Source organism: Diprion similis, chromosome 2, assembly GCF_021155765.1.
Source record: "Diprion similis isolate iyDipSimi1 chromosome 2, iyDipSimi1.1, whole genome shotgun sequence".
Lineage (NCBI taxonomy): Eukaryota > Metazoa > Arthropoda > Insecta > Hymenoptera > Diprionidae > Diprion > Diprion similis.
In genome coordinates, this window is record NC_060106.1 from 10,139,830 (window position 1) to 10,256,211 (window position 116,382).

The window sequence follows — 116,382 nt, forward strand, 5'->3', positions numbered from 1 at the left end:
ACCTTCTCTAGAGTAATTCGACCCCCAGGAACTCAGAAAACACATCAAAAATAGCGTAGGAGCGGCAGCAGAGAAATGACGATAAAAATCACGAGTTTTTCGGCTGTAACTTTTCAGCTATCGCTCGCAGCGTATTGTGACTGCGCTTAATCGATTCCTCTCGCAAAATCACGTCGGAATAGGGCCAGACAGAATTCATTGCAGCTTTTTTCAAAGTCGTCGAAATTTTCGCCAAAATCCAAAGGGGTTAGCCTTACTTTTTTGCTCATTTTCGGAGCCGAAAATTTGTGGTCTCGGAATCGATTTGTATGACCATCTCTAGAGTAATTCGACCTCGAGGAACTCAGAAAACACATCAAAAAAAGCGTAGGAGCAGCAGCAGAGAAATGCCGACGAAAATCACGAGTTTTTTGGCTGTAACTTTTCAGCTATCGCTCGCAGCGTATTGGGACTGCGGTTAATCGATTCCTTTTGCAAAATTACGTCGGAATAGTGCCCTAACGAATCAGTTGCAGCACTTCTTGAAGTCGTCGAATTTTTTGCTCAAAATATAAAGGGGTTAGTCTCAGTTTTTTTCCGACCGTAAAATCTTTTTTGCCCAGATTTGATTCGTATAAAATTTCACCAAGTATTTGGATCACTAGGACCTTAGAAAACTCAGCAATTGGAGCCTAGGACAGAGTGTCTGTAAACAGTCTGAGGTGCAACAAAGAATCGTTTCCATTATCTTTTAAAGTCCTGACAATTTACACGAAAAATCCGCAGGGTTTGACGCCTCACGTGATCATTGATATCTTTTTCAGTGCAATCAACACAGTTTAGTGAAATGATGTGAGGAATATGACTATTGCGACTGCAGTCACGCCTCGAATACGACATCGCGCATTTTATCTCACGACGGATAATCAACGCTCTATATATAAAGTATTGTAGCACAGCTAAATTAGTCCTGGTAGTGCAACATAGATTGGTATTTAGTCCTTATATTACGCTCATAAGAAATTCAAAAATTGTAATAAATGATTCACATCAGGGAAACGATTACAGATCGAGTGCCTCACATGGATTATTCTATCAAGCCATCGCGACTCACAATGTCAATAAAGGAAACCAACATTCTGGGAATCAATAATGGTTATAATAAATATCTTTATAGGAAGTAGCTAGCATGTATAGACTTTTCCACTCTACGTAACATACCATTTTTTTTGCTTTATTAGGCGTCGCCAGCCACTAGCAGTCACAATACGCGTAATATAACGATACGTATTTAACGTCCAACTTCCACTTTCAACATACCATTCGATTTGCCAATTAAGTATTTCAGTTGATTATTAAATCGGAACATCTTTTCATAATACAACGCGTATAGACAATTAATTAATCCATTCGCGTACAAATCTAATAATAATAGGTGAAAAATTTGCACACACCTAGATGTGTTTCTAGAAGAGTATCATACAGCAACCTACCCTGACAACACCAGACACCACACCTATACTTGGTTGTTACTAATTGTTGTCATGTAGCCTACAGCCACCTAAACCTACCAGACAAGATGACTCTAACTTTCCATAGAAGTGGAAACCATAGTATTAAGATTAGGCTATAACAAAAAACGAGCCGAAACAAAACAACTACCTCATCCCATGCCATAAAACGAATTTCGCAAAGTGAAAGTTGTATACAATCACACGAATATTTTATTATCACTCAGGCTATTTTATTTGCATTAATACGCGTTTTCCTCGAGCCACGCGCATGGCGATTGCGCACCTCGCTGGCTGTGCTTACCAAATTGCCATCTTCTGTGGGATCAGGCGTCACATTCCTAAAAATGGAAACAGAGTATGAGAAATTGAGAACCCCTAGTACTCCCTAGTGTCCAATGGAATAGCATCGTAAGTTCTGAAACACACGCGTCTTCTGGCAATGACACAATACTATTTTATTTTTTACCCGGTATTATAATTGTTTAACAACATGTTGATCGAACCACAGTTAACGAATACAAGGCTAGATTTTGGCAAGCCTCCCACGAAACAAAATCCCGTAAGTTTTTATTGAACAGCAGTTTGACAAAATAATCATAACTTAACCTCACTCATTGTTGTTTGAACTTTAGATTTTGCAGTCCCTGGGGGTCCCGCACATTGATTCTTTCAATTACTTGCTTCAAGACGGCATTTTCGAAGCTGTTGAAAATCTTATACCAGTGCACTTACTCCTTGCCAATGGTGATAAAATTATTTTGACTATTGAAGATGTTTCTATTAGTCCTCCAACGTTACCTACCGGAACAATCGGCGTTAAGACTCACCAAATATATCCATCTGAATGTCGTCAAAGAGGTTCCTCTTATAAAGGAAAACTTACCGCCAAAATAGGATGGTCTGTCAATGGTGTACCTCAGGAAACCATTCTCAAAGACTTGGGAACAATTCCCATTATGATTAAGGCAAATATCTTCCAGTACTACATATACTATTTTCTCCTTAGCTTCTTACAAATCTGCGATGATAAATAGAAACACAATCAGATTGTGTCCATACTTATAACAGATGTTCTCATGTAGTCAGGATAAATTCACTAAATCAATGGCACTATTAAATTCTTGCCCGAATTTCAAATTTGAACAGGGTAGGAAATATGATTTATGGATCAAGTTATTAAATCTTGTACCAATATTTTAACTTGCAAAACATCAGATAGTGTGTTTTCTATTACTTAAAATGGACTATACCCTTTAACTTATAAAACTAGCTACCGGCATTGTCAGCTAAAGGTGCCCACGTTGATTGTGGCTGTTTAACTATGGCAGATGGGAGTACAGCTTTGTAGTTATTATCTTGTCGTCGCTCATACAAAGCTGTTACTTTTGTAGAATTATTGCTATAAAACTGTCCAGCATTACCCTATTCAAAAGAAGCTCAATGTATCTGGCTACCACGATTGTATGCTACATTTAGCCTCATACTAAGATTACCTTCTTAATTTCCTTGACAGTCAAATTCTTGTAATCTTCACAAAATGAGTCCATCAGAATTAGTAGCACATGGGGAACATGAACAAGAATGGGGTGGTTACTTCTTGGTGAAGGGCCTTGAGAGAATTATAAGAATGCTACTGATGACTCGAAGAAATTATCCAATTGCCATCAGAAGGTCGGGTTGGAAAGCTCGTGGGGCTCAATTTAGTGATCTTGGCCTCCTGTTAAGAAGTGTTAGAGATGATAACACAGCCACTGTAAGTGATCTTACTCACATTCAATAAGTGTAACTAGGATTTTACATAAATGGTTCGAAGATAGGTTCAGTAAAATTGTTAATGTTTGTGATTTAAAAATGTAGATACATGTACACTGACAAAAACTTCACGTTTAACAATTCATATGATGGTATATTTTTATCTTATATTTCAGAATAACTCATTGCATTATGTAACAGATGGGACTGCTAAGCTGATGTTCGCCCATCGTAAAATTCTGTATTATGTTCCCTTAATCTTGATGCTGAAGTGCTTAGTTGATGTCTCCGACAAATATATATTCAGTCAATTAACAGCTGGCTACGACGACGATCTTTATTTCACAGGTTGTGTGCTTAACATGTTAAGAACAATACATGAGGAGGGCTTGCATTCTCATGAACAGTGCAAAGCATATTTAGGAAAAATGTTCAGAATAAAGTTCTACGAGGTACCACAGGAATCCCCAGACTCTGAGATTTGTGACTTTATTATAAAGTATGTTTGTCTTTACATTTTCAAACTTTTCAATTATTATCCAAAGAATTCCTCAATGTGTAACAGAGTTCTCAATGATCGGCTTTACTATTTCTTCAATTTTGTGCTATATACCACTTATAAAATGAATATTGAAGTATAGGATTTCACTGACACATGTGCTTTATCATTTTGACTTATCATTCTTATACGACTCTAAAATTGCAGACACTGTGTTGCTATTCACCTGGATAATCCCATGGATAAATTTAATCTATTGGTGTTCATGACCCAAAAGCTTTTTAACCTTGCTGGTCAGAAATGTGCAGTCGAAGGTGCAGATGCTGTCATGATGCAAGAGTGTCTCCTTGGTGGCCACTTATATTTACAAGTTTTAAAAGAAAAATTACAAAATTGGCTTTCTGTGCTCAAGTTGTGCATTATGAAGCGTCCTAACAGTACAAGTGATAAATACAAATTAACGTTACGTATGTATTGCATATCTAAAAAATGGAATCTTATGATAATATTTTATAAACAGTCATCATTTTTTCATCTGAAAACTGACCAAAAATATTTGCACGGGTATACAGAGGAGATACTGGCAGCATTAAAATTCAGTGGTACGTTTGAATCACAGATGGAAAATTTCATATCAACTGGGAATATAAAATCATCTACAGGACTGGGATTAATGCAGGATACAGGTCTTACCATAATAGCAGAGAATATTAATAGAATGCGTTATATGAGCCACTTTAGAGCCATTCACAGGGGTGCATTTTTCCAAGAAATGAGAACTACTGAAGCTAGACAGCTGCTTCCTGATGCTTGGGGTAAATGCTGTCGATTTTTAAGAATTCATTTATCAACAATTTACTTCAAATTTTGGGCAGAATTGACATCATTACTATATTCTTCTGCAGGTTTCATATGTCCTGTACACACACCTGACGGTGCTCCTTGTGGTTTGCTTAACCACTTGACAATGAACTGTATTGTGACAAAACATCCAGATAAGAAGCTGCAAGCTAATATACCATCTGTGCTTCTTGACCTAGGGATGAGCCCGCTTGCTACCTCCGAAAATATTCGAAATTCGTATATTGTGATGCTTGATGGAAAAGTGATTGGCAGGCTGCAAGCTAACATAATAGAAAAAGTGGTCAATAAACTTCGTATTCTGAAAATTGATGGAAATAAGGTAAACCGTTATTTCATTGTACATTTGTTCAGATGAAAGATCTCAATCTATAATTGTTAAATTAATAGCAATTTACCATTTTTTAAAAGCTGTAGCATTCTTGAAAAGTGATTGAGATCAACTTTGAAATTTTCACTTGAATTATTTTACGCAAGAATGTTCTTTTAATCGATGTAACTTATATGTAAAAGTTATGTGTGAGATTGCTGAAGATATTTATTGTTACTAACCTTTCACATTCTCTTATAGAGTCTTCAATAAAACTATGATATTTTCTACGATACTTAAAAAGTATTTATGTGTACTTCTAGGTGCCTCCAACAATGGAGATTGTTGCAGTGCCCAAGAAGGATGGGCCATCGCAGTATCCAGGGTTATTTTTGTTCACTGGGCCAGCTCGCATGATGAGACCTGTGATGAACTTACTTGTTAAGAAAATTGAGCTTATTGGCACGTTTGAACAGGTCTACATGAATATTTGTATCACAACCGAAGAAGCATACCCAGGGGTATTGATTAACATATGTGTATATTATTGGTGAATGGAGATTGAAACATCTCGCCATTGAATTTTTTGCAAATTTTGAATAAGTGTGAAGATGTAATTGATTTTCAGTTAACAACTCACCAGGAATTATCAAAAACAAGTTTTCTCAGCAATTTGGCATGTCTCATTCCAATGCCAGACTGTAATCAGAGTCCCAGAAACATGTATCAGTGCCAGGTAAATTCCCTCGCTTTTTTAAATTTTTACGTAAATCACACACTTGGTTTTCTGTGTCAAATATGTTGTGACTTTCATCGAGACAAATTTGTTAATATTTTTTGCTGACATCGCATGTAATAATTCTTATAGATGGGAAAACAGACTATGGGTACTCCATGTCACACTTGGCAACTTCAAACAGAAACTAAATTATACAGATTACAAACACCAGCAACACCGTTATTCAGACCAGTGCATCACGACAACATCAACTTGGATGACTTTGCTATGGGAACTAATGCAATAGTAGCAGTTATATCTTACACAGTATGCTTATATTGTTAATAATGCCTCGTTTCTGACTGTGCTACCAAAAATTATAGTGCAGGGCTTTGCTTATGTAATGTTGAAATGCATTGGATTATTCTATGACAATTATAGGGCTATGACATGGAAGATGCCATGATAATAAACAAATCTGCCTATGAGCGTGGTTTTGCACATGGAATGATTTACAAATCTGAATTTATCGACTTGAAAGATCCAAAAAGCTATTTTGGTCGAGATCCAGATAATTCAAAACTTGCAGATAAATTAGATCCTGATGGTTTGCCATTTTCTGGGTCCACTATTAGAGAAGGAGACCCTTATTACAGGTAACTAGATTAGAATGGTAAAAAGTGAATTTTCATGTATTCGATTCACTGACACGCCATTTCTATTTGGCTTCACATTTCATAGTTATACAAATAAAATAAAAATATCAAGCATGAATCAATTCATAACCAGAAATTTTTTTCCAGCTACTACGACGTAGACAAATCTCGTTATATAATTGGTACATATACTGGTAAAGAATTTGTCTATGTGGACAATGTAAAACTATGTGGTACTCTTCACACCAAGATTCCACGACGAGCTTGCATAACTTTCCGTGTACCTGTAAGTATATTTCTGATTTTTAAGCAATTTAAGATCAAATCATTTAATGCCATACTGTGCAAAGTATATTATTGCTGTTCTTTGAATAGATGCTTCATTGAATGATATGAGTTCCCACTATCAAATACAACTTGACTCAGAGATATCAGTATTAGCTAACACAGTTTAAAAAACTACCCAGATGGTATTAGTAATACTATTTTTCAGACAAGTCACCTAAAACAACTTGATGTATTTTAAGTACATGTTAATAATATTGTTATCAGTGAGTAAGTTTCTATTATAACAACAAATTTCAGCGCAATCCAAGTGTGGGGGATAAGTTTGCTTCGCGAGCAGGGCAGAAAGGTATTTGCTCACAAAAGTGGCCTGCAGAAGATTTACCCTTTACTGAGACAGGATTAATTCCAGACATTGTGTTCAACCCACATGGTTTTCCTAGCCGTATGACTATTGGTAAGTTTTCATGTTATCCATCTAATTATTCTTGGTTTGTTTGAAAATGGCTTACTTTTTTTTTCCACAAAGTGATGACTATGATCTACTTAAAGTATTATGAAAATATTTAAATCCACAAAAACTAAGAACATTTTCGCAGTATGTCAGTATAATAAACAATTTTAACGGCATTTTCTTTTTCCAGCTATGATGATTGAAGTTATGGCTGGAAAGTCAGCAGCTGTGCACGGCTTTGTCCATGACGCGACACCATTCAGGTTTACAGAAGAGGATACGGCTGTTGATTACTTTGGAAAATTGTTAGAAGCTGGTGGTTATAATTATTACGGTACTGAACGAATGTATTCTGGCGTTGATGGACGAGAAATGACAGCTGACATCTTTTTCGGAGTAGTACATTACCAAAGGCTTCGGCACATGGTGTCTGACAAGTGGCAGGTTCATATCCTAATGATTACTCTAAAGAAATGGGTCTTAGGATTATCATATCTCCATCATTTTCCATACAGAAAATTATTCTATCATTATGACAAAATTTAGGCTTATGCGGTATAAAACATATTACAGAAGTAAACTTTCTATCATAACTTTTGTTAATATATGTACAGCTTGTAGCTTTTCTAACTTATCAGCCTTTTTATTGCATAAAAACTAGGATTCAGTCGTTTTGCTTTGGGATTATTGTGGCAGGCTCTTTGAACTTATTCTCTGGGTGTCACAATTACTGTTGTTACCTTAGGTGAGGAGTACTGGACCAGTTGATGTACTAACTCGACAACCAATAAAAGGACGTAGAAGAGGAGGTGGTGTGAGATTTGGGGAGATGGAACGAGATTCTCTCATATCTCACGGATGCTCCTTCTTACTTCAAGATCGGCTATTTCATTGTTCTGATAAGATCACGGTAAGTGAATCACTTATTATTACGTCAAGTATTATCTAGTACAGCTAATTTAATTACTTATTGCAGACACTGGTGTGTCAGAAATGTGGGACTTTGCTCGGCCCTGTAACAGAGTTGGTATTGAACAAGATGGGAATGGGTGATCAAAGGACAAGGTGTCGCTTGTGCAAAGATGACGGGGCAGTAGGTGAAGTCGAAATACCCTACATCTTTCGATACTTAGTTACACAATTAACTTCATGTAATATAAATATCAAGCTTGCGATTGGTGAAAAGTAATGTATAAAGTGATTAATAAATTGTCAGACGATCTGCCTGTTATGACTCAATGAACAAAAAATGTTTGCCTTTATATCCATGTTTTTGGTGATTTTAAAATTTGCCAACTTAACCAAAAACCAGAAATGTTTATATAATGAATTAGAATTAATTTGTAATTATTTTTTAATACGTGGAATAACAATAACATAATATGGAATACCTATTAATTTTCAACAATAACGAATAATAAGGTCAAGAAAGGTCATCCGCTCAAGTCATCAATTCATTTGTTGACTCAATAATTTGAAAGTTAGTATTAATTCTTCGTGGCGGTAATCGAAATTTTCAATTCATATGGTCAATAATATTTAATTCAAGTTCAACTACTATTTTACAATTCATTCTTTACTGCTACTTATAAGAGTAGGTATAATTATTATATTATACAATCACCACTCATATCATAAGGCTATGATCATAGAGATATTTATAATATTCATATGTACATAAGAATTTAATACTTTCTGACGCGCGATCAAACCATCTAGTATAGCTTATTATGCACAGTAAAAGTAAGAAATAACGAGTGAAGTAATGCAATTACCAATTCGTAATCGACCCTTTATAGCGTAAAAGGTCGTTCTTCTCGTATTTAACGGAAGAAAAACTTTGATAGTGTTTATTTTTGCAAAAATTTGACAAGTTATTGCTTGAAGTCTTTGCCGCGAAAATAAATGTGGAATGTTGCTAATAATTTAAATTGATATTACTTAGATTGCCTGATAAATTTTGAATCATAATGACTCCGAAAATGTGAATCATCATTGTTTGACATAACGTGTCGGAAAAACTGAACAGTATAGAAGGTAGTATAGGATAGAAAGTGTTTAGGCTTTAGCAGGAACCTGAGCCCCTCCTGATCCTGGCATACCAGTTTGTTCCTTCTCCAATTGCTTGCCAAGATACTCCCTATAAAAAGAAACGGTTCTTTGAACTTATTATTTAACACTAGACAATTTTTGAAATTTTCAGCTTAAGCAGTTAGGTCATTCATCATGTAATAAACAAATATAAAAATCTTGGAAAATGTGACAAGATATTGAATACACACCAATTGTGTACCATCAGCTTTTGAACTGCAAGAAGAGCTTCATAGCGAACATTAGGATCTTCATGTCCAAGCAACTGCATTACACGTTGCTTGCCACCCAACTGTTCAATAACACTGTGAAATAAATTAGCTTATTTTAAACAGTATAATAATAAAAACTTGTAAGGACCAAAGTAAGTTTTTCTAAATCCAGTAAGCAAGTTTCATCTCAAATTCATAATAAAAAATGTTGAATCTTTATTCAAAGAATTACACTGCAATGAATGTACACGAACATTAAGGTAATCTCTTAAGGCAGGTTCATAACCTTTGTGCTTGAGCACCTCCCGAGGTGAATTCTGACTGATTCAAGGCCACCAGTGTCGTCTGCTACGCAAGTTGAATATATGGTAGCAGACGACACCAGTGGCCTTGAATCGATCAGTATCCATCTCAGGAGGTGAACATAGAAAGGGGACTGCGCTCAGATACACCTGGACGTTCCTCACTAGCGACACTATGCTACGCACTTCTTTTTAACTCGCATCATAGCTTATACATAAAAGCTTATGCATTAGAGATTAATTTGGAAGTTACTTTTCCCATAATCATTTGGACAAAATATTCAGAGCTCCAAAGACAACCGTTAATTTATCATACTAACATTCTATTTACTTACAGGCATTGTTAATACATTTGATAAACATCACAATCCTTTTGAAACAGACAACTTGTCATTCATAATTCTATAAATCATATTCATAAAAATTGAAGCAAAGTAACGTATTTATACTCACTGTTTTCCACGAGGATAGTGGCGCACATACTCTCCGATGTCAAAACTGGCAACACTAAGAACAAGTGGGTCTTTGCTAGTCTCCAATAGGTGAACCAGTATGCGTAATAGTTCATAATTTTTCTCATTAAGACGACTAGCATTCTCCCTCCAAAATTTGGCTGACTTGTGGACTGGTGACCACTCAAGCCGACCAGATTTGACTTCAGTAGCATATTCGTCAAATGAACTCAAATCTTGAACAGACGCCTGTAGTCTGTCGTTCAAATATTCAATGTCTTCAGTTATGTCTTCATCATCAAATTTGCGCTGCTCTAGGATGGAGAGTTGCTTCAATACTTTGCACTGGACCATAGCAATGCAATGCTCTTTCGCTACCTGGCCGTCTTCAACTTTCTCGATGAGGTTCTATCAACAAAATAATAAGTTATTTACTTGGACTTAAACCTGACACATGGCAACAATCTTAACAAAACTTAAGATAGATTAGTGACTAGTGTTCAGTTAGAAACCCCATAAAAGAAATTGTTAAACTGCAGATGATAAAAAGACAATTGTGTATTGAACAAGGAATATTTTTTAACTCTGGCCACTATATCCTGTAGTAACTGCTCTTGGACCGCCCCATCCCTAAGTGTAAGTGCACAATGCCAACAAATATTCCGCGTATGATGGACAAAAATAACTGTCACATACGATAATGGAATAAGGAAAGAAATTCTTGTAAACCGGATGAAGTATAATGATGCATACACATGAATTTGGAACGATACAGAAGGGGAAAGTGAGGTGGAATTTATAATGATGATTTTTGTTCTTACTTACCCTGAACACTGCCAGAATGATGCGAGTCACCTTTTCCTTGACAGAGTCACTGAGAATATCAGCAAGAATGGGAATTACATTGAACCTGGTGAAACGGAAGAAAAATTGTTGTATTTCATCACTGGATTGAGTAGATTATCTTTGAACAACTCTAGTACAAAGAAATAGAGACAAAGAAAAAGAAAGTATAATTTATTATCGACTATGAGAGAAAAAGGAGGAGATAGAATAAAGTCAGGGGAGAAACGTAAAGCCTAAAAGAGGTAGAAGAGGAAAGACTTTAGAACAATGTCAAGAGTAAGAGAGGTAAAATAAATTATCTGGACGATAGAATAGGCACTGACAGAGAAACGTAGAGCGTGAAGAAGGGAAAAGAGTCGTAGTAGCAATAAATCGCAAAAAGAAAAAGTAGGAGGAAAAGAAAATGGGATAGTATGCGAGGGAAAAAAGGGAAAGGGGAGGGAAGGGAATATAATAATATATAAAATAGTACTTGTGTTATACATGCAGCGAGGAGAAAAGTTTATGTTTATGATATAATATGTATATGTATTTATAAAATAGTTTTGTGTTATATAAGAATGATAAAGATTTATTTTGTTATATTTTATAAGTGAATGTGAAATATTTAGTGTATGGAGGTATTTATTATAGAAATGAAGTAGGTAGAATGGTAAAGATAAGATGTAACAGTTACTTGTAAATCTATAAAGGCACACAAAGAAGTGAACTACTACTGTTATTGACTATGGCAAAACGTCTTACTTGTTCATCTTCTCAGCAAGAAGAGGGTTGAACGTCAAAACCCACAAACAGAATATCAGTTGATATTGGACTTGAAAGTTTACCCTTCCAGACAAAACGCTCAAAAGTGTAGAAATTCCATCGACAGAAACAAAGGCGAATCGGTACTCGTCAATCCTCAGCATCATTTGCAGACAACGAGCAACAGATTGAATATATTCGTTGTTCTGCAGGAAAAGTTAAAAAATTGTTGATTACACAATTTTTCAATCTCAATGTTTATTCAACTATAAATTGCAGTTCTGTCCATCTTGTGATTTCATAGTTTCTATTGGCTGAATTTATGATTATAACAGAAAATATTTTCGTGATATAAGTGATATCTCTCCAAGTTCCTCCTAAAATGTAGCAGAAATATATTATTATTGATATACGTATTTGATTCTAAGGAGGAATTCAATTTTCTGTCCACGGATTGGTACACAGTTCTTCTGAACTTACTGTTATTAAAATACCTCAACCTCTGAAAAATTTGATACATCTTAGAATATAGCAGAAGTTGAAATGCTAGATAATACTTTTTAAATTTCCACTAAAAGTAAGTACATGAATTTTGGTAATAGCTAACACAATCTACCAAATGAAATGTAAAATGTTATGTCGTTATTTTATATTTGAAATTTTTTTTGTGAAATTAGATCGCCTTTCAATGAATGCTGAAATTCTCCTGTACATTTGTATTAATATTTGGTAGATTAGTATCCGCTCAACCTCCGTTTAAAGAAGTATTCTACTGAATTAGAATGAATTTTACCTAAAATACCATAATTCGGGAAAACGCGCAATTAGAGTTCTAAATTACTTCCAATGACCTAAAATTATATTAGCTGTAAGGAAAATGCAACGGGCAGTGCAAGTGTATGCGAATAAAATCGTGCAAGTGTTATTGTTGTGTGTTCACCAATGATGTGCTACTCAGTTTAAAAACTCTAAGCACTTTCTTTTTTAAACGTGAAAATGATAAATATCATGCAACTGGAGTTACATAAAATAAGAATGATGAAGTAAATAATGAAATAAAATGTAAATTTCAAACATAATTAAGAGAAATGTAGGAAAATAGAAAATAGTAGACCAAAATTTCCGTTTTAGCATCAATTACAAACAAAGAGTATATGACATGCAATGTGGAATGAAAAATACTTGAATGAATATTTTGCAATAACAGTTGTCTGCAGATTGCAAAAAAATTTGTTTACATTCGCTACACAGAGGCCTTCTCACGCACTAAGTCACTTGATAGATGTTTGATCAAGTAGATTTCAACGGGACTATTTTCATACTATAAATCAATTAAGGATTGAGTAGAAGTTTACTTTTGAACAGTGATCAGAGAGGTCAGACCAGCCTAGGTATATAATAAACTATCAGAATTATCTAACAAATTGCGAAAATTTGATATGATGAGTTGTTATGGAACCAACCGGGTTCTGCAATTCATGCAGTTCATTGGAATCTCCAGCTTCGTTGGGTGTGATGTCCTGTACTATCTCTGCATGCAAGCTTGCCTCCTGAAGGGCCTCAAACTAAAAACCCATTCGATTTATCCTCCATCCAAGTTCTATCTATTTTTAAAAAATCCCATAACCTCACAAAAAAAGCAACATTGACACGCCTTCCCTTGGCACTAAATGCTAAAATACTGCGCGTGTCTATTGAAACTGTAATAATTAATTTCAAAAATTCTATTACATTTTTATGATAATCGATGTGAAAATGAATATTGCAATAATGAAATACAAGGTGTAAATTTGACATCTGATTCGCATCAGGTTACATGAACCTACTAAAGATATCATTACTTTTTGTATCCTGAGCTATGGTGATACTAAACTTATAACCCATAAATTGAAAGAGAATTTGAAAATAATAAAACGAAATAGTATATTGAAAACAATTATATGGTCTTGAATAACTCTCCAAGTACCTCCAACAATTACTTTATGCGTCATAAAGGTAATTTTATTATTCCTAAATGTTTCTGGCACAAGCTAGTGTATGTTAATTGTGCGAGCTGAAGCCAAGCAAGGAAGCATGCATTTAAGCAAGTAATGGTCGGACTAGACTATATCTAATTCTACCACAATTAAATGCATATAAGTAGTATTTTAGACAACTAAAAATTCTGAAACAAACAATACATTAGTGATGGATATTTACGTGTAATTTACATATAATTTTAGTTGGAATTGAGAAACGCAACTCCTGTTCACAGTAAAACTCGCAAATTGTGACAATACAAGATTTTTCAATGGCATGTTTAACTGACGTCATAAAAATTGTTGTCATCAAACATTGGTATTTCAATTTATATTAGGTCAAAGTTTATATACCGCACCAAAACTCACGTTAAGTTTAAGCTGATCCTTTAGCCAAGTGAGGTAAAAGTGGAGATCGGTTTTCTCCATAATTTCATGGCTCCAGCAAGCTATCTTAGCAATGATACGGGACGTCATATTCATGATGAATCCATCTGGTCTATTCAGTAGATTCAAAAATGGTCCCCAAACAGATTCTCGCTTGCGAGACGAGTGCTCACGGAATATTTCAACACGATTACGATCCTCCTACATTATAAGATTTTTAATCACAGTATCTTATATATATATTAAATAATAAATCAAGCTGTAATGGTTTTGGAACTGGTTACCTGATTATCAAAGTAGATAATTATAGCCCTACCTGTAACATATCATCAATCATAATGAGAATATACTGGATAGTTTGATCCTTCGAAACGTGGCCCAATAGATTTAGGAAGGTTTTAGCTGCTTGGCTTGGATTTTCTTTTAATTTTGCTTCACGTGCTGCCGCATCGCTGGTATCAAAGGCAACCACAAAGTCATAGTCCTCCTTTGAGATCATCTGAGATCTATATTTAACAGTGATATAAAAACTTATTCATCGAATTAAACGAGTGAAGAACATAGATAAAGTTCTTATTTTGTTACACTGGACCTTTTGTTCATCAGACAGTTTCCAACACTGTGACTTAATAAAATTCAACAGATAGCTATTGGAAACGTAAAAAGAAGTAATCCCAAAAGCAATAGATATATGGGCTTAAATCTGTTTAATTCAATTGGTCTTTACAGTACTTTTAAAAAAATCAGAGGTAATTATGAATTCGAGGTTTATATAGAGTCACACTTAAAAAAGCAAGATGAGCTATATGTCCGACAATCACATTTCTTGGGTTATACATTGATTATTATTTGAAACAGATACGTAGAAAATAGTTTGAACTTACTGGAGATACGATTGCCAGTTGATGCGTTGGTTCCTTATGTCCGTAGCCTGCTGCTGCAGGACACTCGTCGCGGCGAGCATGTCTGTAAATGAACGCAATAGAAACTAATTGACCGGTTTATAACAAGGCATTGAAATTTTACACAATATCGCATTAGTCACCATTCTAAAAATAATGACTATATACAGCAAAATACAATTGTATATCATTGCCTTAAGTGCAAGATAGATTTGTTAAAGTGGGAGGGGCACTGTTGGGTTGGAACGGGTCAGCGTTATACGCACCTATTTTCTCGTCGGGAAGAGCGGGAATGATGTCCCTGATGGCTGATCTGTCTGCCATAACTCTTAATTTTCACTGACTACTCGGTTTTTGTCAAAAATCCGCCTTGAACAGGCGTTTTCCGCTTATTACAGAAAATATTCAGCCAAGCTCGAGCTTGTACTGATCGCTCTTTTATCGGCACTCAGCTGCTCGATCACAAGACTACGATAACCAGGCGAACCAACCAGATAGAAAGTCCTACGTATCAATGAGCGATCGCGAAAGCCCGTTGGAAAAATAAGTAGATATAATCAATCGGTTACAATTGAATTCTTGTCTGATGGTCTACGTTCACCGAAGTTGCAGACTCTTTTTATTAAGACTATTGCCAATGTTCTTGTGATGTGCTGTCGCGATATAGATATTTCATTTCTGCATGTTTGACGCACGTTTAAAACACGGATCTCATATCATGCGCAAGCGCGTGGGGAGAACATATCTTCATATGGTGGTGTCGGTGGTGTCGGCGTTAGAAAGATATTTCAAACATTTTTACCCGTAGATTTTTATATGAATTATAGTTATTTTTACCCCTCATCTGTTTTCACATATTTCAAGATCACTAACTTACCCAGACCTGTCGTACTTTCTCAACCGCAACCGACCGTATATTCCAATCGTTCCACGAAATTGTCGATTTTGAAATGTTGAGTGCTACGGTTATTGAATTCAATTATTTTTGGATTATAGTCTGCAATTATATCACCGCAAGTCATACGCTATGAGACCAGCACACGTACAGTTTTAACACGGTAAAAATGGAAAACGTGGAGTTATTATTTTTCGACACATTTTCGCACGATATCTCCGAGGTACGTTGTTAGAGGTTATGTGTACGCTTCATAAATAATACGTATATTTCGCCGACTAGCTATTCAGAATTTTTTTCCTTTCGTCTCAGGAACTTAATTTGGACCTTGTGCAATTTCCTAAGCCCGTGTTCATTAGTGAGGTTCGGATAATACCTCTAGGAGCTCGTGTTCAGGCAGACTTTCCAGGAGGCGTCCGGCTAGGGTGAGGAGATGTTACTCTTAATCATTGTTTCTGTCAAATTGCTGCAAAATGACGAAAAATTTAACTATTTTTATTTATTTTCCAGAGCAACTAATCCCTCACAGTTTGAAATAGAATTTTTTGTAAATGATTTGAGTAAACCTGGAGCTTCTACCTTCGAGTCACTGGGAGGTTTAGAATACAAACAAAACGTTCACATTCAGCTGGAATGTGAACGCAAACAAATACCCACTGATGGACTTGTCTTACGCGGGTGGTATACAACCATTACTTTGGCTGTCTACGGTACTCTCACAAAAAGCCTGAGTAATCCCCCGGAAATACCTACTCCAGCTGCCAACTCAACAGTATGCGTTAGCGGATCGGAAGAAACCCCAGAATGCGCAGCTCAGATACCTGAACAGTCAGCTGAATGGTATTATGAAAATCCACAGCCTGCAAATTCCACGGTTTGTAGTTTACTCATATTATTGTCTGTTAGGAGTAAATTCCTACGATCGCTTGTCAACTTGAAGAGACCCCAACTAGCCCAAAGTAATGACTTTCAATTAATAGTTTTCAGCCACCACAGGGTTTGTTTTCCATAGCAATATCTTTCCTTTGATTTCACTGGACACCACCTAGTCACTTCAAATTCATAAATAAAATGAAATTGGCTTGAAAAATTTTTCACATACTTGGAAAGAAAACCTTCGAGTTAGAAGTCCCTACTGCTCCGAAATTACACGGAAAATAATTTGGAGTTAACTGTGTATCCTAATAATACATTTTCAATTCTGTAATAACACATAAAGCTAAATGATCAAAATTTTTGCTGTCAGGAAACCTGTGTCGCAGCCACGCCATCCCCACCTGTACAGCCAATACAAACAGTTGATCCGTCAAGGAATGTAGTTCCAGAACCTGTGGCAACTGTTGCAGCAGAACAGTGGGAAGAACATCCTGGAAATGCCTTGATAAAAATGGGCAAACGGCCTTCTTCTCCCCCTTCAGAATCTTTAGTTTCACTAAGTCCAGAATCAATTTCTGCAGAAGAAGAAGATGGAGATAGAGATGGAATCGAAATAGGAACTGTAGAGCCCTTTGAACCAATCCTCAGTGATGAAGATATAATGGCTGATGATGCCCCACCAAGTGTAGATTATGAATGTGACATTACACAAGTACTTAATCAGTATTCTCTAACACCGCCGGATCTACTGGAACTAAACAAGCCTGTGCTACCTACAGGCAAAAAAAATTCTGATGACGGTGCTACCCTTGATCGGCATCAGAAAATGTTGTGTGCCATCACAAAATCTGTGTCCAATTTCGCCAATGCTTCTGGGCAAGAGAAAGAGACATTTGTACACAATTGTGAAACAATGTGTTCAATGTTAAACAATATGGATCTGGGCAAGGATGATTTAAAGGATTTTACAAAAGTTGTTGATGCAGGACTTGATATGGATTTAGCTCGCAGCCATCCTCAACCTGCGTATAAGGTTCGCCATATAAAAGTTGGCGTTCGATTAGCTGAAGCATTATGCAAAATTCCTCATGGGCCAGCAGTATTATTGGATGTGAAAGCTCCGTCTCGATTACTACATCTTTGTATGCAAGAGAATGTTGCACTTCCTGTGAAATTGTCAGCACTAAGAGCGCTGGATGCAGCTTTAATAAGCCCCGAAATTGTTGCGGAATTTTCAACTCCAAACAGTAACTTGTACAAGCTCGCATTGGAAATGCTAGACACAGCAAAGCTAGCTCGACTGAAGTATGCTCTGAGCTCATTATTGAGGAAAGTACATGTATATGAGTTACTTGCTGAAACGACTGAACTCACAGAACCCGCTGTGTCCGAATTAACAAATGCATACATGTTTGCTCCAACACTTATGTCCCAACCAAAACGACAATTGCCAGCAAGCGCACGAATAGAATTTGAACGCGAGCCGGGTGCACATAGCCATTTGATAGCGTATTTCTCACACCACAAACTTATGCATCGAGTTCTTTTGGCTCTTATTTCTTCTAAATCTAATGTCTGTCTGATAAAAGCTGTTCGCCACTTTCTCTTATGTCTCGCCGAAACCACTGAAGGTCTATTATATCTTTTAGATGTCCCCGAAATTACAAAGATGATTTTGAGAGCTTTACACTACGATCGTCCTGGGCTTGGTTGTCTCCTTGCTTGGCGACTTCAGGTTGTTCAGTGCTTGATTTCTCTGCAGAGTAATGACTGGACATATTTAAAAAAATTACATTCATTCTTGGCTTATCCTGAAGGTCTACGTGCAATCATTACAGTTGTACCTATGGACAAATTCATAGAAATTCTGTTGCCTCATTTGTCAGATGTTGCTCTAGGAGAATTTGCGGCAGAAATAATCTCAATGATCGTACGCTACTCGGATCACGTCGAGATCTTTCGAAATCGTGCTACTGATATCCTGGAAAAATCAAGGAATCACTCAGTCTTAAGAGAAGTTACATCCTATTTAACAATAGCAATGCAGCGTACTAGTTGGGATTACAGTGATGTGTCGTCCTTAGTAACTGTTATCCGTAAGCATTCGAATAGAGCCCCTTCATTGCCTGGGGAACTGGTCACTGCTTGTAGAATACTCGTCTATTTGATCTTCCCATCAAAAAACGACTCTGACCCAATGGAACCTTATATCGAGCTGAAGCACTGTAATGCTTTGACACAATTATTTGCTGCTGGAGGCCTTCCTGCTCTCCTTACAGTTATGACAAATGTTGCTGAATTTTACGAACAACCTTACTTACATCGAGCTGCTTTGACTGGTAGAAGAGGTTTGGCTTTGGTGGCTCTGCTCCTACCCTGTGTTAAACTAATAGGTGCTATGTTGGATCGGCTAGTTAAATGTATGGCTACAGATTTCAAAGATTTGACAGCAGTAGTCCCTCTGCTTGGTGTCTATTCTTTAGTTGAAGCCATGCCAAACACACGATTCGTTCGTAATCTTTCGAATGAAATTGTTGAAACACTATTAGTGTTTACAAGAGCGGTTGACGCAGATGGCTCAGGAAATGTTGCTAAATCTTTATGGACACAAATGTTGGGGGAAGTATTGAAAATGGTTGCCTTGAGTCCATGCAATTTCGTGCCTGGTCTAAAACTTTTGGAACGATTGCTTCCTCCAATTTTGAGTTTTAAAGAAATTCCTCCTGAAGATATTCCACGTATGTTGGGACAAAGAAAACTTTGGTCTGCACATTTACAAGCCCAAGCCGCTAACTTGACCGAAACGTTACGTTTGCTTTGCAACAGCTGGAATATTGATTTGTTGACATTATTGTCTAGCGTTTGTAAGCAGCTGAGCGACCTCGCTGCACCAACTGCTCTATTGGTTGGAAGGTGCTTGCTAGATAGCGTACTAGCTGCAACACCGTTAGAAAAAAATATACCAGTATTAGTGTTGCTGGGAGATCTCCTAAGACATGCTCCATTAAAAGCAACGTTGCTGACTTTGACTAGCCCTGCGGCAAGAGCACAAGTTAAATCTGATCAACGTTACCCACCTGTAATTGAACTATTATGCTCCACTCTCAAAACTACTTCAGACAATTTCTTGCAACGCGAAATCTTGGATATTCTTGTAACTCTGTGTGATTCAACTTTGAGCCTGATAGACTTGGATGCAAGTGAAACGTTTGAAAAGCGATTGACCCATTCGGTGCCTAGCAAAGAACCACTACTTGCCATTATTACAACACTTATTGAAATTTTAGCAAATGCACCTAAATATCAACTCGATATCTTGAAGCATACTTTGAATGTGCTAATATCTTTAACAGCACACAATTATGGACTATATCATGTCAAAAGCTGTCTAGAAAGTCATCCTGCAGCATTATTTGAGTTGTTGGAACATGTGTCAAATTTGGATGATGGCGACGAGAATAAAAAATGTGTCTCAGGAGTAACCGTCACATTTTTGGAGTCACTAATTTCCTGCAAATCGCCAACTAGAACTTTATTTTTGCATATACAACAGCTAGCATCTCTAATTTCGTGGAGTAAAATTAATCATCCGTTAGAAAAATATGAAGACACAAAAGACTTAGTGGAGGCTCTGAAGAACGTTGAGCAAAAAGAAGAGAAGGAATCAATACCTGAAATGTTGGAACCTCTACTTCCAACTCCCGAAGCATTGCTAAATCAATTTTCACAGAGATCTTTTGGCCTCATCACCCGCCCAATAAAACGATCAGAAAAGTTAATGTTTGGGCCAAATCACCAGCCGTTGCATGAAATTGCAGTTGACCTTTTAACTTTGGCCACTGAGCTGTTACCAGCTGATTTTAACTTACTATCTGAAACACAACGCTTGTGTACCAAGGCACCACCTGATGATACGAATCAATCTGTACAACCAAAAGCTCAAATAGACAGTCAAGATAATCGAGATCCGCAAAAATCCAGTACTTCCACTGCTAAAACAAAGCAGCCATTTGGTAAGACAATTTTCGTTATACCATATGAATCGAAAAAAAGTTATTGATTAATAATGATTAATAATAAATGCATGAAATTTTTTTACTTTGTTTAGTAACACCAATGCGAGGAAGAGCTCAATTTGCGAATTCTATGAGGGGAGGGCCTGCAGCTGGTGGGGTTGGACGTGGTGCAGATCCGTTCCGGTCAAGACCACCTAATACTTCAAGACCACCTTCTCTTCACGTAGATGATTTTGTTGCCTTAGAGACTTGTGGAGCGCAGCCCACAGGACCTACAGGCTACAACAAAATTAGCATTCGTGGTCCATGTCCTTCTAGAGGTGTTATGGTTGGGTCGGGAGGCAGAGGAAGATCTTGGTTACCTGAAACTCGGCCACCATACCTTCGCTAATCATTTTTAGACTTGCTATAGCTATGGTTGTACTAAAGATATCGCAGAAATACGGCAATCTATTTTTCTATGGCATAATGAATGCTTTGACCGTCATATCGCCGAAAGAATTATGTAGTCTTGTGGGTCGCCGACTTCAAATATTTCGCTCATATAATCTAAATACAGTTTTTAGGTAATTGTCACTTCTCATCCAAGTGCTCTATCCGACCAATTTATTTCTAACTATTGTAAAAACTAATATGCAGTATGTTCCACTTATCTTATTCATTAGATGTGTAAGTAAATATGTACATATTATTTCCAGCACATTTGTTTTACTGTTTAATGAGAAGTAAAATCAAAAACTTTCTTTTTCTTATCTGGTGAAGATTCCTTCATTTCCTTTAGCCATTGAGAATACACACGTTTAAAGTTTTCGTATTCCCTCTTTAATGATTTCTTTACATTATTGTCATCCTCCTGCAACATGAGATTCAAAATTGAAAAAAATTCACTTTGGTAAAGAATATTTTTTTATAAATTGTATAAGTGCATAAAAAGTATGAGCTATGACGACAAGAGGGATTGAACTTGGAAGTTGGGAAGACTTAACTGAAGTAAAAAGTAACTTCTACTTATTTGTAGCATTTGAAAATTTTAAATGATGTAACAAAAGTTTTTCTATCGAAACTAATGAATTTTTTTTTTTTTTTCAAGTTTGAGCGCTGCGAAGAATACATAAATTTATGATTCTTAAGCTAGCCACCGATAGCGAGTCTCCAATTCACAAAAACCTCATATACGCAGTGATTTTCATGGAAAAACCGTCAAATCAATAGCGTTTTAACATCTCTAATACTTATCTACTGATTAAAAAGATCTGATCATGAAAAACAAATACAAACTTTCAGTGAATCGGCAGCTAACTTCAGTTTCGTCATGAATTTTCGAAATCCCAATAGCTCAAATTTTCATTAATGTCCATCAGTAATACATACCTTGGTTCTGATTATTTCAGCTGCTTTCTTGTTCAGTAAATCTAAGGTCTTATATATTTCGGGACTGGGGGTTATTTTCTCAGACTGCATTTTTTGCATTAGTTCTATGATCAGACTAAATTGTAGGCGCTGAGCTGCTTGCCTGAGAATAGCTCCCATAATTTGTACATTTAACCTGTGCCCGCTTAATTCCATACCCTCAAATAATTCTCTGACTTGTGCAGGCGTGGTGCAAGTTAAGGCCAGTACGCCCCACGTCATTATATTTGGTTGAAGATTGTCCTGCTCCATCATCGATAAGACTTTCTGTTGACACAAATTTGAGATTGAGTATTGGCTTTTTTTAATACTAAACGAAATCAAGTATTTTGGTGATAACCTGATTTTCATTTTGGGAAACTATATTTATTTGTGAACAAGAATCACATTACTTCATCCATATAGATTGATCTACACTGCGAAGTTTGTTGCCAAATGATTGGGTTTGAAGTAAAGTACAATAAGGATTACAAAAAGCATTCTGTTCTACACACCAACAAAGATACTATTATTCAAACTACTTAAATACCTATACTTCATGCTAACTCGACATATATTTTAATTAATTTTGCTTTGTGTATTGAAAAAAAAGTGTAACAGGTGCTTGCAATCTCTGACCGTCTATTCAAAATCCATTAATATAGTGCATTACTTCATCATAAGGTTCTTACCAGGGCATTTTGATAGTCAAATCGGAAGCTTTTTTTTTTAATCAGTAAATTGTAAAAGTCAACATCCAGTTCTACTCCAACAGACTTTGCATAATTGATGACACTCTTCTCGGCTAACTCGCTGCCAGGAACGAGCTCCATGAGATATGTTATAGTTTTTATGTCTGCCTTGACTTTATCATTTTCCATTTGACTAATAAAATTTCCAATACCACCCATTAGGAGTAAATTCATTTGTGAAGAAGAACTTTGTATATTAGTCAATGGTAGCGGATCATTTGTTTTTGCAATGGCTGATTCAGGAGTCAATTTAGTTTCAATATCGGCAAGTAACTCAGTATTGTTTGAGTCATCAATAAGTGGTATGAGCTGACCAACTTGGGGCGGATGAGCCAATAAATTTGTTCTATCCACATAGGCAATCATTGCTGGCTCACTTTTCTTTGTCTCTGGAAATGCAACCAAATCTTCAACTTTTAAGTTTCCAAGTTTGCAGTCCCTAGCTGATCTGAGTAAAAGATTGTAGGTATATATGTCTGGTTTTAATTTACGATGACGCACAAGATGCCAAACAATAAGAGCATGTCGAAAACCAGCTTCTTTGTCTGTAATTGAAGCTTGTAAAAGGAAATTACATGTGCTGATACCAATTGTAATTTTCTTATCATGCATTTCATCGACTAGTTGAAATGCTTCGAGAATCTTTCCATGACGACCATAGGCCTTTACCATGGCATTATAGTGCACTGGATTCATTTCGATTCCTTTTTCAATCAATATTTGCCTCAAATGAGTCAATTTCTCCAAGGCCAGTTCACTGTTTGTGCAATTGGCACATGAATTCAGCAAGCTGACATAGGTGGCTAGAGTCGGTTTCAACGTCTGTTTTTTCATATTATTATACAAGCTGAAACATTTTTTCACATTTCCTCGCATAGCAAATGCCCTTATTAATAAATTATACATGTAATTTGTTGGCTTGTTACGCTCATCCTTCACTCGGTCCAAGACTTTTACAGCATTATCCAAATCCTCTGAACCGATATGCTTCTTTATCAAATCGGCGTAATTTCCAGGAGTTAGAACTGAACGACGTGGTGGTTTTGTTTCATTTCGTATGAATTCTTCCTCCTTTTTATCACCCCAGTCCAACTCAACTTTTTCATACCTCCTATCGCCTAAGGTTCCAAACGTGTCAGCGTTTTCTTGCAAATTTTCCGAAGCGAATGCTCTTGATGATATCGGATGCATCAAAGCTTGCTTAGCTTTACGAATGGCAGATAAATTATTCGAAGTCGTAGTGGAGGTACACTTACTCCAAGATTCACCGAACCTCTCATTGAAAGTAAGATGTGAATTATGAATGAACGCTTGACTGACACAAAAATAAGATTTTCTTTCCAATAGGTTAAGATTCAATTTACCGGCAAGGATACTCAAATGTGCGTTATTGACTGTACCCTTCGAAAATGCTAAGTTCAATTTCGTGGTCAGCATTTTGTTCGGTATTAAGTGTACATGTTCATTAGGCGAAATTTGCTATTTGCTATTACTTTACTTCAAGTAATTGCATGGCTGATATAAATTTCAATTATCCGGCTGCACTTGAGATATAACCTAACAAAATCCTTACAAATCATGCAGTTTGAGTTTCATTGTAACTCGCAAGCGCCATCACCCTAGCCGCGAGTTTGTAAACTAATTTTAACATGGACTGATCGGCGGGAATTACAACCGATCATGAGTGCGTCGACTGAACATAAATGTATTTGTAGTCAACTATAAGTGCAATAGTTTTATCCATCTCCCTGAAACGCACATCACTTTCGGTCACAAAAATTGATTTGGCCAAAATGAAGTATAAAAGTGAACTCTCAAAATGATTGTCAATCCAAGCATCATTAAATCTTTTACAAACATTTACCAGTATCCGGTATGCTGTATTGTGCATATTCCCAGTAAGATTTAAATTTTGTAATAGACATTGCAGCACACCTTAATCATCGTTAAATAATCTTTTATTGCTGTGCTCTCAAAAATTAATTAGTCAATATAAGTATGTGATATACGAGCAGTCTTACGAATCTCTTACTCATTGCTATATAGTGGCAAATGCCTAAGATATCCATATGATTGAATTATTTGACATCACACAGTAAAGCAGTTCCTCGCATTATCCAAAAGTCTGGCGGTTTAGATGTTTGAAGCCAAAGAGGAGTCACCAATAAAACATATGTTCGCATCGGTTTCTTGTATACAGGACACTGTAAATATATAAAATGTGACATGATAATTATCTTAAAAGGTCTAATATAAATCTACAAAGTTCCTTCGTTTTCGATCAATAAATAAAAGAATGATAACAATTCAATATTTCGTTTTGATTTTTCTACATTTATTAGTTGTAGGTCAATATATAAATTGATAATGAATCATTGCTCGAGAAAAAATAATTGATTTTGTATACTTAATATACACCCACCTGATACAATTTCGGACTTTTGTCTGGTGTATTATATAATGCAAATATGTGTATAACTGGCATGAGGACACACAACACTTTATTTGCAGCTTCGCACAGTTTGTTATTTCTTTTGTCCCATCCAGCTCCTTCCAAGTAAAGTCCATAGACATAAACTCCTTCCTGTTCATCGTAAGACAAGTTTAATAGTAATATACTGCAGAATAATAATTTTTTGTATAAATAGGTACACACAAGAGGAGGAACTCGTGTTTCTTCACGGGTATGTCGTGTGACTTCGTTGTGTAAAGTGACATTATCTAAAGCCCACCCAGGATGAGCTCGGGTTACTTCTTGTTTCATTGCAGTTAAGAAGCCTAGGAATTCAATTTTTAATCCAATGAAAAATACGCATTTGCATATTGTAGAAATGAAAACGTGTTAAAACATACCTTGTGGATTGAAAAATCCTGTCATCCAAAACTGGCAAGGGCGACCAGTGAAAAGCCAAGTCGAAAACTGCTGATTTCGTTCCAGTAATTCTGTAAACCAAAATCCTATTGTAGAAGATTCCCAAGATTTGTCTCTCCACAGTTTGGGGACTCGGGCGTCATATATATTATCCAGAGCATCCCTTAGCGTCTATAAAGTTTGGATATTAGTAAATTTATCACACAATCAGATGATAGAATAATTTACACATTTTCCTTTAATAACCATTTTCTTCAAAAATCATATGCGAAAAACTCATTTCAAAGTAATTCAACAATGATTTAAAAAGAGAAAAGCATACCTCATTCATAATTATAATACCCTCTAGAGCCAGGACTAGATCTTTTAACATTACTCGGACTAATTTGATGACTTTTTGCATGCGATCTATCTCTTGTTTCAGGAAAATATTCATGGAGGCAGTATGACCCATTATTTTTAGTCTGGAATGGAACATATTCTATTAGTTATTTAAGCATTCATACCTTTAAAACTGTACTATTTCATTATCAGTAAAAATGAAAGATTTAATTAAAACAATGTTTAAAAGTGTTAACATATCATTGAATTAATTACTGAAAAGCACTTCTACCTCGTTGATATTTTGAATTGAAAACTTAAGCCTGTGACAACAGACAAATCAACAACAGGCAACGCTTACTTATAAACTTTGTGTAGCAACGTAGCAATAGAAGTTAGAAGGAGTTAAATAAAAGTCATAATTAACCTTTCTTTCACTTGAAATGGATCATAGTCAGGGGGTAATTTATCCAACATTTCTTTAGCCAGCTTCATCACCACAGATTCTCTAGACTCACCACCTCCACCACCCGATTCTTTGGGTTGTACCGAGATGATGGTGTCTAACACATCCTGAGTAGCACTACTCTGGTGACTAAAAAAGTTAATCGACAAAAGTGACATTAACAAGTGGTATGTGCTTGATGCGTTATTATGTTCGTTAATCACCCGGAATCTGATTTAATTATTTAATAATAACAGCTAATATGTCATAATATTATGTATATGTATATTAGTAAGTTTATAATGCTGTGATACGTGCGACTAAGAAAGTATATAAATCTGATATTCATTCCATAAGAATAATATAATAAATAAAATACTCTTAAGTTATAATTTAAACAAACGACAACATACGTGATATCAGCATTTGAATGTAGACCGTATGCTTGCGGTGGATCTATTGGTGCCATGGCCTCAATGGCTTTCAAATATTCGGAAACTAATTTGTACCAAAGAATTGGATAGCCTTTATGGAAAACGAACCCCTCGTTAAACATGCCTTCAAAAAACCATACCTTTGCAAAGGTATTCAGCAGTCTTTTATCATAATCATCTGTGACCCGACCACCGTACTGGACTTCCCCAATCATGTACCTGTTTTGTAAATTAAACACAAAGTAAAAGTAGTCTGGTATATAATTAATATAGATGACGCAATAATGTCAAAAATTACCGGACGGTAGACCAGCTTATACCACGTTTGGCATCATAATCATTGAAATGATTGTTCATGAACATACAAGATGCTAGCCAATCGGCAGAATTAAATTCATATGGTATATTCCAACCAAGAGGTCCGAATTTCCGACGTTCTTGAACAACAGTATGTAAAAACGAGACTGCATAAATTAACGGTATATATTGTGCAACGTCACACTGATCCAACATATCCTGATTCATACCACTATAAGTCGCAAGGAGTCCAGCGCGAATACCTTAGAATTAAGTGAATTTGAAATGAAAGTATCTTGAATCAATTCTAAATATTATCAAGAGTTGATTGGATCTATATTAATACCTTGGGGTGGTTCATTAGTGAACTTAATTGACATTTGCAAGAGAGAAATCGGAAAATCATTATGTGGTTCAGTGGTAATCCATATTCGAAAGTCTGGATGCGGTGATTCCATATCTGTTATAAAGTTGACTAGTTCAGCCATGTATTCCAAACCCAAGTGGCAATTTTGACACAGTGCCCAGAAGCCCTTTATCAACATCAAGATTTATGGAATATTATAACATTGCAGTTTGAAATAGTTATAGTATATGATTAAAATGAATGCCTTTCACCAATTTTTGTGAAACATTTTTAAAGCAAAGACGGAAAATTGACTAATGTATAGAATATTCGGGAGATGAATATCGGTATAGAATATCGGAAATAAATTGCATATTTAGAAGTTGGAGAAGAAATATTCGAATTAACATATAGATAAAAGGGCAAACAAATAACGGTTAATTAAACATACGCATTCTAACAATAGACATACTTCAGTTTTTGCGCTGTTCATTAACTTTCGAGCGTGAACTTCTTGTCCCTGTCCCATCGAAATACTCTTGCAAACAATATCCATTTTTTTCGCAAGTTGTTCAATGCTTGGAGTAGGATCTGATCCCATGCTCAAAAAGCAAACCATTGGAGTATTTGGCCGAGATTCTGCATGCATAATATCCCAAAGTGTAATTACTGGTTCTGCATATTTGGATCCCAGAGAAGAGGCAATATACTTGCGGGATTGCGTTAATGTTCGATCCATACACCATGCTCTGCAAATTGTATATTGGAATAACCAGTATCTTATTGGTAATACTTCAAACACGTCAAGAGAGTGAAATGCTCAATTACCTAATCATAAGTAGACGTCGGAAGGTATCTAATGTGTTATAGCCATCTGGAATCACTTCTTCTTCAGGTGCCTCTTTGTCAAACCAAAACTTCCAAACCTTTTCGGATGCAGGAATCTGCGATACTATATATTGGAACTGTCTCAATCCTGAAAGCGCTACCAAATTCAACCATGTCACATCAGTAATCCACTTGCAAGGCTTTGGGGCTACTGCATTCAAATCAAGTGCTGCACCGCCTTTTATGAAATATTGAAATTCATCGTAGCTGATGGCCCCCCTTTGTAAATCAATTTTCAGTGTCATCAGTAAAACGAACATGTACTTATGATTTTCGTAAAGCCCGCGAGCTTTATATTTACAGATTTCGAAAGTGAGATATTCTATTATGAAATTGATTCTCCTCTGGTTGATTGGACTTTTTTCAGACCTGAAAATAAATGGAATGTGGGAGAATTAATGCTAGGCAGAGTAATGATGTGCGTGACCAAATAATAGTTCATTTTAAGACTTAGGTAGGATTTACGACAGCTGAGCATTAGAACTTCAAGTTTCGCAGTTATCGGCCTCTATGTATCTCACCTAGCCATGGAAATATCAAAGCGTTCTAAAAATTGGGTCAGTGCAGTTTGGTACATGCAATTCACTTGTGCCATATCGCACACTAAGAAGTATAAAACACTGCCACGTGTAGCTACAGGCCTAAATTCTTCTCGGGCTGCATTTATTTTAATCTCTGTGTCCCTAGCAATGTTCAATTTTTCGTTTACTTCTGCTGCAGTTTGTTTTGTAGAATTTAATACCGACATTAATTCCACATCTTCGATGAGCGATCCCTTTTGAAAAAGAATGAATTATTATTACTCACTTCAAGCAAACTTCAAGGACGAATAAAAAAAACTATATACCTGCACAGTTGTCAACTTTTGGAGCAAATTTTCTTCCAGCTCCTTTATCTTCCGTTTATTACTGGTTACATCTGTAATTAGCTGTGTTCTTTCGTTTTCAAGCTCCCGTTTCTCAGTTAATATAACTCTTCCTAAAAGCTGATCTTCTAATCCTAAAGTTTGAAACAATTTAATTTTTGCAACAGTGCGCGTAATATTTGGTCTTTCACCTCGATATCAGGGTGTGAAATGCTAGTTTTCTCAACAGTGTGCGTAAAATTCGATTTTACAACTTACAGGCGTAAAATGAAAAATTCAGTTCCTCACAATATTCATGATACGTAATAGAAGACATAGTTTCGTCCGTTTCCATTTTCATGCAATCAAAACATTTGATGATGTTCAAACAGTTGTACGAATTAGTGTTTTTTTATTTCATAATAAAGTTTCATACGCTGCTTTATCCATGCATGAGGTAGTGAATATGACGTAAGCATGTTGGATTTAGCTCATGTTGATTTTTTTTTAATCGATTATATATTGTTGTATGATTTAATATCAAATCGAATAATATGACAATCTCTGAATTTTTTTTTGCAAATTAATATTTTTGTTTTTTTCTACATAAAGAAAAAGGAATTCCGGAAATACGCGTAAAACCGAATTTTTGTGGAAGGTTTAAAAAAAAGTGGTTTTTCAAGAAACAAAATCGCTTCAACTGCGTACAAAAGTCATTTAAAAAAACTTTTTCTATGTTTTTTTTTGGTTCACATAAAATAAAATTACATGAAAATTGAGAATCTTTTTTGATTTCTTCCAGACAAAAATTACGAGCTGTATCTTGTACATAAATTGGACACTCCAGCGGCGAGGCGCTCTACGAATCTATTTATAACTTGGCTTATAATACATTGTTGGACATTGTACAATTTTTATTTAATTCAAATACACACAAAACTATCCCCAAAAGTTCATTTCACCAATTGATTTTTTTCCCGTTTTACAATGCTTCGCGAAAACGGCTTAATTCGCGCCGTCTAATTGGCCCGCAGGCCTTAATATTTGTAATTTTTTTTTTTTTCATATAAACGTCAGTATTTTTCTTATAGGCATGTTTCAACACCTCAGGGGTGGCTTCCCCCCCAACACCCATACCAACGCTTGCAACCCTGGACCCGCTCAGTTGCGTCCAGCCCACACCCCATTTCTTATAGGTATTGTTTGCTGATTTGTTGCGGTATAATTTACTGTATACATGACCGAATTTTCTGCACACTGTTGCAAAAAATAGCGGATGCAATTAAATCGTTGAGTCGGTCCGGTTTGTATTCTTGTAAATTGCAATCTAGATATTGATTGTGCTGAATCGGGATGTGACACTAAATTGATCATTCTCCGAATGATGGTTTTCGGTGTCGACTGTTATGTGATTGAATGAATTGTGAGTAAATAGATGGTCCTGAAACTAGCAGGTTATTGGCAGCAAGTAATACAGGCGGAAAGGTTCTATGGGATGAAAAAACGCTGAAACTTGGTAGTATTATAAAGGGAACTCTTTCGAATACATTCTTTGATATTTTATCGTTTGCTCACTTTCTGAAAGTCTTCCAGGCATATTACCTGCTGGATGTTACCTCCTGGTTTCAGGGCCATAGTAAATAGGTCTGCATGTATATTATACCTTTCTGTGTAACGGTAAAATCAATTATAGAAGTACGTGCAGAGATTTCCGGAGTGTAAGATGGATTTGGAAGCTTGGTCGTTATATAAAGTCTAAAATGATCATTAACATCTACTTCTTTGTCCCCAAGTTTCACCTATTCAGAACATTGACTATTAGGAATTCCCATGGATAAGCTATTGAAGAATTACTGAATTTAATAAACAATGAACAAACATTTTTTTGAATATTTAATTGAAAGTAAATGAAGATTTACCTTTAACGAGGAGCCAATTTTTATAAAGTTTTTTTCCAATAAATTGTCTAATACTGGATCCAGCTCTTCTGATACATCTTCTATGAGTAATGGACGTCCAAGGGAAACACAATCTTCCACATGAGTTCTGAAGTACTTCAGAGAAAGTAGTGTCACCTATTTTTTTTTTTTAATTTATGTTATTTTATTTTTTTGAATAATGGTAAATTAAATATGTAACCAGATCTATCTTTCGTAGCAGCAGAGGTGATGGCTATAATATCAATACTAATGAAATAATCTCAATAGTATTGTTATACATACATCATTAATGCATCAAATATATGGTTTTGCCATAAAAGTTTATCTCTTAGCTTACCTGTAATTCGAAGTCTTTTTCCTTATTCTTTATCCATGATTTGCCTTGTAGTTGCGGATCAATCAGTAGTGGATACCTGGTAGATTTTGTGACTATTATACCGTTTTGTATAGAAAGTTCATCATTGGGTAGACCTTGAAGATTCCATTCTCCTGTCTAACAATATCGATAAGCAATATTAGGGGTTTTTAATTAAATATTACAAGTAACAAACTTCCAAAATCCCAGATGTGTGATTTGATTTTGAACACTCTATTTGTATCAAAACATACATGTATCTCTGAATAGAATGCGTTACCATAAAGAATGAATTAGACGATAGCATTGCGTATTATGATTTATCTGTCGAATTACGAATTACATTACGTTAACTAATTTGAAACGGTGATCTATTTCCGTTAATATTTAACAAACCGTAGCTGAATCTGTTAATGAATCTACGATGTTGATGGTCACTGAAACGGGGATCTTTCGGCTATGTAGAAACTCGAACCACTTCTTTTGCAAAAGAATTCGAAACTCTTGGTTGAATGGTCCACAATAGGATAAAAATCCTGTTAAAACAAGAACATCACCGACAAGTCTTTCCCGTTCTGATTTAAACGTTGCTAATTGATCTGTCCAACGTATTCTTTCTCCAGATAAACCATCAATCATGGCTGTTGCGGTATCCATTTTTGCTTGACATGCAGCGGCTTGGTCTACAACTTTCTACGTGACATGATATCAACATTATAACTTTGTTATTCATCACAACAAAGTAGTGAATCACTGTGTTCTTTGACAATACAGTGTTTAATTACTCTGAATATAAATCGTATGTAACATCAGCTTACTTGTCTCTCACTCATAGCAAAGTCGTATTCTTTTTGCACTACTTTCAAATCTTCATCTTTGGCTTTCAAAAGTTTTTCAGCTTCAGCCAAATTACGATTAGCTGTATCGTGTTTCCCTTGTTGTATGGCTAAATTAGCCTGTAGATAACAATGTTAGTCAGACGTTATTTCCGCCCATTTGGATTTCCAGTAATTATAATTACAGTAATACACTCTAACCATCTACTAAATATCTTAGGGTACTCATAACACTTTGCATTAATTTTACTTATGCTATACTTGCTTTCAAAGGAAGAACATCTTTGTTCACTGAATAAAATGTAACCATTGAAATAGTCCATTGAATCAATCCAGCAACATTTCCGCAAGCCTGTTTAGCTGCTTCATATGTATACATATGAAAGTTTAGATACGGTCGCATCAGATCAACAGTTTCACCATTAATGTTATCCTTTGGGAAATTTTGCAAGTTGAATAAGAAACGCGTATCAGCCATGACCTAGTGCAAAATACAAAGAATATTGGATAGCGGAACATTACAGTTAGATGAAAAATTTATATTTCGACTTTCAGCATTACTATACGACCTGCACAGCCTGTAGTCGATACAAAGCACAGGATGCCTATGACTGCAATAATTGAATATCAATGTTTACTCCTGTACCTTTAAAGCTTCACCCCAGGAAGGACATAAAAACTGTTTTTCTGGATCTGGTTTGACTGGTTCCAAACGTTTCCCAAATAAAATCAAGACGCAGTCCATAATAAGGGTGATGAGATATGGAGGTTTTCCCAACTTTCGTACTGTAGAGATATCACTACCTTTGATAGTCTGTGAAGCAAATATTTCATAACCAGTAGTCAGTACATAATCTGCTTTAGTAATATAACTATCTTTGCTTTTAACAAAAAGTAAAATTGTTAATCGATGGTGCGTGACAACGTGAAAATCACATAAAAATACCTGCAGTGCTGCTTCTGCTTCAGCAAGAGCAGGTTCAGCTGCTCTTAGTTTAACTTCTGCAATAGCTTTTTCTTTGGCAATTATTTTTAATAGAGCCTCAGCTGCATCTTTGGAAATTTGAACTTGTGCCTTTATTGTTTCAGCCTCTCGCTTCTTTTCATCGACATGTACTAAAATCTGCGAATAAATATCTCCATATAGACAGGTTCAGCAAATTTTTGAGAAATATAAACTCATCACAAATAACACTGCCAAACACAATAACTACGTATTTTCATATGCAATAAAAAATTTAAGTCAAATAGAGGGGATTTCATCAGGAAAAAAAAATAATTCATTAGCACATGGCTGTCAATTGGTAGGTGGTTATTTGAAAGTGCAAATATTGCAGACCTACTTCTTCTACTTGAGCATTTGATACAGCAATTTCAGCTTGATTTTTTTCCAGTACCAAACGCAAGTCATCTACTTGTGCTGTAGCATCAACTAATTTACTGAGCCCATTACTCATGCCAAAAGCAAGCGAATTGATGTTGTCCAAGCGCTGTTTATATATTATTTTGTATCCACCAATAAATGATAAAAATGATTTTGGTGTAACGTACGATTGCCGACGGAACCTGCAACGTTTGCATTCAATCTATTTACGTTAGTTGCTTACTTACATAATATAAAATTGATTTGATGTACACGATTTTCGTTGTATTGAAAAATTCGCATATCTGAAGCAAAAGCATGATTCCAAAAGTAACCAACTAAAATTGTGACCAAACCTATTGTAATATTCTACACATGTGTTAGCGACATCATCTTGCACATCACCCATCACTTGAATTATTTGTAGCTTGATTTCGGGGGTACAAATTATTTTGAAGTTACCCAAGAAATGTTCGCTTACTGCGCATAATGCATCCTTGGGCCACTTTGTGAACCAATTCATTGTGCAGCCAGATATAAGACCAGGAAATTTTAGAGATCTGGATCTGAATTTTTCACCCACCTAATGATAATAACAATAATAACAATAACAACAACAACAATAATAATAATGTGAAATTTCTTGCATAATTAAAAAAAAAAATAACAGTTACATATTAGTCTTTGAAATTTTTGTGATAAATCAATTGGAATAAATTGCAAACAACTGAATTCATCATACTGAAAACGAGAGTCACTCACCGGTGAAAAACATAGAACTACATGCAAATTATTTCGAGCACGTGATATAAAAAAGTCATATAGATTATCCTGTGTCGGTGGTCTCTTTGGATCCTCTTTTTTCATCAATGGTACTATATTGGTTAAAATTTCATCCAATTCATCTTTTGCAAATAAATTTGCTATTTCACCGACGCTGAGTACATTGTTTAAGTATTCAAGGAATGCTTCATCTTTGATTTCGTTGTCAGTGAATATAAATGTCAATCCCTTAGGACCTGTGCCTGCATCCCGATATAATTTGCGCAAGTCATCCATCAAACTACCGACATTATAACTCCTGTATAAATAAATAAAAGTATTGAATAATTCTGTAAGGACTTTATTACAGTGTTTGAGATATTTTGTTAGTCCTTCGTCATGTCCAATTATTGTACCTTGTTAATGTTATTTGAAAGAAATTGAATCCAGCTATAAAGGATGAAAGACGTGTCAAACTTTGTTTCCCTGAGCCTCCTACACCAACAAGCATTGCATTTCCTCTTGGGACTCCGAGAATTCTTGATATTCTTATCAAATGCACCAGAGCATCGTGAAAGAATACCATATCAAGCGTCATGCCACGGACATATTCATTGAATAGATCCATATTTTGGTGCACTTTTGCAATCACAAATTCGTAGCTGCAGTAATCATCGTGAGAATGTGTAAAGCCGTATAATGATCAATTATGAGATAAGTCTAAATCAACTTAAGCTATTCGTATTCATTCACCTTGGTATTTCCTCGTATATTTTAGGTGTTTCGATAACAAAGTCCTCTGGTTCATCACCGGTCGGATCAGGAGCCTCTCGTAAAAAGTCGACGAAGTAGGTTTCGGCACCTGAATAATGTTTATAATCTGTTCCTAACAATTTTTCTGCTGTCTTGCGCATAGTATTTTTGAACCACTCTTTATCAGGAAAATTTGTGAATCTGGAAAAAAATGCCACCAACTTGACATTTTTAATTATTTCTCCATCAACTTACAATTTGATATAATTATAATTATCATGATATATTTTCACATTTTTACCATCAATTTACATAATGGTACAAGATGATCTTACCGATCAGATATGACACGTGTACACTCATGATCCCACAACTTTAACATCATTTTAATAGAATCACACTCTGCTCCTTCTATGCGTAATATTCCTTCCCAGATCCGTGAAAGATCTCGCAAGTTGAACACATAATGAAACTTAGCTGGTGTGGGTAACATTTTGATTTTAGTTTGCTGCCATAATACACGCGTCAAGGGTATCAGTTTTGGGAGGAAATTCACAATAATTTGTGAAAATCTGGTCTCACAAAAATATCCCTGTCCAATTGAACCTGTAAATTTGAAATACATCTGTGCTCAAAACTTGCTAGTAATAGTTTAAGTCTTAGAAACAAAAATAGTCAATAATGCTGTACTTAAAAATATTACCATATGTTGTAAACTGATTTTCTACACTTACTAAAAATAGTGTCCATAGATTTATTTGATGGCAGAGTACAGTTAAATATACAAAACTGTCTCTTCAAGCGAGGGGGAACATCATTGCGCCCACCTCCAGGGTGAATCATAGCAGCGAGAAGCATAATATCCTGAATTGTAGAAAATTCTCCAGGTTTGTCCAGAGAATAGAACCCCCCACATTCCATTATTTGACGAACTATTTCGTTTGTGATTTGATCACCCCATTCATTTATCACGGGCATGTTGATATCATCAATAAAAATACTCATTTTTCTTCCACCAGGCGGACCATATGTGCTTCCAACTCGTTTTTCTACGTAACTTTCAAAAATACGCTGAAAAATGTTTTTGCACCTCTGTAACACTGATATTGCTTTAAGGAGAAATCATTGTATGTATTCTAGATGACATTACCTGTACCATGTTGGGAGTAGATGCAGAGGAGAAATTGAAAAATTTGTTCAAATGATACTCTGGGTCATGTCTTGCCATGTAACTTTTAATCATAACCGTTTTTGCAGTCCCTTGTTCTCCTGAAAAGATGAAAGAACAATCAACATAATTTTTTTCAGAGAGACCCATTCAATTTGATCCCTAAAATCAAAATTAAATCACAGAGACTATTATTTCTAGTGAACTCTTAATTTGTTCAATGAAAGCAAATATGATAATCACCAATCAAAAGTACTGCCTTCTCTTGTCTTGCTATGAGATCTATGAGGTAAGCAGTTCTAACATTATCGACATTGGGTACGAGAATAGAGTAATAATCCAGGACAGCATCATCAGGGTATTCGAATTTCGGAACTCGACTATTCCAGTGAATCCATTTCCCTTTTTCAGATACTAAATATTCAAATATTGTCTCATCCTCCTGAAAATTGATATTAATTAATTTTACATTAGGCAATTAGTTTTAGGCTTGTCACAGCAAACTTTCCATGCATTTTGGCCAATCGCACTTAGATTCGTGTAATACTAAAAACTCTTCCAATGCTGCTCTATCATCAAGCTCAAGCACTGCACCCAAACTCCACATTAGAGCGAAAAGAAATAATTTTTCAAGATGTTGTTCAGATAATGTTTCTATAAAAGAAAGATTCAAATACGATAAAACTATTTGATTCAATGTAAATAAAACTACAGGCAATGATTCTGCATAAGTGTATGACTGAATTTGAACTGTGTATTTCAACTCTGATAATTATGTGATTTGAAGACTTGTATAGACGTAATTTTTACTTGTTGGATCCACATCGTGGCTGAGCAATCCTTCGAGTAAATCCGTACACTGTCTAATATAAATTGCTTCTAACAGAGCCATTTTAGCATGCAACTTGGTTTGGACAAAAGTGTGTGAATCCCCATACAATTTTTGAAACAATGGTCGTAGCACTTCTACTTCATAAGACTGGCGTTTTTTAAACCATCCCTAAACATTTAAAAACACCGATTATTTAATTGTCCAAATGACACCTTCGAAATATCAGTCGATTGCAGTAAAAAATCATCTGTCACGACACTAACGACTTTCTGCTTATCCAGTTAGTATTGTTTATCAAGAATAAGTCACACAATTTTATTAAATTTTCAAATTATTTTCACATACTTCTAAAAATGGAATCCATTGCAATACTGATGCACTGACAAATACCATTCCCATTCGTGAAATAGTTGCTGGTGATGCATTATCAACATTATCTGGTTCAAAAACAAGCTTGCTATTGGGGGCCATTATAATACGGTCACCATTAGCCAAAGTTAGCGTTTTATTATCATCCAGGACAGAGTTCAAGTTTTCAATCCAGACTGCATCGACCGGACCATCTAATACAATCCATAAGTTGTCTGTTTTTTTAATTTGTGTAGACCTCCGCCATAGGGTAGAAAATATTCCATCGGTCCAGTCGTTTGTTGCAACATCTAGTCTTCCAAACATTTGGGAAGCTGTTATAGCCTACATCACAAAATAAAAAGATTTTTTTTAATTGACATGAAAAATCATACTTCAACCATGAAAATTAACTGATACAAAGAAATTTCTGTATGTGTAAAATTCTTTCGTTATTCACTGTGAATATTCACCTTGGGATTCATTCTGACTTCCTTATGAGGTGAACCTATGTCAGTCATTGCTCTCATTAAGGCCCACATGCAACGCGTTTTTCCAGATCCAGTTGGTCCAAGAACCATCAGGCCATGTCGAACGAGTGAAGTTTCATATAACTAATTGTTTAAATCAAACATTCCTTAATGTGACATAGTTACAAAATAAACATTTAATACTAATATAACAGATCTGACCTGAACAGCTTTTAAATTCCACTCTGGGTGATTGATTATGCCAAGTGCAGATGCTGCATTAGCAATTCCTTTTTGAAGGTCTTTGTATGTTTGTGTAGTTAATTTAATTCCTGGGAACATATCTTCAATCAATGACATGAACAAAGGTTCATCCTCATCAACTAACTTCGATAGATTCATATCTCTGCAAGCAATAAATTGTATTTGATTCATTCAATGATCATTTAATTTTTATTTACAGTGGATTGAATGGCTGACCTTAACACTCTCATTAGAGTAGTCTCTTCTGACTCGCCAGGATGTGCTCGTTTTTGAGCTCCAAGAGTCCGAAGACAAGACAATATATTCCGTAATCCAAAATCATAATGGACCTGCTTGCTCAGCTGTTCCTCACATAGTTTATATAATGTGAAAAATTTTCGTGACAAGAGTATGTTTTCCTTAAATCCGCATGCAGCAAGTTTGACACGCATTATTATCTGTGAAAATAATGTAAATTTTTCCTATTTGTTGTTGATGCGTAATTGGGACAATACTATTATACAAATTACAAATTTTTACTTGTCTGTCTGGAACCATCATTGCAACACTTCTGAATTGTATTTTCAAATTTTCTGGCAATTCCTGACGACCAGCATAACCAGGATTCATTGTTATAAATAATCCAAATTCATAGTCAATGCTGTAAGTTTCACCATCGCTGAAAAAATCATCTAAATTTTGTTACTGAAATAACAATAGCATACATGTATTCGTGTTAATTCCAAATAAATACATCAATTGAAAAGTCAATAAATAATGCCCGCATAAATTGTGTATCTTCACCAAGAAATTTGATTCTTTTTTCACAAAGAAGAAATTCTGATTGACAACACTGATGCATCAAATTCCTTTTTGATTGAACTCTTTAGTAAATACAAAGTATTCGTGACTAAATACCTAAAAAGAAATGTAGATCTCTTTTCTTTTCTACCTGTTAAAACAATAGCTATTTGTTGTGCAGCAACAGATAAAACAGGTAAATCGATACGATTGAATTCATCAAAGCATCCCCATGCACCAGCTTGGGCGAGACCCTATAAAGCCGAACTATAATGTGATCATCAAGAAACAATATGAGGATATTTTAATTATTAAAGAACAGATATTTCTAAATATATTTGTAACATCTGAAAGAAGAATGCTTATTTCAGAATTATTTCGTACTTTGAAAATACGACCAAGACCTCGGAAATCCATTTGATCTGAGCAGTTGAATACAACAACATATTTGCCTAAAGCTTTCCCCATGTCCTTAGTGGTCTCAGTTTTTCCAGTGCCGGCTGGGCCAGCCGGAGCCCCCCCAAAATTCATTCCTGCATAAAAATAGTAGATAAATCACAGTATAAAAGATTTGTTGGGCGATTCTAAGCTGATGGCAATCACAAGATTCCTGGCAAAATTAATATCATAAGTGAGTATTTCTATTTGTTTTTAGCTTAAACTCATCAGTTGTTTGTATAAATATAGTAAAGTTTTATTAAAAATTGTTAGCTAACCAACAGCCTGAGCAAGAGTTATATAGCATCTATCCGTCAATGGCGTTATAGCAAGACGATCTGTACAGCCCAGAAATTCGTTTTGATACGTGAAGTCTACATCAGTGATTCTAATTGGAACTTCTTCTGATTCCTCATCAAAGTAAAATCTTGCTTGTTTAAGCCATTCAAAGTCTTGAATATTTCGAATTCTAAGCCGACATAATTCATCGAAGATATCTCTGAAAAGTGTGACAATTGCTGATATTTATTTTAAATACGTCCGCCTGATTGTCAATCACTAGACAATACCATTTACATGTTTCCATAACTCATACCTTTGATGTACATGTATAGTTATCAAAGCTTCATATTTTGCCCTTGCGTACTTGGTAAGATCTTTTATAGTTACTTCAATAAGGCCATTGAGTAGATCCAAAAACCACTGATTAGTTTTTTTCATAACGTATTTATCTCTCTTAGCTGATATCATAGCAATTTCAGCATCTCGAGTCCATGAAACTTGAACAGCTAGTAAACCGACCTGCAAATTACTTTGACTGTACTATTTTCACATATTAGCAAAAGTATACCATGCGTATTTATTATCGTCAATTGATTCATTGGATTGATTAAGGTCCTTATGATATAATCTGCTGCCGTATTAGAAAGTTTGAGGAATTGTCAGCAATTTGAATTTGTCAAATGTGTTAAATATTGTTTTATCGATAAGTTACACATAGAATATAGCTCATCATATGTGAAGTATTTACTTGTAATACTGAATTATCGATTAATTGCAAAATTTCAGTATCAGGATTGTTGAGAAGCTGCAGTCCCTGTGCTATAACACTTCCTACAGATTGTTGATGCATTCTCAAAAGAGAATTTAACCAATTCTCTACTCCACCAGTACATGTCACTTCCTTTTCAAGAACTACTTTTTCGTTTTCTCTGGATAATATTGCAACAATCTTCTCGTACTCTTTGTCATGGAATTCTAACTGTTTAGAAAAAATTGTAACACTTCAGTAAATACAAATACAGTTACGATCTTGGTTCACTGTGATGCAAAAATCATCTACTTAACACAGACCATTGGCAAATCAAAGTCGAATTAACAAACAAGAAATATTATCTTATATTAATGGAAATAGATTGAGAAATTAAAATTACTAACTCTTCCAATATTATCGAAAAATCCGTCCAAATACTTTTGTATCGTATGGCAATCCGCAGCTTGGCCAAGAATTTCCAATAAACTTGGGTCTGATATGAAACAAAATCTTGGGAAAGTCACACGCTTCGTCTCTAGGTATCTGAAACATTTTAACTTGACACTAAATAGTCAGATCAACCAAGTTTTGATATAGGGATGATTTTAGACAGAGTAGCAAGTACACGAACCCGCTTAAGGATTTTTGACAAGATTCTAATTGTTCCAACAGATGTGGTAAGAACTGGCCCATTGTTTCATCACCGGTACATGTCTCCACTGCATTCAGCTTCTCATGAGCACGGTACATCAATTTGACCCAAGACTTATCGATGCTCTGAAATGCAAGATGATAAATATGAATTAGGTGTTTTATTATCACAATTTAGACTAGAGTCTCCTATATTCTTAATACGTTATTCCATTGACTTCAAACTTATTTTTAAATTATCTTTACAAATAGTACAGTTCCATATTAAAATGGAAATTTATCACATTTAACGTAAAAGCTAAAACTATTTAATTGTAAGGTAAATATGTTTTTATCCGTTAACACTTACACTGAATCTCTTAGCTTCAGCAGGTAACTGCTTTGATATATCTCCACCAATAAAAACAGCCTCCAGGTAAGCCCATAGATTTTGCACATTTATCCACTTTGATAATATTTCTGACGTGTTGCTCAATTTATACTGCCACAATTGGATTTCTTTTTTAAAAGGAGCATTGTAACTTGAACGTAAAAAAATCGTTTATAGTAGCTCTCAATTGTATCAGTGAGCGATAAAGCAAGAATATAATAATATAATCACTATATTGTGGCACGTACCGATTAGCCATTAACGAGCTAATAATCATCAAGCTATCTTCAAGCTGGGCTATTATTTCTCCAGTCTCTGTTCCTTTTAATTGTAGCTCTCCTCGTTGCTTGAAGTTTGAAAACTGCAAGTTCACTATTGACCAATCGGCAATAACTTGTTTCAATTTGCTTTCAATGTCCTTTTCTTTAACTGCACTGATACAGATATCCTGTGATAATAAACAAATTTTTCCTAATAGGTTGGTCGCTCTTTGCACATGGATGATACAGCTCGTTACAAAGAACTTTGTGGTTACAAAACTTAAAAGGACGCTGTAATCATCAATACGATGTGAAGATGAAAATACGTATTAATAAAAATGGTGGTTAAATTTGAAATCAAAATACCTCTACTTCATCTTTGTGCTTCAAAAGTGGTGCTTCCATTACATTTGCTAATGTGAATGATTCTGATTCAACATCAAAAAAGTAGTTACATGTCTTTGACATTCTCTCCCAGTGACGGTCTTTCATTGCTTTATTTGCCATCAACTCCAATAGTGGACAAGTTTCATTGAAATCGTCAATTTTTTTCTTCAAGTCAATAAATGCAGGCCAATCCTTCATGCCTTTGGGCAACTTGCGGCATCTGAAACAATTCCAATCTATGTAGAGCAGTCTTATTCACGAATCTGATGGACAATTGTATTATGAAAGTAAAGATGAATTTACAGACTTGTTCTGAAATTCAGCTAATTCAGCAATTATGATTTCGGTATCGATTTCAGACCAAGGTATTTCAAAATAACCATCAATAGCTCGCATGACTTGTAAATACAATCCATATAGCTTTTGTAATAAATTGAATTCTTTCTTCCGTTGTTGTAAAATTGGATATTCTGTTACGGCCATCCCAAACAGAGTTTCTCCACTACTATATGTTTCATATCTTTCCCATAATTCATCGAAACGAGCTTGGAATAGTATGACGCTGTAAATAAATTTAAGTCATTGAGCATGGCCTACAAACACTGTTTCCCAATTTTTATACATCTCCAATCTTACATATAAATTTCGAATAAATCAGTAAGGTCACACAAGCACAATGTTGAATAATTGATTCATATAGATCTCGATCTTTACCGATCGCTTGCTTCTTTTGCTGGGATTGATTCAACCATTGGACCATTCTGTTCAAAATCAATATCAAACTCCAATACATCGTTTTTGAACACAGCAACACCTTCGATCAGTTCTTGCCTCAGTGGTTCTTGCATTTCACAGATTGTTGCTTGAACATGCTTGGCCTGCAAGTTATTCGAGAGTATTACTAATAAATGTGTTGATTTAACATTAATTCTATGTCTCTACGAAAATAAAGCTATGTAAACACAATATTTACCCATCCGCCATTTAATGTGAGTATAAAAATCAGTACTTACTGTGGATAACATATTACTGAAATTATACCGTAGACTGTCAACTGTCTCAGACTCTTCTTTAGTTACATTTATGTTAAACTTTGCTAACAGGGCATAAGTTTCTTCAATTAAAATGAGTTCCATGTCTAGCGATATAAAGTCATCCCGAATCTCCCCGAGACATTTCATTGCAACACGCACATCCTCCAAATCTTTGATATTCCGAGAGAGAACTTTCTTTTTATCATTGACATACTCAGTTATTCTTTGTAATTTAGCCTTGTAAGTAGTAGACAATATCTTTCCCAAAGTTGATTTCCATGCTTTGGCTTCAACCAACAAAGCTAGCTTCAATTTATCTGTGATTTAGACGCAATTACATTTTGCAGTTCTTGATTTTTAAAAGTATGATACAACCGCAACATAATTGACGATGAGCATACAAATTTTGCAGACAATTTTTTAATAACTCAATGTTTTGGAGTCATGTAGGTTTACAAAAGGATATTCCACGTAAAGTAAAATACAAATGGAATTTCTTATCAATAGCTCACCCATATTGATTTGAATAGGCCCAATGATATGATGGTCTGGTAGCTCCATTATTTCTGTACAGATGTCATCGTATTCTATCAACTTTTCCCTTATTACCTGGGTTATAGGGTCAGCATCAACAAAACTTTGAATTTGTTCCACTCTGTCTTCAGCCCAAACATATGCATAGCGCAGATAAGACTGTGACAATAAATAATGTTTTCAACATATATTTACAACGCAACAGGAGAGAGAATGTTTCTCAAACTTTCAACCGGATACTCACGTTACCTTGGATAGCAATATCATCTTTTAACATGAATATTGCACCTTGCAAGCTCATTGAAATGCGAATTATTTCCTTATGATCAGCTACACTTGAATGGTAATTTTTCAACAGAGATTTTGCAGAGTCTGATAATGACAGAAATTAGTAATAATAATAAATAATCATTCCAAAGTCTGCTCGGGGCATTATTTGTTTCCAATATTGTTGATCAGAACTATTGATGAAAGTTTTAGATGGAATCTCTAATCGCAACTAAATTTCAAATTTCTGTGATATATACTTACTGTCTTCTATATCAATTCCAAGTGTGTTACGTCGTCTTGGAATAGCAGAATACCGCTGACCCCACATCACTATACTTTTGTGGGTCCCTATTAAGTTTGTAATGACTCTACTGAAATGGAGTTGTAATTCATCTATTGGAGGTACTATGATGATATTTGGTATTTGTAAAACGAATTGTGTTTCCATTAGTGGAGCTTCACCACCTTCTATATTTTCTCGAAGCAAGACACTAGAATCACATATTTTTTTCATATGATCACGTAGCATGTCACAAATATTTTTTGTTGCTTTTTTCTTTTACATGTAATTGAGTTTCATGGATTCAATTAAAATATTAAACGATATATTTATAAGTTAGCGAACCTAGAACTGCCTACTCTCTTCTTTAACAGATCCAGGGAACTTTTGGTAGTTTTAACTAGCGCCTCTATCAGTTTGCAATTGAAATATGCAAATAATTCCATGCAATCATTCTGTAGATGTTCAATATTAATTTTAGTACTGCGGTCAATGTGTCCGAACCCTGTAATTTATTTAACCATTATTATGACAAGAATTTCCAATAAAAATGATATGGAACTGATGTGATATCCTTATTTTTGGGATGAAGAAAGTAGATTGTTTTTTTATGATTTTTAACATAGCTTTATACCTGGTTCAAATGGTCCTTTAATCAATTTCGTTTGCGACCCGACTTGTTTTGTTACTTTGTCCGGGTCCATCCAATCATATTTGACATTGTCAATACTTGGGTCAGTTATCATTGCCATGAATTTGTTAATAATAGTTATAACAACTTTTTCAGCTGCTGCAGACTTAATTTCGAGTTCAGCTGCCATTATGTTCCGAAAAGCTAAATTATCTGATGAAAATTTTTCAGGCGATGTTGGAAAATTATACAGTTGAATGAGCTTAGACTCTGCTATAGATTCGAAGACTTCATCAACCCGTGCTTCTTTCATATCTTTGATTTCTTTAATCACAGTTTCGACTTCAGTTATAACATTTCTTATATCTGCGCACACTTGTGGAACTTTCAGCGATGCCCATGTAACGACAGACAGACAAGGTTGAAAAGCAGTTTCAAGCTTGACAAAACTTGGTTTGATCATGTTCAAGAAAAGTATTGGAACTGAACGCCTGTAAATAATTAGAAGAAAAATCAAAAGATAATAAAGATCGATAACATATGTAAAGTCCAACACTTTCAATTAATGAATTACCTGAGAGCATTGTTTAGTTCAACCATCTTTTTGACAGTTTCATAAGATGAGAAAAGTTTTTCTTTACAGAATGTTATTATTTGAATAAAATCTGGTACACTCAATCCGAAATTAGACATATGTTCAGATTCTTGGATTACTTCTTTGATATAAGGGTCAAAATTTAAACAGTACTTATTCGTTTTTGGGTGGCGTATAAGCAATGGTGAGGACAAAGCCAATCTGACCTATAATACGCAATTTTTCTTCAGTTTCAGAAGAATTTATAAAGTTATACATTGTGCGAAGAGTATTTCTCATAAACTTACAACGTCAGCATTGTCGTACCATGCTTTATGATATATCATTTCATAATGAATGAACACACTGATCAACGCATTGTATACTTTTATACACTTTTGCATTCTTTCATGCGTAATCACCCGAGGTCTAGTTTTGTATATCTCCATTGCACTTTCTATACGTTTATACAACTGCCGAATCCAATATATTCTACCTGATACAGGAGGGACATTCCACGGCAATGGGGGATCTAATCTATCTTCATTGTACCTATCTCGGGTTTCTTCAATCTCCCGTTGAAAAGATGTCACAAGCTCCAAGTATTTGCGATCAATTCGCAAACGACGAAAATGCAGTTTCTGGAACCTACAGATAATAGAAATTCTTCACATCAGTAAAACTGTCTTTCAATTCCTGAAATATGTTATACAAGCAAAATGGAGTGTATGTGATTGCTAAGAATGGTAGAACTTACCTGCCGACTAAGCGCAGAGCTTGAAAAATATTAGGAGCCTCTGATACAGTTTTGAAAAAGAATTCTCGCAATTCAATTTCTGTTTCAATAACGTTCTTTTTGAACTCATCATAGTCAGGGTCGAAATAAGATTTCCTATGATCTAATGGGTCGTATTGCTGACTTGCAATTTTCTTAAAGAAATTTGTGAACTTTTGAGCGAAAACATCGATTCCCTCAACAGTGGAACTGTGTAATACAGAATACGTAAGTGTTGTTTGTAGAACATCAATCAGCTAGAACAGTTAAACGAATGATTAATAATTATAAATAGCAGTTGAGTAAAATATATATACCAATATAGTATGACTATATATATATATATATACAAAGAACAAGGAACAAGGCTTACTCGACATCTTTACTTATAACAAAATATAGTTTTCCTCGAGAAATTGCTTGTAGGCATTTTGATTATTTTTAGCAGATTGTTATATGGTTTTAGTACAATGATTTTTAGCACATTTGCATACTTATACAATGATATCAAGTTTTTACTACTCTTAGAACTCACCTTATTTAACCTTATTTTGAAGGTATTGAATTTTCCGAACACATACATTTCGGATACTTCAAATGGTTTCTCATCTGGGCACGCTTTGACTTTTTTGCGCATTTCATCATAGCAGTCATGATAACATTGGTACAAAGTAATGCAGTCCTAAACATGATTGAAATTCATACAAGAAACCAGGTAATATTTTGACATGTAATACATCACGCCTGATTGTATATAATACTGTATAAGCAGTTTGTTCTATATTATTTACCGTAATCCTTGATATGATTGATTTTTTTTCATCATTCCAAACACTGATTGTGCCATTCTCAGTCAAATAAGATTTGCATGATAAAATCATTTGGTTTGTCATCTAAAATATACCAATCATATGCAACTGTTCTAATCAAGTTTCTCACGGGCAAAAGGTAGTAGGCATGAAAATAAGGTTTTGCTATTAATCACTAACTCAATTCATGTGAAAATGACTCATAAGTTTAACTTCACAGTTCCTGTAGAATATTTGAAACGATACATACCTTGACAAAAACTGCTGTTACCATTCGCCTGGTATTGAAAAACCGTGATGTTGCGTAAATCATTCTTATGGCATACATTAGACTTGGTAAATAATCACCAATTTTAGTTGGATCCAATCTGTACAAAGGCTGGGTGAATTTTTCCAATGCATATAAATACTTGACATTGTCTTGGGATAAAATTTGTACTGTGGTAACGTGGTTGTCCAATCTTTTCCATTTCTGTATGAATAAACAAAGAGTTGAGTGTGCTACAAAGTCCTAGACCTAAAATTAAACTAACATTAATGTTTAATTAGACTAGCAAAGGAAATCTTTCGCGGACACCATTGTTAGATCTATTTTTTGGTAGAATTTGTTTTTCAAACACATCCTGTTCTGTTGAATTAGATTTAATAGTTGCAACAAATCAAAATAATTTCCTAATTTCGCTGTTTTCAATCTGTGCGGAAATTGTGATTACCAAATTTAAAATTGAAACAAATATACCTTGACGAGCTTAGATTTTGAGTGAATTAATAGCTGAATGAACATTTGCGTATGCTGAGACTTAATGTGTTCGACAATAGAAGAAAATTGGGCCAGAATTCTTCGCCAATAGATGAGTTCTGCTGTAGGTCCGACGGTTTCAGTTTCTCTTCTTAGTTGCTGACTTTCAACTATTGCCTGTAGTAACAAACCAAATCTGATGAAGTCAGCTAATTTCAATTTTAAAATTGATCAACGATTATTACCACTGGACTAATGTATTATTTGTTATGTCACAGTGTTAATAAAAATATTCAAGCTTCCGTGTGAACACTTTTCAGGGAACAGTCATTTTCTGAATATCAATTTTCATGAACAATACGTAAAAACCTTAGAGTCTGCCCACTTTTGGATAATGTAGTCAACACTTTGAAAAGAAACCCTGATTTTTTCCGCCTTTTTGAAAACCTAGAACACTTTGAAAAAGTGTACAGACAAAAGGTGTAAAAAACTAATGTTCACACAGAGAGTTAATTTTGAGTAGATCTCAATTCAAATATACGTTTTTTTTTACCGATTCTTCTCTCGTTCTTTCTCTTTACCTTACGGATCATATGTTAGAGAAATGACGGATATTGTTTATCATGGTTGTACTCACATGTTCCATACTCGTCATCCACGTTCTTACGTTGTTCTCGACTTCAAGAACAACTTCGGCATTTTTCGTGTTGTTCATAACACTTTCTGGTGTTGACAGATATTCGTTATACAGTGTCCAATTAACGTCAAATTTTATAGCACCTTCCAAATCGAGTTTTGTCACTGGGAATGAAATAAGCACAGTCGTCAGTGTTGAGACCATGGCAGAGATAATAACGACATGTAAAGATTGCAAATTGAGGAGGTAAATTGCTATGTACTCACTGGATAAAAACTCGCAGAAATCTTTAAAGTCTCCTATAAAATTCTGTTTTATTTTCTGACCAGCTTCGCTCTTATTTAATTCACCCCAAAGTATGTTCGACGATATGGCTGGCTCATTCAATCGAGATACGAGTTCAGATATACCAGCTAGTGCACTTTTTGATACAGGATCAACTTCTGCATATGCATAATACGTTTCCTTATAACAAAATAAGCCAGATATTAGTGAAAAGATAAAGTTTGAACTCAGTCATTTCTCAACACCATCGAACGGCCAAACCCTAATCTTAGCCGAGTAGCTTGACCCAACCGTTGGGCCATTTGCAGTGAATGTGTTAAGCAACTTCTGGGTTTGAATTCTTACTTCGAGTAATTGTTTCATTTCGAAATCAACGTTAGATCGACAACGATAGACAATGACACATTTGCCACAGAATTTATCAGTGGATCCATCTGTCACACAACAACGTAATACCTGCGGCTCTTTTGCAAGTGCCGCACTCCATCGTCCAGACTCTAAAAGTAGTGAGCATCAGGACTTGAATACTTATTTATTTAATGCAAAACATTCTTTAAATTCAACCAAACCTATTTAAACTGTATTGAATATCTTATAGGACAATGAGAGTATTACCAAGTGGCGGAGGTGGCATCATTTGGTAGTATATTACAATTGCTTGTCTGCCGCCTTCCACAAAAAAACTACTGAAGGTATTCACATACTCGTCTTTATCAAGAATGCCTTCCTCCAGAAGACCTGGATCTGTGTTCAAAATGTATGCAACCATTTCCAACACATGCTGGTGCGTTGTTTTTAATAGTGCTTGCCTTGCAGTACGATTTTCTTTATACTTTGCCTATAAAAAGTTACAAGTTTTTAAATTTATCAAGTGTGAAATAAAAAAATACATACATATACATCATATGCACACGATTGTTCATGGCTAACTCTTGGGTTTGATCTTCAAATTCTAAATCACTACTACACAAACGATTAATAGATTCATAAACAATATTAGTAAATGTTCATTCAAGAAAAGTGATATTGACTTACAATAACATTGTCATGAGTACGAATAAAATCCCAGTTAAATAGAAAATTGATCTGTTATGAATTAATAGCTTCAAGAGAAATGTGACCGCTGTACTTTGAAGGAGATTATTGTAAACATACCAAGCGTTCCTTCATACTCTCTGTTGGTAGACCTTCTTTGGCTCCGATTCTCCTTTTGAGTAAATCAGAAATGCGTCGGTCAATGGCAGGCATAGTATAATCCCGCGTCGCATAATATGTTGATATATTTGCCATTCTGTCATATATTTGAATCTATGAATACGATATAATATAATTGTCCTCCGTGAACAAAATATTGACTGCTTAATAATATCAATATTTTCGATATATGCTGATAACGTTAAGCATTTAGCAAATGCTTTGTTGATAATCGTCAATCTTAAAATGTGATAACGCAACTCGTATCATATTGACACTTTACAAGTTTCCTGACATTTAAACTGTTAAGAAACAATATAGATCAGAAAAAAACAAAATTATTCAAATATCAATTTTCATCTACAACTTTAGTGTTTTGTCATTGTTCTGAAGTTCATATTACATTTCAAACTACTATTTTAAGATTGGACTACTGTGTGGGATCATCAAGTAGCTATTTTACACTCAAATTAATGAAATAACTAAATACTAAGGCCTGTGATATTTTAATACAAAAACATTGATCATAAAATCGGTACTAATTAAGTAAATACGTTCATTGCAGAAAAAAGCCCTTTTTATCACAGAAGGTTTACGACCCTGGGTAACTCTAGTCTAAAGAATTATGTGAATTACAAATTAAATGAAAAGGATTTTCTCGAAATACAAATAATAGTAAATCATTTTCTTTGGCAATGTTCACTAATGTTTCTAGAGCAGTATAGAATATACTTTTATTTATCAGCATATGTTACAGTTTGCAAACTGGTAACATACAGTCAAAGGCTGCTTAATGATAATCTTAATTACTTAAGTAGTAATGGAGTAAAAATAGTTTTTAGCAGCTGGGGTTTTACAAGAGCTCTGTGTTTTCCCACACTGGGTCACACATGTTTCAAACTAGTTAGATCTACGTATTCGTGCATAAATTCTTCAAATAGGAAACACACAAGCCTAATGTAAAAATTATCGATGGGTTCGTAATCACATGATAATGATAAATATCTGATTAAGATCAATATTGAAACTTATAAGCAGAAATCGCGGAAATTTTAGCCCCTGTTATTTACATCCAAGAGCCATAAGAAAACAACATGCCTTTTGTTCCATAAAAATAAATTTTACCATTACCACGGAATGTTACTGTTAGCTGAGTAGCAAATATCTTAATTCAGCCTCTTCGATTTATCAGTACTGATAAAATGATTGTACCCTTCAAATAAAAAAAAAACTTTTCCCACCAATTACTGTGAAAGAATATACTTTCGTTCCATTAGGGGCAACGAGATGAGATTGCAAAAAATAATGATAGTTTCTGTCAGTAATTGCGAGCCCATCTGCAACAAAGTTATATTTAGACATCCACAGAATTAAAGGTACGATATTTTCCTCAGTCTCCTTGTATTTCTATTCTATCTGGACGCCATATCACCAGACTTCCGATTGATTAAGATACACTCGTTTCCGCAATACAGATATAAATATACTTAATCTATTGCCATATTAGGAATCACTGTAAACCCTGCTGGAGAAGTTTGATAGGACATGAAATATTCTGATAGGGTACAAGAGAATAAGATCCAGAAACACGATAGACTTGTGACTTTGTATCGTGTTTCTGAATCCTTTCCTACGATATTCTTTGATACCGAATCGTGATCAATCAAATCCTATCGATCTTTTTAAGCAGAGATATTTCTTAAAGGTTAAAGTTTATTTGCAACATGGTTTCAAGAAAGTTAATGAAATAGACTTCTTACAACTTTATGCAATGCCGATGTTTTTTCATACTTTATACGCAGAATATCAATAAGCACTACATATCATGCACAGAAATTTCAAATCTCAAAAATTATATATTATATATTAATATTTTAATATATGTGAGATTGATTCAGAGCAACGAATATTTTATCATACGATTCGAAAAGTAGATAACATGCTTCTCACCATAATGTATGTGTTGCCTGATTGTCAATGAAATAAAAATGCGAAATTTCTTTTAATTGTAAAATTAAAACAGAGTTTACGGATATATAATGATAAAAGACAAATACATGGAAATGACCTTAAATATGTAGCTATAAATCGCGCAATCTTATATCTAAATTTACAGTAAACAGATGGATAATATTAATACTGCTCGCTATCCAGCAGCGGCAAGATAAAATTTGATGTCTGGTGCTGATTTCAAAGTTCAAGTTCAAGTTCAAGGTTGAAATGGTAAAAGCATTTTAAAAAAAACCAAAAAACCTTTACAGCATTCATCACAATACTAAGATTCGAATTCAATTTCTGTATGTCTGTCTCTTAATAGAAACGTAATGATTTCAAGAAGGGAAGTTTTTCCCACTTAACTGAGTAATAAGTTATGTCGATTTTCAAAGAAATTCCATAATATTTTCGTTCAGTTAATTTTATATAAATTATTCTTACGGGAAAAAACCTTAACATGAGGGTGAATTCGTACCCTCAACTTGTTTCTTATGGGATTCTAGTATTATCTATGAGTTGGAGGTACGAATTCACCCCCAAGTTGAAGGTTTTGCCGATAATGAATAGAATATCAAAATTATCAAATAAATGCTTTTACAGTCACAGTATTTTTCGTTGGAAACCTTACTCGAATAAAAACCTCATTCTAACGTTACAAGGAAATTTTACAAGAGTAAAAATAAAAATTTAGAAGTATGATAACGTTTTGTATCAAGTATGATATGAGGAATATTTGGGAAAAGCACCCACTCACGCTCAAGGGCATCTCACAGAGGTAGCACAAGACGCGGAATCATCTCCACTCGCTCAATTGGCCCAGTTTCACCAAATACTCTGTGGTTGCACAGAGCGACAGAATAAACAAGTTTATGCTTATCTCCCTGGTTTTTACTTTCATTTTTAATTTCAATACCGTCGACTATTTCAATAGGACCTCTTGCTATAAGGTTGCTAACAAAAGTGAAATGTTGAAAGAACATAGCGTGGTTGTTGTGGGCTTTTGCAGCCCTATTACAAAAGTCTCGGTTCAAAGTACTATAAATGCACGTCGTGCTCGTTGGTGGGGTTACGTTAATTCTTAGAAATATCCTCCCCTACACCCCCTTGACCGACACTATTGAGAGAATCGACTGTACATAGATTCATAAATCGATTTGAAAATGAAAAATGTTCTGGAAAATTTCACCGTATACTTCTCTAGACATCAGAAATGTTTGGTTTAAGAGTCAGCTGTAAAGAATTGACAATGTTGATCAACCAATCGTTGATAAGAAGTAATTAATAGTATAATGAGTATACTTTATGAACTGAAAAAACCTTTTCCATAAACTGCAATCGATTACAGCACCATACATCATTATTAACATTATTGACGACAATGAAGGCATAGTTTTAGAATAGGTAATCATTATTTTCTAAGGGATCGATAAAGTTTGTCGATGTTATGTTTCTCTGCTTCAGTAAAACCTAAGATACTTTCAATAGCGTTTAAGTGACCGTTGTGGTTTTCTCTATCCGTCAGAAAGTAGTAAACTGCTGACTTCAGGAATTGCAGGGTTATTTCAGGATCCAGAGCTCCTTGGCTGCTTCGTGATTCTATGATGCGCCGATACATTGCCTAATACGATATTATAACAGTATTATTACTTTATAAGGTATAATGTTGTAATCATCTTACCCATACTAGTTATCAAAGCTTACAACTTTTACCGAAGAAAATAATTACAACCCATAAATACTATGCTGGTTGCAAGTTACACCACTAACAGTGTATAATTTCCATTCTTAAGTTTGTGCCATGGGTTGTAATATACTTACGATTCTTCATTGGGCCCAGAGAAAATAATTTTTTAATAAATATATTTTTTTGCTGTGTACAATCACCAAAAATTTAACCATTCATCATTACAATTGGGTAAAGAAACAAGAAACCAACTTAACAAACCTAATAGGTGCTTTCAAAGCATGCAAACTAAAATTTACCCAGGAGACCATAAGAGGCTGTTTCTTCCAAGTGCTTTCGATGCAGTAGATCTACTGAATAAGGATAGAGGTGTCTACATTAACTGTGCTCAATCACATGCAATTTTTTTCAACAAAGCTGGTATTGCAATATTTACATGTGGCCTCTGTAAGCTACTATAATCTACTAAAAGGTACTTCATTCCGAGGACTCAGGTGAAAATGATTGCTTTATCCATGTGAAGGATGTTCAAAAAATTAGTATTCGCACATCAACAAACGAGATATTAACGATCATTTGACTGATTAGTACTAAAAAAGTCACTATGATGGTAAAAGATTCGACCATTTCTATACTGAAAGATATATTTACAGCAAGTTCGGGGAGAATTTATATAAAAAATTGGAATAAAATGAATGATCTGACAAATAGCGCCACCTAGTCCTTGGCAGTCCTTACGTTTTTTCATATAACAAAATATATATAGGTCCAAAATACTTTAATTGAAAATGAACACAAGTTTGGAAAAATGCAACAAATTTATGGAAAATCCGTGAGGCAGTTGGGTAAGGAATACAGACCTTACGAACGCCAAGGACCCAGAGAGAAACAGCCTCCTTAGCGCTTAACAAAGTTTTGCTACTATCGGCTGAAATGTGAGGTTCAGGCGTGTAGCTTGTATCCTGTAATAAGTGGCGATTTGGCAAGGTGTTAGTAGATTGTGGCTTCAACGTAACATACCACAATACATTCGTGTTAGATAAATGTCAAAAGTGAAAGCTTATGTGTTGAATAATTGAAAATTCGTACAAGTAGAGTAAAATTCGTAAGGTATTACATATTATTTTATGAGTGGACTTTCAGGTGAGATTACTGGCAAAATATTCCATACTCATTACATGAAATAGTGTTAATTATCTAGCTTATTCAATTACAGTCTATCCCAACATATTGTAAACGTTCTATTAGGTCCAAATTTTTTCACAAGTTACATGTTTTATCACAAGATGACAAGAAACACATATTTTTTCCTGAAATTTCGCACGATTTTCCACACACGTACAAACGTAAATATTACCTTAATATTCTCTAGTTCGGCTTTCGTTATGGTTAACTGCTGCAGTAATTCAGGTACGGATACTTTCGACGGAGTTTGATGCGCTTGCTCCAATATCTGTAACATGGATTAATCGATAACACGCAATTCATTCTAATTAATGAGCAAAGTTCTTAATTATAAGAATTTTTCATACCTGGTCAGCATGTTCTATACGAGCTGCCTCTTGACCTTTGGCATACATTTTCAGGTACATCTGTTTATTTCTTTCCTCTTGCTCATCCAGCAAAGCTTTTTGTTCCCCAAGTTCTTTTTTCACAGCCTCTAACTCGGTTTCCAACTCGCGAGATCGTGTTTCTGCAGCATCCATACTCGGACGAACTTCACAATATCTTATATTTATTTCGGATAGTTGTGTAAGAAGACTCTCCACCTATATTTGAATTTATGATTAGTGGAGAAGATAATTCCATATCCGAGTATGATTTCCATAATATTTGCATAAAAAAACAGAAGTGTGAAGACTATCAAGTTATATAGACCATATCTGGAAACCTAGGATCATTACTAGTGCGAACTCTATGTAATCGTTATCAAGGAATTCGTGATTGACGCAATCAGAATAAAGAAATGCATGTTCACCTATAATGTTCCAATACCGATATAGCACCCACCTTGTCATTGTGTTTTTGTTTAAGGGACTGCAATTCGTCGATATGCGTGCGATGCATCTCCTCAATCCTACTTTCGTACAAATTAACAATTCTTCGTCTTTCCTCATCGCGTTCGTTATTTTGTCTACTGTTCAAAAAGTTGGTGCTGGTAGGAGGAAAGGAGACAGAATCCTTGGAATGAACTGAACTATCTTCAAAGTTCCCGGAATCGGCCAATGACGAAGGCAGGTCTGAGGAATTAATTTTTTCGGGACTTTCTAGGTTAGTAGGAGACTTGAGGCACCCCTCATCTGGAAGATCTTTGCAAGGTGATTCAGGAGATAAAGGATTATTTTCACGAACAGTCAAAGCATCGCTGCTGTCTGTTCTATCGTCAGGGCTGTTGAGAGACGCTTTGTACAATCGTAATTCCACAACTTCCTTAGCCAGGCGAAATATCTCTTTATCTTTTTCCTCGATTTCCTTCTTCGCATCGCTCAAAAGAGTCTGAAACGAACGATATCTATCTATATAAAACAAAATCAGGTTAGTTACACCACTTATAACTCAAGAACGGCTGAACCGATTTTTATGATCTTTGATTGATTGGATTTGTCTCAGCCCCAAATAGCGGAACAACTATCAAGATATCGGAAAAATTCACGGATAAATAGTGATATTTGAGAATGAATGAAATAACTCGATCATGACAAAATATTTTCGAATCATCTTGTCTAGTTTAAAATAAATAAACGTTACTCAATTACTTGAAGCTTCCTTATCTGACGAGCAGCACGTTGAGTCGGTGTAAGATACCGTTCCGTTTCACCATTGTGATTGGAACAGTGCACAACGTATTTCCGCGACTTCCCAGACCAAGTCGTACCATTTAGCGCAAACAGTGCATGATCGCAGGCGCTTGCGGTGCTGCAAGCACTCCCATAGCTTTTTAGGCTATCCGCATCGCTGTCATCAGCCCCTAAGCTCGCGGCCGCGTTGCTATTTCGCGGCCGCACTGGTGTCAGTGACAAACTCTGAAATTATGCAAGAAGAATCGAGTAAAAAAATGAACAATTTCATGCAGAAAACAAGAAAAGAAGCGCGATTTATAGATCGCTGTTTTTAACTCGACCTACGTACTTATTCCAAACGGATTTTGACATTCTATTTTTTCATGAGCACTGAGTATATCAAACGTATACAAGAAATTAATTACATTACCGTTTGACTCGAGTTTAGACGAAGCTCCTAATTGAATCAGCAGACTCTCATACTGCGCTAGGTGAAAACTATACGTAACGATGCATATGCAAAAATCGTATGATTACTTGATCGTGAAACACACTTTTGTGAAGTATGTTTTTGAACAGAATATACGAACCTTGTAAGAATTTAGAAAAAAATAAGAAATGTAAGATGTACCTTACATTGCTTGAGTCGATTTATGCTCATTGTCAGTGATATTGTTTTCCGTTTAACAAACTGCGTTAACAGAATGTAAATTCATTTAGAGGAATTGGATCAGAAAGATTATACACTATTCAATTGTTGATATGCTTGTATAAATTCACGAATCAGATGTGTTTAAGAAGTTGTGCGTTGTTTAGGTGAAATCTAAATGTACTCAATCGGAGACAAACTTTTGATAATAAGTTACCGCCACAGATATTTTAAATCGAATATTAGACCAAAAGCAAAAAAAATTTAAGGACGAAAATTTATGATACAAAAACATACTGATTTTTTTCTTTTTCTTTGTATTTTTAATGTAAATAAACTAAATATGTTTGGTTCACATATGCAGGACGACTGTATAAATATTTTAATAACTTTATCGTCAAGTTCCGACGCGAGTTCAAAAGTATTGATACAGGTGGCATGAAATATAAAATAACATTTATTCCTAATTCAAATGAAATATTATGTATTTAAAAGTAAAATCAACTACTTCACTTACAGAAGCACACCTCCAAGGACCGGATCTAAGGTCGAAAAAGTCCATGGATACATAAGATAATTATTCGCAATATCAAGTAAAACGAAGCTACGCGATTCTTTTGAAGATGATGACTTTTCATCATGAAGAAGACTGCAGCCTCTTACATACAAGGTAGAACGGTAAACATGGTTCGCTTGAAAGTGCCACGCAATCTGCGCGTTTGGACGTATGTAGCACTTCATACATACTAAAAAGGTGTAACGTAAATACACCGTCAGTATATGCTTATAGGTCAGTAAAGCCAAAGGGATGAAATTTGCGCCGACGCAGCGGAGATTCGTGTCGGAGGTCAGAAGTTCCCGGGCTGAGTCTCACAAGTGCCGAGGAATAATAGCATATGTATGTGTCTACAGGATTTACGAAAATTTTATAAAACCTTCCTGAAACTTCTTTTTCTACCTCTTATATTTGGTCAAGTCATTCAACTTTTTTCACCTCATGTATAAATTTCAATACAATAGCGTTTAAAATTTTTCTGAGAAATCTACTCGTTAACTTTATTTTTTATATAACAGCCTTTATTACAGTCACGCGAATATCCGGCAGTTTGTATTATTATATACATGCTGGTGGCTTCTTCGCAGGTCCATAAATCTCGCGAGGAGACGAGTGACACCAAACGAGGAACATTCGTTCGTCCAAGACATTCTATTGTACCTTATAAACCGTCATAGGATCAACAGATTGCATTGATAACTTCCGTACAGTCAATCAAAAGATTCTGTTTGCACGTTTCATCGTGGACGAAGAAACGGACACACCATGAATGCATTATAGTTTCATATTCGTTGGTTAGCTAATAAAGCCATTTACGGCACTAGACTAGAAGGTTTTGTCAAGTAAAGCTGTTTGTATAACACGTCTGGAGAGAATCTGAAGCATCAAAAATCTTTTTCGGTTAATGCTACTTCGCTAAAAAGCTCAAGTTCATTGTGTCAAATCGATAAGGCCATCGCGTGATCAATCACATGCCGTAATTGCTGGTAATCTCGTGTATTCGTTGGAATTCAACCAGCTCGAATTTACATGAGGATCTAGATTGCAGTGTACCGTTTCATTGTCATGAAAATAGCTTACCATTAACTCAGCGACTCTCGAAACTTTGTTATTGTTATACCATACTACCTGTTAAACCGAAAGTAAGCCTATTCCGCGAGCTACAAGTGGCTGTCATTGCTCGATTCGGGTGACTAGCTGCATGAATATTGATACATATACTATACACATCGTGTGATCTTTCTCAATTTGGGTCGAGCCCGAGCGTTTCCAGCGTGAATTTTGACCGCAATCTACCGTTTCTTGGACAATGACTTAATTCAAAAAGAGAGGAAAAACGTTAGAACGATAGTAAGTAGAATAATCGACAAATGACTAATGCACAATGACTACACCAGGACTATTGAAGAAACCCCGCTACAAGCTTACTTGAAATGTAAGTCCTGAAAAATATTCCAACTAATAACGTATTCCGTCAGGTGAATAGTTAGCTGTCTACTTGATAAGCATTACACATACATACCTTGCCAGTAAGTAATTAGAATCCGGGTTAATTAACGCAAATTAATTACGAACGGTCGTTGACTCTGTCGGCTGTGTATAATACCGGTCATAATTATAACGATTGGTCAGTGGAACTTTCAAGGAAATTAACTTTGCTGTATTACATTTTTCTCTCGGTATACATCAACACAATATCAAACGTTGATCGTGCAGTTTGTTTACCGGATAGATTCAGATTTCTCGTCTCGTTCGTACGTTATAAACAACGTTGATCGTTTACAACTGACAGACTTTGCCGCGGTATTCAACACCGCGTAAGCTTAGCTGGTGGATACATAAGCAGGTCTAGCTAGGTGAAAATGTGTTCCAGTGTTATACGACGTAAAACAAATTACAACGTGATATACATTATCCAAAGAATATTTGCGATGAGAAAAATCTCGTCAATGACTGTTTACGAATGGTTATAAAAACGCGACGATGATCGTGAGGTACGTGGTACCACTTGGTAGCGAATCATTCATTGTTACAAAAAGTGGATGATCTCGATAAAACGATGATAACGACGTCGGTGATCAATCAGACTTACGAGAGATCGGTGCCGGGGCGAACTGACTCCATTCTCCGTGATGGCGGGGAAGAACTCCTGCGGGTGCCTGGTGTTCCCTTGGAGGTGGTGGACGGCTGAACCCACGGGGGTCCTGTGATGCTGGTGTGCCAGGGTACGTTCCCCGCGCACGCGTAAACTCCCGGCGCGTCGAAGGGGCGCCGGAGATGGCCGGGGAATGCGCGAATTTTCGCCCGACGTCGGGGACGGCGTCTGCAAGGGCGTCGAAGAGACAGCGGCGTTCGCCGACGTCGGGGGCGATTTCATAACGACGCTGATACCGCCGGGGGGATCCGGGACGCCGGGAGCGGAGGATTGCCCAGAACTCCGGGCCGAAGTTAAACTCAGCGAGTGGAGCGAGCGTTCACTTCCATGACGAGCCATTCTGTTGGTCCAGCTCATGCTGAATGCGCTGTAAAAAAATTTTATATCGTCGAGTGGAATTAGTATCAGTCAAGAGAATCCATTCACGGATTCGTGTAGAGTATGATCGTAAAGCATTCGGTTACCTGATCGGGATCAATTAAATAATATAATCAATCGTTCTGGTTGCAGGATTTTATTGGATATTAATTGCTAAGCGATTTTGAATTTCTACACTCTGTTTTTGTCGCATTGTTGTCAGTTGGATCATAAATAATTATTATGTAATTTATGGGGGGGGGGGGGGGGGGAGGGGGGGGTCACTTTATCGCGGTTCATCGCCAAGTTAAATTTTAATACCTGCTACAAGGAGGGAAAGGATTATTTGAGACGAAGCATGGCATTCAACCGATGTAAATTTTTTGTTGGCTAGATTCATTCACTTATTTTTTTCGAATGACTAAATCATCTTGACAAAGAAACTAAACGGAAATTGTATTGGTATTTGGAACAAATAAGGAATTCTAGATTTAAGTGAATGGGCGCCAAAAAAATCTGTTTTGTTTATTCAAGAATTCCTTTCCCTCCGTGTATTAATGTGAGAACATTCTCTAATACCCAGCGATTATATAAAGATGGTCCATAATTATTGTTCAACTGCACTCATTTCACTTGGAACGACATGTTTGAACACGTTTCATATGAGAACTTTCAAAACATTCATACGACGTTAACGGAAACATTCTATTTTGATATATACGTGATTTTTGTAGGAGCTACAATGATTTAAGTCCAAATTACACTCGATGAGTTATAAATTTGGGTGTGGGGCAGGGGGGGGGGGGTCTAATCCCAGATTTACTACGGGATTCTGCACTAGCTTCGGCTGCCATCTTGAATTTATGGGGAGTTTATATTTGTCAAATATCTCACCTGTTTTGATTTTTTGATTAAAAACGAACTTTGTCTGCGCTGGATATTTTCCCAGTCGAACCATAAATTCAAGACGGAGGCTGTATCTACTGCAGAATCTGTTCTGAATTCTGGATTGAAACTACCAATAAACCCAGCTAACCATTAGAAAAAGAAAATAGTGATATCGAAAAATTGCAATTTCAGGTTTTTTTTTTGTACATAGCTACTTAAAAAAAGTGGTTTGTTTCTACTTGTGTGCATGATCAAAGTTTTGTGTGATGACCACAAACTGTTGTATAAGCGTTAGATTGCCCTTCGCCGAGTATAACACGTAATTCTTTTATACAACCGCGCACTACGAGACTCAGTAAACTGCAGTACCTACTCGGCCACTGTGGATGAGTGAATTGGTTCGAGCGCTTTCTATTAGATCTCGGTGTGTCTGTCTAAAAGTATCGCAAATATCAAATTGCGTCCGGATCGCTTCGTTGATCACGATTTGCGGTTTCGAAACAAGAATCCTGGACGAGTGATTCCAAGGTTAATATTTCACGAACTTTCGAGATAGATCGAACTGAATCGTAACCGTATCGCATTACCAGTCGGATTCGAACATCAAATCCCGGCAATTAAATTTATAAACTACAGATTGGTGGAAATAAACTGTGTAAAAGTCAACAATCGGATCAACTTTTAGCACCGCATGTTTACAGTCAGTTTTGCTAAAAAATACAGATTAATGTTGAAAGGAAGATTGAAAAAATTATCTTAGAAAACGACTCAGCACAAATAAACGTCCGCTGACAAAGAATCAAGGACAGTTTAGTATATTTTACTTACATTGTCTATTTAATTTTCGTGACCAGTTGACCTGTTGGAATATACAAGTTAATAATGAACGACGTTGTCCCCATTTCTGTGCTTGCTAATTGTGCAACTTTGATACAAGCCAGTTAGCTGCAATGTAATTCGTAATATGGTTTCCAGTGCATTTCAAATTGCAGATGTCGCGGCAAAATAATTCGACCAAAAGCTGCAGATTTTCCAAGAAAGGTCAAAAAAAAAAAAGAAGTCAATCAACGCTATGCAAACATTTTCAGTGTACTACAAGCGTACACTGACCGGACAGCAGCCAACCGGAACCGGAGACACTATACTGAACAGTATTAAAATAGAATAGAAAACTTGTAAAGAATTTTATAGACCGTGGGAATAATGGATTTTTCAAAGAGTTGTACACACATCCACACATTTCCATTGATCATCATTTATACGAATGTTATCTATCGCTGTTATTCGTTAAACTGACATGAAATATGCGTTCTTTAAAATAAATCAACCATATCGTAATACGTACGATAATTTTGTGCACCTGCGTGATATTTAAGAAATTAAGTTTCAATATACACACGACCGATGATCGAGTTGAGGTATTCGGTTGAACGCTGGGAAATTCTTCATACATTATACGTTTTCTTTCGATGAGTATTAGATTACACGCTTAATATTCATCGACCCTGTTGTGGACCAGCCGTAAGACCCGATTCACATAGAAACTGCACTTCCGGTACTGACAATGCCTCTGAATGGAACGGATGTGCTTGTAGATGCCCTGCACGCGATTTAAATTGTGTCGAAGGAAGCTAGATGATGATTTCTGCAAAGCCTCTCCATCATATAATCTTACAACTTTTCAACGGAAACGAGCGCGTAGGTTTTTTCGTCTTTATAACACACATGTTTCGAGATTCATGAGCTTTCAAACGATCCATTATTCCCTTCTTCTGGTGCAGACGCGGCTAGATCGAGACGCTCCGGAAGAGGTCGAGGACATATTGATCGACGCTTAGACACGTTCGCGAAGCCGGATTACGAGGGTGTAGCAGAGTGGGAGGACGAAGATTGGCCCAGGTCAGTAATCCGCCCCGGTGAATCGTTTGCGAAATACACGCAAGCTAGGTTTTCATTCACCGGCCATGAGAGTAATGAAATAATTACCACCGCTCGATATAATCAACCGTAAGATATTGCAAAATTACACGCTTGTGCCTATACATATGATATTATGTTTAAAATTACGCAAGTGAAACGCTTCGTAGAGTCGTATACATGCATGTATATGTAATATGTATATTATATGGTTACACATGCGGCATATACGCATACGAATTCGACTGTGCGAGCAGAAGTTTTTCTACACTTGTAATTTACAGTAATGTTTATTACAATGCCTTGTGCTTTCAGCTAACTTGTTTCCGGTTCGAAAGAAAATGCCAGTTCGATTCTGCTGATGGTGGTTTATCGTAAATCCTATTGACAGAATTATGCACTCTGAATCAACGCATCATGTCTGAATGTATCTTAGAGAATTGTAATCTTGACGAGTGATATCAATAATCCTATACTTATACTCGATTCAAGGCAAAAAATAAAGAAGGTATCTGTATACAACGGCTGAGTCAAGCTTTGATGCACTTGTGAAATTTTTTTTTCTTTTGTTTCAAAACGCTAGAACGAAAGAATTGCGGAGATCAGATGGTGGTGAGATTGTTAGAATTGATTCGAACTTCGTAAACTTCTGGTTAATTTGTTGACATCCGGTTGAACAATATATCGCGAGCTTCGAGTTTCGGATAAGACGTTATGCGAATAATGAACCCATTTCGTAGTGAGAAAAAAAAAACGCGAGAAAAAAGTAAGCGGATAAAACCACTGGCTGTGACAAAGAAGCTATAAAATCGATAGATGGAGAAGGGATCTGGGAATTGGAATACTCATTGCGGTGTCCCTGCGGATCAGAAGTAAAAACATTTGTACCAATGATTACTTAGGATATAAGTAGTACAACCAATACTCAGCGGCAATCCCTCGGATATTGTGAAGCTACTGGGTGAAAAAAGTAAATCGACAACCTGCCACCGGTCATAATAAGTTTTACAACGCTCCAGTTGACAAGCACAGGAAATGATAATGGAGAATAAAATCTGTGTTCACTTTGTACGTGAACAACGAATAACAACGATTTATTTTTGTTCGGTGTAAGTGTGTAAGATAGTAAACATGTAGCAACTCTCACATTATTGCTTACCTGCACTGAACTCGGTGAAAATCAATGCTATATTGGAATTGATCGGTTAAAGCAATAGAATCAACTATATTTACAACAAATACTACTACGAACCGCAATAAATTAGTACCTGGTTAAAATCATTCTTGCATTTATGTTGTACTGATAAGAAATCTTAATAAATAAAGTAACCCTTCCTCACGCTCACAACAATTCTTAGGGAGTAAAAATTGAATTGAAAACTGTTTAAAAAGATTTTCAATCCCATAATACAAGACTAATTGAAATTAGAAATAAATATTGTTATTATAAAATAATAATAATAAAGTGCAAACATTCTGATGCGACTCGAGAGAGTGAAATTAAATCTAAGACAACTTAATGATAAGCGCATTACGTACGACAATGTAATTGAAAACGAAGAGGAGATACCAGTACATACAATGTAGCTGCATACTATACAACAAGAAACAACGAGAGTGAAAGCCCGGCAACTCGCAAGGTTGGATACAACTGTGATATTTGAAAGTTTTACACAGAATTGAATGCAGATTCTGTCGAGGATTCGATTTTTAGGCTGATGTCTGCATCTCGAAGTATTAGCCATTTCACGGAGGCAATAATAAAATATGATAATGCAATTATAATTGTAGACCCGTAAAACTCTGCAGAAGATTTGAAACGTTTTCTCTACTAATACAATGTCGCCTTGAGATTCGATGACCAGTTAATTGATTATAGAGCAAGGACATTTTCTGATAAGATACATTTGTAAACATGCTTTAATCGAACTCCCTGATTTTTAACACATGAATATTCAAGTTACTGCATAATTTCAGGAACTTAGTGCGTTTCAGTCACAGTTTTCGCAAGCGCAATAATAATATACGGAATCAGTTTTGATTAATCTAGATATTATTAACATACTAAGTAAAGCGACATTGGTAATTCAGGAAAGTTGTACACATATATGCATACCAATAGTCCGCAATCACGACTCTTCTATTTTAATTCGCTGAGCTATGTATACAGAGTTGCACGAGCGGGTAATAAAACATCTACGGGTATTTTTATCATGTCATATATTTTTTTGTTGAAGAAAAATGGATTCTGCGACCCTAAGCCTTGCATTACGGCCTTTTGTGAACGTGAATCTCGGAATGCATTTTTTGACGGCAGCCGTACTCAGGAAACATTATAGAAGTATTATATCGAGATACACTATTGATTACTAGCTGGTCTATTTCCAGATATTACAGGTCTGATGTTTATGGTCGTAGTAAAAAACCGAAAACTGAAAGAAAGATGGTATTTCGAGAATTACTTTGGGTGAAATACATCATCACTTATAAAATCATACGCTACAATGTTGTAACTACGAAACGAGAATCTGTGTACCGATTAGGATGTCGCGTTCATTTCATTATCATATGTTTTAGATCTCTTTAACTACAGCGTCCGCCTCGGATAAAAACGTGATAGAAAAATTATGTTTATAATTAGCCTCAATCGTCGGGTAAATAAGTGTAAACCCTTCGAGCGGTGTAAGCGTATAGCAACGGGGGGCTCGCGGTGGATACTGGGGATAAACAAACATATTTATCATTTTTTTACGGTGTTGTAACATCGTGCCAAGAATACGGTTACATCCATCATTTTATTAGAGAAAATCAGTGACGTCAGCAAAAAAAGAATTCACTTAAAATATGCAACGTAAGCACATCGTGATAAGATTTTATGCTACGCTAGAAAATGGTGCGTTACGTTCATGTGACCGATGCGAGGACTCTAGGCTCGCATAACGGGGACGTTTAGTTATATATTAGCAACCTAGCCGACTTGAAGCATATTAAAGGCTTATCATATGTATTTTATAGAAGAAAGTGGTTTATTTACTAACCAATTATCGTGACAAACTCACCTTAACACAACAGCACGTGGACAAACAGACACAGTTTAATTTTGAGCAGGTCTAAACTCGGGTACCAAACACGTCAGAAATAGCAGACGTCAACTGAATCGTCGGCTGGCTGCGCGACACTGATGTAGGGTCGAATGGGGGGGGGGGGGGGGTCGTGGTGGTGGTGGTGGTAACTTACATCACTCAGCCGATGCTAGGAAATGTGTAGGGATTCGTGGTAGCGGCCATTTTATGTTGCGTGTTACGTCACTAGTCCGTGATAACAGGTTACCCACATTTATGAGAACGGCCGGTAAGTATGCATTCTGCGTTGCCGAAAGAGTTGACTGATAGAAGATATCGTTCAGTCAATGCATGGCGGATCATAATAGAGCGATTCAAAACATTGTGGTTAATTAAGCAAAGCGTTTCAAAACTCACAACATTATGTGGTTACTTCTATTAAAGAATTTTCACTTTAAAATGATAACCGAATGCTTACAAACCCACACATGTGATGCAGCTTGAAACTACCTATAAGAGAGTGCAACCAATCGGAAGTAACCTTTGGTTGAAATATTTGTATGCTACTTTGGCGGTAAAGTTCATTCCGAAATAGCGTCTTGTCATTGGTTGCCAGAGTCCACAACCGGCTCTTTCCGACGAGACCAGTCTGAAATTGGCGAGATTAGAGCACATGGTCTGTTTTGTTTTCGCACTGTAGCTAATAATCATTATCTGTAACGGCACGATCATGTCAACCTTGATATGAGGTAAGCGTGCATGTGTGGAATTATTGTTTTTACTTTTAATGCGGTCTGAAACGAACCTTAGAAGTGAAAATAAATTGGAGATATGTGCGTCAAGAGAGCGGATTAATGATGGAATGCACTCACGACGTTTTACGTGAGAAGTCATGGTAGAAAATTAGTACACGAAATTGGTTTCACCACTGGATAGTGTTACTAGTAGGACTATTAGGCGTCGGTTTTTAATCGAGCCTTTTTTTTCAGGACTGCAGCTTGCAATATTCTAGATTTTCCAGATGAAATTATCGTGAAAATTATACTAAGCTTAAATCTCCGAGTGAGGTTGCCTCTGGCCTATTGCTGCAGAAGATGAAACACCCTCGTATTGGATGATGAATAGGCGTTGATGTGAGTAAAATATGCATGTATTTTTTTTTACAGAATATTTTTTCTTGCATTACTTATTACTACATTTATTTGCATACCTGAATCATTCCGCATCACTTTAATCACATTTCATGCCTTTGAATCAAACTGTATTTACGCAGTTCAAATCAATATGAAACATTGTGAGAAATCATTAAAAAATTAGTCCATGGATTTTAGTTACAATGTTAAATAAATTTATCATCAAGATTTCAAATATTTTTGCACAGGTATCTGTAAACGAAAAATTGTATGTCGTTAATCAAATATCACTACAAAATATGTCTCATAGATACAATGTTCGAAAATTTTCTGAATTTTCCATATATTTTGTGCATAATATGTTATCACAATTGAAAATTACTCAGCTCAAAGATGTGAATTGCTGTATATTTTTTATTTTTTACAGCCATTGAAACACCATAATATTCTGCCAAACTGAAGCACAGAAGCAATTGGATGCAGTTGAAATTTTGTAAACTTATTTACCACTTGGTCGACTGCACGTAAAAATGAATCAACGTGTTAGGAAGTGTTGGAAGAATCGTTGAAAAATCTTAGCCATTTCTCCGTAACATTATACAACCTCAAGGACAAGTAGTCATCACCACCTCATCAATTCTTTCGCCATGATGGTTGCACTAGAGGAACAGCGTTTTGTGCAGAGAAGGCTAAGAATACCGAAACTCCCACGCAAGATCGGATTAATTGCACGGCTTCCAAATGATGTAGATCTTCTTGAACAAATCATCTTAGATATGATGCCAAACCCTGAACCACGGATCAAGTTTAGTCAGGTTGTTTATGGAAAAATATATCACATTTATCCTGGTATGTATCTAACATTTTGTACTTAATGTATGACAAGGTCTCTCTTTAAACCTCCCTTGAAATCTCAGTAATACCTACCAGTCATGGTTCAGTTTTCCGAATTGGAGGACAAGTATAATCAATTCACTTGAAATTCTAAAAGGGAGGTGTTCATGATTAGTCCAAGGTTGTTCGACTACTGCACATTCATAATTAAATTCATTGTAAAGCACAAATTTGTTTTTGATATATGGCCCACCAATTTGACAAATAGGCCAACTTATACTGTAATAAACCGATTCTATTGGATGACTCTTTATTTTTCACAGAAAATGACATAAAGTTTATAAGTGCATAAGCAAGGATATTGTTCGCACATCTTATACTTGCAAACATATGGAAATGATACGGCAAGTTAGAAAGTTCATAAGTTTCTAAAGAATGCTGAAGAAGTTAATGAGGACTTTCAAAAACACAAACTTGAACAAGAATTACTGCTTGTCCAGAAATATCTGTCCATATGCGGTCTTACCAGGAACTTAGGATGCAAAGGTAAAGTTATAAAAATAGGACTCATTGAGAACAAACCTTGTCAATTGATTTGCAAAAAGTAATCAAAACGAGTTGAAGGTTTAGAGATGACTGATGGAGGTGTCCAGTAAAATTTGAGTTATTCAGTCTATTGTGTGAAAGACTCTAATCAACAACACAAAAATATTTATTATTTGCATTTTGAGTAATTTTTTCGATTACAATTAGATTGCCGATATTTTGGGTTGAAACAGATATTATGTTTACTTGGATTGATAAGAAAAACCATGTCTTTCGTCCATCATCTCTTAAATCACTTTATTTTCTTCGTACTGTGGTTTTGTTTGTCTCAAGTTCTACTTGTGTAATGTATTTAAAAAGATAATTTGCTTTTGAAATTTGACTTGTATTCACATCCAAAAATATAAATTTTGAATCAGAGGTAAAAAAATTCGGGATCGACTTATATTTGGGCCAATACGGTATATTAAAGAAAAAGTAGCATGGCTCTTTTCAGACTGAATTTTAAGTACCTTTCATTATATTCTAAACTACTCCGTTCATTATATACTTTAATTATAAGGGACTGGTAATTTCTCAAACCGAAAATGCTCCTTCTCAACTAGTTCGACTTATCAACCTAAAGACTAAGATTCAGAGATACTTAACTTACTATCGGCTGACATTTATCTCCTGATTCTTATATAATGACTTGAATGATGCATTTTACACTAGCAAGAACGTTTGCATTCATTTTTTATTCTTCCCCTTATGGACTCGACCTTCATTTGAATGATCATAAAACTTCTGAGTATTGTGACAATGTTATTGTTAACTTTAGCCAGTGCTATGATACTTGAAAACTTGACTTGGAAAAATAATATTCTTATTTGAAAATGCTTGAACAATGTATTGACTTATAATTTATTTTCATGCTATCATAGATCTTTTTTGGACTCTGGCGTACTTATCAATATAAGATACGAGGTGAATGGGCTATCGGAGGTATCAACCAAAAACATGAAGATTCTCAAGATGAGGATTTGGAACAAGAGACCTCATGTTTCCGTAAGGTACTGGAAAATTCTCCGTGTGTGGAAGCATTGACGATAAGTGCTGGGTATAATTAATGTTGATAACACAGATAATGTAAAGTAGTAGAAGTAGTGAATACTACCATGGGTAACACTTCTCGACACTCGTGAATTTTCACGTTTTCGACATTCGCGTTTTCATTCTATACACGAGTGCTAGTTGAATTTGTGGACTAAATATCAAATGGTGAAAACGGTATGTTTTGAATCAGTGATATGAAATTTATTCCAATAATAACGTTTGATCATTTTAGACTTCGCTCAAATTTATAAGGGAAAAACTGTTTTGAGATATTGGATGAATGGATTACTAAAACAGTAGAGTGAAAACTACATCACACTCGTTCATTGCTGCATTTGGAGATTCATTTCAGCCCCACGACCATTTTCGGCACTCGTTGCACATCAGCTTAAGGGGGGGGGGGGGGGGGGGGGGGGGTAAGGGTTTCAGCGTAAAAAAAAAACACTTTTTTGTAAAAATTTTTGGAAATTATGGAATGAGCAAATTCATTGAAACCTTTTGTATATTATTAAGCATATTTTCAACAATATTTTGTAATTTTTTCATGCAGAAATATTGCAAAACAAGCCGGTGACAGAGCTTGCCCCAGAACGTCTTAGAAAAAAAACCATTTGCGGTGTTCACTATATCTCGGTCGGAAATTATCTGAAGTCAAAATCCATTAAAATTTAGTCAAAGTATTATCAAATCCTCCCCCCAACGTTCTACGATTATTTTTTTTTCATTTAAAAATTTTTGGTGGCCATCTAAAGTGTAAACTGCTATTTTCCACGGAAAATTCCGCCATTTTGTGGGTGGGAAGCCCCCTTAATGTTAAAAAAAAAATTTTAACTAAATGTTGGGGGGAAGTGTTTTATATGTAGAAAATGTGTACCAAGTTTGGAATGAATCGGTCAAGTAGATTGTAAATGGCAGTGAACACGGATTTTGAAAAACCAGTTTTGAGAAAAACGCGTTTAAAGTTTATTGAGCTAAAAAAGCGAAGAAAAAAAGCTCTGTCTCTACATGAAAAAATTACAGAATATTGTTAAAAATATGCTTAATAATGTACAAAAGGTTTCAATTAATTTGCTCAATCCATACTTTCAAAAAAAATTCACAAAAAAAGTGTATTTTTTTGCGCTGAAACCCTTACCCCCCCCCCCCCCCCCCCCCCCCTTCCAGAGTTTTGCTCAGATCGACTTAAAATTTTGAGAATATATTCTTGAAATGTTTAACAATAAGATAAGACAAAAAAAAACTTCGATTTTTCGAAAGTATAAACCCTTACCCCCCCCCTTACATTCTCTCTTATTCCAAATGAAATTATAACAATAGAGCTGAAGTATGATTTTACTTTCAACAAACTCCTACATGACAAGAATTCAACCTGCGAAACTTATTTTTATGTGTGGCAAAAAATCGCTGATTCTGATCTTGAAAATGCCAAACCATGGTCCATTCATCGCGTGCACTGGACAATTCTCACTTTTATTTTCAGTCTGATTTTATTCTATTTCGTAATTGAGTACCTATGTAAAATTTATGTATGTGAAGTACGTGATGAGATCTCATTCACATATGTTATAATTTCAGAATACGAAGAGGATCAGGATTGTGGGATTTGGCAGCACTGTGCATGATCGCCGGTTGGACAAGCCTTATGAGTTTGCACCTGGTGAAAATCCCGATCACAGAGGGTCAATTCCTGATGAAATAGGCGGGCAGTGTAAAAATTTGGATAAATTAAGACTTGAGAAATTAGGAAAAAGAATGAAAGACTTTTTGATTGAACAGAGCAACTTGTGCTAAATACCTCGTATATTCAACGCTAACGCCGAGAATCGGAAGCTCAGGAGAGTTTGTTTCAAACGTTTGAGAATTTCCAGTTCGTTGTTATTAGATATGCAACGGTCCTGACAGAGATCATGTTTGTAATTTTTAGCTTCATTAAATTCACAAAGATTTACTACTTCCGTTCTCCTATGTTAACTTTTTATACCGCCTAAATGGTTGAAGGAATTGTCACTTATATTTCTTTAGAATTATTTATTACAATTTTAAATTAAAAAAGGATGGTATTGCTAATGTTAAAACACGTAATTAATCTAAGCATTAAATAGTCTACTTGCCCAAATGCATTGAAAAATGCTGTGATAATACATGTATAGATTGCTAAAATATTTGAAACTATTTGGGATTGTTAAAAATTGTGGGACAACTGATACACCTGAGAACATCACCATTAGATTCTATAAAAAATAGATAACAATACTCCGTTAGCTATAACCTTTGTTGACAAAAGCACAGTAGACCACAAAATTCTGCTGGATAAGATATACAACTATGGAATCAGAGGTGTTGCTCATAAGCTTTTGACCAGCTGTCTTAGTAGTAAGCTACGAGTTAAAACTAATGATATAGTAAGTGAATTTATGACCATAAATATTAGAGTGCCTCAAGGGACATTTGGACCTTTGCTGTTTATGTTATATGTTAATAATCTTCTTGATGCTATGCATGATGATACTGTCATAATATCGTAGGATAAAACTTGGTCAGATGCAGAATCAAAAATGAATCACTACCTTAATCAAGTATCTGTAAGGCTAGCCCAAAATAAATTATCACTCAACGTTGATAAAACAGTTTATATGACTTTTGGTAATTGCTATGGCAGTATTCCAGATTCTATGAACATTCATATAAATGGGAAGAAGATTTGAAAAGTGAGTGAATGTAGATATTTAATTGTCTCTTCTGATCCTCATCTAAAATGGAATAAGCATATTCAACATACCATTTAAAAGAAAAAATGATAATGATCTTATTCTGCTGTAAAGGTATTACAAATAGAATTTCTAAAATTATAAAGAAGAATGAATTTATCACCACTAAAAATCCGTTAAGTTTAAGTTAACTTTTCTCGCTGCAATCTCTACTGTATCCTTACTGAATTGAGTAATGAATACATTACATCTAGCTCTTTTTCTTTTTTTTTTTACCTTGTGTTCGTGTTTTTTACTTTATGTTCCTATATTTTATATTCATATTTATAACTACACACAAAGTGGTAAAATTTAATAGTGTCTAACAAATTCTTGGCTGCCAGTCGTATGTATATTGCTCAACTCTGCGCACACGTAACTATTTTACCTCTGTAGGTTTGCCATTTACTGTGTATTTAAGTACATTTTAGTATATCCTATTTGTGATTTTTACTGGTTTCGATAGATGAATAAAATTTGTCATTTATTAACAGAAAAAAATGCAACCATCATTTTTGCATGCCATACAGCAAGTTAGAGGTACTCGTTAAAATTTATGTAATAACAAAATGACATGTTAACTTTACATTTATTTTAAATCTTAAAATCGTTCGTACCCTTCTTTTTTGCTTGCACAAATCATAATCGATTTCTTTGTTAAATTTTTTGACTAAATCGGCTTTTGCAATTTCGATTATTTATAATTTAAGCCATTTCGAAATCCACCAATTAAATTTTTGACCATTCGAAATTTTGAGTCTTCAGATAATTTGTTTCGCAATCATTGTTTAAGCAATGATTCCAGTTTAAGAAAACCAGCTAAATACGGAATTTTGAAGATCATTGATAATAGGCTAGAGGAACGTTAGCACAGAAGTTTTCTGGCGTAACAAGTAATCAACATTGTAACCGGACAAGTTGGTAAGTGTAGGGCACTGTTGAACAACCGTCAGGTGATGTGCAATATTTGGCGGTAAAAGTATCAAGTGAAGTAAGCTCTGCATCGACACTGTTGCTAGTCGGGTGGCGTGATCCGCTGCCGAAAAGTAGTTACAACTGCGAGGAGTTGGGTGGGAAGGAGATGGGCTGGGAGGGGGGAGAGGGGATGGTGCCTGGTGGTGCAGCGGTGCAACCGCCGTCCCTCTCCTCAGACCAACTGTGCTTTACCCCAAAGCTCAATCCGCGGATCGCGTTCGATGGATGATCGATGAACCCGGCAGATAACGGAGCCCGGAAAATAGAAGAATTGACGTCGAGGGAATCCATCGCTGCTACGAGGTACGTTTGGAGCTTTGCTTAATCGTATCAAACCTGATGAAAAATTCGGTTCGCGAGCAATACCGGGTTCTATTGGAACTTCTCGCGGGGCGAGTTCTGAATGGTCGTTCAATGGACCATTTGTTAATAACCAATGTCCATTTGTTAATAAGACTCGTTTCGATCATCATCACGTAATATACTTGTCGGTCAGATTCGGCTCCGAATTTATTTCGTTTGGAGTTGGCCATGATTGTTAGTCTTAGCGTTCGATGCGCGTCGAAAATTGCATTGTAAACATTGCGTGTGAATAAACAGTGTCGTTTTGACAGGTAGTCCGGGATTAGGAAAATACAATAATAATTATTTAGTCGACCAAGTTTGATCGACCTGATGAAAGGTATGTCGGTTGATTCGTCATTTTGATAATTCATCAAAAATGTGAAAAACATCAATCTCATTTTTTTTCTCAAGATGGCTGTCGGTTTGGCGGTAAGTCGAGAGAAACAAAAAAGCGTATGTCACACGAGGTCAAGTTTCTGCCAATCAGAAGCCCCCGCGAGGAGATAACTCTGTGATTGGTTCAATATTCAAATGCTTCGATTTCTCGATTCGTTAACGAATTCTTGGAACTGACCGAATTCATGGAACTGACCGAATTCTTGGAACTGACCGAATTCTTGGAACGGACCTGTTGCTATGCCGGCTTCAAATTTTCTCAAACTTCCACTCGCAACTACAGTCCAGTCAGTCTCAATCGAACACTTACTTATCTGATGGGATTTGATACGATCTACGAAGTGATCTAGTGGCGAATTGTGGATGATAATACGACAAACGGTAAATAGCTGTAATAAATTAGCTGTAATTCGCGTACGTGAGTGTAAAATAAGTATCGCTGTCTCGCCATTGCGAATCATTTGTACGCCTGTGATAGCAAGTTTATTAGATTATTGTTCGAAAGCAGGGTTGTAGTGTGAGTTGTGACATTTTTTCCGAATGAGGCCGCAGGTTTAGTTTTTTTACGAAATTCTATAGCCAGAGTTTCGCGAGCCATTGGCTTACACCGTGTACTGTTTTAGAGTGAACAAAGTTGTGATACGAATGTGTGAATAGCTCGAGCTAATTTTCCGTGCCTTAATTCTCATGCCTTGTTGAATAATGTGATCTGAAATTACGATGTATTGATTATCTGGAACAGAACGCGATCACAGATTAGTTATTTCTCGCATTATCATTATATTTTTGATTATATTTGTGGTAAATTTTACAATCCAGTGTATCCATTGATGATACAAATTGAATATACTAACAAAATATTGTATTAACTTGCAGAAATTAACTGCAGTTATGCCGTCAGTCATGGTCAGAATTTGACTAATTTGCGATCCTTCATTGGGTGAGAGTGCAGAACGAACGTCGAGGCTGCACCGATTGCTTCTTCACGAAGAAAGACAGGTACAGTACCAATACGATTCTTACTTATCAGCTATCTTTTCATGGTCTACTCATTTAATCTTGGACTAAATCTGGTTTTCAATTCTGCATACTTATTCGTACTTTTGTCTTTTATTTTTGAACTCTGCACAGACTAATAAAATTTTATCCCAACTTACAGAAATCAACTGCAGTTCTACCGTCAGCCATGGTCAGAAATGGACTGAATTGCGTTCCTTCATGAGATGAGAGTACAAAACGAACGTCGAAGCTGCACTGACTGCTTCTTCATGAGGAAACACAGGTGCGCTATTAATACGATTCTCACTTACCAATTTTTTTTTTGCAACTTTACGGCGAGTCAATTCGCAATTCATTGCTTTACACCGTGTACTGTTGCAAAGATGAAGAATAGGCTGATTAAAAAAATTAATTTTTTTTTTTCAAAATCCTCACATAAAAACTTCCAAATCCAATGTTTTTTCTTCTTTTTGATGATACTATTAATCTTTTCTCAATATTTTGTTATCAAGAGGTTAGATTTTTGAACAATTACATTTTTAAATAGCTGAGTACATCAATTATGGATTCTCCATGATAACATCTTCATTTTTCAACATCGTATTATTGTAAGGTAACTTTATATTGACTAAATGGGAAAATTGCCAAACCAAAGGTTTTGTGACGAAAGACGAATCTACTTTTAAAGTAAAGTTCAAATAATCTCTGAATAGTAAAAATACATCAGAAAATATTATTACTAACAAAATATTGAGAAAAGATTAATAGTATCATCAAAAAGAAGAAAAAAAACATTGGATTTTTTTGTAAGTTCAACTTTGACCTCGAATAACTTTTAAAGGAGTGTGATTATCGAAAACTTTGTAAGGACCTTTTTTGTAGAGCCTCGAATTTCCTACAAAAATGTGCTTTGGTCCGGTAGTTCAATGTGCCGTTCTAAAAATACAAAATTCTAAAATTAAAAAAAAAAATTTCCTGTGTTATTTAAACGGGAAATAGAAATTTGCGATGCGCGGCCTCTGAATAATAATATTAAGAGCTCTGCTTTTTACAGGCGTCTTTTTACACCTTCTCGGGAGTTTTTATGTGAGGATTTTGAAAAAAAATAATTAGTCTTTTTTTTTTAATCAGCCTAATGAAGAATTATCAGACAACTGTTCGGATACTTCGAGCTAGTATGCAACCTGAAATGATGATGTAGTGTTTGTCTGAAACAGAAAGCGATTGGACATTATTTATTCCGTACATAGTTATCATGTTGTTTTTTGAATTTGTGGTAAATTTTAAGATGCCGTGTACCCATTAATGATACAGATTGAATACAATAACAAAATATTACCCCAACTTGCAGAGATCAACTTCAGTCGTACCGTCAGGCGTAGTCAGGAGCGGACAGAATTGCGTTTCTTCATCAGACGAGCGTACAGAACGAACGTCGAAGCTGCACCAACTGCTTCTGCACACGGATAAACAGGTGCGTCATCGATGCAATACTTACTCATCAGCCATCTTATCGTCGCCTCTTGATTTCATTTTAAATTAATCCGATTTCTGGTTTTGGGTATACTTACCCGTGCTTGTGTCTTTTATTTCCAAACTCTGCAGACTAACAAAATCTTATCCCAAATTGCAGAAATCAACTGCTCGTGTCGTACCGTCAGTCATGGTCAGAATTGGACTGAATTGCGTTACTTCATCAGATGAGCGAACTGAACGAACGTTGCAACTGCACCGATTGCTGCTTCATAAGGAAAAGCAGGTACAATACCGATGTGATTCTTACTTACCAGCTCTTTTTTCATCGTCTACTAATTTTGTTTCAAACTAAATGTGATTTTTAATTCTGCGTACTTAGCCGTGATTCTGTCTTTTACTTTCAAACTCTGCAGACTATTCGTTTGTCAAATACAGTATTTGTCGATACAGGCAGCAGCGTGTGCTCGGATAAAATTCAAATCGATTATGTGATTTAATTTGTGTACTCTCTTAAACTTCAGCGCAATGAGCGGGCATACAACCCTGCACCTGTCCAACGAGATGGTACGGAAATATACCTCGTCGGTGAAGTGCGAAGCAGCCTGTGATAGGTAAGATGAAATTTTATCCTTGAGTTGCCTTGAGTTGTTAAAATATGCAATACCAACAATATACCTATTGGAAGAAATAATGAGAACCAAAGAATTTGTCGCTACCGCGCCGATGTCTGTCGAATAAACTTTCATAAATAAATTGAGTAACAAATATGATTCACTTTTCAGTTCACTCGTGAGACGCCCGGAGGAAACTGGCAGAAGGAAAGACGTGACGTTGAAAAATGTGAAGACTGTTGGACTTTGCTGTGGATACTGCGCCATGGCTCGCAAGCAGAGACATTCGAGTAACTCCTGAAATACACGGCAATGTCCGTGAGTCGCATGCATTTGGGTTATTGGTGTTCTCCTCCCTGGTGTCCCTTTGTTAGGTGGCGTGGCGGTAACAATTGTTACACTAAATCATGCATGGGTAGGCTCATTCGCTAAGGCAGCGGAGCTCATTTACCAATCGAATCATTTCCTTGTCATTGTTTTGAGCAACTTTCAAGTATCGTCAGAACCATTGCCCGCTGCCCAAAGTGGAATGAGCATCGCGACAGGGAACCATCGCTTAGTTGACATTCGCGAGAACAAAATTTGATTGACTTTTAAAATGATTCGAGGTATTGTCATTTAAGCGGTGGATTTGCCTGAGGTTTTATCAGTTTCTCAACAATTCTGTACTTATTCAATATAACTCATAAAGTCTGGCACAACTTAACATGATCCAAGTGTATGCTTTTATTCGAGTTACTTTCCGTTTCACATTAGCCAGCACGAATTGATCAATTGCAGATTTAGCTCGCTTAGAAAGATGCTGTTAAGCACGTAGGATGTCTAACCCGTTTTATTTTCTTGACGTTCGTGTACCCCGAGCCGTCCAGCAATCGCAAAACTACTCAGTAGTGAAGCTGGCGGTTGGTACATGAACATATTCCTCCCTACAGGTACACGACGACAAGTAAGTCACACACACAACCACGAGGCGATTGGAGACGAATGATTGTGTTGGAAAGAATGTGACAATCGTTAGCTCGTATATAGGTGTCGAATCGGGCAGGCAGAGAGGGGAATGCAATGGGATCGGTTGTTTACGATTGTGAGTGTGAGTGTCTATCTCTTCTTTTTTTTTTTTTTTTTTTTTCGAAAACTCCGTTGGGTGGGTCGAAGATACAGGGAATCAGGCGAGGGTAGGAAGGTCGCGATGTACCGGAAGTGACTAACTTTTGTACATTCCACAGCGTCAGGCGACTGCAGAGTTTTTGTTCATCCACGGTAACTTTTGATGACGTTGAAAGTCGAGTCTTCTCCCGTCACCTTTACTTTGCCAGTTTCTCCGAATCACTTGCTGCAATCGCCTGAATGGGCTGAACGCGTCTCTGAATCATCTACGCGTTTCGTGGTGCGCTAGATGAGAAGAGATGCCGAGCTCGAAGACGTCGCGTCGAAGAGGACCGCCGACCGTCACGCCACACAATGCATGCTCTTATCCTCCCCCAAGCCCCTGCCCGGACTTGATTTCGTAACTGAGAGAAAAAATCCGCATCGCAGCGTGTCGAAATCGTAAAGACACGAATGCGGATTTTCTTTCTACAGGATTATGCGACAAGTCCAGTTACTTTAAGTTGTGTCTATTTCCGAAAAAATCGATCGCGCCTTTTTGCGCGTCGATTTCGCGAAAGCTGTTGTAAGCACAATGAGAACGTAAAAAATCTATTTTCAACTCGTTTCTCACCCGTAATTACGAAAGTTTCCAAGTCAGCAACGCTGCCTTTTGCGCGTGGACTTGGTACTTTCTGACTCTTGAGAACAAGCGCGGCATCTTTCAATGATCGGAAACGATATCATGCGTGTGTAAATGACGATAACAATTATGCAGAGCATTCATTTTGCTCATATTTTTTTATCTCTGCTATTTAATGTGTAGGTCAAATTCTTTTTCTTCTGCTTTTTATTGTGCTAATCAAATTTTTCCTTTGTTACAGCTCTAATTTCATACTTTTTTCAGGTCACTTAATCGTGTTCTGCTCATACTAAGATATAAAAAAAATGCCTGTGGCAAGACACTTTAATATAATCCTCATGTTTTGTTTTTACTGAATCTGTGAATAATTTTTCATTCAACGTGTTTTTCTCTGTTTCAGGTGAATAAACCCGGTTTCATTGATTTCACCGGTTATGAAAACGGATATAATTTTCTTTTGGAGAAAATATTTACTGCAATGGTTCTTAGTTGATAATTAATTGTCCAAAGAAGAATATTCTTTTGCAATCAAAAGAATCTACCAAAAACTATTGCAGGAAATATTTTCTCGGAGCTTTCTTGCAACTAAATTTTTCTGTTTCAGTTCAGTCAATCTAGTTTCCTCGAGAAACGACGTCAACACTTGAACAGCTACTTCATTCAAAGAAAAACAATAGGTGAGCGATCGATCTAATTTTTAATGATTAATTGTCCACTTAGGAAGTTAATATTACGACTCCGAAGTACTACACTCAGATACGATTGACTTACATTAAATGTTTGAATACATGTTTCCATTAATTTTCATTGCAGTTCATTACCTTCAACGTGATCCACGGCACGCTTGTGGCGAGCTCAACGTTGACGAAACCGCTACGAGATGAATGCAGCAGCTTGAAAAAGGTGTAGTTTATTTTCACGTGATTGCTTTGAGTCGAACCAAGGTTCATCCGACACCGAACGCGATCGCATAGTATTTATTCTGCACAATGTCATATTTTGTTTTTCACTCTTGTGGTGAATTTTTTAATGCGGTGTGCCGATTGATGATGGAGACTGAATACACGAATAAAATATTATACCAACTTACAGAAATCAACAGCACTTTGACCGTCAGTCGTCGTCAGAAATTGACTGAATTGCGTTCCTTCGCCAGACGACCGTCTAGAACGAGCGTCGAAGCTGCACCGACTGCTTCTCCATAAGAAAAAACAGGTGCGTCATAGATATAATTCTCATTTACCAGCTATCTTTTCTTCGTCTACTAATTTCGTTTGGAACTAAATCTGTGTTTTAGTTCCGCGTACTTTATATCCGTGCGACTCGCTATACCGCCTAAATGATTGAAGGAATTCTCAATTATATTTCATTTTTGCCTATTATTTATCATTAATTAAAAGGAAAGTAGAATTGAATCATGATTTTCACATGCCATACGGTAAATCAGAGGAACTCGTTAATTTATTTGATACCAAAATAACATATTGATTTTTTATATATTTTACAACTGCGTTTCATTTCGTTATTTTGAAATCATTCCGATACTTTTTTTTCCGAATTTTAGAAATAACGATCGATTTTTTTGTTAATCAATGAGAAAGGCTTCTTTTTATTTCTTGGCTCGTTCGGCTTTCGCAACTTCTACTATACATAATTTCAGTCATTTCGAAAACAAAGAATTAAATTTATGATCATTCGAAATTTCGAGCATTCAGATCATTTGTTTGCTCATCGCTATTCAAGCTGTGATTAAAGTTGAGGACAATCTGTCGAATGCCGACTTCTGAAGCCCTGTGAAAGTAGGCTAGAGGAATATTGGCATAGAAGTTTCCTCGCGTAACGAATTCTAACCCGTTGATTTTTGAATTAAAATATTGTCTGAAAATGCCTTCATATGCGTGAAGAAACACTCTTTGGACGATTTTGAGATGTTTCAGACCTCTTTCAGAAATTGAACTGTTCTTTCAAAATTGCGTTTTTCTCGTAATGTGAGAATAAATCTACAGAATATATAGCGCTAATCGAGGTGTCAAAAAATATGACCTCCATTTCATATACTTGTCGATTATTTAATACGCAATATATATCGAGAAAATCGTAAGAATCGAAAATCAAGATTGTGCGCTATTGTATACAAATAAACGAATAGGCTACATTGTAACCGAGCAGGCTGGTAAGTGCAGGGCACTGCTGACCGACCGTCAGGTGATGCGCAATTGTTTGGCGGGAAATGTATGGAGTGAAGTTGGCTCAGCACTGTTGCTAGTCGGTTGATGTAATTCGCTCGCGAGAAGTCCACGAGCACGGCAGCGGGACGGAGAGGGGGGGGGGGGGGGGGGGTGGTTCGGTTCCGCCGCAGTCCTCTCGATCGCACTGATCGATTCGTACCCCTAAATTCAATCCGCATTCCGAGGATCGCGTTCGATAGTTAATCTGCAGCGAACCCCGAAGCCTACAGAACCCGGAAAACAGAAAGATTGGCGTTGAGAACGGTCTGCCACTGCTACAAGGTACGTTTGGGACTCTTGCGCGATCGTATCAAAGCTAATGGAAAATTCGATTCGTGAGCAATACCGCGTTCTGATTACAACTTTTCGTGGGGTGAAATAGGCCTGTTTAGTTGTCAGAAAGTTCTGAATGGTAATTTAATTGACTGGATACTGCGCTAGCTGGTCCATTTGTTGACGAGACGCGTTTTGATAAATCATTCGTAATATTCCTAGCGGTTAGATTCAGCTACGAACGTATTTCGTTCGAAGTTAGCCGTGATTGTTGGCCCATAGCGTTTGGTGAACAATCATAATTTTCTAGCCGGCCATGTTTGATCCACCGAATTAACGGCAGATCAATTATCGTTCGGATTTTGCTGGCCACAACTCGTCTCGTTGTGTTATATGTCGGTTGATTAATCATTCTGATACTTCATCAAAAATGTGGAAAACGTCGGTCTAATTTATTCTCAAGATGGCTGCTCCCAGTTTGGGCGGCAAAACAAAAGAAACAAAGCGCTGTTCGTCACATGACAGCTAAGTTCAATTTTCGCCAATCAGAGGCCCTCGACAGGAGATAACTCTCTGATTGGTTCAATATTCAAATGCTTCGACTTCCCGGTACGTTAGCGTCAAGAGTCACCGAGTTCTTGGAACGGACAGTTGCTACGCGAGTCTTCAAATTTTCTGAGACGCTCGCAGCCAGAGTTCAGTCAGCTTCAATCGAATACTTGCTTCTATGATGAGATTTGATACGATCTTCGAAGTAATCTAGTGGCGAATTGTCGATGAGAATATGACAAATGGTAAATAATATATATTATGTTCGGTGTAATTCGCGTACGTGAGTGAAAAATAAGCGTCAGTGTCTCGTCATTACGAATCGCGATTATTATCGAGTCGAATAATTTTAACGTGTATGTACACCTGTGATAGCGAGTTTATCAGAATATTGTTTGAAAGCAGAGTTGTGGTGTAAGTTGTGAAATTTCCTCCGAATGAAGCCGCAGGTTTATTTTTCTTACGGGATTTTAATGGCCAGTCGATTCGCGATCTATTGTTTTACACCGTGTGCTGTTTCAAGTAGAGTAAAGTTGCGATACGAATGTTCGGATACCTCGAGCTAATTTTCTGTAGCTCCTCATACCTCGTTGAATAATGCAACTAAGAATTACAATGTATTGTTTATCTGGAACAGAACACGATTACACGTTATTTATTCCTCACATTATCATTATATTTTGAGTGATATATTTAGGGTGAATTTTTGAATGCCGTGTACCCATTGATTATAGTGATTAAGTACACTCACAGAATATTATCCCAACTTACAGAAATCAGCTGCAGTTGTACCGTCAGTAACGGTCAGAATTGGATTGGAACTTTCCTTCATCAGACGAGCGTACAGAACGAATCTCGAAGCTGCACCGTCTGCTTCTCTGTGAGGAAAAACAGGTGCGTCATCGATGCGATTCTTACTTACCAGTTATCTTTTCGTCGTCTACTGATTCCGTCTTGAAGTAAGTCTGGTTTCCAATCCTGCGTTATTACTCACACTTGTGTCTTTTATTTTTAAACTCTGCACCGACTAACCAAATATTATCCCAACTTACAGAAATCAACCGCAGTTCTACCGTCATCCATGGTCAGAAACGAACATCGAAGCTGCACCGACTGCTTCGCTGTGAGGAAAAACAGGTGTGTAGTCGATGAGATTCTTACTTGCCAGCTATCTTTTCGTCGTCTACTGATTCCGTCTTGAAGTAAATCTGGTTTCCAATCCTGCGTTATTACTCACACTTGTGTCTTTTATTTTTAAACTCTGCACCGACTAACCAAATATTATCCCAACTTACAGAAATCAACTGCAGTTCTACCGTCAGCCATGGTAAAAAATTGACTGAATGCGTACAGCACAAATGACGGAACTGCACCGACTGCTTCTTCATGAGGAAAAACAGGTGCGTTATTGATACAATACTAACTTACCAGTTTTTTCTTACAAAATCGTATGGGGAGTTAATTTGTAATACATTGTTTTACACCGTCTACCGTCCCGAAGAAAAAGAAGTATGAGACCACTCTTTGGATACTTCGAGCTAATTTTTCATATCTTCTCATGCCTCGTTCGACAATGCAACCTGAAAGTACGATGTAGTGTTTGTCTGTAACGGAAAGCAATCGCACGATATTTATTCCGTACATCATTATCATGATGTTTTTTGAATTTGTTGTAAATTTTAAGATGCGGTGTACCCATTGATGATATAAATTGAATAAACTAACAAAATATTATCTCAGCTTGCAGAAATCAACTGGAGTTGTACCGTCAGGCGAAGTCAGAATTGGACTGAATTGCGTTCCTTCATCAGACGAGCGTACGGAACGAATGTTGCGACTGCACTGATTGCTGCTTCATAAGGAAAGGCAGGTACGATACCAATGTGATTCTTACCAGCTCTTTTTTCATCGGCTACTAATTTCGATACAAATTGTATCTGAATTTCCATTCTGTGTACTTAGCCGTGCTTCTGTCTTTTAACTTTAAACTCTGCAGACCATTCGTTCGTCAAATACAATAACTGTTGATACAAGCAACAGCGTGTACTCGGATAAAGTCCGAATTGATTGTTTGATATGATACGTGTATTCTCTTGAATTTCAGCGCAACGAGCAGGCGTACAATTCTGAACCCGTCCAATTAGATGGTATGGAAATAGAGATCCGCGTCGGAGTGCGAAGCAGCCGACGATAGGTAAGAGGAATTTTTATCCTTGAGTTGCTCATCAAACGAAAAAACCACACCGACCTATGTTGAAATATGCAATACCAACAATATACCTATTGGAAGAAATAATGAGAACCAAATAATTTTTCGATACTGAGTCGATGCCTGTCGAATAAACTTTCATGAATAAATTGAGTAACAGATATGATTCACTTTTCAGATGAACCATGAGAAGCTCGGAGGAAACTGGCGCAAGGAAAGACATGACGTTGAAAAATTTGAAGACGGTTGGAACTTGCTGTGGATACTGGCCATGGCTCGCAAGCAGCGACATTCGAGTAACTCCTGAAGTAAACGGCAATGTCCGTGAGTCGCATGCATTTGGGTTATTGGTGTTTTCCTCCCTGGTGTCCCTTTGTCAGGTGGCGTGGCGGTAACAATTGTTACACAAAATCTTTGCTGAGCTGTATGGATAGGCTCATTCGCTGCAGCAGCGGAGCTCATTTACCAGTCGAATCATTTCCTTGTAATTATTTTGAGCAACTTTCAAGTATCGTCAAAACCATTGCCCGCTGCCGAAAGTGGAATGAGCTTCGCGACAGGGAACCATTGCTTACTCGACAATCGCGAGAACAAAATTTGATTGACTTTTGAAATTATTCGAGATATTGTCTTTTAAGCGGTGGATTTGCCTGAGGTTTTATTAATTTCTTAACGATTTTTTACTTATTCAATATAACTCATAAAGTCTGGCACAACTTAATGTGATCCAAGTGCATGCTTTGATTCGAGTTACTTTCCGTTTCACATTAGCCAGCACGAATTGATCAATTGCAGATTAGCTCGCTTAGAAAGATGCTGTTAAGCATGTAGGATGTCTAACCCGTTTTTTTTTTTTTACGTTTGTGTGCCACGAGCCATCCAGCAATCGCAAAACTACTGAGTAGCGAAGCTGGCGGTTGGCGGTACACGAACGTATTCCTCCCTACAGGTACACGACGAACAAGTAAGTCACACACACAACCACGAGGCGATTGGAGACGAATGATTGTGTTGGAAAGAATGTGACAATCGTTAGCTCCGATATAGGTATTGAATCGGGCAGGTAGAGAGGGAATTGCAATGGGATCGGTTGTTTACGATTGTGAGTGTGAGTGTCTATCTCTTCTTTTTTTTTTTATTTTTTCGAAAACTCCGTTGGGTGGGTCGAAGATACAGGGAATCAGGCGAGGGTAGGAAGGTCGCGATGTACCGGAAGTGACTAACTTTTGTACATTCCACAGCGTCAGGCGACTGCAGAATTTTTGTTCAGCCACGGTAACTTTTGATGACGTTGAAAGTCGAGTCTTCTCTCGTCGCCTTTACTTTGCCAGTTTCTCCGAATCATTTGCTGCAATCGCCTGAATGGGCTGAACGCGTCTCTGAATCATCTACGCGTTTCGTGGTGCGCTAGATGAGAAGAGATGCCGAGCTCGAAGACGTCGCGTCGAAGAGGACCGCCGACCGTCACGCCACACAATGCATGCTCTTCATCCTCCCCCAAGACCCTGCCCGGACTTGATTTCGTATCTGAGGGAAAAAATCCGCATCGCAACGTGTTGAAATCGTAAAGACACGAATGCGGATTTTCTTTCTACAGGATTATGCGACAAGTCCACTTACTTTAAGTTGTGTCCATTTCCGAACAAATCGATCGCGCCTTTTTGCGCGTCGATTTTGCGAAAGCTGTCCACAATGAGAACGGAAAAAAATCTCTATTTTCGACGCGTTTTTCAACCGTGATTACCCAAGTTTCCTAGTCCGACAGCGCTGCGTTTTGCGCGCTGACTTGAGACCCCTCCCGAAATCGTAAGTGTGCAAACGACGATGAAAATGATGCATAGCATTTATTTGGCTCATATTTTTTTATCTCTGATATTGAATGTGTCGCGGTCAAACTCTTATTCCTTTATGCTGTTTATTGTGCTAATCAAATTTTTTCTCTGTTACAGCTATAATATCATACTTTTTTCAGGACACTTAATCGTTTTCTGCTTATACTAAGATATAAAAAATAACATCTGATGTTTTGTTTTCAGTGAATCTGTGAATAATTTTTCATTCAACGTGATTTTCTCTGTTTCAGGTGAATCGACCCGGCTTCATTGATTCCACCGGTTGTGAAAACGGATATAATTTTCTTGTGGAGAAAATATTTACTGCAATGGTTCTTGGTCAATAATTAATTGTCCAAAGAAAAGTATACTTTTGCATTCGAAACGATCTGCCAAAAACTGTTGCAGGAAATATTTTCTCCGAGCTGTCATTCAACTAGATTTTTTTGTTCCAGCTCCAGCTCAATCTGAGTTTCTTGAGAAACGTCGTAGCAATTGAACAGTTACTTTATTGAAAAAAAAGGATAGGTGAGCAATCGATCTAATTTTCAATGAATAATTGTCCACCTAGAAAGGCAATAATATGCCTGAGAAATACTACACTCAGATACGATTGACTTACATTAAATGTTTGAATACATGTTTCCATTAATTTCCAATACAGTTCATTACCTTCAACGTGATCCACGGCACGTTCGTGGCGAAGCCAACGTTGACGAAACCGCTACGAGATGAATGCAGCAGCTTGAAAAAGGTGTAGTTTATTTTCACGTGATTGCTTTGAGTCGAACCAAGGTTCATCCGAGACCGAACGCGATCGCATAGTATTTATTCTGCACGATGTCATTATATTTTGTTTTTCACTCTTGTGGTGAATTTTTCAATGCAGTGGGCCGATTGATGATGGAGACTGAATACACTAATAAAATATTATACCAACTTACAGAAATCAACAGCACTTTGACCGTCAGTCGTCGTCAGAAATTGACTGAATTGCGTCCCTTCAATAGACGAGCGTACAGAAGGAACGTCGAAACTGCACCGACCGCTGCTCCGTGAGGAAAAACAGGCACGTCATCGATATGATTCTCAATCACCAGCTATTCTTTCATCGTTTATTAATTCCGTTTTCAGCCAAATGTGATTTTCAATTCTGCCTACTTACCCGTGCTTTTTTCGATTAATTTAGAACTCTGTGGACTAAAACAATATTATTCTAACTTGCAGGAATCAACTACAATTGTACCGTCAGTCATGGTCAGAATTGGGTTCAATTGTTTTCAAGTCAGACGACGATGCCCTTCTCGCGTCGACTTGACACTTACTGGCTCTACGGACTAACGTGAAATTTTTATATCGCATTCACAACGTATCTACTGATTCGTCAGAAAACTGCATTTGAACTCATTCAGCTGAACACATTTTTATTCCGTTTCAGTTTTTCAGTATACTGATCAGACCTCTTTCACACCTAATCATAACTTGACATTTCCTTTTTTCACCTTTCTGATCATTCATTGTTTTATGTCAGTATTATTTGTTTCCTTTGGAAATCCGGTGGGCAATTTTCAGCCTGGAGTTGTGTATGAGATGGATCAGTTGGCGTCAGCAGTGTTTTTCTACCAGTTGAATCTCCGTTTTTTTCTCAGCCCTATGATATTTTTGTGATTAATTTTTTTGTTCTTTTAGCTGAATCAATTTTACTCTGATCTAATCACATAATTTATGTAAACGGTTTCTCAACTCGAATTTTTTCAGATGTTGGCTTGAGAACAAGCTTCTAGAAGTGAAAGTGGATGGAATTTCACCACTTGACGTCAGCAGGATTTTTCTACCAATTCAATCACAGTTTTTTTTCCAGCCTTGTGATATTCTTCAGCAGCTTAACCATTCTGTTTTTTCAGCTCAACTGATTTTATTTTGATGTGATCCAATGTGTACACTCTATAATCTCAGTTTTTTTTTTCAGCCTTGCGATGTTTTTCAGCTTAACCATTTTATTTTTTCAGGTCTACTGATTTTGTTTCCGTGTAATCCAAAAATTTGTATACACTGTTTTCTGATTCCATCTTTTTCAGATTTTAGGTTAACCAGTTTGATCTCAGTTTTTTTCAGCCTTGCGATGTTTTTCAGCTTAACCATTTTTTTTCAGCTCACCTGATTTTATTATTATGTTATCGAATAATTTGTGTCACCGATTTCCCATGTTAATTTTTATTATTTATTCAGCCTTGTGATATTTCTTTGAATTATTTTGTTGTTTTTTCAGCTAAACTGATTTTATTCTGACGTTGTCGAATAATTTATGTCAACGATTTCCCATGTTAGATTTAGTTTTTTCTAAGCCTGATGATATTTGTCTGCTTAATTTTTTTGTTCTTTTTGCTGAACCCATTTTAGTCTAATTTAATTGAATGATCTATGTTAACGGTTCTCCATGTTACTTTTAATTATTTTTTCAGCCTTGTGATATTTCTACGATTAATTTTGTTGTTTTTTCAGCTCACCTGATTTTATTCTGACGTTGTCGAATAATTTATGTCAACGATTTCCCATGTTAATTTTACTACCTTCAAGCCTGATGATATTTGCCTGCTTAATTTTTTTGTTCTTTTAGCTGAACCCATTTTAGTCTAATTTTATTGAATGATTTATGTGAACGGTTCTCCATGTTAATTTCTATTATTTTTACAGCTTTGTGATATTTCTACGATTAATTTTGTTGTTTTTTCAGCTCACCTGATTTTATTATTATGTTATCAAATAATTTATGCCAACGATTTCCCATGTTGATTTGAATTATTTTTTCAGCCTTGTGATATTTCTACGATTAATTTTGTTGTTTTTTCAGCTCACCTGATTTTATTCTGACGTTGTCGAATAATTTATGTCAACGATTTCCCATGTTAATTTTACTACCTTTAAGCCTGATGATATTTGCCTGCTTAATTTTTTTGTTCTTTTAGCTGAACCCATTTTAGTCTAATTTTATTGAATGATTTATGTGAACGGTTCTCCATGTTAATTTCTATTATTTTTTCAGCCTTGTGATATTTCTACGATTAATTTTGTTGTTTTTTCAGCTCACCTGATTTTATTACTATGTTATTGAATAATTTATGCCAACGATTTCCCATGTTAATTTGAATTATTTTTTCAGCCTTGTGATATTTCTACGAATAATTTTGTTGTTTTTTCAGCTCACCTGATTTTATTCTGACGTTGTCGAATAATTTATGTCAACGATTTCCCATGTTAATTTTACTACCTTTAAGCCTGATGATATTTGCCTGCTTAATTTTTTTGTTCTTTTAGCTGAACCCATTTTAGTCTAATTTTATTGAATGATTTATGTGAACGGTTCCCCATGTTAATTTCTATTATTCTTTCAGCCTTGTGATATTTCTACGATTAATTTTGTTGTTTTTCCAGCTCACCTGATTTTATTGAGACGTTGTGGAATAATTTGTGTCACCGATTTCCCATGTTAATTTTTATTATTCTTTCAGCTTTGTGATATTTCTTTGAATTATTTTGTTGTTTTTTCAGCTAAACTGATTTTATTCTGACGTTGTCGAATAATTTATGTCAACGATTACCCATGTTAGATTTAGTTTTTTCTAAGCCTGATGATATTTGTCTGCTTAATTTTTTTGTTCTTTTAGCTGAACCCATTTTAGTCTAATTTAATTGAATGATCTATGTTAACGGTTCTCCATGTTACTTTTAATTATTTTTTCAGCCTTGTGATATTTCTACGATTAATTTTGTTGTTTTTTCAGCTCACCTGATTTTATTCTGACGTTGTCGAATAATTTATGTCAACGATTTCCCATGTTAATTTTACTACCTTCAAGCCTGATGATATTTGCCTGCTTAATTTTTTTGTTCTTTTTGCTGAACCCATTTTAGTCTAATTTAATTGAATGATCTATGTTAACGGTTCTCCATGTTACTTTTAATTATTTTTTCAGCCTTGTGATATTTCTACGATTAATTTTGTTGTTTTTTCAGCTCACCTGATTTTATTATTATGTTATTGAATAATTTATGCCAACGATTTCCCATGTTAATTTGGATTATTTTTTCAGCCTGGTGATATTTCTACGATTAATTTTGTTGTTTTTCCAGCTCACCTGATTTTATTGAGACGTTGTGGAATAATTTGTGTCACCGATTTCCCATGTTAATTTTTATTATTCTTTCAGCTTTGTGATATTTCTTTGAATTATTTTGTTGTTTTTTCAGCTAAACTGATTTTATTCTGACGTTGTCGAATAATTTATGTCAACGATTTCCCATGTTAGATTTAGTTTTTTCTAAGCCTGATGATATTTGTCTGCTTAATTTTTTTGTTCTTTTTGCTGAACCCATTTTAGTCTAATTTAATTGAATGATCTATGTTAACGGTTCTCCATGTTACTTTTAATTATTTTTTCAGCCTTGTGATATTTCTACGATTAATTTTGTTGTTTTTTCAGCTCACCTGATTTTATTCTGACGTTGTCGAATAATTTATGTCAACGATTTCCCATGTTCATTTTACTACCTTTAAGCCTGATGATATTTGCCTGCTTAATTTTTTTGTTCTTTTAGCTGAACCCATTTTAGTCTAATTTTATTGAATGATTTATGTGAACGGTTCCCCATGTTAATTTCTATTATTTTTTCAGCCTTGTGATATTTCTACGATTAATTTTGTTGTTTTTCCAGCTCACCTGATTTTATCAAGACGTTGTGCAATAATTTGTGTCACCGATTTCCCATGTTAATTTTTATTATTCTTTCAGCTTTGTGATATCTCTTTGAATCATTTTGTTGTTTTTTCAGCTAAACTGATTTTATTCTGACGTTGTCGAATAATTTATGTCAACGATTTCCCATGTTAGATTTAGTTTTTTCTAAGCCTGATGATATTTGTCTGCTTAATTTTTTTGTTCTTTTTGCTGAACCCATTTTAGTCTAATTTAATTGAATGATCTATGTTAACGGTTCTCCATGTTACTTTTAATTATTTTTTCAGCCTTGTGATATTTCTACGATTAATTTTGTTGTTTTTTCAGCTCACCTGATTTTATTATTATGTTATTGAATAATTTATGCCAACGATTTCCCATGTTAATTTGGATTATTTTTTCAGCCTGGTGATATTTCTACGATTAATTTTGTTGTTTTTCCAGCTCACCTGATTTTATTGAGACGTTGTGGAATAATTTGTGTCACCGATTTCCCATGTTAATTTTTATTATTCTTTCAGCTTTGTGATATTTCTTTGAATTATTTTGTTGTTTTTTCAGCTAAACTGATTTTATTCTGACGTTGTCGAATAATTTATGTCAACGATTTCCCATGTTAGATTTAGTTTTTTCTAAGCCTGATGATATTTGTCTGCTTAATTTTTTTGTTCTTTTTGCTGAACCCATTTTAGTCTAATTTAATTGAATGATCTATGTTAACGGTTCTCCATGTTACTTTTAATTATTTTTTCAGCCTTGTGATATTTCTACGATTAATTTTGTTGTTTTTTCAGCTCACCTGATTTTATTCTGACGTTGTCGAATAATTTATGTCAACGATTTCCCATGTTAATTTTACTACCTTCAAGCCTGATGATATTTGCCTGCTTAATTTTTTTGTTCTTTTTGCTGAACCCATTTTAGTCTAATTTAATTGAATGATCTATGTTAACGGTTCTCCATGTTACTTTTAATTATTTTTTCAGCCTTGTGATATTTCTACGATTAATTTTGTTGTTTTTTCAGCTCACCTGATTTTATTATTATGTTATTGAATAATTTATGCCAACGATTTCCCATGTTAATTTGGATTATTTTTTCAGCCTGGTGATATTTCTACGATTAATTTTGTTGTTTTTCCAGCTCACCTGATTTTATTGAGACGTTGTGGAATAATTTGTGTCACCGATTTCCCATGTTAATTTTTATTATTCTTTCAGCTTTGTGATATTTCTTTGAATTATTTTGTAGTTTTTTCAGCTAAACTGATTTTATTCTGACGTTGTCGAATAATTTATGTCAACGATTTCCCATGTTAATTTTACTACCTTCAAGCCTGATGATATTTGCCTGCTTAATTTTTTTGTTCTTTTTGCTGAACCCATTTTAGTCTAATTTAATTAAATGATCTATGTTAACGGTTCTCCATGTTACTTTTAATTATTTTTTCAGCCTTGTGATATTTCTACGATTAATTTTGTTGTTTTTTCAGCTCACCTGATTTTATTCTGACGTTGTCGAATAATTTATGTCAACGATTTCCCATGTTAATTTTACTACCTTCAAGCCTGATGATATTTGCCTGCTTAATTTTTTTGTTCTTTTAGCTGAACCCATTTTAGTCTAATTTTATTGAATGATTTATGTGAACGGTTCTCCATGTTAATTTCTATTATTTTTTCAGCTTTGTGATATTTCTACGATTAATTTTGTTGTTTTTTCAGCTCACCTGATTTTATTATTATGTTATCAAATAATTTATGCCAACGATTTCCCATGTTACTTTTAATTATTTTTTCAGCCTTGTGATATTTCTACGATTAATTTTGTTGTTTTTTCAGCTCACCTGATTTTATTATTATGTTATTGAATAATTTATGCCAACGATTTCCCAAGTAATTTGAATTATTTTTTCAGCTTTGTGATATTTCTACGATTAATTTTGTTGTTTTTTCAGCTCACCTGATTTTATTATTATGTTATCAAATAATTTGTGTCACCGATTTCCCATGTTAATTTTCATTGTTCTTTCAGCCTTGTGATATTTCTACGAATAATTTTGTTGTTTTTTCAGCTAAACTGATTTTATTATGACGTTGTGGTATAATTTATGTCACCGATTTCGCATGTTAATTCCTATTATTTTTTCAGCGTTTTGATATTTCTTCGATGACTTTTGTTGTTTTTTCAGCTCAACTGATTTTATTTTGATGTGATTCAATGATATGTGTACAATCTATAATCTCAGTTTTTTTTCAGCCTTGCGATGTTTTTCAGCTTAACCATTTTATTTTTTCAGATCTACTGATTTTGTTTCCGTGTGATCCAAAAATTTGTGTTCACTGTTTTCTAATTCCATCTTCTTCAGATTTCAGCTCAAGAACAAGCTTCCAGAAGCAAAGGTCGATGAACTTTACCTTCTAGTTTCAGCAGAGTTTTACTACTAGATTCACCATATTTTCTCTCAAGCCTTATGGTGATTTTCTGCTTAATCAGTATGTTTTCTCAGCCTAACCGATTTCAATTTGATTTAATCTAACAATGTATGTAAACGGTTGTCTAACTTGAACTTCTGTCAGAGTGTAGTTTCAGAAGAAATATTGTAGATCCAATTGTGGATGGTACCCAGGGGTTCAAATCCAGGCACCGGCGAATGATCCAGAGCTATATTCTCAATCGAGGATTAATTTCATACGAATTTAGGTTTGACGATATAATTGCAGAAGTAGGAAAATGTATGAACGCAAAGGCTGATGCTGTTAGGTGAACTTCTAGAAGCAGTAGTTGATGCTTCAGGGCTCGATTCGAAAACGACGATTTGATTATTAAGAGTTGTGTTTTTGAAATAGATACGTAAGTGCATGACTAGCATAGTGCAAGAACGCGGAGGCTGATGCTGTATGGCAAATTTCAAGAAGCAGAAGCCGATGATGCTTTAGGGCCCGATTCTAAAGCTAAGATTTAATTTTTAAGAGTTTAGTCTTTGAAATAGATAAGTAAGTGCATGACTAGCATAGTGCAAGAACGCGGAGGCTGATGCTGTATGGCAAATTTCAAGAAGCAGAAGCCGATGATGCTTTAGGGCCCGATTCTAAAGCTAAGATTTAATTTTTGAGAGTTTAGTCTTTGAAATAGATAAGTAAGTGCATGACTAGCATAGTGCAAGAACGCGGAGGCTGATGCTGTATGGCAAATTTCAAGAAGCAGAAGCCGATGATGCTTTAGGGCCCGATTCTAAAGCTAAGATTTAATTTTTAAGAGTTTAGTCTTTGAAATAGATAAGTAAGTGCATGACTAGCATAGTGCAAGAACGCGGAGGCTGATGCTGTATGGCAAATTTCAAGAAGCAGAAGCCGATGATGCTTTAGGGCCCGATTCTAAAGCTAAGATTTAATTTTTAAGAGTTTAGTCTTTGAAATAGATAAGTAAGTGCATGACTAGCATAGTGCAAGAACGCGGAGGCTGATGCTGTATGGCAAATTTCAAGAAGCAGAAGCCGATGATGCTTTAGGGCCCGATTCTAAAGCTAAGATTTAATTTTTAAGAGTTTAGTCTTTGAAATAGATAAGTAAGTGCATGACTAGCATAGTGCAAGAACGCGGAGGCTGATGCTGTATGGCAAATTTCAAGAAGCAGAAGCCGATGATGCTTTAGGGCCCGATTCTAAAGCTAAGATTTAATTTTTAAGAGTTTAGTCTTTGAAATAGATAAGTAAGTGCATGACTAGCATAGTGCAAGAACGCGGAGGCTGATGCTGTATGGCAAATTTCAAGAAGCAGAAGCCGATGATGCTTTAGGGCCCGATTCTAAAGCTAAGATTTAATTTTTAAGAGTTTAGTCTTTGAAATAGATAAGTAAGTGCATGACTAGCATAGTGCAAGAACGCGGAGGCTGATGCTGTATGGCAAATTTCAAGAAGCAGAAGCCGATGATGCTTTAGGGCCCGATTCTAAAACTAAGATTTAATTTTCAAGAGTTCAGTTTCTAACATAGATATTTTGGTGCTGGGGTAGCAAATTGCATGAACGCGGAGGCTGATGCTGTATGGCAAATTTCAAGAAGCAGACGCCGATGATGCTTTAGGGCTCGATTCTACATTCATAAGAGATTAGTTTCTAAGATAGACATCTAAGTGCACGGGTAACAAAATTAACCATTTCACGTACCACACATCAAAATTGAAGTTCGAACCCGTTGCGGCGGTTTCTCCTCGAAATCGAAGCGCGAACTTTCCACCGGCCGCGGACGGTATCTTAGGTCCAAAATCGAACGCTAATATTAATACGGAAAATGCCCTACCCCTTGATCGGTTTACTAATTACGAAGGACGGACAAGCTTCGACCGGTTTCTTCATTTCCGAGCAGTGACAGCCTCTGATCGGCTCACCCGTGACAGAGGAGTGATAACCTCTGATCGGCTCACCCGTGACAGAGAAGCGAAGAATATCTCTCACCTTTTGAGATCGCATCTCGAGATTGGAGTCTGAACCCTTCATGTACCACACCTCGAAATTGGAGTCTGAACCCTTCATGTATCACAACTCGAAACTGGAATCTGAACTCGTCGTGGCGGTTTACCCTCGGAAATTAAGTGCGAACCTCTCGAGGTAGTGGTTGATACTTCAGGAGAACATTCGAACGTTAAGGTTTATTCGGAAAACGCGAAAACCCCCTCGTCAGTTCACCCGTTACGGAGGAGTGACAACCTCTGATCGGCTCACCCGTGACAGAGAAGCGAAGAATATCTCTCACCTTTTGAGATCGCATCTCGAGATTGGAGTCTGAACCCTTCACGTACCACACCTCAAAATGGGAGTCTGAACCCGTCGTCGCGATTTCCCCTCGATATCCAAGTGCGAACTTTTCACCGGCCGCGATCAATATATTAGGTCCAAAATCAAACGCTAATATTAATTCGGAAAATGCCTTACCCCTTGATCGGTTTGCTAATTACGAAGGACGGGCAAGCTTCGATCGGTTTCTCCATTTCCGAGCAGTGATAGCCTCTGATCGGCTCACCCGTGACAGAGGAGTGATAACCTCTGATCGGCTCACCCGTGACAGAGGAGTGATAACCTCTGATCGGCTCACCCGTGACAGAGAAGCGAAGAATACCTCTCACCTTTTGAGATCGCATCTCGAGATTGGAGTCTGAACCTTTCATGTACCACACCTCGAAATTGGAGTCTGAACCCTTCATGTACCACACCTCGAACTTGGAGTCTGAACCCTTCAAGCTAGTATCACACCTTGGAATTGTAGAATAATCGCGTCTCATCGTAGCCGTTTCCATTCAAAATCAAATTGCGAACGATTCGTAGGCAGCAAAAATCTCCAGTTGAAGACTGCGTCCGTTCCGCGCTTTCGTCTCTAAGCAGGCCGTGCACCCGTAGAGTCGTTCCAGACGTTACGACGTTCTGGGCGGCCCCTAAGTTTCACTGTGTCTTAGTGCATAGTGACGCCAGTAGGCATATCCCAGGCCTATATCTCTCTTGCATACGTTGCTGCTCCGATATCCGGCCAGGGTACCGGATTTAAGTAGTGCGTATGGAAGTAAGACGAAGCTGGTGCACTGCGGTGTCTCGACATCCTGGTGGCGGCGGGTCGCGCGTTTGGACTTTCGTTGAAAGTTCTAGTCGTGGGAACACGACGTCTGGGGAGCGTCTGCGTTGGGGTGGAAGTGGTCGAGACTGATTATATTATTTGTCGGACACAGCCATATTAAAGAAATATTTCCGTCAGAATAATTTGAAAAAACTGTAGGGTTGATTTCACTTTCCCGTGCGTGGAATAGGCCTACCGGGGATACCACGTTAAAAAAAACGCGCCAAATACTCTACCGCTTCCGGTGGCGTGGAAACGAGTAGAATAATGATTCAATTTTTCTCAAATTAATATCTGTTACGTCTGGCAGAATCCCGGGCTGCCATTTTTATCTCCGAACTCTAACCTCGTACTTGCCATCTTGTTCCTCTATCGTTCACGTCCCTCGGACTTCCACGTAGCTGAAAAGTATCTATTTAATTATGAGCAACCCCGTTCTGCTCTCAGACTTCCTCTAAAAATCTCTCCCTCTGGTCTCTCTCTCTTTTTCACTATTCAAGCAACGTTTTATCTCTGAACATATCCCCAGATCTTACATTCAATGACATTTACAAAATAGCCTTCAAACTATAAGTCTCTTAAGGAAACTACATTTCGACGAACATCGATTTTTAATCAATATCCTACCAACAATCCTTCAGATGTGATTACTTTAAGCGGAAGAACCCATATCAATAGTCCGTAACGGATGTAAAATATCGCCAAAAATTTTCCGGTGATCTATCAATTCCATAAATATTATTATTTTCCAGATATTGTAATAGTACGTCTCATGTAACCACATTAGGTCGGTCTGCGGTGGTCATTTTTGAATTTTATTGCTCCCATGGACTAGAATATTTTGAAACAATTGTTTTTCAATTGAAGCCGAAATCCCAAGGTCCCGTCTCACCTCTCAGTCGTCTCACTATCCCTATGAATTTACTCGTTCAAAAAATTACCGGTATCCAAAATCAACTCTTTTCTTGATTAAGCTCTATTTTTGACAAAAAAAAAATTCCGAAATAAATTTGGTGTCGTCAAACTTTTTAGAGGTGAGTAAGTCGTCTGGGAGTCTGAAACAAATGTATGCAGTCTGGGAAGAATTAACAGTGGATTCCACTATCCTTCAATGTGTGGATGGATATCGATTGATGATCGTGAAGTTGGAGGTGAAGTGAAATTTTGTTGTTTTCTCAGCTAAACGGATTTTATTATGATGTTGTCGAATAATTTCTGTCAACGATTTTCCATGTTAATTTTTATTATTCTTTCAGCTTTGTGATATTTCTTTGAGATATTTTGTTGTTTTTTCAGCTAAACTGATTTTATTCTGACGTTGTCGAATAATTTATGTCAACGATTTCCCATGTTAATTTTAGTTTTTTTTAAGCCTGATGATATTTGTCTGCTTAATTTTTTTGTTCTTTTAGCTGAACCCATTTTAGTTTAATTTAATTGAATGATTTATGTGAACGGTTCTCCATGTTACTTTTAATTATTTTTTCAGCCTTGTGATATTTCTACGATTAATTTTGTTGTTTTTTCAGCTCACCTGATTTCATTATTATGTTATCGAATAATTTATGTCAACGATTGCCCATGTTGATTTGAATTATTTTTTCAGCCTTGTGATATTTCTACGATTAATTTTGTTGTTTTTTCAGCTCACCTGATTTTATTATGACGTTGTCGAATAATTTATGTCAACGATTTCCCATGTTGATTTTACTACCTTTAAGCCTGATGATATTTGCCTGCTTAATTTTTTTGTTCTTTTAGCTGAACCCATTTTAGTCTAATTTTATTGAATGATTTATGTGAACGGTTCCCCATGTTAATTTCTATTATTTTTTCAGCCTTGTGATACTTCTACGATTAATTTTGTTGTTTTTCCAGCTCACCTGATTTTATTGAGACGTTGTGGAATAATTTGTGTCACCGATTTCCCATGTTAATTTTTATTATTCTTTCAGCTTTGTGATATTTCTTTGAATTATTTTGTTGTTTTTTCAGCTAAACTGATTTTATTCTGACGTTGTCGAATAATTTATGTCAACGATTTCCCATGTTAGATTTAGTTTTTTCTAAGCCTGATGATATTTGTCTGCTTAATTTTTTTGTTCTTTTTGCTGAACCCATTTTAGTCTAATTTAATTGAATGATCTATGTTAACGGTTCTCCATGTTACTTTTAATTATTTTTTCAGCCTTGTGATATTTCTACGATTAATTTTGTTGTTTTTTCAGCTCACCTGATTTTATTATTATGTTATTGAATAATTTATGCCAACGATTTCCCATGTTAATTTGGATTATTTTTTCAGCCTGGTGATATTTCTACGATTAATTTTGTTGTTTTTCCAGCTCACCTGATTTTATTGAGACGTTGTGGAATAATTTGTGTCACCGATTTCCCATGTTAATTTTTATTATTCTTTCAGCTTTGTGATATTTCTTTGAATTATTTTGTTGTTTTTTCAGCTAAACTGATTTTATTCTGACGTTGTCGAATAATTTATGTCAACGATTTCCCATGTTAGATTTAGTTTTTTCTAAGCCTGATGATATTTGTCTGCTTAATTTTTTTGTTCTTTTTGCTGAACCCATTTTAGTCTAATTTAATTGAATGATCTATGTTAACGGTTCTCCATGTTACTTTTAATTATTTTTTCAGCCTTGTGATATTTCTACGATTAATTTTGTTGTTTTTTCAGCTCACCTGATTTTATTATTATGTTATTGAATAATTTATGCCAACGATTTCCCATGTTAATTTGGATTATTTTTTCAGCCTGGTGATATTTCTACGATTAATTTTGTTGTTTTTCCAGCTCACCTGATTTTATTGAGACGTTGTGGAATAATTTGTGTCACCGATTTCCCATGTTAATTTTTATTATTCTTTCAGCTTTGTGATATTTCTTTGAATTATTTTGTTGTTTTTTCAGCTAAACTGATTTTATTCTGACGTTGTCGAATAATTTATGTCAACGATTTCCCATGTTAGATTTAGTTTTTTCTAAGCCTGATGATATTTGTCTGCTTAATTTTTTTGTTCTTTTTGCTGAACCCATTTTAGTCTAATTTAATTGAATGATCTATGTTAACGGTTCTCCATGTTACTTTTAATTATTTTTTCAGCCTTGTGATATTTCTACGATTAATTTTGTTGTTTTTTCAGCTCACCTGATTTTATTATTATGTTATTGAATAATTTATGCCAACGATTTCCCATGTTAATTTGAATTATTTTTTCAGCCTTGTGATATTTCTACGATTAATTTTGTTGTTTTTTCAGCTCACCTGATTTTATTATTATGTTATTGAATAATTTATGCCAACGATTTTCCATGTTAATTTGGATTATTTTTTCAGCCTGGTGATATTTCTACGATTAATTTTGTTGTTTTTCCAGCTCACCTGATTTTATTGAGACGTTGTGGAATAATTTGTGTCACCGATTTCCCATGTTAATTTTTATTATTCTTTCAGCTTTGTGATATTTCTTTGAATTATTTTGTTGTTTTTTCAGCTAAACTGATTTTATTCTGACGTTGTCGAATAATTTATGTCAACGATTTCCCATGTTAGATTTAGTTTTTTCTAAGCCTGATGATATTTGTCTGCTTAATTTTTTTGTTCTTTTTGCTGAACCCATTTTAGTCTAATTTAATTCAATGATCTATGTTAACGGTTCTCCATGTTACTTTTAATTATTTTTTCAGCCTTGTGATATTTCTACGATTAATTTTGTTGTTTTTTCAGCTCACCTGATTTTATTATTATGTTATTGAATAATTTATGCCAACGATTTCCCATGTTAATTTGAATTATTTTTTCAGCCTGGTGATATTTCTACGATTAATTTTGTTGTTTTTACAGCTCACCTGATTTTATTGAGACGTTGTGGAATAATTTGTGTCACCGATTTCCCATGTTAATTTTTATTATTCTTTCAGCTTTGTGATATTTCTTTGAATCATTTTGTTGTTTTTTCAGCTAAACTGATTTTATTCTGACGTTGTCGAATAATTTATGTCAACGATTTCCCATGTTAGATTTAGTTTTTTCTAAGCCTGATGATATTTGTCTGCTTAATTTTTTTGTTCTTTTTGCTGAACCCATTTTAGTCTAATTTAATTGAATGATCTATGTTAACGGTTCTCCATGTTACCTTTAATTATTTTTTCAGCCTTGTGATATTTCTACGATTAATTTTGTTGTTTTTTCAGCTCACCTGATTTTATTCTGACGTTGTCGAATAATTTATGTCAACGATTTCCCATGTTAATTTTACTACCTTTAAGCCTGATGATATTTGCCTGCTTAATTTTTTTGTTCTTTTAGCTGAACCCATTTTAGTCTAATTTTATTGAATGATTTATGTGAACGGTTCCCCATGTTAATTTCTATTATTTTTTTCAGCCTTGTGATATTTCTACGATTAATTTTGTTGTTTTTCCAGCTCACCTGATTTTATCAAGACGTTGTGCAATAATTTGTGTCACCGATTTCCCATGTTAATTTTTATTATTCTTTCAGCTTTGTGATATCTCTTTGAATCATTTTGTTGTTTTTTCAGCTAAACTGATTTTATTCTGACGTTGTCGAATAATTTATGTCAACGATTTCCCATGTTAGATTTAGTTTTTTCTAAGCCTGATGATATTTGTCTGCTTAATTTTTTTGTTCTTTTTGCTGAACCCATTTTAGTCTAATTTAATTGAATGATCTATGTTAACGGTTCTCCATGTTACTTTTAATTATTTTTTCAGCCTTGTGATATTTCTACGATTAATTTTGTTGTTTTTTCAGCTCACCTGATTTTATTATTATGTTATTGAATAATTTATGCCAACGATTTCCCATGTTAATTTGGATTATTTTTTCAGCCTGGTGATATTTCTACGATTAATTTTGTTGTTTTTCCAGCTCACCTGATTTTATTGAGACGTTGTGGAATAATTTGTGTCACCGATTTCCCATGTTCATTTTTATTATTCTTTCAGCTTTGTGATATTTCTTTGAATCATTTTGTTGTTTTTTCAGCTAAACTGATTTTATTCTGACGTTGTCGAATAATTTATGTCAACGATTTCCCATGTTAGATTTAGTTTTTTCTAAGCCTGATGATATTTGTCTGCTTAATTTTTTTGTTCTTTTTGCTGAACCCATTTTAGTCTAATTTAATTCAATGATCTATGTTAACGGTTCTCCATGTTACTTTTAATTATTTTTTCAGCCTTGTGATATTTCTACGATTAATTTTGTTGTTTTTTCAGCTCACCTGATTTTATTATTATGTTATTGAATAATTTATGCCAACGATTTCCCATGTTAATTTGGATTATTTTTTCAGCCTGGTGATATTTCTACGATTAATTTTGTTGTTTTTCCAGCTCACCTGATTTTATTGAGACGTTGTGGAATAATTTGTGTCACCGATTTCCCATGTTAATTTTTATTATTCTTTCAGCTTTGTGATATTTCTTTGAATTATTTTGTTGTTTTTTCAGCTAAACTGATTTTATTCTGACGTTGTCGAATAATTTATGTCAACGATTTTCCATGTTAGATTTAGTTTTTTCTAAGCCTGATGATATTTGTCTGCTTAATTTTTTTGTTCTTTTTGCTGAACCCATTTTAGTCTAATTTAATTGAATGATCTATGTTAACGGTTCTCCATGTTAATTTTTATTATTCTTTCAGCTTTGTGATATCTCTTTGAATCATTTTGTTGTTTTTTCAGCTAAACTGATTTTATTCTGACGTTGTCGAATAATTTATGTCAACGATTTCCCATGTTAATTTTACTACCTTCAAGCCTGATGATATTTGCCTGCTTAATTTTTTTGTTCTTTTTGCTGAACCCATTTTAGTCTAATTTAATTGAATGATCTATGTTAACGGTTCTCCATGTTACTTTTAATTATTTTTTCAGCCTTGTGATATTTCTACGATTAATTTTGTTGTTTTTTCAGCTCACCTGATTTTATTATTATGTTATTGAATAATTTATGCCAACGATTTCCCATGTTAATTTGGATTATTTTTTCAGCCTGGTGATATTTCTACGATTAATTTTGTTGTTTTTCCAGCTCACCTGATTTTATTGAGACGTTGTGGAATAATTTGTGTCACCGATTTCCCATGTTAATTTTTATTATTCTTTCAGCTTTGTGATATTTCTTTGAATTATTTTGTTGTTTTTTCAGCTAAACTGATTTTATTCTGACGTTGTCGAATAATTTATGTCAACGATTTCCCATGTTAGATTTAGTTTTTTCTAAGCCTGATGATATTTGTCTGCTTAATTTTTTTGTTCTTTTTGCTGAACCCATTTTAGTCTAATTTAATTGAATGATCTATGTTAACGGTTCTCCATGTTACTTTTAATTATTTTTTCAGCCTTGTGATATTTCTACGATTAATTTTGTTGTTTTTTCAGCTCACCTGATTTTATTCTGACGTTGTCGAATAATTTATGTCAACGATTTCCCATGTTAATTTTACTACCTTCAAGCCTGATGATATTTGCCTGCTTAATTTTTTTGTTCTTTTAGCTGAACCCATTTTAGTCTAATTTTATTGAATGATTTATGTGAACGGTTCTCCATGTTAATTTCTATTATTTTTTCAGCTTTGTGATATTTCTACGATTAATTTTGTTGTTTTTTCAGCTCACCTGATTTTATTATTATGTTATCAAATAATTTATGCCAACGATTTCCCATGTTGATTTGAATTATTTTTTCAGCCTTGTGATATTTCTACGATTAATTTTGTTGTTTTTCCAGCTCACCTGATTTTATTGAGACGTTGTGGAATAATTTGTGTCACCGATTTCCCATGTTAATTTTTATTATTCTTTCAGCTTTGTGATATTTCTTTGAATTATTTTGTTGTTTTTTCAGCTAAACTGATTTTATTCTGACGTTGTCGAATAATTTATGTCAACGATTACCCATGTTAGATTTAGTTTTTTCTAAGCCTGATGATATTTGTCTGCTTAATTTTTTTGTTCTTTTAGCTGAACCCATTTTAGTCTAATTTAATTGAATGATCTATGTTAACGGTTCTCCATGTTACTTTTAATTATTTTTTCAGCCTTGTGATATTTCTACGATTAATTTTGTTGTTTTTTCAGCTCACCTGATTTTATTATTATGTTATTGAATAATTTATGCCAACGATTTCCCAAGTAATTTGAATTATTTTTTCAGCTTTGTGATATTTCTACGATTAATTTTGTTGTTTTTTCAGCTCACCTGATTTTATTATTATGTTATCAAATAATTTGTGTCACCGATTTCCCATGTTAATTTTCATTGTTCTTTCAGCCTTGTGATATTTCTACGAATAATTTTGTTGTTTTTTCAGCTAAACTGATTTTATTATGACGTTGTGGTATAATTTATGTCACCGATTTCCCATGTTAATTCCTATTATTTTTTCAGCGTTTTGATATTTCTTCGATGACTTTTGTTGTTTTTTCAGCTCAACTGATTTTATTTTGATGTGATTCAATGATATGTGTACAATCTATAATCTCAGTTTTTTTTCAGCCTTGCGATGTTTTTCAGCTTAACCATTTTATTTTTTCAGATCTACTGATTTTGTTTCCGTGTGATCCAAAAATTTGTGTTCACTGTTTTCTAATTCCATCTTCTTCAGATTTCAGCTCAAGAACAAGCTTCCAGAAGCAAAGGTCGATGAACTTTACCTTCTAGTTTCAGCAGAGTTTTACTACTAGATTCACCATATTTTCTCTCAAGCCTTATGGTGATTTTCTGCTTAATCAGTATGTTTTCTCAGCCTAACCGATTTCAATTTGATTTAATCTAACAATGTATGTAAACGGTTGTCTAACTTGAACTTCTGTCAGAGTGTAGTTTCAGAAGAAATATTGTAGATCCAATTGTGGATGGTACCCAGGGGTTCAAATCCAGGCACCGGCGAATGATCCAGAGCTATATTCTCAATCGAGGATTAATTTCATACGAATTTAGGTTTGACGATATAATTGCAGAAGTAGGAAAATGTATGAACGCAAAGGCTGATGCTGTTAGGTGAACTTCTAGAAGCAGTAGTTGATGCTTCAGGGCTCGATTCGAAAACGACGATTTGATTATTAAGAGTTGTGTTTTTGAAATAGATACGTAAGTGCATGACTAGCATAGTGCAAGAACGCGGAGGCTGATGCTGTATGGCAAATTTCAAGAAGCAGAAGCCGATGATGCTTTAGGGCCCGATTCTAAAGCTAAGATTTAATTTTTGAGAGTTTAGTCTTTGAAATAGATAAGTAAGTGCATGACTAGCATAGTGCAAGAACGCGGAGGCTGATGCTGTATGGCAAATTTCAAGAAGCAGAAGCCGATGATGCTTTAGGGCCCGATTCTAAAGCTAAGATTTAATTTTTAAGAGTTTAGTCTTTGAAATAGATAAGTAAGTGCATGACTAGCATAGTGCAAGAACGCGGAGGCTGATGCTGTATGGCAAATTTCAAGAAGCAGAAGCCGATGATGCTTTAGGGCCCGATTCTAAAGCTAAGATTTAATTTTTAAGAGTTTAGTCTTTGAAATAGATAAGTAAGTGCATGACTAGCATAGTGCAAGAACGCGGAGGCTGATGCTGTATGGCAAATTTCAAGAAGCAGAAGCCGATGATGCTTTAGGGCCCGATTCTAAAGCTAAGATTTAATTTTTAAGAGTTTAGTCTTTGAAATAGATAAGTAAGTGCATGACTAGCATAGTGCAAGAACGCGGAGGCTGATGCTGTATGGAAATTTCAAGAAGCAGAAGCCGATGATGCTTTAGGGCCCGATTCTAAAGCTAAGATTTAATTTTTAAGAGTTTAGTCTTTGAAATAGATAAGTAAGTGCATGACTAGCATAGTGCAAGAACGCGGAGGCTGATGCTGTATGGCAAATTTCAAGAAGCAGAAGCCGATGATGCTTTAGGGCCCGATTCTAAAGCTAAGATTTAATTTTTAAGAGTTTAGTCTTTGAAATAGATAAGTAAGTGCATGACTAGCATAGTGCAAGAACGCGGAGGCTGATGCTGTATGGCAAATTTCAAGAAGCAGAAGCCGATGATGCTTTAGGGCCCGATTCTAAAGCTAAGATTTAATTTTTAAGAGTTTAGTCTTTGAAATAGATAAGTAAGTGCATGACTAGCATAGTGCAAGAACGCGGAGGCTGATGCTATATGGCAAATTTCAAGAAGCAGAAGCCGATGATGCTTTAGGGCCCGATTCTAAAACTAAGATTTAATTTTTAAGAGTTCAGTTTCTAACATAGATATTTTGGTGCTGGGGTAGCAAATTGCATGAACGCGGAGGCTGATGCTGTATGGCAAATTTCGAAAAGCAGAAGCCGATGATGCTTTAGGGCCCGATTCTAAAGCTAAGATTTAATTTTTAAGAGTTTAGTCTTTGAAATAGATAAGTAAGTGCATGACTAGCATAGTGCAAGAACGCGGAGGCTGATGCTGTATGGCAAATTTCAAGAAGCAGAAGCCGATGATGCTTTAGGGCCCGATTCTAAAGCTAAGATTTAATTTTTAAGAGTTTAGTCTTTGAAATAGATAAGTAAGTGCATGACTAGCATAGTGCAAGAACGCGGAGGCTGATGCTGTATGGCAAATTTCGAGAAGCAGAAGCCGATGATGCTTTAGGGCCCGATTCTAAAACTAAGATTTAATTTTTAAGAGTTTAGTCTTTGAAATAGATAAGTAAGTGCATGACTAGCATAGTGCAAGAACGCGGAGGCTGATGCTGTATGGCAAATTTCAAGAAGCAGAAGCCGATGATGCTTTAGGGCCCGATTCTAAAGCTAAGATTTAATTTTTAAGAGTTTAGTCTTTGAAATAGATAAGTAAGTGCATGACTAGCATAGTGCAAGAACGCGGAGGCTGATGCTGTATGGCAAATTTCAAGATGCAGAAGCCGATGATGCTTTAGGGCCCGATTCTAAAGCTAAGATTTAATTTTTAAGAGTTTAGTCTTTGAAATAGATAAGTAAGTGCATGACTAGCATAGTGCAAGAACGCGGAGGCTGATGCTGTATGGCAAATTTCAAGAAGCAGAAGCCGATGATGCTTTAGGGCCCGATTCTAAAGCTAAGATTTAATTTTTAAGAGTTTAGTCTTTGAAATAGATAAGTAAGTGCATGACTAGCATAGTGCAAGAACGCGGAGGCTGATGCTGTATGGCAAATTTCAAGAAGCAGAAGCCGATGATGCTTTAGGGCCCGATTCTAAAGCTAAGATTTAATTTTTAAGAGTTTAGTCTTTGAAATAGATAAGTAAGTGCATGACTAGCATAGTGCAAGAACGCGGAGGCTGATGCTGTATGGCAAATTTCAAGATGCAGAAGCCGATGATGCTTTAGGGCCCGATTCTAAAACTAAGATTTAATTTTTAAGAGTTCAGTTTCTAACATAGATATTTTGGTGCTGGGGTAGCAAATTGCATGAACGCGGAGACTGATGCTGTAAGGCAAATTTCTAGAAGCAGAAGCCAATGATGCTGAAGGGCTGAAGTCTAAAGGCTGAGGCTGAAGCTCGAGGGAGTCTGAAGGCAACGGTCGATGCTCTGGGGCTTGATTCTAAATCTAAGATAATCGTAGGAGTTTAGTTCTTGAAATAGATAAGTAAGTGCAAGAACGCGGAGGCTGATGCTGTATGGCAAATTTCAAGAAGCAGACGCCGATGATGCTTTAGGGCTCGATTCTACATTCATAAGAGATTAGTTTCTAAGATAGACATCTAAGTGCACGGGTAACAAAATTAACCATTTCACGTACCACACATCAAAATTGAAGTTCGAACCCGTTGCGGCGGTTTCTCCTCGAAATCGAAGCGCGAACTTTCCACCGGCCGCGGACGGTATCTTAGGTCCAAAATCGAACGCTAATATTAATACGGAAAATGCCCTACCCCTTGATCGGTTTACTAATTACGAAGGACGGACAAGCTTCGACCGGTTTCTTCATTTCCGAGCAGTGACAGCCTCTGATCGGCTCACCCGTGACAGAGGAGTGATAACCTCTGATCGGCTCACCCGTGACAGAGAAGCGAAGAATATCTCTCACCTTTTGAGATCGCATCTCGAGATTGGAGTCTGAACCCTTCATGTACCACACCTCGAAATTGGAGTCTGAACCCTTCATGTATCACAACTCGAAACTGGAATCTGAACTCGTCGTGGCGGTTTACCCTCGGAAATTAAGTGCGAACCTCTCGAGGTAGTGGTTGATACTTCAGGAGAACATTCGAACGTTAAGGTTTATTCGGAAAACGCGAAAACCCCCTCGTCAGTTCACCCGTTACGGAGGAGTGACAACCTCTGATCGGCTCACCCGTGACAGAGAAGCGAAGAATATCTCTCACCTTTTGAGATCGCATCTCGAGATTGGAGTCTGAACCCTTCACGTACCACACCTCAAAATGGGAGTCTGAACCCGTCGTCGCGATTTCCCCTCGATATCCAAGTGCGAACTTTTCACCGGCCGCGATCAATATATTAGGTCCAAAATCAAACGCTAATATTAATTCGGAAAATGCCTTACCCCTTGATCGGTTTGCTAATTACGAAGGACGGGCAAGCTTCGATCGGTTTCTCCATTTCCGAGCAGTGATAGCCTCTGATCGGCTCACCCGTGACAGAGGAGTGATAACCTCTGATCGGCTCACCCGTGACAGAGGAGTGATAACCTCTGATCGGCTCACCCGTGACAGAGAAGCGAAGAATACCTCTCACCTTTTGAGATCGCATCTCGAGATTGGAGTCTGAACCTTTCATGTACCACACCTCGAAATTGGAGTCTGAACCCTTCATGTACCACACCTCGAACTTGGAGTCTGAACCCTTCAAGCTAGTATCACACCTTGGAATTGTAGAATAATCGCGTCTCATCGTAGCCGTTTCCATTCAAAATCAAATTGCGAACGATTCGTAGGCAGCAAAAATCTCCAGTTGAAGACTGCGTCCGTTCCGCGCTTTCGTCTCTAAGCAGGCCGTGCACCCGTAGAGTCGTTCCAGACGTTACGACGTTCTGGGCGGCCCCTAAGTTTCACTGTGTCTTAGTGCATAGTGACGCCAGTAGGCATATCCCAGGCCTATATCTCTCTTGCATACGTTGCTGCTCCGATATCCGGCCAGGGTACCGGATTTAAGTAGTGCGTATGGAAGTAAGACGAAGCTGGTGCACTGCGGTGTCTCGACATCCTGGTGGCGGCGGGTCGCGCGTTTGGACTTTCGTTGAAAGTTCTAGTCGTGGGAACACGACGTCTGGGGAGCGTCTGCGTTGGGGTGGAAGTGGTCGAGACTGATTATATTATTTGTCGGACACAGCCATATTAAAGAAATATTTCCGTCAGAATAATTTGAAAAAACTGTAGGGTTGATTTCACTTTCCCGTGCGTGGAATAGGCCTACCGGGGATACCACGTTAAAAAAAACGCGCCAAATACTCTACCGCTTCCGGTGGCGTGGAAACGAGTAGAATAATGATTCAATTTTTCTCAAATTAATATCTGTTACGTCTGGCAGAATCCCGGGCTGCCATTTTTATCTCCGAACTCTAACCTCGTACTTGCCATCTTGTTCCTCTATCGTTCACGTCCCTCGGACTTCCACGTAGCTGAAAAGTATCTATTTAATTATGAGCAACCCCGTTCTGCTCTCAGACTTCCTCTAAAAATCTCTCCCTCTGGTCTCTCTCTCTTTTTCACTATTCAAGCAACGTTTTATCTCTGAACATATCCCCAGATCTTACATTCAATGACATTTACAAAATAGCCTTCAAACTATAAGTCTCTTAAGGAAACTACATTTCGACGAACATCGATTTTTAATCAATATCCTACCAACAATCCTTCAGATGTGATTACTTTAAGCGGAAGAACCCATATCAATAGTCCGTAACGGATGTAAAATATCGCCAAAAATTTTCCGGTGATCTATCAATTCCATAAATATTATTATTTTCCAGATATTGTAATAGTACGTCTCATGTAACCACATTAGGTCGGTCTGCGGTGGTCATTTTTGAATTTTATTGCTCCCATGGACTAGAATATTTTGAAACAATTGTTTTTCAATTGAAGCCGAAATCCCAAGGTCCCGTCTCACCTCTCAGTCGTCTCACTATCCCTATGAATTTACTCGTTCAAAAAATTACCGGTATCCAAAATCAACTCTTTTCTTGATTAAGCTCTATTTTTGACAAAAAAAAAATTCCGAAATAAATTTGGTGTCGTCAAACTTTTTAGAGGTGAGTAAGTCGTCTGGGAGTCTGAAACAAATGTATGCAGTCTGGGAAGAATTAACAGTGGATTCCACTATCCTTCAATGTGTGGATGGATATCGATTGATGATCGTGAAGTTGAAGGTGAAGTGAAATTTTGTTGTTTTCTCAGCTAAACGGATTTTATTATGATGTTGTCGAATAATTTCTGTCAACGATTTTCCATGTTAATTTTTATTATTCTTTCAGCTTTGTGATATTTCTTTGAGATATTTTGTTGTTTTTTCAGCTAAACTGATTTTATTCTGACGTTGTCGAATAATTTATGTCAACGATTTCCCATGTTAATTTTAGTTTTTTTTAAGCCTGATGATATTTGTCTGCTTAATTTTTTTGTTCTTTTAGCTGAACCCATTTTAGTTTAATTTAATTGAATGATTTATGTGAACGGTTCTCCATGTTACTTTTAATTATTTTTTCAGCCTTGTGATATTTCTACGATTAATTTTGTTGTTTTTTCAGCTCACCTGATTTCATTATTATGTTATCGAATAATTTATGTCAACGATTGCCCATGTTGATTTGAATTATTTTTTCAGCCTTGTGATATTTCTACGATTAATTTTGTTGTTTTTTCAGCTCACCTGATTTTATTATGACGTTGTCGAATAATTTATGTCAACGATTTCCCATGTTGATTTTACTACCTTTAAGCCTGATGATATTTGCCTGCTTAATTTTTTTGTTCTTTTAGCTGAACCCATTTTAGTCTAATTTTATTGAATGATTTATGTGAACGGTTCCCCATGTTAATTTCTATTATTTTTTCAGCCTCGTGATATTTCTACGATTAATTTTGTTGTTTTTTCAGCTCACCTGATTTTATTCTGACGTTGTCGAATAATTTATGTCAACGATTTCCCATGTTAATTTTACTACCTTTAAGCCTGATGATATTTGCCTGCTTAATTTTTTTGTTCTTTTAGCTGAACCCATTTTAGTCTAATTTTATTGAATGATTTATGTGAACGGTTCCCCATGTTAATTTCTATTATTTTTTCAGCCTTGTGATACTTCTACGATTAATTTTGTTGTTTTTCCAGCTCACCTGATTTTATTGAGACGTTGTGGAATGATTTGTGTCACCGATTTCCCATGTTAATTTTTATTATTCTTTCAGCTTTGTGATATTTCTTTGAATTATTTTGTTGTTTTTTCAGCTAAACTGATTTTATTCTGACGTTGTCGAATAATTTATGTCAACGATTTCCAATGTTAGATTTAGTTTTTTCTAAGCCTGATGATATTTGTCTGCTTAATTTTTTTGTTCTTTTTGCTGAACCCATTTTAGTCTAATTTAATTGAATGATCTATGTTAACGGTTCTCCATGTTACTTTTAATTATTTTTTCAGCCTTGTGATATTTCTACGATTAATTTTGTTGTTTTTTCAGCTCACCTGATTTTATTATTATGTTATTGAATAATTTATGCCAACGATTTCCCATGTTAATTTGAATTATTTTTTCAGCCTGGTGATATTTCTACGATTAATTTTGTTGTTTTTTCAGCTCACCTGATTTTATTGAGACGTTGTGGAATAATTTGTGTCACCGATTTCCCATGTTAATTTTTATTATTCTTTCAGCTTTGTGATATTTCTTTGAATCATTTTGTTGTTTTTTCAGCTAAACTGATTTTATTCTGACGTTGTCGAATAATTTATGTCAACGATTTCCCATGTTAGATTTAGTTTTTTCTAAGCCTGATGATATTTGTCTGCTTAATTTTTTTGTTCTTTTTGCTGAACCCATTTTAGTCTAATTTAATTGAATGATCTATGTTAACGGTTCTCCATGTTACCTTTAATTATTTTTTCAGCCTTGTGATATTTCTACGATTAATTTTGTTGTTTTTTCAGCTCACCTGATTTTATTCTGACGTTGTCGAATAATTTATGTCAACGATTTCCCATGTTAATTTTACTACCTTTAAGCCTGATGATATTTGCCTGCTTGATTTTTTTGTTCTTTTAGCTGAACCCATTTTAGTCTAATTTTATTGAATGATTTATGTGAACGGTTCCCCATGTTAATTTCTATTATTTTTTCAGCCTTGTGATATTTCTACGATTAATTTTGTTGTTTTTCCAGCTCACCTGATTTTATCAAGACGTTGTGCAATAATTTGTGTCACCGATTTCCCATGTTAATTTTTATTATTCTTTCAGCTTTGTGATATCTCTTTGAATCATTTTGTTGTTTTTTCAGCTAAACTGATTTTATTCTGACGTTGTCGAATAATTTATGTCAACGATTTCCCATGTTAGATTTAGTTTTTTCTAAGCCTGATGATATTTGTCTGCTTAATTTTTTTGTTCTTTTTGCTGAACCCATTTTAGTCTAATTTAATTGAATGATCTATGTTAACGGTTCTCCATGTTACTTTTAATTATTTTTTCAGCCTTGTGATATTTCTACGATTAATTTTGTTGTTTTTTCAGCTCACCTGATTTTATTATTATGTTATTGAATAATTTATGCCAACGATTTCCCATGTTAATTTGGATTATTTTTTCAGCCTGGTGATATTTCTACGATTAATTTTGTTGTTTTTCCAGCTCACCTGATTTTATTGAGACGTTGTGGAATAATTTGTGTCACCGATTTCCCATGTTAATTTTTATTATTCTTTCAGCTTTGTGATATTTCTTTGAATTATTTTGTTGTTTTTTCAGCTAAACTGATTTTATTCTGACGTTGTCGAATAATTTATGTCAACGATTTCCCATGTTAGATTTAGTTTTTTCTAAGCCTGATGATATTTGTCTGCTTAATTTTTTTGTTCTTTTTGCTGAACCCATTTTAGTCTAATTTAATTGAATGATCTATGTTAACGGTTCTCCATGTTACTTTTAATTATTTTTTCAGCCTTGTGATATTTCTACGAATAATTTTGTTGTTTTTTCAGCTCACCTGATTTTATTCTGACGTTGTCGAATAATTTATGTCAACGATTTCCCATGTTAATTTTACTACCTTCAAGCCTGATGATATTTGCCTGCTTAATTTTTTTGTTCTTTTTGCTGAACCCATTTTAGTCTAATTTAATTGAATGATCTATGTTAACGGTTCTCCATGTTACTTTTAATTATTTTTTCAGCCTTGTGATATTTCTACGATTAATTTTGTTGTTTTTTCAGCTCACCTGATTTTATTATTATGTTATTGAATAATTTATGCCAACGATTTCCCATGTTAATTTGGATTATTTTTTCAGCCTGGTGATATTTCTACGATTAATTTTGTTGTTTTTCCAGCTCACCTGATTTTATTGAGACGTTGTGGAATAATTTGTGTCACCGATTTCCCATGTTAATTTTTATTATTCTTTCAGCTTTGTGATATTTCTTTGAATTATTTTGTTGTTTTTTCAGCTAAACTGATTTTATTCTGACGTTGTCGAATAATTTATGTCAACGATTTCCCATGTTAGATTTAGTTTTTTCTAAGCCTGATGATATTTGTCTGCTTAATTTTTTTGTTCTTTTTGCTGAACCCATTTTAGTCTAATTTAATTGAATGATCTATGTTAACGGTTCTCCATGTTACTTTTAATTATTTTTTCAGCCTTGTGATATTTCTACGATTAATTTTGTTGTTTTTTCAGCTCACCTGATTTTATTCTGACGTTGTCGAATAATTTATGTCAACGATTTCCCATGTTAATTTTACTACCTTCAAGCCTGATGATATTTGCCTGCTTAATTTTTTTGTTCTTTTTGCTGAACCCATTTTAGTCTAATTTAATTGAATGATCTATGTTAACGGTTCTCCATGTTACTTTTAATTATTTTTTCAGCCTTGTGATATTTCTACGATTAATTTTGTTGTTTTTTCAGCTCACCTGATTTTATTATTATGTTATTGAATAATTTATGCCAACGATTTCCCATGTTAATTTGGATTATTTTTTCAGCCTGGTGATATTTCTACGATTAATTTTGTTGTTTTTCCAGCTCACCTGATTTTATTGAGACGTTGTGGAATAATTTGTGTCACCGATTTCCCATGTTAATTTTTATTATTCTTTCAGCTTTGTGATATTTCTTTGAATTATTTTGTTGTTTTTTCAGCTAAACTGATTTTATTCTGACGTTGTCGAATAATTTATGTCAACGATTTCCCATGTTAGATTTAGTTTTTTCTAAGCCTGATGATATTTGTCTGCTTAATTTTTTTGTTCTTTTTGCTGAACCCATTTTAGTCTAATTTAATTGAATGATCTATGTTAACGGTTCTCCATGTTACTTTTAATTATTTTTTCAGCCTTGTGATATTTCTACGATTAATTTTGTTGTTTTTTCAGCTCACCTGATTTTATTATTATGTTATTGAATAATTTATGCCAACGATTTCCCATGTTAATTTGGATTATTTTTTCAGCCTGGTGATATTTCTACGATTAATTTTGTTGTTTTTCCAGCTCACCTGATTTTATTGAGACGTTGTGGAATAATTTGTGTCACCGATTTCCCATGTTAATTTTTATTATTCTTTCAGCTTTGTGATATTTCTTTGAATTATTTTGTTGTTTTTTCAGCTAAACTGATTTTATTCTGACGTTGTCGAATAATTTATGTCAACGATTTCCAATGTTAGATTTAGTTTTTTCTAAGCCTGATGATATTTGTCTGCTTAATTTTTTTGTTCTTTTTGCTGAACCCATTTTAGTCTAATTTAATTGAATGATCTATGTTAACGGTTCTCCATGTTACTTTTAATTATTTTTTCAGCCTTGTGATATTTCTACGATTAATTTTGTTGTTTTTTCAGCTCACCTGATTTTATTCTGACGTTGTCGAATAATTTATGTCAACGATTTCCCATGTTAATTTTACTACCTTCAAGCCTGATGATATTTGCCTGCTTAATTTTTTTGTTCTTTTTGCTGAACCCATTTTAGTCTAATTTAATTGAATGATCTATGTTAACGGTTCTCCATGTTACCTTTAATTATTTTTTCAGCCTTGTGATATTTCTACGATTAATTTTGTTGTTTTTTCAGCTCACCTGATTTTATTCTGACGTTGTCGAATAATTTATGTCAACGATTTCCCATGTTAATTTTACTACCTTTAAGCCTGATGATATTTGCCTGCTTAATTTTTTTGTTCTTTTAGCTGAACCCATTTTAGTCTAATTTTATTGAATGATTTATGTGAACGGTTCCCCATGTTAATTTCTATTATTTTTTCAGCCTTGTGATATTTCTACGATTAATTTTGTTGTTTTTCCAGCTCACCTGATTTTATCAAGACGTTGTGCAATAATTTGTGTCACCGATTTCCCATGTTAATTTTTATTATTCTTTCAGCTTTGTGATATCTCTTTGAATCATTTTGTTGTTTTTTCAGCTAAACTGATTTTATTCTGACGTTGTCGAATAATTTATGTCAACGATTTCCCATGTTAGATTTAGTTTTTTCTAAGCCTGATGATATTTGTCTGCTTAATTTTTTTGTTCTTTTTGCTGAACCCATTTTAGTCTAATTTAATTGAATGATCTATGTTAACGGTTCTCCATGTTACTTTTAATTATTTTTTCAGCCTTGTGATATTTCTACGATTAATTTTGTTGTTTTTTCAGCTCACCTGATTTTATTATTATGTTATTGAATAATTTATGCCAACGATTTCCCATGTTAATTTGGATTATTTATTCAGCCTGGTGATATTTCTACGATTAATTTTGTTGTTTTTTCAGCTCACCTGATTTTATTGAGACGTTGTGGAATAATTTGTGTCACCGATTTCCCATGTTAATTTTTATTATTCTTTCAGCTTTGTGATATTTCTTTGAATTATTTTGTTGTTTTTTCAGCTAAACTGATTTTATTCTGACGTTGTCGAATAATTTATGTCAACGATTTCCCATGTTAGATTTAGTTTTTTCTAAGCCTGATGATATTTGTCTGCTTAATTTTTTTGTTCTTTTTGCTGAACCCATTTTAGTCTAATTTAATTGAATGATCTATGTTAACGGTTCTCCATGTTACTTTTAATTATTTTTTCAGCCTTGTGATATTTCTACGATTAATTTTGTTGTTTTTTCAGCTCACCTGATTTTATTCTGACGTTGTCGAATAATTTATGTCAACGATTTCCCATGTTAATTTTACTACCTTCAAGCCTGATGATATTTGCCTGCTTAATTTTTTCGTTCTTTTTGCTGAACCCATTTTAGTCTAATTTAATTGAATGATCTATGTTAACGGTTCTCCATGTTACTTTTAATTATTTTTTCAGCCTTGTGATATTTCTACGATTAATTTTGTTGTTTTTTCAGCTCACCTGATTTTATTATTATGTTATTGAATAATTTATGCCAACGATTTCCCATGTTAATTTGGATTATTTTTTCAGCCTGGTGATATTTCTACGATTAATTTTGTTGTTTTTCCAGCTCACCTGATTTTATTGAGACGTTGTGGAATAATTTGTGTCACCGATTTCCCATGTTCATTTTTATTATTCTTTCAGCTTTGTGATATTTCTTTGAATCATTTTGTTGTTTTTTCAGCTAAACTGATTTTATTCTGACGTTGTCGAATAATTTATGTCAACGATTTCCCATGTTAGATTTAGTTTTTTCTAAGCCTGATG

General features: G+C 35.5%; 8 protein-coding genes across 13 annotated transcripts; 3 read left to right on the plus strand and 5 right to left on the minus strand.

Annotated features, from left to right (window-relative positions):
* The first annotated feature begins 1,896 nt into the window (after positions 1–1,896).
* LOC124416475 (DNA-directed RNA polymerase I subunit RPA2) lies at positions 1,897–8,878 on the plus strand. The gene is made up of 16 exons (XM_046897589.1): positions 1,897–2,052; positions 2,126–2,458; positions 3,007–3,246; positions 3,422–3,744; positions 3,952–4,211; positions 4,317–4,559; positions 4,650–4,927; positions 5,239–5,436; positions 5,544–5,651; positions 5,784–5,960; positions 6,075–6,289; positions 6,437–6,575; positions 6,875–7,031; positions 7,219–7,472; positions 7,774–7,938; positions 8,005–8,878. The coding sequence occupies exons 1-16, from the start codon at positions 1,984–1,986 to the stop codon at positions 8,215–8,217; spliced, it is 3,372 nt and encodes a 1,123-aa protein (XP_046753545.1). The 5' UTR covers positions 1,897–1,983; the 3' UTR covers positions 8,218–8,878.
* LOC124416477 (V-type proton ATPase subunit H) lies at positions 8,409–15,448 on the minus strand. 2 transcript variants are annotated; one of them, XM_046897592.1, is made up of 10 exons: positions 15,249–15,448; positions 14,965–15,046; positions 14,397–14,586; positions 14,063–14,281; positions 13,139–13,240; positions 11,676–11,881; positions 10,911–10,995; positions 10,087–10,493; positions 9,311–9,424; positions 8,409–9,168 (listed from the first exon to the last, which is right to left on the minus strand). In XM_046897592.1, the coding sequence occupies exons 1-10, from the start codon at positions 15,304–15,306 to the stop codon at positions 9,087–9,089; spliced, it is 1,545 nt and encodes a 514-aa protein (XP_046753548.1). In that variant the 5' UTR covers positions 15,307–15,448; the 3' UTR covers positions 8,409–9,086. The 2 variants fall into 2 exon arrangements, with proteins under 2 accessions (XP_046753548.1, XP_046753549.1); XM_046897593.1 differs by lacking the exon at positions 13,139–13,240 and having other exon boundaries at positions 15,249–15,447.
* Positions 15,449–15,730: 282 nt separating this feature from the next.
* Positions 15,731–21,348, plus strand: LOC124416474 (protein virilizer). Of its 3 annotated transcripts, none has more exons than XM_046897587.1 (6): positions 15,731–16,100; positions 16,190–16,302; positions 16,388–16,751; positions 17,124–18,240; positions 18,403–20,766; positions 20,862–21,348. In XM_046897587.1, the coding sequence occupies exons 1-6, from the start codon at positions 16,047–16,049 to the stop codon at positions 21,158–21,160; spliced, it is 4,311 nt and encodes a 1,436-aa protein (XP_046753543.1). In that variant the 5' UTR covers positions 15,731–16,046; the 3' UTR covers positions 21,161–21,348. The 3 variants fall into 3 exon arrangements, with proteins under 3 accessions (XP_046753543.1, XP_046753544.1, XP_046753542.1); XM_046897588.1 differs by having other exon boundaries at positions 18,652–20,766; XM_046897586.1 differs by having other exon boundaries at positions 17,124–20,766.
* Positions 21,349–21,460: 112 nt separating this feature from the next.
* On the minus strand, positions 21,461–24,491 carry LOC124416476 (pentatricopeptide repeat-containing protein 1, mitochondrial). Its single transcript, XM_046897591.1, has 3 exons — positions 22,851–24,491; positions 22,141–22,446; positions 21,461–21,622 (listed from the first exon to the last, which is right to left on the minus strand). The coding sequence occupies exons 1-3, from the start codon at positions 24,345–24,347 to the stop codon at positions 21,485–21,487; spliced, it is 1,941 nt and encodes a 646-aa protein (XP_046753547.1). The 5' UTR covers positions 24,348–24,491; the 3' UTR covers positions 21,461–21,484.
* A 382-nt stretch (positions 24,492–24,873) lies between these two features.
* Positions 24,874–49,161, minus strand: LOC124413774 (dynein axonemal heavy chain 8). The gene is given in 63 exon segments (XM_046894547.1): positions 24,874–25,114; positions 25,333–25,494; positions 25,567–25,688; positions 25,764–25,953; positions 26,105–26,246; positions 26,531–26,698; positions 26,962–27,201; positions 27,281–27,542; positions 27,626–27,812; positions 28,098–28,374; positions 28,454–28,882; positions 29,035–29,288; positions 29,361–29,512; positions 31,021–31,156; positions 31,277–31,432; positions 31,635–31,790; positions 32,049–32,345; positions 32,471–32,608; positions 32,754–32,969; positions 33,135–33,302; positions 33,435–33,611; positions 33,832–34,054; positions 34,208–34,434; positions 34,614–34,932; positions 35,030–35,275; positions 35,367–35,567; positions 35,702–35,972; positions 36,101–36,437; positions 36,517–36,635; positions 36,778–37,188; positions 37,345–37,534; positions 37,712–38,059; positions 38,188–38,328; positions 38,407–38,590; positions 38,665–38,885; positions 38,968–39,106; positions 39,346–39,482; positions 39,613–39,761; positions 39,945–40,165; positions 40,262–40,467; positions 40,697–40,927; positions 41,104–41,242; positions 41,331–41,476; positions 41,700–41,871; positions 41,969–42,168; positions 42,347–42,587; positions 42,675–42,929; positions 43,082–43,245; positions 43,381–43,718; positions 43,914–44,094; positions 44,180–44,307; positions 44,467–44,696; positions 44,831–44,990; positions 45,120–45,607; positions 45,691–45,917; positions 45,999–46,338; positions 46,448–46,722; positions 47,001–47,147; positions 47,257–47,358; positions 47,525–47,746; positions 48,014–48,190; positions 48,651–48,814; positions 48,917–49,161. Coding segments are annotated over 63 exon segments (13,173 nt in total). The 5' UTR covers positions 48,918–49,161; the 3' UTR covers positions 24,874–24,988.
* A 5-nt stretch (positions 49,162–49,166) lies between these two features.
* Positions 49,167–50,254, minus strand: LOC124416248. Its single transcript, XM_046897176.1, has 3 exons — positions 50,091–50,254; positions 49,551–49,773; positions 49,167–49,432 (listed from the first exon to the last, which is right to left on the minus strand). Exons 1-3 carry the CDS (start codon positions 50,223–50,225, stop codon positions 49,167–49,169), a joined length of 624 nt encoding a protein of 207 aa, XP_046753132.1. The 5' UTR covers positions 50,226–50,254.
* Positions 50,255–53,103: 2,849 nt separating this feature from the next.
* LOC124413808 (protein quick-to-court) lies at positions 53,104–66,287 on the minus strand. 3 transcript variants are annotated; one of them, XM_046894591.1, is made up of 8 exons: positions 66,170–66,287; positions 59,886–60,315; positions 56,565–56,831; positions 55,819–56,304; positions 55,341–55,577; positions 55,166–55,261; positions 54,669–54,770; positions 53,104–53,742 (listed from the first exon to the last, which is right to left on the minus strand). In XM_046894591.1, exons 2-8 carry the CDS (start codon positions 60,303–60,305, stop codon positions 53,533–53,535), a joined length of 1,818 nt encoding a protein of 605 aa, XP_046750547.1. In that variant the 5' UTR covers positions 60,306–60,315; positions 66,170–66,287; the 3' UTR covers positions 53,104–53,532. The 3 variants fall into 3 exon arrangements, with proteins under 3 accessions (XP_046750547.1, XP_046750565.1, XP_046750555.1); XM_046894599.1 differs by lacking the exon at positions 53,104–53,742 and adding an exon at positions 53,757–54,158; XM_046894609.1 differs by lacking the exon at positions 54,669–54,770 and having other exon boundaries at positions 53,105–53,742.
* Positions 66,288–67,955: 1,668 nt separating this feature from the next.
* On the plus strand, positions 67,956–71,593 carry LOC124416250. The gene is made up of 3 exons (XM_046897177.1): positions 67,956–68,120; positions 69,609–69,737; positions 71,356–71,593. The coding sequence occupies exons 1-3, from the start codon at positions 67,956–67,958 to the stop codon at positions 71,569–71,571; spliced, it is 510 nt and encodes a 169-aa protein (XP_046753133.1). The 3' UTR covers positions 71,572–71,593.
* The last annotated feature ends 44,789 nt before the right edge of the window (positions 71,594–116,382 follow it).

Excerpts from the sequence above, each read along its gene's own strand:
- LOC124413808 (XM_046894591.1), bottom strand. The coding sequence starts at position 60,305 with ATGAGCTGGACCAACAGAATGGCTCGTCATGGAAGTGAACGCTCGCTC. Across the intron at positions 55,262-55,340 it reads GTATAGAACATGCTGACCAG|ATATTGGAGCAAGCGCATCA; the intron begins GTATGAAAAATT and ends TCCATGTTACAG. Across the intron at positions 53,743-54,668 it reads GGGTCCTTGGCGTTCGTAAG|GCAATGTATCGGCGCATCAT; the intron begins GTCTGTATTCCT and ends ATATCGTATTAG.
- LOC124416250 (XM_046897177.1), top strand. The coding sequence starts at position 67,956 with ATGGTTGCACTAGAGGAACAGCGTTTTGTGCAGAGAAGGCTAAGAATA. Across the intron at positions 68,121-69,608 it reads CACGGATCAAGTTTAGTCAG|ATCTTTTTTGGACTCTGGCG; the intron begins GTTGTTTATGGA and ends ATGCTATCATAG. Across the intron at positions 69,738-71,355 it reads AGACCTCATGTTTCCGTAAG|AATACGAAGAGGATCAGGAT; the intron begins GTACTGGAAAAT and ends TTATAATTTCAG.
- LOC124416248 (XM_046897176.1), bottom strand. The coding sequence starts at position 50,225 with ATGGCAAATATATCAACATATTATGCGACGCGGGATTATACTATGCCT. Across the intron at positions 49,774-50,090 it reads AGAGTATGAAGGAACGCTTG|GCAAAGTATAAAGAAAATCG; the intron begins GTATGTTTACAA and ends AACTTTTTATAG. Across the intron at positions 49,433-49,550 it reads GATGCCACCTCCGCCACTTG|AGTCTGGACGATGGAGTGCG; the intron begins GTAATACTCTCA and ends CACTACTTTTAG.
- LOC124416477 (XM_046897592.1), bottom strand. The coding sequence starts at position 15,306 with ATGGCAGACAGATCAGCCATCAGGGACATCATTCCCGCTCTTCCCGAC. Across the intron at positions 14,587-14,964 it reads AACTGGCAATCGTATCTCCA|ATCTCAGATGATCTCAAAGG; the intron begins GTAAGTTCAAAC and ends TGTTAAATATAG. Across the intron at positions 10,996-11,675 it reads CTTGCTGAGAAGATGAACAA|GTTCAATGTAATTCCCATTC; the intron begins GTAAGACGTTTT and ends CCGTTTCACCAG.
- LOC124416474 (XM_046897586.1), top strand. The coding sequence starts at position 16,047 with ATGGAAAACGTGGAGTTATTATTTTTCGACACATTTTCGCACGATATC. Across the intron at positions 16,101-16,189 it reads TTTCGCACGATATCTCCGAG|GAACTTAATTTGGACCTTGT; the intron begins GTACGTTGTTAG and ends CTTTCGTCTCAG. Across the intron at positions 16,303-16,387 it reads CCAGGAGGCGTCCGGCTAGG|AGCAACTAATCCCTCACAGT; the intron begins GTGAGGAGATGT and ends TTTATTTTCCAG.
- LOC124416475 (XM_046897589.1), top strand. The coding sequence starts at position 1,984 with ATGTTGATCGAACCACAGTTAACGAATACAAGGCTAGATTTTGGCAAG. Across the intron at positions 6,290-6,436 it reads GAAGGAGACCCTTATTACAG|CTACTACGACGTAGACAAAT; the intron begins GTAACTAGATTA and ends ATTTTTTTCCAG. Across the intron at positions 6,576-6,874 it reads GCATAACTTTCCGTGTACCT|CGCAATCCAAGTGTGGGGGA; the intron begins GTAAGTATATTT and ends AACAAATTTCAG.
- LOC124416476 (XM_046897591.1), bottom strand. The coding sequence starts at position 24,347 with ATGCTGACCACGAAATTGAACTTAGCATTTTCGAAGGGTACAGTCAAT. Across the intron at positions 22,447-22,850 it reads TTGACTATCAAAATGCCCTG|AAAGTCTTATCGATGATGGA; the intron begins GTAAGAACCTTA and ends TTGTGTCAACAG. Across the intron at positions 21,623-22,140 it reads CTGAAATAATCAGAACCAAG|GAGGATGACAATAATGTAAA; the intron begins GTATGTATTACT and ends CTCATGTTGCAG.